Source organism: Alnus glutinosa, chromosome 5, assembly GCF_958979055.1.
Source record: "Alnus glutinosa chromosome 5, dhAlnGlut1.1, whole genome shotgun sequence".
Classification (NCBI taxonomy): Eukaryota; Viridiplantae; Streptophyta; class Magnoliopsida; order Fagales; family Betulaceae; genus Alnus; species Alnus glutinosa.
Genome location: NC_084890.1, coordinates 16,500,697 through 16,644,875, shown reverse-complemented (window position 1 = coordinate 16,644,875; position 144,179 = coordinate 16,500,697). Strand labels below are relative to the sequence as shown.

At 39.0% G+C, this 144,179-nt stretch overlaps 2 protein-coding genes, 1 non-coding gene and 1 pseudogene across 4 annotated transcripts; 2 read left to right on the top strand and 2 right to left on the bottom strand.

Moving 5' to 3' along the window:
• The first annotated feature begins 66,425 nt into the window (after positions 1-66,425).
• LOC133868098 (vesicle-associated membrane protein 722-like) lies at positions 66,426-86,850 on the top strand. Its single transcript, XM_062304920.1, has 6 exons — positions 66,426-66,893; positions 69,573-69,714; positions 69,801-69,921; positions 85,787-85,849; positions 86,438-86,634; positions 86,705-86,850. The coding sequence occupies exons 1-5, from the start codon at positions 66,704-66,706 to the stop codon at positions 86,585-86,587; spliced, it is 666 nt and encodes a 221-aa protein (XP_062160904.1). The 5' UTR covers positions 66,426-66,703; the 3' UTR covers positions 86,588-86,634; positions 86,705-86,850.
• A 342-nt stretch (positions 86,851-87,192) lies between these two features.
• LOC133868099 (ATP synthase subunit beta, chloroplastic-like) lies at positions 87,193-87,926 on the top strand (annotated as a pseudogene).
• Positions 87,927-89,917: 1,991 nt separating this feature from the next.
• Positions 89,918-105,930, bottom strand: LOC133868097 (peptidyl-prolyl cis-trans isomerase FKBP17-1, chloroplastic). 2 transcript variants are annotated; one of them, XM_062304918.1, is made up of 4 exons: positions 105,535-105,929; positions 102,248-102,370; positions 90,712-90,828; positions 89,918-90,164 (listed from the first exon to the last, which is right to left on the bottom strand). In XM_062304918.1, the coding sequence occupies exons 1-4, from the start codon at positions 105,853-105,855 to the stop codon at positions 90,042-90,044; spliced, it is 684 nt and encodes a 227-aa protein (XP_062160902.1). In that variant the 5' UTR covers positions 105,856-105,929; the 3' UTR covers positions 89,918-90,041. The 2 variants fall into 2 exon arrangements, with proteins under 2 accessions (XP_062160902.1, XP_062160903.1); XM_062304919.1 differs by lacking the exon at positions 102,248-102,370 and having other exon boundaries at positions 105,535-105,930.
• Positions 105,916-105,988, bottom strand: TRNAK-UUU (transfer RNA lysine (anticodon UUU)). The gene has a single exon. It is a non-coding gene; the product is annotated as a tRNA-Lys (tRNA).
• Between the last annotated feature and the right edge of the window lie 38,191 nt (positions 105,989-144,179).

The following is a 144,179-nucleotide window of genomic DNA, read 5'->3' as shown; positions in this document are numbered from 1 at the left end:
ATGCAATATGGAAATGACATCATATGCAAAGGTAAGATCACACATGTAATTGCTCAAAGATGCCAGTATAGAATAACAGTCGCTCGACCTGCTTTTTCTGTCTTCCCCAATCTATACCTGGAAAGTTCTCTCAAGAGAAACAAGGGGTACAACGAGCTAGTTCCTAGATTGCATGACAAGCACATAAATATAACATAAAAGGTGCAAGCAATCAAACCTGATGCCTTAGGATTAGGAACCAAATCCTAGGCATGAACACCCGATCCTGCTAGGTGCATCGGTTCCCCTTCCTGGGGTAACTGCCCTTCTCAGCCCAAGTCTGCCTACCAGTGGGTGGTTGCTGAGAAGACTGCATCATCAACTCCATCATGTTTTGCATCCAGACAGGAGGCTCACAGGAGTATTGCTCTTGGGGCCTTCTCAAATGCTTGGGTTTGCTCTTGTAAGTGCCTCTATAATTGGCTGGTACAAACCACTGCTGAGGCTGCTGATGCTGAGAAGCATGAGACCAAAGGGCTTGATACTGATGCCTTGATGCTTGTCTCCATGGTACTTGATAGGATGCCTGATGCCAAGGAGTCTGATGCTGAGCCATAGGTCTAGCGCCATAATGAGCTTGTCTTGGCATTTCTATCTTGGCATTGGCCTTTTGAGCTTTCAAGAGGGAGCACTGAGGCCAAACATGCCCACTGAGACAGCAGTGATGGCAAATAGGAGGTCTTCTGATGGAATGAGGCTGCTGAGTGCCTAGAACATCATCATTGACCTTTTCCTTCTGTTTATCTTCAACAGCAGGAGGAAGCTCTGGGACTGTAGGTTTCACAAATACAGTCTTGGAGGAAGAAGGAATATCAGAAGAGGAAGCTACATACCCGAGACCAGTCTTGTCATTTGGGCTCTTCTGGATGGACAGCATACGAGTCAACTTCTCATCAGTGACTCTCTCTAGCTGGAGCTGTGTCTCTAGTAGCTTTTCCTCGAGCTCTTGTACTTTGTGCAGCAGTGAACTCTTCTCGGTCTGCAGACTGTTCAGATCATTCAGGTGCTGCTTTCGGCCTTCCCTCAGCTTCTCAAACTCTTTGTAGAGTGTCTTGTAGGCCTCCTTGAGCTCTACCTCATTATCACTATGCTCCGAGTAATATGAGTCTTCTTCTTCAACATATGGGGCTACAAAGGCCAGGAATTTGTCAGACTCTGGAGCATCTTCTTCTGACTCATCACTGAGAGTCACATTATATGCCTTCCCCTTGCCCTTTTTGAGATCCACAATCCACCCGGATATGCCCAAAGCCTGAGCATTCAAAACATCGGGGTCCTCTGGGATCTCTTTTCTCCTCTTCCTCTGGTTCAGCTTCTCTGAGAGGTTTCTTCATTTTATCAGAAAACTTCTTCTTGAACCGATCATCTTTCATCAGTCTTCTGAAATTTTTGGCTAATATAGCCACAACTTTGTCTTCATCCTCAGAGTCATCTTCAGAGGAGGCTTCTACCTTCTTCTTGGAAGTCTTTAGGGCAATGGTCTTTAATTTCTTGAACAAGGGCAGAGACAGCTCATATGTTTGAAGAGATCCCACCAGCTCTTCAATCTTCATCTCTTCAAGATCCTTGCTTTCCTCAATAGTCGTTACCTTGATCCTGAAACGCTTGGGTAAAGATCTGAGAATTTTTTGGATGAGTTTTACATCCGAGATAGGTTTCCCAAGACTCACCATGGAGTTCCTTAGGTCACTTATTTTGGAGTAAAACTCTCCAAATGTCTTTTCCTCTAACATCTTAATTTCTTCAAATTTTGAAATCAACATTTGAAGTTTGGCAGATTTTACAAGTTTTGTGCCTTCATATGTTGTTTCCAAAATTTGCCATGCTGCTTTGGCTGATTCGCAATTTGAAATTTTGGCGAATTCAGATGGAGAAAGTGCTTGGCACAGAGCATGGAGGGCTTTATCATTCGAAAGACGAGCGTTCTTTTGAGGGACTAGTTCAGGTGTTGCATCCTCTAGTTTAGTCCAACCAGTTTCAACAATACCCCAATAGCCAATAGATTTCAAAAAGAAACGCATACGTGCCTTCCAATAGCCATAGTTTGTAGCATCAAAGGCAGGAATAGAATTAAGAGTTTAAGACATATCAAAATATAGAAGTCAAATAAAAAACACTCAAGAAATTAATCTTCTCAGAGTGTACCAAGCTCTGATACCAATTGAAAAATTGAATTGACTTCAAAAAACAAAGTGTGTGCATAAGTGTCAACAAAAATTAAAGCACAACGGAAAGTAAATGACACACAGATTTTTGTTAACGAAGTGGAAATTCAATTAAGAGAAAAACCACTCCGGGGCATCCAAACCCAGGAATTCCACTATTCAGAAGACATAGCTAGATACAAGACAGTAACACTCACATGTACCGATGCAGTGGTCGTACCTTGATCTCTGTGTATCCCAACACGAACGCTTCCCAACCAGGTTCACCTACCTGAAGGGGTCTTCAATGGAACTCCTTACCTTAGAGCTGACCTCTAAGATAGACTTCGGTTTAAAGCACAATACACTTGTAAAATGGCTTCATAGGGATTGATGACTTCTCTGAGCTCTAATGGAATTCACACCGAATTCTTGCAGTTCTCAGTGCCTAGGGGCCTCTATTTATAGGCTGAGGGCTCAAATGACCGTTCGGCAAAATATACCTAGGCACCGTCTAGAAGGTGGACATGGGCCGTCCAGACGGACAACTGTGCGAACAGATTTTCTGAAATTCCCGCGGAGAAATCTTTCTTGTTTAAGGACATCGTCCGGACGGGATGGCACATCGTCTGGACGGTCGCACGTCCGCTGCAAGTAATTTCCTTATAAGGCTCTCAAGCGTCCGGACCATGGGGGATGGGCGTCCGGACGGCTATTCTTCAACACGCAATTTCCATATCAGTAATGCGCGCGTCTGAACCACAGCTGTCAGACGTCCGGACGGTCATTTTTGAATTACGATTCTTGCCATACGGAGATGCGCATCCGGACAGGATACCACATCGTCCGGACGGTTGATTGATCTTCCCTTTCTTGGAACTTGGAAAGAAATCAGAAACTGATCGAGTACTGGGAGGCATCCGGACATGCTGCTGAAACGTCCGGACGGATGCAAGTTGGCACAGAAACTTGTCGATACAGTATGGGGTCCGGATGGAATGAACACTTTGTCCAGACGGATGATGTTGGTTTGTCTAGCGTCCGGACGGGATGACATGTCGTCCGGACGGATGGAGTAGTAGACAGATGGGCGTCCGGACGGGATGGCTCGATCGTCCGTACGGCTGACAGGGAACTTGAATTTCTTCTGACTTGCAGATTATTAATAGTGGAATCCCTGTTTACAACATCTTTACAATTAAGTGATTTTGTCCAAACACAGAATGAGGCCAAAATACTAACAAGGTCAAAAACGCGTTCTGTGGCACGCGTGTCCGGACGGGCCAAGTTTTTCTTGTCCGGAAAGTAATTCTAGAATTTTCTGCAGGGCCTTCCGGAAGCTTCTAGGGGCCCTCTGGACACTCAAATTACAGCATTTTTTCTAAGCTTTCCAACGAAGCCGATTTCGTCCCAATCCGATATTTGAGTAAAACATTATGACCATAATACCGGAAAGTGTCCGGACGGCTTGACCGAGCGTCAGGACGGTCAACTGCAACCGCCTTTCCAAAGTAGCACTGAAAGTTCTCATAACAAGGCCAGGTCCGGACTGTGTTGCCCTAGCGTCCGGACGGTTGCACTTCGGTTGCACAAAATTACCATATAAAGGCTTTGAGCATCCGGACCCTATAGGCTGACGTCCGAACGGTTGAACTTTGTATGCACGTCTTGCCTTATAGAGAACCTCTTCCGGACGGGAACACACATCGTCCGGACGGTAGCAGCCGTCTTCCCATAACTGTGTCTTGAGGCAGAAACCCTAATACTTGTCAAACATTGAATGGCGTCCGGACGGTATAGCCACATTGTCCGAACGGATGCACTGAAACAATGGGATCTTTTAGAACTCTAAAGAGCCCCCAGACGATTTGCCATTACGTCCGGACGGATGAAATCTTGAACTGTTCGAAGCTTCTAGATACTGATGGGCGTCCGGACGGAAAATTCTCGTCGTCCGGACGGATGTTGCTGACTGATGAGCGTCCGGATGGAATACCATGTCGTCCGAACGGCTGACAGGGAACCGAAATAAATCCTTGAAAACTTCATAGAATCTTCTCGAAGAACATAGCTGAAGAGTAGACTCTGGATAAAGCAGCATCCCTGTGAGAGCAGCAACATTACATAGAAGTAATTTTGTCCAACAGAATACAGCCAACACAAAAACTAACAAACTCCCCCTTTGGCCATTCTGGGACAAAAATCACTTGACCGGTTAAAAATAAAATCCCGGTCCAAATCAAAAATTACTCCCCCTTTTTGTCACAAAGGGTCAAAGGGTAAAATCGAGTAATGAGAAAAACCATACAACAATTACTCCCCCTCAATGTCTCAGAAGGACAAGGGTAAATGGAGTAATAATATCCACAGACAAAAACGTTCTAAAATCCAAAACAATAGGAAAGTAGAGAAACGTCTGCAAATGGCTCAAAAGAGAGGAACAGAAATCCTCCAAGTACCAAATCCTGTTGATCCACTGAAATCAAGTAACGGAGAGAAATTTGTAAAAGCTGGATTTGTACTACTTCGACTTCTAGCTCAGGAAGCCGGGAACCACGAATTGAAAATCCTTGAATCTCTTGGTTTTGCAAACCCTGAAACTGGTTATCTATAGATTGACATCCTATAAGCAATTGGTCTGCAAGATAACTGAGGAGAGTCACCACTGAACCTCAAACTGATGCAGATCTAAGGGAATGCTACAGAAGGCTCTGAATTAGCTAGGGGAAAGGCTCATCTTAATCCTGCGACATTTGGAATTTGAACATCCAACTTCAACAAAAGTCAGTTTTCCAAAGGATCCATCTGTCAAACATTGTGCTGGGAGCTGCTGGATGTCATATTCCTGAATCAAAACCAACCAGAAATACTTCCAAAAATACCATTAGATCCTATTAGTTCCAAAAATAATGTGGTATTTAAGATGGCTGTCAAATGGATGCCAAAGAGAAATATAAGCAATGCAGCTACTCATAAGGCATAAATATATCAAGATCAACCCAACACATAGACAGAGAAGGATTTTCATGCACACTATCTCAAGAAAATATCCCAACAAATATTCCAATATTCTAAAAGCACAAAGACTTAAAAGAATAACGGAAGACACAATGAAGATCATGGGATGAAAAGAGATGTGCAAAAAATGCCAAAATCTCAGGAGAAATCGACGAGAAAAACACACAAGATGCCATGATAAATCAATAAAAATGCAAAGATGTGTGTATGGCAGAGAAAGAGGTGCAAGTCTTAAACCTGTATTGATCCTATCCGGATGTGTCACTCAACCATCCGGATGGCAACTGCTAGGTCAGCATATGGTAAGATTGCGCTTGTCTGGATGAAGAATAGGTCCGTCCAAATGCTTCACACTTGAAAATCTGAAACTTGAGGAAAATATGCAGAAAAATATTTTTCCCAAAAGTTAGCTTCACAACACGCATGTATAATCAACTGATAAAGCAGTCAAATAGCATTGCAAAAATATGCAAAGATATAAATAAGAGTTAAGTATTCAATAAGCACAAATTTCCCTGCAGATAGAAATTTTAAATAGATTACTCAACTCATGCAATGCGTGTGTGTGTGAAGACTTTCTCAATAAGGTATGAAATTCACTGATATGACAAAAAAAAAACAACCAGATTTTCCAAACAAGAGAGAAAATCAATGAAAGATCAGCCAAAAGTCAAACCTTATCTTACTAGAGCCTAGCCACTCTCATCTGATACACTCCCCCTAAGATGCAGCACCTAATTGTTTTACTTGTACCATGAAGGACAAAGTAAAAAAATTTTACTTGCATGTAGAGGGCAAGGCATATAGCAAATTCAGCACATAAGCAGTGAATATACAATTTAAAAGCGCATAATGCATATGATAAACTGCTTGATTCTTATGGTGCTACAACATAGAGAGTGCCAGAATTTTTAGGCTCTAGGTTCAACTAGCATGTGGTCAATTTGACCATCTTAATCAAAGACCTCTTCTCTTATCTAGAATTTCTAGAAGCAAAAAGTTAGAGAAGGAAAAGATGTACCTTAGGGGTGTCTTAGATAGTGCACATTTTCATCGTATGAGGAAAGTAACTATCTATTATTAAGATGCAAAAGGAAAACTTAGCAAATATTATGCATAAACTCTCAATCATATATAAGCATATTTAATTAATGCACAATGAACTGAGATATCAGGCAAAAACACATGCAATATCTGAAAAGATATCAAAAGAAAGAAATAAAGTTCTGCATCTTCTCCCAATTTTATTTATTTATTTTTTTTGTTGAAAAATGAGACAGAAAAAAAAAAAAAAAAAAAAAAAAAAAAAAAAAAACAAAGACATGCTTATGGAAAAGGAAATGACATCTAATCCCAGGATGTAAGGTAAAACCAAACCTGTCCTCATGGAGAGAGGTTTAGAAATACCAAGACAGAAAAGCAGCCGCCCGACGTCCTTTAACTGTCATCCCCAAAAAAAATATCTGCAGATGTTTCTCAAGAAAACTAGAGAAAATATGGGGATAGAATAAAAAGGTTCCTCAAAATAGAATGCAAGGCATGAATAAGATATGACATGATAAACGATGCAATGCAAACATACCTGACATGCACTAGGATTTAGGAACCAAAATCCTAGGCATGGGAAGACTTCACCTTTACTAGGTGAGTCCACTCCCCCTCAAAGGGTGAATGGTCTCATCTTTCTTGACCCATACCTGCTTGACTCGTGGCTGTAGCTTGCAGGTCTTGCCCATGTTGTCCATTCTCCTTAGCATACCTTGCATCAGGCTCAGAAACCCTTCATAGTCATGGTAGCTAATGGGCTTCTGCGGCTTTCTCTTGTAGCGCCTTGATTTGTTCTTCTTTGATTTGCCACTATGATAGGCAGGAACAAATTGCTGCTGATGCCGTGGAGCCTGAAGCGCCGTAGAAGGTAGAGTGCCTGATGTAGCTCTAGTTGGCAACTTCTTCTGAACCTTCAACTTCTAGAGTTGTGGGCATTTGAATCGGATGTGACCGGTGATGCCGCAGTAATGACAGGTAGGCAAGCTTCTTTTGTTTGAATGCTTCTTTACAAATAACATTGCCTTTACCTTTTATATGTCTCCTATGCGGAGGGACATATTTTACTGAGGAGGAATCTTCAACTTCACTTTTCCTCAGATCATCCTGCTTAATCCAAGGCCTGTGGGATTTCAACAAATAACAATTTGGCCTAATATGACCAATCTTCCCACAATTATGACAAGTAGGGACAAACTTACCATGAGCTTGTGTACCTGTATCTTTGGATTTTGGCATCACATGATTAGTTATGCAAGAATTTTCTAAACAAGCTGTATCTACTATCACATGCTTAATATCAATAGAATCTATTTCAGAATCAGAAGCATGTGAAGTAGAAGTACTCATATCATCAACAATTGAAGCAGGCTTGTTAGAAATATCTGAATGAATACAAAGCATGCTATTCAAATTATCACTTGAGAATTTTTTGAAGAGAACCTCAGATTCTTTTAATTTATTCTCAAGTGTATCAATAATGTTAAATAACATAGTATTCTCAGATCTCAAAGAGTCAATCAAAGCATGTGATTCAGATAACTGAACAATCAAAGACTCTTTTTCTTGCTTCACCTTTTTGAGCTTTTTTGGAGAAACAATTTTATTTATTTTAGCAAAAACTTTAGAGAGCTCAACATCATGATTTTCTTCAAATAACTGAGAGAAATCCATGATAAAAGGTGTAATAAAAAAAATAGACGTCACAAGAGATGAGGATCACACTAAGGATATAAATCCTTTCAACGGAGTGTGCCTGCTCTGATACCAATTGAAAAATTAAATGGACTACTAATTTTAACAAGTGTGTGTGAACAGTGTGCAACAAAATATTAAATGTGGAATTAAAGGAGACAAATATTTTGTTGACGAAGTGGAAACTCAATTAAGAGAAAAACCACTCCGGGGCAGGCAAACCCAGGATATCCACTATTCAGAAGACAAGATTAGATACAAAGTAGTAACACTCACATACCCCTGATGCAGTGATCGTACCTTGCTCTCTAATGTGTAACCAAACACGAGCGCCTCCCAACTAGGTCTCCTACCTGAAGGGGTCTTCAATAGAATCCTTTACCTTAGGGGCAACCCCTAAGATAGACTTCACAGCTGATCAAATCACACACTGGCAAAGCTAGAGAGCTAGCAGATCTTCAATATCTCCCTAAACACCCTCTCTAAGCTGTGGAGAATTCACCACCTAATTCTATATTGAAAGCATGCCTCAAGCCTCTTATTTATAGGCTTTGGAAGCTCCAAATTAGGTCAAAAACGCATTCTGTGGCACGCGCATCAGGACGGGAGCCAGGGCCGTCCGGATGGGCCAAGTTTTTCTTGTCCGGAAAGTAATTCTTGAATTTTCTGCAAGGTCGGACGGGCGATACTTTCCGTCCGGACGGAGTCCGTTCAGACGCTTCTAGGGGCCCTCCAGACACGTAGATTATAGCATTTTTTCTAAGCTTTCCAACAACACTGATTTCGTCCCAATCCGATATTTGAGTAAAAAGTTATGACCATAATACCGGAAGGTGTCTGGACGGCTTGACCGAGCGTCCGAACGGTCAACTGCAACCGCCTTTCCAAAGTAGTACTAAAAGCTGCCATAACAAGGCCATGTCCGGACGGTGTTTCCCTAGCGTCCGGACGGTTGCACTTCGGCTGCACGAAATTACCATATAAAGGCTTTGAGCATCCGGACCCTAAAAGCTGACGTCCGGACGGTTGAACTGGTGCACGCAATTTCCATATATGAACTTGATCGTTCGGACCATGCAGTCTGACGTCCAGACGGTTGAACTTTGTATGCACGTCTTGCCTTATAGAGAACCTCGTCCGGACGGGATCACACATTGTCCAGACGGTAGCAGCGTCTTCCCATAACTGTGTCTTGAGGCAGAAACCCTAATACTTGTCAAACACTGAATGGCATCCGGACGGTATAGCCACATCGTCCAGACGGATGCACTGAAACACTGGGATCTTCTCGAACTCTGAAGAGCGTCCGGACGATTTTCCATTACGTCCGGATGGATGAAATCTTGAACTGGTCGAAGCTTCTAGGCACTGATGGGCGTCCGAAAGAAAATTATCGTCGTCCGGATAGATGTTGCTGACTGATGAGCGTCCGGACGGAATACCACGTTGTCCGGACGGTTGATAGGGAACCGAAATAAATCCTTGAAAACTTCACAGAATCTTCTCGAAGAACATAGCTGAAGAGTAGACTTTGGATAAAGTAGAATCCCTATGAAAGCAGCAACATTACATAGAAGTGATTTTGTCCAACAGAATGCAGCCAACACAAAAACTAACAACTGATATGACTTAAATCACCTAGATTTTTCAAAGAATAAAGAAAATCAATGTTAGATCAGTCAAAAGTCAAACCTTATTATGCTAGGGCCTAGTTACCTTCATCTGATACACTCCTACTAAGCTGAAGTACTTTTCTTTTATTATGTCCTTTAGTGACCGTCTATTTCCGCAATGATGTGGTCACTGACTGTTTCTTTAGGGACAAGATCAAGAACAGATTTATAGCATAAGCAGTGGATCTTTTTATTTATCCATTTTTATTTAGTTTTGAATGCCTTTTATCACTTGGTGCTGCAACCTAGAAGGAACGCCAGAATTTTTCGGTTCTAGGTTCAACTAGCGAGTTGGTCAATTTGACCATCTTAGAAAAAAAAAATCTCTCTCATTTAAAATTTCCAGAAGCTAAAAGTCAAAAGAGAGAAAAAAAAAATACCTTAGGGGAGTCTTTGGAAAGTGCACAATTTTTCATCACATGAGAAAAGCACCTATCTATTATGGATGCCACTGGGAAACTTTGCAGATATCAGGAGAAACTCTCAGTTATATAAAGGCAAAAGAACAAACGTATCAAAAAGTGAGACATCAGTTCAACATACATAAGATATCTGGAAGCTATATAATAATGGGACAATAAAACTTTGCATCCTTTAACCCCCTTTTTTTATTATATTTTTTAAAACAACAACCATGCTTCTCAATATAGAGGATAATATAGACCTAGCATGAAAGGTAAAAACAAACCTGTCCTCAGGGAGAGAGGTTGATAGTACCAAGATAGAAAAACAGCTGTTCGACGTGCTTTTTCCATCATCCCTATTTAATACATGCAGAATTTCCTCAATACAACCCAAAAGGGAATATAGGGATAGAAACAATGGTTCCAAAACAACATGCAAAGTTTTTATAAGATGATAAAATAAAATAAAATATGCAAGTGTACCTGTCATGCTCTAGGATTTAGGAACCAAAATCCTAGGTATGTGTGACCTTACCTACTAGGTAGGTCTGCTTCCCCAAGTCTTTTTTGCTTGAGTAGGCTTCTGCAGCTGTTGATGCTTTGGAACATGATTTATGGGCGGAGATCTATGTTGCCTGAGAGACTTAGGTGGAGGACAATTAGGTCTTATATGACTGCTAACTCCACATTGGTGACACATGGGAGTTTTAGGAGCTTGCCACTTTTTCTTCCTTTGAACTTGCCAATGTGGGCAGTTAGGTCTGATGTGCCCTGGCTTACCACAATGATGGCATGTGAAAGGCTTTCTTCTCATAGGAAGCTTGGCCGGAGGCTGAGGTATGATAGGAACTTCCCCTTCCATAACAGCTTTTCCCTTATCCACTCTTGGGGGTGGAGATTCGGGAATAACTGGCTTCACGAAAATGGTCTTAGAGGTAGAAGGAGTATCAGAAATGGAAGGAGGAACATACCCGAGTCCGGTCTTGTCAATTAGGCACTTCTGAATGGAGAGCATGTGAGTGAGCTTCTCGTCTAAAATTCTCTCTAGTTGCAACTGTGTCTCCAGTAGCCTCTCTTCTAAATCATTTATCTTTATGAGCATAGAGGTCTTCTCTGTCCTAAGGCTGTTAAGCTCTAGTACTGGTTGTTTGTATTTCTCCCTCAGCTTTAGGAATTCAACATATTGAAGTTGATAGGCTGACTGCATATCTTCTTCTTCACTATTCTTAGAATAGTAGGACCGAGAATCCTCTGTATCTTCATGTGGGGCTACGAAGGCCAGGAATTTTTCTTCCTCAGGAGTTTCTTCTTTCTTCTCAGACACATTGTTGAGAGTTGCATTAAAGGCCTCCCTCTTTGTTTCTTCAGATTTGCACATTCAGTCCTGATGTGCCCAAATCCTGAACATTCGAAGCACTGGGGACCCCTCGGATCTTTCATCTGTGCTTCTTCTGTATCAGTTGTGTGGGGAGCCTTTCTTAGTCTATCAGAGAACGTCTTCTTGAATTTATTACTTTTCATGAATTGCTCAAAGTTCTTGGCTAACATTGCCACTGCATCTTCATCAATATCAAAATCTTCATCAGATTAGACTCTTGATTTCTTTTGGGATGCCTTAGATGCCTTGAGGGCAATTGTCTTTGCCTTTCTGACTGGGGGCAAGGAGTATTCATATGTCTGAAGAGATCCTACCAGCTATTCAATCTTCATCTCCTCCATATCTTTGCTTTCTTCTATAGTTGTCACCTTAATCTTGAAACGCTCAGGCAAAGATCTTAGTATCTTTCGGATGAGTTTTACATCCGAGATTTGCTTTCCAAGACTCACCATCGAGTTTCTTAGGTCGCTAATCTTAGTGTAGAACTCTCTGAAGGTCTCTTCTTCTAGCATCTTAATTTCTTCAAATTTAGAAATCAACATTTGAAGCTTGACAGATTTCACCAGTTTTGTGCCTTCATATGTTGTTTCTAGAATTTGCCATGCATCGTTAGCAATTTCACAATTTGAAATTCATGTGAATTCAGATGGTGAAGGTGCTTGACATAGTGCATGGAGGGCTTTATCATTAGAAAGTCTTGCGCTTGTTTGAATAACAGTAATTTCATCTGTTTCTTCTAGTTTAATCCAACCAGTTTCAACAATTTTCCAGACGTCAATAAATTTTAAAAAGTAGCGCATTCGGGCTTTCCAATAGCCATAGTTCATCCCATCAAAGGGCGGAACATAATTAAGATTTTGAGACATAATAATCAGAAATAGAAATCAAAAGGATACACTAAAGAAATAAATCTAAAACAGAGTGTACCAAGCTCTGATACCAATTGTTAATAAAATATTGACTTCTAATTTAACTAAGTGTGTGTGTTTGTGTGCAACAAAATATCTTAAATGCGAAATTTAAATAAGACAAGATATTTGTTACGAAGTGGAAATTCTGTGAAGAGAAAAACCACTTTGAGACAGCCAAACCCAGGAAATCCACTATCCAAAAACAAAGCTTGTTACAAGACACTCGTACTCACATACCCTTATTGAGTAATCATACCTTTAACTCTGACACACAGCCCATCGTGAACGCTTCCCAACCACATCTTCTACCTGAAAGGGGTTTTTGATGGATTGCTTTACCTTAGGGCCGACCCTTAAGATAGACTTCACACGAACAACGAGCACACACAGCAATGGTTTGAAAGCTAGCGAATCTTCGATTCTCCCTAAACACCCTCTCAAAGAACTATGGAATTCACAGTCGAATTTTGTACAAAACACAAGCCTAGGGCCCTCTATTTATACGCTTACAAGAAACCTAAAACTGTTGAGATTCAAGTTCTGGCTGGTGAGTGTCCAGACGGAAGTTAGCCTCGTCGGGACGGTTTTCTGCGATATCACTTCAGAAACAGCGCAATTCTATCTTTCTCAGGTTCACGCCCAGACGGCTTGACCGAGCGTCCAGACGGTCTTCGCTAAAATCCTTTCCGCGTTCAAACGAAACTCTGGAATATTTTGAAATACAGGATATCATTCGGACGGCTTGCAGAAGTCCAACTCTTTGTTGAATACTAATTGACCTAGCATCCGGACGATGTTACTCTGACTTCTGGACGTTTTCATCGTTATCTGCTAGAAACTGAGGGGCGCCCGGACGCCTTCAAAGGCCCGTCCGAACGGTTGTACAAGAACCGGCTGTTTTGTCTTGGATTTTGCAAGGACTCTTCATGGACATCTTCTAGAAGCTTATGATCAGATACTTTCTTTGATTTGAACATTGTCTGAATACATGAAGATTCTTAATTGAAACCGACCATCCTGTTAAGTTGCAACCATTACATAAAGTGTTTTTGCTTATCCAGAATGTAGCCAATTAAAATACTAACAATGCTAATCCGCTTACTCTCTAGCCATTGCCAAGTGTCGGTGCTGTGTTCGTGTGAAGTCTATCGTAGGAACGAGCCCTAAGGTAAAGAACTCCATTGAAGACCCCTTCAAGTAGGTGACTTGATTGGGAGGCGTTCGGGTTGGGTTACACGTCAGAGTTCAAGGTACGACCACTACATAAGGGTATGTGTGTGCTACTGCTTTGTAACTAGCCCTGTCTTCTGAATAGTGGATATCCTGGGTTTGGCTGTCCCGAAGTGGTTTTTCTCTTAATTGAGTTTCCACTTCGTTAACAAAATATTTGTGTCATTTAAATTCCGCTTTTATAATACTTTGTTACACGATACACACATGCACATTAAATTAGAAGTCACTTTATTTTTCATAAATAGATGTCTCTAGGCATGTATTATTTACGGAATTCAGAATTGAATTCTTTTATACTTAAAGATGGTGTTTAGCTAGAAATTGTAAAGATCTACTAGCTCTCTAAGGGTCGTCAAGTGTGTGACTTGTTCGTATGAAGTCTATGTTAGGGAGGAGCCCTAAGGTAAAGGAATCTATTGAAGACCCTTTCAGGTAGGAGACTTGGTTGGGAGGCATTCTTGTATAGGTACATGTCATAGTTCAAGGTACAACCACTGCATCAGGGATATGTGAGTGCTATTACTTTATAACTAGCTTTGTCTTCTAAATAATGGAAATCCTAGGTTTGGCTGTCCCGGAGTAGTTTTTCTCTTAACCGAGTTTTCACTTCGTCAACAAAATATTTGTCTCCTTTAAATTCCTCATTTAATATTTTGTTGCACACTGTTCATACACATGATTAATTAGAAGTCATCCTGTTTTTGAAAATGAATTCAAGTTTTGATGAGAATCGAAAGTAATATGATCCATTATTCATTCATCGATAGATCGGGAACGTTTTGAATTCTAACAGATGCTGTCAATTCAATTTTTTAAATATGCTTTAAACAAGTCCTAAAATTATTTTGGGATTTTTTTCTGCATGAAAAAAATTTGATTGAGGCAATGGTTCAAACGGATTCAAGTTTCAATGAGAATCGAAAAAGATATGATCTGTTCTTCATTCGTCAATAAATCTGGAATTTTCTAAATTCCAGCAGCATCTATTTGATTTCAAATTTTTGAGCATGAATTTTGATTGTTTAAAAATTGAAGTGAAAATTGATTTCACATGTAAAAAGGTTGGTTAACATATTGGGAAAGTCGAAACGGTGTTTTGAATTTTTTTCTAAACACGTTTCATTATATTTTCTAATGTGTACTAAGTCTTGAATTTTGAATTCCTAGTACATGTGAAGAACTTGTACGTTTTCTTGTTGATGCATAATCAAGGAAAGAAATTTATTTGATTATGGAATTTGTTGTATACGGTATATAACATGTTATTGATCAAAATAAAATAAGGTTACAAGTTGCTTGGATGTGTTTTTTAAAAGTTCTTGGAATTAGATTTCAAGTTCTTAAGATAAAAACACATAGAATGAAATCAATCTTATCTAGAATTATGAGTGCATAGTATTCATGTTGTCAGTAATTTGAAAAGAGTTTCAAATTGTTGAAACATGATTTGCATTCATAATTATTTTTGGATGCATAGTGATTTGATCACTATTGTGAGTTTTAAGTACTCACAAGCGCACGAATCGTTTGCAATATAGTATGTGCAAGTGCGAGGTCAAATCCACAGGGAATTGTGGTACGAAAATTAATTTCTATTTAAACTAATTCTATTTTTACCTAGTTCCGAATTTTTGGAATTTTTTATGTAAAATAATAAACTAGATTAACTGATTAAGAAAAAATTAATAAAAAGCACTAAGGTTTCAGAATCCACCTTGCCAAATCAAACACCACATTCTTGTGTTTTATTCATACAACCGATAAACAAATAAGCCTTATTTATTTTTCAAAGTTCCTTAAATATGTATATTAAATCATTCAATGAATCCAACAATTAAATAAATCACAACAAGTACCCAATTGAAATTAAATCATCCAATGTATCTGTTTGATAAACGAATAACAATGGATATCTTCTTTCAATCAAATGATTCGATGTATCCATAGGTTGAAACACATTGAATATCCAAATTTTAATAAATAAGCATTCAATCGAAAGAAATAAATCAATTAATTGAATATTGGACTTGAATAATATTTTGACAAATATCAGGATTGTATAAAATAAAATAACTAGAACGTGAGTGTTATAAATGGCGAGGTTTCATCTTCAACCTTAGTAGAAGATTTAGCCTCTCGTGGCTAAAAACAACTAGCTAACTTGAATTAGAAATATAAAAGATAGCATTACTTATAAAAGAAAAACTTACAAAAAAAAAATTGCAAAAGGAAGAAGATGCACGACTGCTCTAGAAAAAATAATAATAATAATACTTGTGCCTCTGCCCCAATACATGTAGTGTTCTAGATTTTAAACCCTAAAATATAGTGTCTTAAATTAGAATTTAAGACTAAATAAAATGACTTTGATATTTATGAATATTATGAAAATAAATATTCACTAGTTTTATAAATTCTGGTTTTAAAATTTATTGTTTAAAGTTCCTTAAATATGCATATTAAATCATTCAATGAATCCGACCATTAAATAAATCACAGTGAGTACCCAATTAAAATTAAATTATCCAATGTAACCATTTTGATAAACGAATCACAATGGATATCCTCTTTCAATCAAATGATTCGATGTATCCATCGGTTGAAACACTTTGAATATCCAAATTTTAATAAATAATCATTCAATCAAAAGACATAAATTAATTAATTGAATATTGGACTTGAACAATATTTTGACAAATATCGGGATTGTATAAAATAAAATAACAAGAACGTGAGTGTTATAAATGGTGATGTTTCATCTTCAACATTAGTTGAAGATTTACCTTCTCATGAATAAAAACAGCAAGCTAACTTGAATTAGAAATATAAAGATAGCATTACTTATATAAAATAAAATAAAAATAACAAAAAAATAAAGTTCCAAGAGGAAGAAGACGCACGACTGCTCTAGAAAAAATAATAATAATACTTCTGACTCTGCCCCAGTACATGTAGCGTTCCAATTTTTAAACCCTATAATATAATGTCTTAAATTAGAATTTAAGAATAAATAAAATGACTCTGATATTTATAAATATCTATGAAAAATAAATATTCACTAGTTTTATAAACTCTGGTTTTAAGAAGGACTACTAATAGACTCTAATAATATCACTGAATAATTAAATAGACAAACTCGGTTATTCAGTGATTAAATCAATGTAATATTATTAATATAATAATATTATAAAATCTATTAGTTTATTGGCTTCATTCTATTGACAAAAACATTTTATGTAATGTTGCTGTCTGAAACAGAGTTACCGTATTATTTAGAATCTCTAGTTTATCAAAGTTTATTTCTCCAAAGATGGAAAGAGCCTTATTATGACAAGATCAGTGTCACAAGCATCAAGAAGGCAATTTCAAAAGTTCTAGGAAGATTCTGCGCAGTTGACAACTCAGCAAAAGTCGGATCCCTTTTTTCCGTCCAAGCGGCCCAGTCATGAGTTCGGACGCCCGAACGCTCTTCAAAATTTGAGAAAAATCCAGTTATCCTTTGCAGACACGAATCAGGAAAGATAGCTTGCAACTGTCCAGATGGTGTTTCCGTCCATACGCGGGCAACACCATCCGGACGCTACCTTAATATGGATATGTGTGAAGCATGTTATGGAAAGGCAGTTGCACAGTTCACCATCCGGACGCTCTATGACTCCGTCCAAACGCCACCTAAAGAAATCCGAATAAACAATGATTTAGGTTTTCTAAGCCTATAAATAGAGGCCTCTAGGCATGTATTTTCTACAGAATTCAGTATTGAATTCTTTATAGCTTAGAAAGAGTGTTTAGGAAGATATTGTGAAGATCTGCTAGCTCTTTAGCTGTTGCCAATGTGTGGCTACTTTGTTCATGTGAAGTCTAACTTAGGGAGGAGCCCTAAGCTAAAAGAATCCATTGAAGACCCTTCAACTATGAGATTTGGTTGGGAGGCATTCATGTTAGATTACATGTCAGAGTACAAGACACGATCACTGCATAAGGGTATGTGAGTGTTACTGTCTTATTACTAGCTTTGTCTTCTGAATAGTGAAATTCCTGGGTTTGGCTGTCCTGGAGTGGTTTTTCTCTTAATTGAGTTTCCACTTCATTAACAAAATATCTATCTCATTTAAATTCCTCATTTATGATATTTTGTTACTCATTGTTCACACATACACACCTTAAATTAGAAGTCTCTTTATTTTTCAATTGGTATCAAAGTGGATTCACTCATGTCTGGATTAAATTCCTCAGTGTGATCCATATTTTTATTGACTTGTTTTATCATGAATTCTTTTCAGCAATCTGAAGAGAATTCTGATAATGAGCTCCTTGAGGATTTTTTTTAAATTGAGTAAAATTTCTAAAAATTCCAATAAAGAGCTCAAAAAGGTTAAGCAGGAAAAAGCGTCTTTGATCATTAAACTGTTTGAATCACATGCTTTGATTGACTCTTTCAAATCTGAGAATACAATGTTGTTTAAAACTATTGATGCACTTGAGATTAAATAAAAAGAATCTGAAGATCTCTTAAAAAAAAAATTCTCTAATGATAACTTAAAAGGCATGCTTTGTATTCATACTGATATTTCTAACAAGTCTGACTTGATTATTGATGATTTGAATGCTTCTACTTCACATGCTTCTGATCCTGAATTAGATTCTATTATTATTAAGCTTGTGATAGTAGATACAGCTTGTTTATATAATTATGAAAATTCTTGCTTAATTGACAGTGAGAAGACTAAGTTCAAGGAATCAGGAACACAAGTTAAGTTTGTTCATACTTGTCATAATTGTGGGAAGATTGGTCATATTAGACCAAAGTGTTATTTATTGAAGTCACACAGGCCTTGGAATAAGCAGGTTGCTCCTAAAAAGGGAAATATTGCAAAACCTTCTTCTGATAAATATATCCCGCCCCATAGGAGACATTTATCTCAAGAAGGTAAAAACTTTGTTTTGTCTAAGAATGCTAACCTTAAAATTGCAAAGCCCAGTAAACAGAGACAACCTACCTGCCATCACTGTGGTGTCACAAGACACATCAGGCCACATTGTCATCAGATCCGGCATCAAAAGCGTCAGATCAAGAAGCAAGAACAAGACAGGTAAGTCTAGCTCTAAACCTTCCAAGAATCATCATGCTTCTCGGCAAAAGCAACAATACCCTCAAAGGGGTTCTCCCTCATGCTGTCACAGTGGCAAGAATGGCCACACCAAGGCTAAATACTTCGGAGAAAAGCCTCACAAGCCCAAGGAAGTTCAGATATATGAAGGGCTTGTCTACATGATGAAGAATGTCCTAGTCAGTTTGGACAAATTGGACATGGCTTACAACCCTACCTTTCAGGTAAATAAGGTATGGGTAAGGAAGGATGAGACCATTCACCCCTTGAGGGGCAATGGACTCACCTAGTAGAGGTAGAGTCTCACCATCCCTAGGATTTTGGTTCCTAAATCTTAGTGCATGTCAGGTACGTTTGCATTGCATTATTTATCATGTCATATCTTATTCATGCCTTCCATTCTGGTTGAAGACCCATTTATTCTATCCCCATATTTTCTCCTGTTGTCTTAAGAAACTTCTGCAAATAATTTTTTGGGGATGACAGATATAGCACTTTGAGCAGCTGCTTTTCTGTGTTGGTATTTCTAAACCTCTCTCCCTAAGGACAAGTTTGATTTTATCTCACATGCTAGAACTAGATATTGTTTCTTTTCCTTGTAGCATGTCTTTGTTGTTGTTTTTTTTTAACATCAAAAAAATTGGGGGAGAAGATGTAGAATTTTTATTTTCTATTTTAATAACTTTTCAGATATTGCATATATTTTTGCCTGATATCTCAGTTCATTGTGCATTGATTGAATATGCTTATATATGATTGAGAGTGTATGTCTGATATCTGTTAAGTTTCCCTGTTGCATCTTAATGCTAAATAGTTACTTTTCTCATGTGATAGAAAAATTGTGCATTATCAAAAGCTCCCATAAGGTACAGTTTTTTACTCTCTGATTTTTTAGCTTTTGAAAATTCTGATGAGAGAGATGTTTTTTGCAATGACGGTCATATTAACCAACTCGTTAGTTGAACCTAGAACCTAAAAATTCTGGCATTCTCTCTAGGTTATAGCACCAAGTGATAAAAATATTTAAATTTAATTAAATATGGATAAATAAAAAGAACCACTGCTTATTGTGCTATAAATATGTTCTTAAACTTGTCCTTATAGAAACAGTTAGTAACCAAATCATTGCGGAAATAGACGGTCACTAAAAGACTAAGTAAAAGAAAAGTGCTGCATCTTAGGGGGATTATATCAAATGAGCGTGGCTAGGCCCTAGTAAAATAAGGTTTGACTTTTGACTGATCTAACATTGATTTTCTCTCTTGTTTAGAAAATTCAGTTGCTTTAAATCATATCAACAAACATCATACTTTATTGAGAAATCTTTCTCACACACATACACATTGCATGAGTTGAGTAAGCAATATAAAATTTCTATCTGCAGGGAAATTTATGCTCATTGATTACTTAACTCTCAATTATATCTTTGCATATTTTTGAATTGCTATTTGACTGTCTTATCAGTTATTTATACATGCCTGTTCTGAAGCACACTTTAGGGAAAATTGTTTTTCTACAAATTTTTCCTCTATTTTTAGCTTCCAATATGAATCATCTAAACGAACCTGTTCTTGAGTCCGGACGCTTACAGCTCTATCTATCTATGATTTGGCAGTATGCCGTCCAGACAAGTGTGTACCACGTCCGGACGTGAGCCATTTGCTTTCTTTGCAATCCGCACAGCACTGCATTTTTTCTTATTTTTGTCATATTGTGTGTTTCTCTCGTAGATTTCTGCTGAGATTTTGGCATTCTCTGCACATCTCTTCTCATTCCATGATATTCTCTGTGTTTTTCTTTGTTCTTTTAAATTTTTGTGATTTTTAGAATATTGGAATATTTTCTTGAGATATTGTGCATGAAAATCCTATTATGTCTGTGTGTTGGATTGATATTAATATATCTAGGTCATTCAGATTGTTATATTTGCTTATGTATTTTTGGCATCCAATTGATAGCCGTCATAATACCACATTGTTTTTGGAACTAACAAGATCTAACATTTCTTGGCAGTGGTATTTTTGAAAATATTTATGTTTAAATCTTTTCAGGAATATGTCATCCAGCGGCTCCCAGCACAACATCCGACAGATGGATCCTTTGAGAAATAGACTGTAGTTGAAATCATATGTTCAAATTCCAAAGGTCTCAAGATTTAGATGAGCTTTTTCCCCTAGCTCATGCAGAGCCTTCCGTAGCTTCTTCTTCAGATCTGCATTAGTTAGAGGTTCAGTGATGAATCTTCTCATTCATCTTGCAGACCAGTTGACTAGAGGATTTCAATCTGCGGATGATCAATTTTAGGCTTTTCAAAATCAAGTGACTGAAGGTTTTCAGTCCATGGATGCCCGGCTTCAAGAGCTAGAAGCCTAAGTAGCATAAATCCAGCTTATTGTACGGATCTCTCTCCATCACTTGCTTTCAATGGATCAATAGGATTTGGTACTTGGAGGATTTTTGTTCCTCTCTCTATCAGTTTTTTTTACAAACTTCTGATTATTTGGGCTACTTCAAACATTTCTCTATTATCCCTATTATTTTTGGATTTTAGAACTTTATGTTTGTCGATTTTATATACTCTATTTACCCTTGTCCTTTTGAGACATCAAGGGAGAGTATTTTATAACTGTGGTTTTTGAATACTCTGTTTATCCTTTGTCCTTTTGAAATAAAAAGGGGAGTATTTTATTTTTGGACCGCGATTGTATTTTTAAACCGATCAAGTGTTTTTTGTCCTAGAATGGCCAGAGGGGGAGTTTGTTAGTTTATTAGTTTCATTATGTTGACAAAAACACTTTATGTAATGTTGCTGTCTAGAACAGGGTTACCGTATTATTCAGAATCTCCAGTTGATCAGAGTTTATTTGTCTAAAGATGGAAAGAGCCTTATTATGACAAGATCAGTGTCACAAGCATCAAGAAGGCAATTTTAGAAGTTATAGGAAGATTCTGCGCAGTTGACAACTCAGCAAAGTCAGATCCCTTGTTTCCATCTAGACGGCCAAGTCATGCGTCCAGACGCCCTCCGGTGTCTAGAAGATTCTTGCAAGCTCAACGTTGCATCCGTCTGTCCGAACGTCAAGGCAACACGTCCGGACGCTCTTCAAAGTTCTAGAAGAATCCAGTTTTCCTTTGCAGACACAAATCGGGAAAGACAGCTTCCAACCATCTGAACGCAGCCTTAATATGGATATACATGAAACACGTTATGGAAAGGCGGTTGCACAGTTCACCATCCGGACGCCTCCTAGAGAAATCCAAATCAGTGGCGATATAGGTTTTCTAATCCTATAAATAGAGGCCTTTAGGCATGTATTGAATTCTCTATAGCTTATAGAGGGTGTTTAGGGAGATATTGTGAAGATCTACTAGCTCTCTAGTTGTTGCCGGTGTGTGGTTACTTTGTTCTTATGAAGTCTAGCTTAGGGAGGAGCCTTAAGCTAAAGGAATCCACTGAAGACTCCTTTAAGTGGGAGACTTGGTTGTGAGGCATTCACATTGGGTTACGTGTCAAAGTACAAGATACAATCGCTGCATAAGGGTATGTGAGTGTTATTGTCTTGTTACTAGCTTTTTTTTTCTAAATAGTGAAATTCTTTGGTTTTGCTGCCGCAGAGTAGTTTTTCTCTTAATTGAGTTTCCACTTTGTTAACAAAATATCTATCGCATTTAAATTCCGTACTTATGATATTTTGTTACACATTGTTCACACAAGCACCGTAAATTAGAAATCTCTTTATTTTTCAAAATCAATTGGTATTTTAATATTTATTGATAATGTAATATTTATTGATGTACAAAATTTTATTTGGCATAATATTATTCAGTATAATAAAATTATCAATGTAACAATATTATCAAGAAAATAATATTAATAATGAAACGTACTAGACCTCAAATGGACTTAAGTTATAAATTTAGTGAATTAAAAATGAGAAAGACCTGATGTGAAAATAGCGATGAATAGATATTTTCTAAACTTAACTTAGATTAACTTAACTATGATTAAATTAACTCGTGAGTTTCTAAACATAATCTGCAAGACATTAAAAATATCATATGCTCTCCTCCTTCTATAAAACAGACTCTTCTTTTCTCTCATTTTCTATTCTCCTTCTTCCTTTGTTCTTCTTGTTTTCTCTCAACCAAACAGAGAGAGAGAGTGAGAATTGAGAGAGGCCCGTATCCTATCCTTCCTTCTCCTTTCTTTTCTCTTCTCTTCTTCTTTCTTTCTTCTTCTGTCCCGATCCTCTTCCTTTCCTTTCTCAAACACGCAGAGAGAAAGAGAATGGAGAGGGAGATAGAGAGAGTGCAAGAGAGAGATCGATTGGAAGACAGAGACGAAACAGGGAGGGAGAGCCGGAGAAGACCTAATGAACCCTGTGACCCGTAGACTCCAACAGAACCAAGACCTGATCTTCCAATGGATCAACGCTAGCGAAGCAGTGATGCGGTTCCCGACGGTCTAAAGACGTGATTTCGGTGGTCGAGGTGCAAACTCCGGTGAAACTAGAGTCCATTTCCAATAGTCTCTTATGAAATTATCATAGGTATTAATCTCTTCTAAAATAAATTGGATTAATGTTGATTTATCTTGGATTGATGATTCTTGGCTAACCGTGTAATTTTAGAGCCTGATTCCCTGTTCTAGCCATGTGGATTGAGTGGGTATTTTGGGTTTTCAATTGGTTATGTTATCCCCAGTTTTGAAGTAGGACGGTTGGATGATTGTGTGTCACGGCAGTGATTGGTTGGTTGGTGTTTTAGTTTGGTGGGTTACAGATTGAGTGTGTTGTGAAGTTTTTGGCTGAAAGTTTGGGGGAAACATGTTATTATTCTGTGTTATGGGTGAGTTGGGTTGAGATGTTTTGAGACCACACCCGTGTGATGACCCTTTTTTTTCTTTTTTCTTTTTTTTTGAAACATACAAACGGATCTTCACAGTGGCACAACTACTTGTTGCTCAGCCAACATATGGCACATGCCCCATAACATGTACCTGATATTCAGAGTTACATCTAACTACGGAATATAATAATCAATGTGCAACGGAACACATATCATAAGCGAAAATACATCTAATACATAACAGTACAACAAGAAGAGCCATTTACAAGGCTATTTGTTTAAGGCTTAACATAACAACACTTTAACTACAAACCAAAATACAAGCTCAACAACCACAAGTGCCACATAGGACACGAGCCATTAATACAATACCCAAAATATGGACTACCCTCGAGTTCGACATATGATTGTTGCGATGTGCTCCAATCATAGCATCCCATGCTAGGTAGACGAGTCACCTACATCTGCAAAACCTACAACTAAAGGAATAGCATCTATACGGTTGTGGTGGTAGCCACATCCATATAGGTGAAAGAATGAGTTCATCGTCTCAATACAAAATATACTGAGACCTCAGTAGTATACTCTTCACTGAGTTTTTGCAAAGAACCGACTTTTCCATTTTTAGTCTTACGTACAATATAACAGCTACCCATTTTTATAAACTTTTGTCTTTTGAGAACACTTGTAGCTGATACAGTAAACACCGACTATTAAGAAAACGTTAAAGCATACTACCAGCTAGGAACATATATAGAAGTTCCAGTCTTTTGGATGCCTCTACATACAGACCCACCAACAATAATACTTTTATATTTGGTAGCTCAATTGTACAAAGACCCAACGTTGCCAAATATAGACAACATCGTGCCTTAGGGCATTACGGCTTCATACCTGATAAGCGTTGAATGTTGCACATTCAAGCCCCATAACTTATATATGTTAATTCCTTAGCATTGTTATTTGTTTGATTTTGTGTTGTTTTAATGCTTTCAGGCTTTAAATAAAGATGCAATTAATTCCATTGATTTTGAGCTTAAAGAACACTTTGAGAAGACTTAGAAGATATATTTAAGCTTAACCAATCATAATATAAGACCTATATGATGTGGTTAAGTTTAATCAAATCAAGTGAAGGATTAAATCGAAATTTCTCCACTAAGAGTCAAAATCGAATTGGATTCAAATTTGGTTCTGCATATGTCACAGTGTTTTGAAAATAAATTTTGGCTCAAATATTTGATTGTAATAAAATTGATAGAATTAGAAAGATAATAAAAAATGAAACAAATATGTCAGAAATAGCTTTTTCCTAATTCGGACATTTACTATGCCAAAATTGCCCCACAATAAAAGACCCCAATTCTGGACGAATTTGGAATCCTTTTCCTACTTGGATTGAAGCTTCAATCTCCTACTTGGACAAAAAGACTCAAGAGACGATTTTTCTAGAATTCCAAGAGCTTCTAGGCCTCTCCTAATCTCTATGAATAGGCCTCTAAACACTGAAGAAATATACACTGCCACCTAGAGCAAATTTAGAGATAAACTTCTTGAAGACTTGAAAAGTTGAAGAGAAGTAATCATGGCAGGAGGCCATTGCAGCAGAATCATGAGCGGCTAAAAGCCTTTGTAGGGTATTGATGTAGCCCTATCCAAGCACAATGGTTTGATTGTATTTTAATTTAGAGTATTTTAGTTTATGCATGTTGGTTGTATAATTATGAGAATTGCTACAATTTGATATTGTTCTTCATATTTTAATGCAATTGTTCTTCAATTCATAATCAATATTGGTAGAATTCTTCTCGTCTTAGAAAGCTTTTTACCTTTATTGAACTCAAATCATTCTTATTTTCTTTGATTATGAGATTGATGATTATACAATGGGTTTAATTGACATATGATCAAGAGGATTAATAGGCCATGCCTAGGGAAGACAAATCGTACTACACCCTAGTTTAGTGTAATTTAGGTAGACAATTCGTACTAACCAAAGATGGGTTATACTTTTCCATTGATTGTATGTATCCTATTAAAGACGTAGCTAATTCATGCCTAGGGAAAACAGGTCGTACTGCATCTTAGTGGTTAGGTGGACGGTCCGTACCAACCGAAGATGGATTATACTAAGTTCTTTAATATGGTAACTTCTTGTTTATTTATAGCATGCATAGAATGAATTTCTCTAATTAAATGTGATTAACCATTGATGTGCGGATAGCGGTGAAGTCAATACTCTACTCTTTCTTTCTCTTATAATTCAATTTTCTTTTATGTTTATTTTATGCACTTTAGTTAATCACAAAATCAATAATCTTTTCTTTTTCTTTAGTTATTTTTAATTTTCATAAATTTGATAACAATACCCTTGCAGTCCTTGAGGTTCGACACCCTCTCTATAGCCTTATCCTACAAGGATTCGTCCTATTGCTTGTGGTTATTTATTATTGATATATTTTGGTAAACAAAAGACCACATCAATGTTTTGCACCGTTGCCGGGGACTGCTTATCGATTGCGTTATCAAGTTTCAAAGATTAAATCTAGCTTCATTATTTTCTGTTTCTTTTTATTTTTACTCTTGATTGTTGTTTCTAATTTTGCTTTTAGTGTTTTTTCCTTTTTTCTTTTTTCTTTTTTCCTCTCAGTTTTCCTCACTTAGCCCCATCAACATCTGCAGTAGCTAAATTCCAGCATTCCTACTGGCCGTTTGTGAGCCTTTTATTCTGTTTTTACCTTTATTTTCTTTTGTTTTATGTTGGGTTGTCGTTCTCTATCATTGCCTTTAATTTCTTGCAACCCCGACATTGAACGCACTCTTAGACAACTTATATCCAAAAGGAACTCTAATTTGCTAGGAGAGCGCCCCACTGAGACTATGGGTGACAATAACCCTATAGCTTTGAGAGGTCACTATCTCCCGACCACATACACGTCTCCCACATGTCTAAGGCTGCCGGATGTTACGGCAACCCACTATGAGATTAAGCCTAGCACTATACAGAGTTTACCATCTTTCTAGGACTCAGTACTGAAAATCCTTACGACTTTCTCGGTGAATTCCTAGCAATCTGTTCTACCATTAAATTGAGCAGGTTCACCGAGGACACTCTAAGGATGCGTCTCTTTCCCTTCTCCCTCAAGGAAAGAGCCAAACATTAGTTTCATTCCTTAGCACCAAACTCCATTACTTCTTGGACTCAATTGCAACAAGAATTTCTGAAGAAGTATTTTCCCAAAGGAAAGACCAATGATATTAGGAGAGCTATCACTAGTATCTCCCAGTATGAGGGAGAACAACTGTACGAGACCTAGGAAAGACTCAAGGACCTACTTAGATCATTCCCACACCACGCTGTCCCGAAGTGGCAGCTAGTGCAAAGCTTCTATGAAGGCTTGACTAAGCCTAATAAACAAATGGTAGATGCATCTTGTGGGGGAACATTTATGATGAAAAGTGAGGACGAAGTGAAAAATAGAAATTGACTTCTAAAATAAATAACAAGTGTGTGCGCACAATGTGTTAGCAAAATAATGCGGAAAATAAATAACACAAGATTTTTGCTAATGAAGTGGAAACTCAAGATGAGAAAAACCACTCCGAGGCAGCCAAACCCAGGATATCCACTATTCAGAAGACAAGACTAGATACAAGATAGTAACACTCACATACCCCTGATGCAGTGGTCGTACCTTGCTCTCTAACGTGTAACCCAACATGAACGCCTCCTAACCAGGCCTCCTACCTGAAGGGGTATGCAATGGAATCCTTTACCTTAGGGCCGACCCCTAAGATAGACTTCAGTTTAAGTGCAGCAACGGCTTCAGAGAGAACAAATCAGCTCAATAACCTCACAAAATAACTCTCTAAGCTCTAGTGGAATTCAATACCGAATTCTTCCAGTTCTCAAGCATAGGGGCCTCTATTTATAGGCTGAGGACTCAAATGAGCGTCTGGCTTGATAAAGCTGGGGGCCGTCCGGACGGACAACTGTGAGACCAAAATTTTGAGATTTTCACTAAAAATCTTTCCTGTTTGAGAGCCGCGTCTGGACGATGAGGCACTGTCGTCCGGACGGTCGCACATCCGCTGCAAGTAATTTCCTTATAAAGACTTCGCTCGTCCGGACTAGGAGGATGGCCTTCCGGACTGGTGATCTGCTACACGCAATTTCCATATCTGTCATACACGCGTCCTGACCATGGAAGACCGGCGTCCGGACGGTTCAGTTTGAATTGCGAACTTGCCTTCAGGAGTAGCGCGTCCGGACAGGAATACACGTCGTCTAGACGGTTGCAGCAATCTTCCCATATTTGCTTTTGGAAAGAAAAGCTTGATCAAAAATTGAGGGTCGTCCGGACGGGCTGCTGAGTCGTCCAGACGGATGCAAGCTGGAATAGAAGCTTCTCGACACGGAGGAGTGTCCGGACAAAAAACCACATCGTCCGGACGGATGATGCTTTAGTCTGAAGGATGTCCAGACGGTTTGTCACGTCGTCCGAACGGCTAAAGCATTGGATAGCTGGGCGTCCGGACGGGATGAAATGTCGTCCGGACGGCTGGTAGGGAACCGAAATCTCTGACTTGCAAACAGTGCAGAATCTTTTGATCACTTCTGAATAGTGGAATCCCTGTTAAAAAGCATCTTTACATATAATTGATTTTGTCCAATCAAAATGTAGCCAATCACAACCTAACAAACTCCCCGTGTGGCTATTCTGGAACAAAAATCACTTGACCGGTTTGAAAATACATTCCCTGTCCAAAAATAAAAATTACTCCCCCTTTTTGTCACAAAGGGACAAAGGGTAAAATAGAGTAATGAAAGCCAACCATAACAAAAATTACTCCCCCTAACGGTCTCAGAAGGACCAGGGTAAACAAAGTAAAATTAGTCCAAGAGTTTAAAAAAATATAAACCAAATGTCTCAAACACAAATAAGACAACTAAACAAAAAGAAACTCAAGCATCCTCGGCCATCGGCGCATCGTCCTCATCATCACTGCTGGACAGGTGGTGGAACTTGAGACACTCCTGGAGATCCAGCTGGTTTTGCTCTACACGCAAGTTGATGGAGTGAACCTCCTGTTGCATGGTGGAGATGAATTGCTACATGGATGACATGGAGAGCTGCATGGTACTCATTACTCCTTGAATGGCAGCTAGAGCCTCCATGATTTGAGAATAACTTACTTCTGGCTCAGAAGGCGAAACGGTCTGAGAGGAGGAAGCCATGTCAGGAAACCGACAGGCATGGCAGCAAGGACATCATCATCGGAATCATCTCTCCGCAACTGTGCTTTGGACTTCATCAAAGTCTGCTTGCTGAGAGGATTTTGGATCTTCATCTTGGCTCCGCAGCAACACTGATGCCGGACTGAAGAATAATCTGTGTAAGCAGACAGCCGAAGGGAAGATCGGTATTGCTCTTATCGTAGGCCTCCAAAATAACGCCCAAAATATGCTTGCATAGGCAGAAAGGCAAGCGAAGACGGATGGCATAGACAAACTGGTCCTTCTTCAAAATCAGGTCACTACGCCTGACAACTGGCCATAAGTTATGCTGAACAATCTTGGCCAACATGCGGTGTGAGGGGGATAAAGAATCGATCCTGATGGTGGTAGCGCGCTCCTCTCCCTGTGGAACTGCGTGGAAGAACTCTCGGAGATCTTCCATAGAAGGAGGAAGCACTACCTCATTGTAAGGGCTGCCGGGCATCTCAAGAACAGGTACTCCTATGACCTGGCTGATGATCTAGGGATCAACAGTGATAATATGCCCAAGCACTACCTCGTCGCCCAGATGAAAGATGCTTTGGACAGTTGGTTGTCCAGACGGTATATCACGTCGTCCGGATGGCTGCAAGGGATCCAAATTTTCTGACTTGTAGACTGTGTAGAATCTTCTAGAAGACCTCTGAATAGCGGAATCCTTGTTTAAAAGCATCATTACAAAGAAGTAATTTTGTCCAATAGAATGAAGCCAATCACAAACTAACAAACTCCCCCTTTGGCCATTCTAGGACAAAAATCACTTGACCGGTTAAAAATACAATCCCGGTCCAAATATAAAAATTACTCCCCCTTTTTTTATCACAAAAGGACAAATGGTAAAACATAGTTAGAAGAAAAACCATACAAAAATTACTCCCTCTAAGTGTCTCAGAAGGACAAAGGTAAACAGAGTAATAATATCCACAGACAAAAAGGTTCTAAAATCTAAAACAATAGAAAAATAGAGAAGAGTCTGCAAGTGGCCCAAAAGAGAGGAACAAAAATCCTCCAAGTACCAAATCCTGCTGATCCATTGAAATCAAGTAACAGAGAGAAATTCGTATAAAAAGCTGGATTTGTACTACTTCGGCTTCTAGCTCAAGAAGCCGGGAACCATGGACTGAAAACCTTCAATCTCTTGATTTTGCAAAGCCTGAAACTGGTTATTTGCAGATTGACATCCTCTAAGCAACTGGTCTGCAAGATAAATTAGGAGATTCACCACTGAACCTCTAACTGAAAAAGATCCGAGGGAATGCTACGGAAGGCTCTGCATGAGCTAGGGGAAAAAGCTAATCTTAATCCTGAGACCTTTGGGATTTGAACATCCAACTTCAACAACAGACAGTTTTCCAATGATCCATCTATCAGATATTGTGCTGGGAGCTGTGGACGACATATTCCTGAAAAGATTTAAACATAAATATTTCCAAAAATAACACCACAAAGAAATATTAGATCATGTTAGTCCCAAAAAGAAAGTGGTATTATGACAGCTGTCAATTGGATGTCCAAGTATTACAAAAGCAAAGATCGCAATCCAAATGACCCAGATATATCAATATCAACCCATCACACAGACAAAATAGGATTTTCATGCACTATATCTCAAAAATTCCAATCACCAAATATTGTAATATTCTAAAAAGCACAAAAACTTAAAAGAACAAAGGAAGATACGGCAAATACCATGGAATGAAAAGAAATGTGCAGAGAATGCCAAAATTTTGGGAGAAATCCACGAGAAAAACACACAACATGAGATGATAAATCAATAAAAATGCAAAGATGTGTGTATGGCAGAGAAAGAGATGCAAGTCTTAAACCTATAGAGATCCCGTCCAGACATGTCACTTAACCATTCAAAAGGCTACTGCTAGGACAGCGTATAGCAAGATTGCGATCGTCCGGACGTAAGAATAGGTCCGTCTGGACGCTTCACACTGAAAATCTCAAATTTGAGAAAAATTTGCAGAAAAATATTTTTCCCTAAAGTTAGCTTCAGAACATGCATGTATAATCAACTGATAAAACAGTCAAATAGCATTGCAAAAATATGCAAAGATATAAATGAGAGATAAGTATTCAATATGCATAAATTTTCCTGTAGATAGAAATTTTAAATAGATTACTCAACCCATGCAATGTCTGTGTGTGTATGTGAAGACTTTTCCCAAAAGGTATGAATTTAACTAATATGACAAAAAGCAACTAGATTTTCTAGATAATAGAGAAAATCAAGGAAAGATCAGTCAAAAGTCAAACCTTATTAATTACTAGAGCCTAACCACCCTCATCTAATACACTTCCCCTAAGATGCAACACCTAATTGTTTTACTTGTACCATGAATGACAAGGTAAAATTTTACTTGCACCATGAAGGACAAGGCTTATTTCAGCACAGAAGCCATGAATATAAGCATATAACACAGAAAACTGAAGAGTTATTGCTTGATTCTAGTTAGTGCTGCAACCTAGAGAGAATGCTAGAATTTTTAGGCTCTAGGTTCAACTAGCATGTTGGTCAATTTGACCATCTAATCAAAAACATCTCTCTCATTAGAATTTCCAGAATCAGGAAGTCAGAGAGGAAAATGATGTACCTTAGGGGAGCCTTGAATAGTGCACATTTTCATCGCATGAGGAAAGTAACTATTTATCATTAAGATGCAACAGGAAAACTTAGCAGATATCATGCATAAACTCTCAATTATATATAAGCATATTTAATCAATGCACAATGAACTGAAATATCAGGCAAAAACTCATGCAATATCTAAAATGCTATCAAAAGAAAAAATAAAATTTCGCATCTTCTCCCCCAATTATTATTTTTTTGGTTGAAAAATGAGACAGAAAAACAACAAAGACATGCTTATGGAAAAGGAAATGACATCTATTCCCAGCATGTAAGGTAAAGCCAAACCTGTCCTCATGGAGAGAGGTTTAGAAATACCAAGACAAAAAAGCAACCACCCAACATGCTTTTAACTGTCATCCACAGAAAAATATCTACAGATGTTTCTCAAGATAACAAGAGAAAATATGGGGGATAAAATAATCGATTCCTCAAACAGAATGCAAGGCATGAATAAGATATGGCATAATCAACTATGCAATGCAAACATACCTGACATGCACTAGGATTTAGGAACCAAAATCCTAGGCATGGGAGACTTCACCCTTACTAGGTGAGTCCACTCCCCCTCAAGGGGTGAATGGTCCCAACCTTCCTTACCCATACCTTCCCTACCTGTAAGGCAGGGGTGTGAGCCATGTCCCAATTGATCAGTCTGACTAGGACATTCTTTATCATGTTGACAAGCCCTTCATTGGCCTGATTCTTCTTGGGCTTGTAAGGCTTCACTTTGAAGCATTCAGCTTTGATGTGGCGATACTTACCATAGTGATGGCATGAGGGAGAATCCCTTTGAGGATAATGTCGTTGTTGCCGAAAAGCATTATGAGGCTTGGAAGGTTTAGAGCTAGACTTACCTGTCTTTTGCTCTATTTTCCTGATCCAAGGCTGCTGATGTCGGATCTGAGGACTGTGTAGCCTGATGTGTCCAAAGACACCACAATGATAACAGATAGGCTGACTTCGTTTGCTGAAATGCTTTTTGAAGGGTTCTGCAAATTTAAGATTAGCATTTTCACAAATAACAAAGCCCTTACCTCTTTCAGATATATGCTTCCTATGGGGCAGAACATATTTATTTGAAGAGGTTTTCTCAATAAAGCCCTTACTGGAATCCTCCTGCTTCTTCCAAGGCCTGTGGGATTTTAAGAGAGAATATGACCAACCTTCCCACAATGATGACAAATAGGAACAAATTTACCTTGTGTTCCCAAATCTTTGGAGTTAGGCTTCACACAGTTATTTAAGCAAGAATTTTCAGAACAAGCTGCCTCTACTATTACAGGCTTAATATCAACAGAATCTAATTCAGAATCAGAAGCATGTGAAATAGAAGTACTTAAATCAGCAGTCAAACCAAGCTTGCTCGAAATATCTAAATGAATACACAGCATGCTTTTAAAATTATCACTTGAGAATTTTTTCAAGAGATTTTCAGATTCCATTAATTTATTCTCAAGTGTATCAATAATGTCAAACAACATGATATTCTCATATTTCAAAGAGTCCATCAAAGCATGTGATTCAGATAACTGAACTGAAAATTGAAATTTGACTTCAAATATAAAGTGTGTGCATAAGTGTCAACAAAAATTAAGGCACAGTGGAAAGTAAATGACACACAGATTTTTGTTGACGAAGTGGAAACTCAATTAAGAGAAAAACCACTCCAGGGCAGCCAAACCCAGGAATTCCACTATTCAGAAGACAAAGCTAGATACAAGATAGTAACACTCACATGTACCGATGCAGTGGTCGTACCTTGATCTCTGACGTGTAACCCAACACGAACGCTTCCCAACCAGGTTCACCTACCTGAAGGGGTCTTCAATGGAACTCCTTACCTTAGAGCCAACCTCTAAGATAGATTTCGATTTATAGCGCAGCACACTTGAAAAACGGCTCTAGAGGAAATAATATGTCTCTAAGCTCTAATGGAATTCACACCAAATTCTTGTAGCTCTAAGTGCCCAAGGACCCCTATTTATAGTCTGGGGGTCAGAATGGGCGTCAGGCAAAATAAGCCTGGGAGCCGTCCGGACGGTGGACCATGACCGTCCGGACGGACAACTGTGCGACAGGATATTCTGAAATTTTCACGTAGAAATTTTTCCTGTATTAGAACATCGTCCGGACGGGATGGCTCGATCGTCCGAATGGACGCACGTCCGCTGCAAGTAATTTCCATAACAGGCTTCGCGTGTCCGGACCAAGGGGCAGGAGCGTCCGGACGGCTAAACTTCAGCACGCAATTTCCATATCTGATGCGTGTGCGTCCGGATCATAAGGGGGAGACGGCCGGACGGTTGAAGTCGAATCGTCAGTTACCATATAGGATGCACCAGCGTCCGGACCACAGCTGTCAGATGTCCGGACAGTCAAATTCAAACTGCGATTCTTGCCTTATGGACACACGCGTCCGGACGGGATACCACATCGTCCGGACGGTTGATTGATCTTCCCTTTCATGGAACTTGGAAAGAATCAGTGAACCGTTCGAGAACTGATAGGCGTCCGGACGTGCTGCTGAAACGTCCGGACGGAAGCAAGCTGGCACAGAAGCTTCTCGATACAGTGTAGGTGTCTGGATGGAAGAAGCACATCGTCCGGACAGATGATGCTGGACTGACTGTGTCCGGACGGGATGGCACATCGTCCGGACAGAAGAAGCAGGAACAGTAGGCGTCCGGACAGGATGGCACGATTGTTCGGATGGCTGACAGGGAACTTTGAAATTCTTCTGACTTCACTCTGAACAGTGGAATCCCTGTTTGCAGCATCCTTACATATAAGTGATTTTGTCCAAACACAGAATGAGGCCAAAATACTAACAAACTCCCCCTTTGGCCATTCTGGGACAAAAATCACTTGACCGGTTTGGAAATACATTCCCGGTCCAAAATAATTACTCCCCCTTTTTGTCACAAAGGGACAAAGGGTAAACAGAGTAATAAAAAAAACTAACTGTCATAAAAATTACTCCCCCTAAGGACCCGAGAAACAGAGTAATATTTATCCAAAGCGTTTTAACCAAAAACATAAATTGTCTCAAAAAAAAACTACAAAACATAAGTGGGAATCAGACATCCTCAGTCATGGGTAAAATCCCATCTGCACCATCCTCATCATCACTGCTGCTAGGGTGATGATGCTTCAGGCACTCCTGATGGTCCAGCTGGTTCTGCTCCACGCGCCTGTTGATGGAGTGCACAGCAAGCTGCATGGAACTCATAGACTGATGCGTGGAGGACATAGACACCTGCAAGCTGCTCATCCCTCCTTAAAGTGCAGCAAGAGCCTCCATAATCTGAGCATAATTGACCTCTGGCTCAGATGGTGGTATAGTATGTGAGGATGAAGCCATATCTGGAAAACTGACTGGCATAGCAGCAGGTGGAGGCACCTCATCATCAGAGTCATCTCTCCGCAGCTGCGCATTAGACTTTACCAAAGTCTGCTTGCTGATGGGCTGCTAGATTTTCATCTTCGGTTCGCCATTGACATTGATGCCCGACTGAAGAATAATCTGAGTAAGGAGGCAGCCAAAAGGGAGACCAGCAGTGCTCTCATCACGGGCTTCTAATATAACCCCCAAAATGTGCTTGCATAGGCAGAAAGGCAAGCGGAGGTGGATAGCATAGACAAACTGGGCCCGTTTCAGGATCAGATCACTGCGCCGGGCAACCGGCCAAATATTCTGCTGAACGATCTTGGCCAACATGCGGTGGGAGGATGACAGGGCACCAATCCTGATGGCAGTAGAGCGCTCCTCACCTTGGGGAATGGAACGGAAGAATTCCCTGAGATCATCCAAGGATGGAGGAATCACCACCTCATTCTAGGGGCTGGCTGAAATCTCGAGCACTGGGACTCGGATGATGTGACTGATGACCTGAGGATCAACAGTGATGAGATGGCCTGCAATGGGGGACTGAAGTACTACTCCATGATCATCATCCTGCACCACCTCCAGGTTGGCGTAGAACAGCTTGACCAATCTGGTGTACACCACACAAGCACAGCTGTGGAGATATCCCCAATTGTACGTCTGAATGATGTCAAGTATGTTGTCCAGTGGTGGCACCATGATATCAGCCCGAAGCACGTTCCGCTCAGCAATGACGGAGCAGTCCATAATTTTGGCCTGGATTGCAGCCCTATCTTCCACAAGCCTCTGACGGACCCTGCGGGGTGGACTGCCGACAAATATGATTCTGCAAAAAGATCCAACAAGAATTTCCAAAGAAAATAATTCCAAAAAATATTCTTGTTAGGATAACACAAATTTGGCAGAATAACAGTAGTAAAAGGACTTCAAAAATAATATCAACTAAGTCCAAGAAATTTCAGCATGGCAGATATATGCATCTCATATTCCAAAAATAAATAACATTCTAACAGCTTTAAAGAAAACTGAAGAGAAAAAGACTAGAAAAATACCTGAAATAAGAGAGATATATGCAAAATGCCAAACAACTTAAAGCCAACCTTACTCACAAACAGCCAAAAAATCTGATTTTATGGGGTATGAAGAGAAATCGGCGATCTGGGCATTTTATAGCCACTGTGGGGTCCCCGTCCGGACGGTGGATTGATGACGTCCGGACGCTCTCTGCCTCGGAAAGGAGCAGAAAGGTCGCGCTCGTCCGGACGATATAAAGATATCGTTCGGACGATGATGACAGGGCGCGTCTGGACTCTGTCAGGTCCTGTCCAGACATGTGGGATCCATCTCCGTCCGGACTCCAAGGGAGAACCGTCCGGACCACCAGTCCGTCCGGACATCAATGTAAACCGTCCGGACGCTCCACACTGAAACACCAGAAAAGCTGAGAAGAATTTACAGAGATTAAATTTTCTCAAGTCAGTGTCAGAATACGCATGTATAATCAACTGATAACACAATCAGAGAGCATCTCAGAAATACACAGAGATATAAAAGGAAGTTGAGATTTCAATTAGCACATATAATTTTTCTTGATCATATAAAAATCAAATAGGCAACTCAACTCAAGCAATGCGTGTGTGTGTGTGGAGACTCTTTTCCCACAAGGTAAGACTATCCAAGACATGACAAAATGCAACTAGATTTTCTAGACATGAGAGAAAATCCAAGACAGAATAGCCAAAAGTCAAACCTTATAGCTTGCTAGGGCCTAGACACCCTCATCTGATACACTCCCCCTAAGATACAGCACATATAATTTTTTACTTGCTCATAGAGGGCAAGGAAAGTTTAAGCACATAAGCAATGATTAAACAAATTTAAAGCACATAACTTTTTATGAATTACTGCTCGAATCTTATGGTACTACAAACTGTAGGGAGTGCCAGAGTTTATAGATGCTAGGTTCAACTAGCTTGTGGTCAATTTGGCCATCTTATCAAGGACTTCTTCTCTTATCCAAAATTTTCAAAAGCAAAGAGTCAGAGAAGGAAAGATGTACCTTTAGGGGAGCCCGGGATAGTGCACTTTTTCATCGCATGAGGAAAGAAGCTATCCTACTTTTTGCATAAACAGGAAAAACACTTGGCTAGCATAGTCAAAACTCTCAATTATATCTAAGCATATTTAATCAATGCATACCGAATTGAGATATTAGGCAAGAATGCATGCAATATCTAATAAGCCAAGAGAAATAATATCCTGCAAATTATCCCCAAATTTTTTTATTATTATTATTAAAATAAATAAACCAACATAACAAGCAATATGGAAAAAGGCATCATATGCTAAGGTACACTCAAACCTGTGTGTGCTCAAAGATGCCACTACAGAAAAACAGTCGCTCGACCTGCTTTTTCTGTCTTCCCCAAAAATACCTGCAAAGTTTTCTCAAGAAAAACACAAGGGGGCACAACCAACTGGTTCCTAGATAACTAGCACATAAATATGATAAGGAAAATATGCTAGCAATCAAACCTAATGCCTTAGGATTAGGAACCAAATCCTAGGCATGAACACCTGAATCCGCTAGGTGCGCCTATTCCCCATCCTGGGGTAACTGTCCTTCTCAGCCCAAGTCTGCCTTCTAGTGGGTGGTGGCTGACAAGACTGCATCATCCACTCCATCATGTTTTGCATCCAAACAGGAGGCTCACCGATGTATTGCACTTGAGGCCTTCTCAAATGCCTGGGTTTGCTCTTGTAAGTGCCACTCTGATTGGCTGGTACAAACCGCTGTTAAGGTCACTGATGCTGAGGAGCATGAGACGAAAAGGCTTGGAGCTGATGTCTTGGTGCTTGTCCCCATGGTGCCTGATGCCAAGGAGTCTGATGCTGAACTGCAGGTACAGTGTCATACTGAGCTTGTCTAGGCACTTCTTTCTTGGCTTTGGCCTTTTGTGCTTTCAAGAGGGAGCCATGAGGCCGTACATGCCCACTGAGACCGCAGTGATGGCAAATAGGAGGTCTTCTGATGGAATGAGGCTGCTGAGTGCCTGGAACATCATCATTGACCTTTTCCTTCTGTTTATCTTCAATAACTGGAGGAAGCTCTGAGACTGTAGGAGGCACAAACACAGTCTTCGAGGAAGAAGGAATATCAGATGAGGAAGCTACATACCCGAGACCAGTCTTGTCATGTGGGCTCTTCTGGATGGACAGCATACGAGTCAACTTCTCATCAGTGACTCTCTCTAGCTGTAGCTGTGTCTCAAGTAGCTTTTCCTCGAGCTCCTGTATCTTGAGCAGCAGTGAGCTCTTCTCAGTATGCAGACTGTTCAGATCATTAACTTGCTACTTTCGGCCTTCCCTCAGCTTCTCAAACTCTTTGTAGGGAGTTTTGTATGCTTCCTTGAGCTCTACCTCATTCTCACTATGCTCTGAATAATATAAGTCTTCTTCTTCAACATAAGGGGCCACAAAAGCCAAAAATTTGTCAGACTCTGGAGCATCTTCTTCGGACTCATCACTGAGAGTCACATTGTAAGCCTTCCCCTTGCCCTTCTTGAGATTCCCGCAATCGGCCCGGATATGCCCATAGCCTGAGCATTCAAAACATCGAGGTCCTCTGGGATCTTTCTCATCCTCTGGTTCAGCTTCTCTGAGAGGTTTCTTGGCTTTTTCTAGAAAACTTCTTCTTGAACCGATCATCTTTCATTAGTCTTCTGAAATTTTTGGCAAGCATTGCCACAGCCTTTTCTTCATCCTCAGATTCTTCTTCAGAGGAGGCTTCTACCCTCTTCTTGGAAGCTTTAAGAGCAATGATCTTTAATTTCTTGACCGAGGGCAGAGACAGCTCGTAAGTTTGAAGAGATCCAACCAGCTCTTCAATCTTCATTTCTTCAAGATCCTTGCTTTCCTCAATAGTTGTTACCTTAATCCTGAAACACTCGGGCAAAGATCTGAGAATTTTTCGGATGAGTTTAACATCCAAGATAGGTTTCCCAAGACTCACCATGGAGTTCCTTAGGTCACTTATTTTGGAGTAAAACTCTCCAAATGTCTCTTCCTCTAACATCTTAATTTCTTCAAATTTTGAAATCAACATCTGAAGTTTGGCAGATTTTACAAGTTTTGTGCCTTCATATTTTGTTTCCAAAATTTGCCATGCTGCTTTGGCTGATTCGCAATTTGAAATTTTGGCGAATTCAGATGGAGAAAGTGCTTGACATAGAGCATGGAGGGCTTTGTCATTTGAAAGACGAGCGTTCTTTTGAGTGACTAGTTCAGATGTTGTATCCTCTGGTTTAGTCCAACCAGTCTCAACAATACCCCAACAGTCAATAGATTTCAAAAAGAAACGCATACGTGCCTTCCAATAGCCATAGTTCGAGCCATCAAAGGCAGGAACAGAATTAAGAGTTTCAGACATAATAAGGATAGAAGTCAAATATAAAAACACTCAAGAAATTAATCTTCTCAGAGTGTACCAAGCTCTGATACCAATTGAAAATTGAAATTTGACTTGAAATATAAAGTGTGTGCATAAGTGTCAACAAAAATTAAGGCACAGCGGAAAGTAAATGACACACAGATTTTTGTTGACGAAGTGGAAACTCAGTTAAGAGAAAAACCACTCCGGGGCAGCCAAACCCAGGAATTCCACTATTCAGAAGACAAAGCTAGATACAAGGTAGTAACACTCACATGTACCGATGCAGTGGTCGTACCTTGATCTCTGACATGTAACCCAACACGAACGCTTCCCAACCAGGTTTACCTACCTGAAGGGGTCTTCAATGGAACTCCTTACCTTAGAGCCAACCTCTAAGCTAGACTTCGATTTATAGCGCAGTACACTTGAAAAACGGCTCTAGAGGAAATAATACGTCTCTAAGCTCTAATGGAATTCACACCGAATTCTTGCAACTCTAAGTGCCCAAGGACCCCTATTTATAGTCTGGGGGTCAGAATGGGCGTCAGGCAAAATAAGCCTGGGAGCCGTCCGGACGATGGACCATGACCGTCCAGACGGACAACTGTGCGACAGGATTTTCCAAAATTTTCGCGGAGAAATTTTTCCTGTATTAGAACATCGTCCAGACGGGATGGCTCAATCGTCCGGATGGACGCACGTCCGCTGCAAGTAATTTCCATAACAGGCTTCGCGCGTCAGGACCAAGGGGCAGGAACGTCCGGACGGCTAAACTTCAGCACGCAATTTCCATATCTGATGCATGTGCGTCCGGACCATAAGGGGGAGACCTCCGGACAGTTGAAGTTGAATCGTCAATTACCATATACGATGCACCAGCGTCCGGACCACAGCTGTTAGATGTCCGGACGGTCAAATTCAAACTGCGATTCTTGCCTTATGGACACACGCGTCCGGACGGGATACCAAATCGTCCGGACAGTTGATTGATCTTCCCTTTCTTGGAACTTGGAAAGAATCAGTGAACCGTTCGAGAACTGATAGGCATCCGGACGTGCTGCTGAAACGTCTGGACGGAAGCAAGCTGGCACAGAAGCTTCTCGATACAGTGTAGGTGTCCGGACGGAAGAAGCACATCGTGCGGACAGATGATACTGGACTGACTGTGTTCGGACGGGATGGCACGATCGTCCAGACGGCTGACAGGGAACTTTGAAATTCTTCTGACTTCACTCTGAACAGTGGAATCCCTGTTTGCAGCATCCTTACATATAAGTGATTTTGTCCAAACAAAGAATGAGGCCAAAATACTAACATGAACAATCAAAGATGCTTTTTCTTGCTTCACCTTTTTGAGCTCTTTTAGAGAAACAATTTTATCCGTTTTAGCAAAAACTGTAGAGAGCTCAATATCATAATTTTCTTCAGATAATTGAGAGAAATCCATGATAAAAGGTGTAATCAAAAAATAGAAGTCACAAAGAGATGAGGATCACACTCAGGAATTAAATCCTTTAAACGGAGTGAACCTGCTTTAATACCAATTGAAAAATAGACGACTTCCAATTTAACAAGTGTGTGTGAACAGTGTGCAACAAAATATTAAATGAGGAAATTAAAGGAGACAAATATTTTGTTGACGAAGTGGAAACTCGATTAAGAGAAAAACCACTCCGGGGCAGCCAAACCTAGGATATCCACTATTCAAAAGACAAAGCTAGTTACAAAGCAGTAGCACTCACATACCTCTGATGCAGTGGTCGTACTTTGAACTCTAACGTGTAACCCAATACGAATGCCTCCCAACTAGGTCTCCTACCTAAAGGGGTCTTCAATGGAATCCTTTACCTTAGGGCTAACCCCTAAGATAGACTTCACAGCTGATCAAATCACACACTGGCAAAAGCTAGAGAGCTAGCAGATCTTCAATATCTCCTTAAAACACCCTCTCTAAGCTATAAGGAATTCACTACCGAATTCTTGCAGTTCTCAAGCCTAAGGGCCTCTATGTATAGGCTAAGAGTTCAAATGAGCGTCTAGCTCGATAAAACCTAGGCATTGTCCTGACGGTAGTCATAGGACGTCCGAACGGACAACTGTGTGATTGGCTTTTCAAAAATTTCATTGAAATTCTTTCCTGATTTGAGCCGTCCAGACGGTTGCACTTCCGCTGCAAGTAATTTCCATACCAAGGCTTCACACGTCCGGACCAAGGGAATGGTTGTCCAGATGGTTGATCTGATGCACGCAATTTCCATATCTGATGCTCGCACGTCCGGACCAAGAGGACTAACGTCCGGTCGTCTGGATTTTGAATGCGATACTTGCCTTATGAATGAGGGCGTCCGGAAAGGAATCCACGTCATCCGAACGGTTGCGGCGATCTTCCCATATCTGTGTTTTGGAAGGAAATCCTATAGCTAGTCGAACACTAAGTGTCGTCCAGACGTGCTGCTGAAACATCCGGACGAATGCAAGCTGGAATAGTTCGAAACTTCTCGACACAAAGGAAGGTCCAGACAGAAAGTTCTCGTCGTCCGGACGAAAGATACTTTGGACAGTTGGGCATCCGGACGGTATATCATGTCGTCCGGACGGCTGCAAGGGATCCAAATTTTTTGAGTTGTAGACTATGCAGAATCTTCTAGAAGTCCTTTGAATAGCAGAATCCCTGTTTAAAAGCATCATTACAAAGAAGTGATTTTGTCCAACAGAATGAAGCCAATCACAAACTAACACAAACAAGTAAATAAAACAGTAATCACAATATTATAGGAAAAGTCAACCAACTTCGTCCTCAGTATGTATAGAGATACTTACTATTTCTGCTCCAAAGATTTTCCTCTACAACTGCATAATTACAATCATGTAATAATAGATTCACAAAAAGCACTATGAAAATATTTATTATTATTACTATACCTATTTTCCAGAAATTATTTTCCATTACAACGGCTACAGATTTAAATATAAGAAACATAACCTTATACTAATTTTATTTCGACTTAGTTTTATTTTACACCAAATATCCACATTAATATTATAATAGTGCTACTAGAATTATTCTCTCTTCCCAAAAATATATCTTCGTTTAAAAAATACTTGCTTAGACATATATATATATATAGCACATAGTGGACATTTAAGTTTAAAACAAGAATACAAGTGTCACTTAATTAAGCACACACATAATCTTGCACTTTTTTATCAAATACACAAGTCTACGCATACACCCATTTGACACACATATATACAAATATTTCACTCATCCTCACAACCCACATGCACTCACACCTTTATTTCTTCCTTTGGAAAATACCTCACTATCAATACACACATGTTGGAATTAAATCACAAGCACCCTTTATTCATTTATCTCTTCACCCACAACCCCTTATACTCCAAACTTACTCGCACACACTTTACTTTAACTCAACAACACACACACACACACACACACACACACACACATATATATATATATATATATATATATATATATATGTACTCTTTTACAACACACACACATTTAGCCTTCTAAGTTATCACACACTTACTGTCTTCTCCTTCACCTCACTTCTTTACTCACACTCAACTCACTCTCCTTATGTTGTAAACACACACACCCACATGTTTACTCATATTCACATATATAAATCATCAACAACTCACACACACCTTCCTTAGACTTTTTGATTTGTAGCTCAAAATTGGCCAAGAGCTCCTTGATGCTGCTCTTAAAGTAGCCCAGAAAGAGGTAGTGCTGCTGTCCAGAAAAGGAAGAGCACCAACAAAGAGAATGATGCTCTATTTTTGGGTGTAAAATAGAGACAGTTTCTACTCTAAATTCCCTACTGATTTTGTGATGGAATGAGGGTGATATGAGGTTTAAATATAGCTTACTAGGTGTTAGAAAGCAAGGTGAAACAAGGGGATTTTCGTGCTCCAAGTTGCTGCACTAAAAGAAAAGACAAACAACAGGTTTTTTCATAAGTTTCAAAACTCCTTCTCCGTCTCTCCTCTTTTTCTTTTTTCTTTTTATTTTTTCATGAGGTGTTAGTTTGTAGTTGGCCACATTCTGTTGGACAAAATCACTTCTTTGTAAAGATGCTTTTTAATAGGGATTTCACTATTCAGAGTGCTTCCAGAAGATTCTGCACAGTTTACAAGTCAGAAAATTTTGGTTCCCTGCCAGCAGTCTGGACGATGTTGAAAAATTAAATGGACTTCTAATTTTAACAAGTGTGTGAACAGTGTGCAACAAAATATTAAATGCAGAATTAAAGGAGAGAAATATTTTGTTGACGAAGTGGAAACTCAATTAAGAAAAAAACCACTCCGAGGCAGCCAAACCCAGGATATATCCACTATTCAGAAGACAAAGCTAGATACAAGACAGTAACACTCACATACACCCGATGCAGTGGTCGTACCTTGATCTCTAACGTGTAACCCAACACGAACGCTTCCCAACCAGGTTCTCCTACCTGAAGGGGTCTTCAATGGAATCCTTTACCTTAGGGCCAAACCCTAAGATAGACTTCACAGCTGATCAAATCACACACTTGGCAAAGCTAGAGAGCTAGCAGATCTTCAATATCTCCCTAAACACCTTCTCTAAGCTGTAGAGAATTCACCACCGAATTCTATATTGAAAGCATGCCTAGAGCCTCTTATTTATAGGCTTAGGAAACCCTATTTCGAGTAAAAAAAGGAGTCTGAGGCACGCGCGTCCGGACGGGAGCCAGGGCCGTCCGGACGGGCCAAGTTTTTCTTTCTCCGGAAAGTAATTCTGGAATTTTCTGCAGGGCAGTCCGGACGGGCAAATCTTTCCATCTGGAAGGAAGGAAGCCATCCGGATGCTTCTGGTAGCCATCCGGACTCTTAAATTACATCATTTTTTCTAAGCTTTCCAACGACGCCAATTTTGTCCCAATCTGATATTTGAGTAAAAAGTTATGACCAAAATACCGAAAGGTGTCCGAACGGCTTGACCGAGTGTCCGGACGGTCAACTGCAACCGCCTCTCCAAGATAGCGCTGAAAGCTTCCATAACAAGGCTGCGTCCGGACGGTGTTACCCTAGCATTCGGACAGTTACACTTCGGCTACATGAAATTACCATAATAAGGCTTGGAGCGTCCGAACCTTGAAGGCTAACGTCCGGACGGTTGAACTGGTGCACGCAATTTCCATATATGAAGCTTGATCGTCCGGACCATGAAGGCTGACATCCGGACGATTGAACTTGGTATGCACGTTCTTGCCTTATAGAGGACATCAGTCGGATGGGATCACACATCGTCCGGACGGTAGCAGCCATCTTCCCATAACTGTGTCTTAAGTTAGAAACCCTAATGCTTGTCAAACACTGAATGGCGTCCGGACGGATGCACTGGAACACTAGGATCTTCTCGAACTCTGAAGAGCATCCGGACAATTTTCCATTACGTCCGGAAGGATGCAACCTTGAACTGTTCGAAGCTTCTAGACATTGATGGGAGTCTGGACGGAAAGATCTCGTCGTCCGGATGGAATACCACGTCATCCGAACGGCTGACAGGGAACCGAAATAAACTTCCTTTAAAACTTCACAGATCTTCTTGAAGAACATAGCCGAAGAGTAGACTCTGGATAAAGCAGCATCCCTGTGAAAGCAGCAACATTACATAGAAGTGATTTTGTCCAACAGAATGCAGCCAACACAAAAACTAACAGATGTGATATATCGTCCGGACGCCCAACTGTCCAAAGCATCATCCGTCTGGACGACATGAACTTTTCGTCCGGACAACGTGATCTTTTCATCCGGACCTTCCTCTGTGTGGAGAAGCTTCGAACTGTTCCAGCTTGCATCTGTCCGGACATTTCAGCAGCACGTCCAGACAACACTCGGTGCTCGACCAGCTATAGGATTTCCTTCCAAAACACAGTTATAGGAAGATTGCTGCAACTGTCTGGACGATTTTGAATCCCGTCCGGACGCGCGCATTCATAAGGCAAGTATCACATTCAAATCCAGACGTCCAGATGTCAGTCCTCTTGGTCCGGACGCGCGAGCATGATCAAATCACTGCACCGAGCAACAGGCCAGATGTTCTGCTGAATGATCTTGGCCAGCATGCTGTGGGAGGAAGACAAGGCACCAATCCTGACGGCAGTGGAGTGCTCCTCGCCTTGGGGAATGGCATGGAAGAATTCCCTGAGATCATCCAGGGATGGAGGAAGCACCACCTCATTGTATGGGCTGCCCAAAATCTCGAGCACTGGGACTCGGATGATGTGGCTGATGACCTGAGGATCAACAGTGATGAGATGGCCTGCAACGGAGGACTGAAGCACCACTCCATGATCATCGTTCTGCACCACTTCCAGGTTGGCGTAGAAGAGTTTGACCAGTCTAGTGTACACTACACAAGCACAGCTATGGAGATATCCCCAATTGTACGTCTGGATGATGCCAAGAATGTTGTCCAGTGGTGGCACCATGATATCAGCCCGAATGACGTTCCGCTCTGCAATGATAGTGCGGTCCATAATCTTGGCCTGAATTGCAGCCCTATCTTCCACAAGCCTCTGATGGACCCTGCGGGGTGGACTGCCGGCAGACATGATTCTGCAAAAGATCCAACAAGAATTTTGCCAAAACAAATATTCCAAAAATATTCTTGTTAGGAAAATAAAAATTTGGCAGAATAACAGCAGTAAAAGGACTTGTGTAAAAAATAAATACAAAATAAAATCACAACTAAGTCCAAGGAATTTCAATATGGCAGATATATGCATCTCATATTCCAAAAGAAATAACATTCTAACAGTTTAAAACAAACTGAAGAGAAAAAGATGAGAAAAATACCTGGAAAATGAGAGGAATATGCAAAAATGCCAAAAACTCACAAGAAGGAAAACTCACAAACAGCCAAAAGTGAGATTGTGTGGGGTATATAGAGAGAATGCGGCGAGCAGGGGAATTTATAGCCACTGTGGGGTCCCCATCCGGACGAAGCATTAACGTCGTCCGGACGCGCGCTGCATTGGGAACATGTGGACAGGTCGTGCGCGTCCGAACAGTTTTACTCCCCGTCCGCCCAGTGGTTGCCGCATGCGTCCGGACCCAATTAGGTCCTGTCCGGACGATTGGGCTCCATACCCGTCCAGACTCCAAGAGAGTGCTGTCCGAACCACTAATCCGTCCGGACGTCAATGGAGACCGTTCTGACGCTCCACACTGAAACACCAGAAAAACAAAGAAAAATTTACAGAGATCAAATTTCCTCAAGTCAGTGTCAGAACACGCATGTATAATCAATTGATAACACAATCAGAGAGCATCTCAAAAACTAAACAGAGATATAAATGAGAGTTGAGATTTCAATTAGCACAAATAATTTTCCTGATCATAGAAAATTCAAATAGGCAACTCAACTCATGCAATGCGTGTGTGTGTGCGTGAAGACTGAACCCACAAGGTTTGAAAAATCATGACAAGAGCAACCGGATTTCCTAAAGAAGAGAGAGAATCCGTGACAGATTAGCCAAAAGTCAAACCTTACTCTTACTAGGGCCTAGCCATCCTCATTTGATACACCCCCTGAGATACAGCACCGAATTGTTTTACTTGTACCATGAAGGACAAGATAAATTTTTACTTGCTCATAGAGGGCAAGGCGTATGCAGTACACAAGCAGTGAATAAAACAATTTTAAAGTACACAAGTCATACGAATAACTGCTCAATTCTTATGATGCTGCAAGCTAGAGGAAATGCCAGAGTTTTTAGATCCTAGGTTCAACTAGCCTGTGGTCAATTTGACCATCTTATCACAAACCTCATCTCTTATTCAGAAATTCTAGAAGCAAATAGTCAGAGAAGGAAAAATGTACCTTTAGGGAGTCTCAGATAGTGCACTTTTTCATCGCATGAGGAAAGAACCTATCCTACTCTTGCATAAACAGGAAAATCACTTGGCCAAAATAGTCATAAAACTCTCAAATACATCTAAGCAAAGTATTGATGCTCACAGAATTGAGATATCAGGTGAAGATACATACAATATCTAATAAGCCAAGAGAAAGATTAATCCTTCAAATTCTCCCAAATTTTTGTTTTTTTTTTTTTATATATTTAAAACAAACAAAACATGCAATATGGAAATGACATCATATGCAAAGGCAAGATCAAACCTGTGAACGCTCGATGATGCCAACACAGAAAAACAGTCGCTCGACCTGCTTTTTCTGTCTTCCCCAATAAATACCTGCATAATTCTCTCAAGAGACATAGGGGGCAAACATACCTGGTTCCTAGATTGCATATAAAGATATATCAAGTAAAATAAGCAATCTAACCTGATGCCATAGGATTAGGAACCAAATCCTAGGCATAAACACCTGAACCTGCTAGGTGCGTCGGTTCCCCCTCATGGGTTAACTGTCCTTCTCAATCCAAGTCTGCCTTCCAGTTGGTGGTTGCTGGCAAGACTGCATCATCCACTCCATCATATTCTGCATCCAGATAGGAGGCTCACTGGAGTATTGTTCTTCTTGCATCTTCTGAGGCCTTCTCACTTGCTTGGGTTTGCTCTTGTAGACGCCACTGTGATTGGCTAGTACAAACCGCTGCTGAGGTCACTGATGCTGAGGAGCATGAGACCAAGGGGCTTGATACTGATGCCTTGATGCTTGTCCCCATGGTACTTGATAGGATGCCTGATGTCAAGGAGTCTGATGCTAAGCCGCAGGTCTAGCGCCATAATGAGCTTGTCTGGGTGCTTCTTTCTTGGCTTTGACCTTTTGCGCTTTGAAGAGGGAGCACCGAGGCCGAACATGCCCACTGAGACCGCAGTGATGGCAAATAGGAGGTCTCCTGATGGAATGAGGCTGTTGAGTGCCTAGAACATCATCATTGACCTTTTTCCTTCTGTTTATCTTCAACAGCGGGGGGAAGCTCTGGGACTGTAGGTTTCACAAACACAGTCTTTGACGAAAAAGGAACATCAGAAGAGGAAGCTACATACTCGAGACCAGTCTTGTCATTTGGGCTCTCCTAGATAGACAGCATGCGAGTCAACTTCTCATCAGTGACTCTCTCTAGCTGGAGCTGTGTCTCAAGTAGCTTTTCCTCGAGCTCCTGTATCTTGAGAAGCAATGAACTCTTCTCAGTATGCAAGCTGTTTAGATCATTAAGGTACTGCTTTTGGCCTTCCCTCAGCTTCTCAAACTCTTTGTAGAGTGTCTTGTAGGCCTCCTTGAGCTCTACCTCATTATCACTATGCTCCGAGTAATATGAGTCTTCTTCTTCAATATATGGGGCTACAAAGGCCAGAAATTTGTCAGACTCTGGAGCATCTTCTTCTGACTCATCACTGAGAGTCACATTGTAAGCCTTCCCCTTGCCCTTCTTAAGATTCCCGCAATCGGCCCAGATATGCCCATAGCCTGAGCATTCAAAACATCGGGGTCCTCTGGGATCTTTCTTCTCTTCTTCCTCTGGTTCAACTTCTCTTAGAGGTTTCTTTGATTTTTCAGAAAACTTCTTCTTGAACCAATCATCTTTCATCAGTCTTCTGAAATTTTTGGCTAACATAGCCACAACCTTTTCTTCATCCTCAGAGTCTTCTTCAGAGGAGGCTTCTACCTTCTTCTTGGAAGCCTTTAGAGAAATGGTCTTTAATTTCTTGACCGGGGGCAGAGACAGCTCATATGTTTGAAGAGATCCCACCAGCTCTTCAATCTTCATCTCTTCAAGATCCTTGCTTTCCTCAATAGTCGTTACCTTGATCCTGAAACGCTCGGGCAAAGATCTGAGAATTTTTCGGATGAGTTTTACATCCGAGATAGGTTTCCCAAGACTCACCATGGAGTTCCTCAGGTCACTTATTTTGGAGTAAAACTTTCCAAATGTCTTTCCTCTAACATCTTAATTTCTTCAAATTTTGAAATCAACATTTGAAGTTTGGCAGATTTTACAAGTTTTGTGCCTTCATATGTTGTTTCCAAAATTTGCCATGCTGCTTTGGCTGATTCGCAATTTGAAATTTTGGCGAATTTAGATGGAGAAAGTGCTTGGCATAGAGCATGGAGGGCTTTATCATTGGAAAGTCGGGCATTTTTCAGAGGGACTGTTTCGGGAGTTGCATCATCTGGTTTAGTCCAACCAGAGTCAACAATACTCCAACAATCAATAGATTTTAAAAAGAATCGCATCCGAGCTTTCCAATAGCCATAGTTCGTACCATCGAAGGTAAGAACAGAATTAAGAGTTTGAGACATATAGAAGTCAAATATAATAACACTCAAGAAATTAATCTTCTCAGAGTGTACCAATTGAAAAACGAAATTGACTTCTAAAAATAAAGTGTGTGATAAGTGTCAACAAAAATTAAAGCACAACGGAAAATAAATGACACAGATTTTTGTTGACGAAGTGGAAACTCAATCAAGAGAAAAACCACTCCGTGGCAGCCAAACCCAGGAATTCCACTATTCAGAAGACAAAGCTAGATACAAGATAGTAACACTCACATGTACCGATGCAATGGTCATACCTTGATCTCTGACGTGTAACCCAACACGAACGCTTCCCAACCTGGTTCATCTACCTGAAGGGGTCTTCAATGGAATCCTTTATCTTAGTGCCGACCTCTAAGATAGACTTCGGTTTATAGCACAGCACACTTGTAAAACGGCTTCAGAGGGATTGATGACTTCTCTGAGCTCTAATGGAATTCACACCGAATTCTTGCAGTTCTCAATACCCAAGGCCTCTATTTATAGGCTGGGGGCTCAAATGAACGTCAGGCAAAATATACCTGGGCACCGTCCGGACGTGGACATGAGCCGTCCAGACGGACAACTGTGAGACAAGATTTTCTGAAAATTTCGCGAGGAAATCTTTCCTGTTTAAGAGCCTCGTCCGGACGGGATGGCACATCGTCCGAACGGTCGCACATCCGCTGCAAGTAATTTCCTTATAAGGCTTCGCGCGTCCGGACCATAGGGGATAAGCGTCCAGATGGCTATTCTTCAACACGCAATTTTCATATCTGCAATGCGCGCATCCGGACCATGATAGGCAGTCGTCCGGACGGTTGAAGTCGAATCGGCAATTTCCTTCTTTGATGAATTCACGTCCGGACCACAGCTGTCAGACGTCCGAACGGTGATATTTGAATTGCGATTCTTGCCTTAAGGAGATGCGCGTCTGGACGGGATACCACATCATCCGGACGGTTGATCGATCTTCCCTTTATTGGAACTTGGAAAGAAATCTGAGACTGTTTGAGTACTGAGAGGCGTTCGGACGTGCTACTGAAACGTCAGGACGGATGCAAGCTGGATAGAACCTTCTCGACACAGTAGAGGGTCCGGACGGATGATGCTTGGTCTGTCTGGAGTCCCGACGGTATGGCACGTCGTCCGGACGGATGGAATAGTGACAGATGGTCGTCCAGACGGGATGGCTCGATCGTTCGGACGGATGACAGGGAACTAAAAATCTTCTAACTCTGAAGCATTTCTGAATAGTAGAATCCCTGTGGACAACATCTTTACACTTAAGTGATTTTGTCCAAACACAGAATGAGGCCAAAATACTAACACAATTGAAGAGAGCAAAGATCTGGAAGAAATGAAGATTGAAGAGTTTGTGGGATCGATTCAAACTTATGAGTTGTCCCTGCCCCCAGTCAAAAACCTGAAGACCATTGCCCTGAAAGCTTCCAAGAAAAAGGTAGAAGCCTCATCTAAAGATGACTCTGAGGAGGAAGAAAAAGCAGTGGCTATGTTGGCCAAAAATTTCAGAAGACTAATGGGAGATGACCGATTCAAGAAGAAGTTTTCTGAAAAGATGAAGAAAGCTCCAGAGAAGCTGAATCTGAGGAAGCAGAGAAGAAAGATCCCAGAGGTCCAAAATGTTTTGAGTGCTCAGGATTTGGGCATATACGAGCTGATTGCGGGAACCTCAAAAAGGGCAAAGGGAAGGCATACAACGTGACTCTAAGTGATGAGTCCGAGGAAGAATAAGCTCCTGAGCAAGAGAAATTTCTAGCCTTCGTGGCACCACATGTCGAAGAGGAAGATTCTTACTTGGAGCATAATGATGATGGGGAAGAACTCAAGGAGGCATACAAAACTCTCTATGTAGAGTATGAAAAGCTGAGGGAAGGTCGCAAGCAGCACATTCATGATCTGAATAGTTTGCAAACTGAGAAGAGTTCATTGCTACACAAAATACAAGAGCTAGAGGAGAAGCTACTAGAGACACAGCTCCAATTAGAAAGAATCACTGATGAAAAGCTTACTCGAATGCTATCTATCCAGAAGAGCCCAACCAACAAGACTAGTCTCGGGTATGTAGCTCCTCCCTCTGATACTCCCTCTACTTCTAGGACTGTCTTTGTTAAGCCTGCAGTCCCAGAGCCTCCCTCCACCGTTGAAGATAAAGGGAAGGACAAAATTGATAGAGATGTTCCGGGCACTCAAAAGCCTCCTTCCATCAGAAAATCTCCTATATGCCACCACTGCAGTTTAAGTGGGCATGTTCGGCCCTAGTGCTCCCTTCTTAAAGTGCAAAAGGCAAAGGTCAATAAAGAAGTGCCCAAATAAGCAAATTATGGCACAAGACCTCTAGCCCAACAGCAGACTCCATGGTATCATGCTCCATGGAATCAAGCACCAAGGCATCAGGCTCCTCAATATCAAGCTCCTTGGTCTCATGCCCCACGACACCATGAATCACAGCATTAGCGACCTCAGTAGCAATTTGTACCTGCCAATCATAGTGGCAAATCCAAGACCAAATCCAAGCACTTTAAACGGCCGTAGAAGGTGGAAGATGATCAATACTGCATGGAGCCACCTATTTGGATGCAAAGCATGATGGAGTGGATGGGTCAACAGATGAAGTCCTGCCAGCAACCACCCACAGGAACGCAGGCTTGGGTCAGAAAGAAGGGAGATGGTCACCCCATGAGGGGGAATGTACGCACCTAGTAGGAAAAGGTGTTCATGCCTAGGATTTGGTTCCTAATCCTAAGGCATCAGGTTTGATTGCTTGACTTTTACTTGCTATATTTTGTGCTTACTATGCAATCTAGGAACCAGTTTTATTTTGCCCCCTATTTCTCTTGAGAAAATATTGCAGGTACTATTTGGGGAAGACAGAAAAAGCAAGTCGAGCGACTGTTTTTCTGTATTGGCAACATCGAGCTTACACAGGTTTAATCATGCCCTGTATGTTATATGATGTCATTTCGATATAGCATTTTGTTTAATAAAAAAAAATGAAAAATAAAGAGACTTCTAATTTATACAAGTGTGTGTGAACAGTGTGCAACAAAATATTAAATGTGGAAATTAAAGGAGAAAAATATTTTGTTGACGAAATGAAAACTCAATTAAGAGAAAAACCACTCCGAGGCAGCCAAACCCAGGATTTCCACTATTCAGAAGACAAAGCTAGTTACAAAGTAGTAGTACTCACATACTCCTGATGCACTGGTCTTACCTTGAACTCTAATGTATAACCCAACACGAATGCCTCCCAACCAAGTCTCCTTCCTGAAGGTGTCTTTAATGGAATCCTTTACCTTAGGGCCAACCCCTAAGATAGACTTCACAGCAGATCAAATCAAACACTGGCAAAAGTTAGAGAGCTAGCAGATCTTCAATATCTCCCTAAACACCCTCTCTAAGCTATAAGGAATTCACCACCGAATTCTGTGTCGAATGCATGCCTTGAGCCTCTTATTTATAGGCTTAAGAAGACCTAAAACAGGTCAAAATCAGAGTCTCTGGCACGCGCGTCTGGACAGAAGCCTTGGCTGTCCAGACGGGCTACTGTTTTTGTGTCCGAAAAGCAATTCTGGAAAATTCTATAGGGCCGACCGGACGCTTGATGTTTCCGTCCGGATGGGAGATGTACGGATTATTCTAATGGTCGTACGGACCATCAATGTACAGCATTTTTCATTAGCTTCCAATGACGCCAATTTCGTCCCAATCCGATATTTGAGTAAACAGTTATGACCAAAATACCGAAGGGTGTCCGAACGGCTTGACCGAACATCTAGACGGTCAACTGCAACTGCCTTTCCAAAGTAGCACTGAAAGGTTCCATAACAAGGCCGCATCCAAACGGTGTTTCCCTAGCATCCGGACGGTTGCACTTCGGCTGCACGTAATTACCATAATAAGGCTTTGAGCGTCCGGACCTTGAAGGCTGATGTCCGGACGGTTGAACTGTTGCACACAATTTCCATATATGATGCTTGATCGTCCGGACCATGAAGACTGACTTCCGGGCGATTGAACTCTGTATGCATGACTTGCCTTATGGAGGACATCATCCGGACAGGATCACACATCGTCCGGGCAGTTGCAGCCGTCTTCCCATAACTGTGTCTTGAGGTAGAAACCCTAATGCTTGTCAAACACTGTATAGCGTCCGGACAGATGCAACCTTGAACTGTTCGAAGCTTCTAGACACTGATGGGCATCCGGATGGAAAGTTATCGTCGTTCAGATGGATGACGCTTTGACAGATGAGTGTCCGGACGGAATACCACGTCGTCCGGACGGATGTTGCTGACTGATGAGCGTCCGGACGGAATACCACGTCGTTCGGAAGGATGCAAGGGAACTAAACTGACTAATTTGAATTCTGTACAGAGTCTTCTTGAAGCTCATAACTGAAGTGTAGACTCTGAATAAAACAGCATCCCTGTGAAAGCAGCAACATTACATAGAAGTGATTTTGTCCAACAGAATGCAGCCAATACAAAAACTAACAAAAAAAATGGAGAGAAATTGCTGGAAATTTTTTTCTTTTCTTGGCATATCAGATATTGCATGTGTTTTCACCTGATATCTCAATTCTTTATGTATTAATCTACTTTGCTTAGATCTGATTAAGAGTTTATGACTATATCTGCCAAGTGTTTTCCTATATATGCAAAAGTTGGATAGCTTCTTTCCTCATACAATGAAAATGTAGACTATCCAAGACTCCCCTAAAGGTACATCTTTCATTCTCTGGCTTTTTGCGTCTAGAAATTCTGGATAAGAGAAGAGGTTTTTGATAAGATGGCCAAATTGACCAAATGCTAGTTGAACCTAGAACCTAAAAATTCTGGCATTTTCTCTAGGTTGCAGCATCAAAAGAATCAAGTAGTTACTGTTATGAATTATGCGCTATATATGTATATTTTCTGCTTATGTTCTAAATTTGCAATATGCCTTGTCCTTCATGGTACAAGTAAAACAAATTGGGTGCTACATTTTAGGGGGAGTGTATCAGATGAGGGTGGCTAGGCCCTAGTACTGAATAAGGTTTAACTTTTGACTAATCTTTCACTGATTTTCTCTATTGTCTAGAAAATCTGGTTGCTTTTTGTCATATCAATGAAAGTCATACCTTGTGGGAAAAGTCTTCACACACACACATTGCATGAGTTGAGTTGTCTATTTAAATTTTCTGTCTACAAGAAAATCTTTGTGCTGATTGAACTCTGAACTCTGAACTCTCTCTTATATCTCTGCTTAGTTTTGAGATGCTATTTGAATGTTTTTTCAGTTGATTATACATGCATGTTCTGAAGCTGACCTTAGGAAAATAATTTCTGCAAATTTTTCCTCAAGTTTTGTCTTTTCAGTGTGAAGCGGCCGGACGGTTATGTTACACGTCCGGACGCGTGCGGCTCCGACGGAAAGACGGTAAGGTTACACGTCCGAATGTGCGCGGTCTGTCCGCATGTTTACGAGGCAATGCCCGTCCGAATGGGTTAATGAGCCATCCGGACGGGAACCCCACAAGTTTTATAAACCCTGGCCGCCGCATTTCTGAAGCTACCCCACATTTTCTCTTCCTCTTTTGGCTTCTAGTGAGTGACTTCTCGAGAGTTTTTGCATTTTCTCGCCCTCTTTTGTCCTTTTATGCATTACTCTCCACATTCCAGGTACTTTTTCTAGTTCACTTTATTCTTTTCAGTTTTTTTGTAACTGTTAGAATATTGATTATTTTGGGAATGTTATTGAGATGCATATTTATGATATCTGCAGTGTTGGGACTATCTGTTTTGGTGGACTATATTGTGATATTTCATGTTTGTAATTTTTTGAAATGTCCATTTAACTGTTGTTATAATGCCAGATTTTTTTGTGAACTAACAAGAATATTTCTTTTGGATTATTATTGGCAAATCTAGTTGGGTTCTTTTGCAGAACCATGTCTGCAGGCAATCCACAGTGCAGGGTCCGACAGAGGACAGAGGGAGATAAGGCAGCCCTTAGAGCTAAGATTATGGACCGACTAGTCATTGTTGAGAGGAATGTTGTTCGGTCAGACATCATGGTGGCTCCTCTAGACAGTATCCACGACACTATCCAGACCTATCATTGGGGGTATCTACACACATGTGCCTGTGTTGTGTACACCAGGCTGGTCAGGCTATTCTATGCCAACCTCGAGGTGGTTCAGGATGATGACCCCGGGTTGGTGCTTCAGTCCACTGTAGGCGGGCATACTATCACTGTTGATCCCCAGATCATCAATCAGTTCATAGGAGTACCTATTCTCCAGATTCCTGGCAGCCCTTATAATGAGGTGGTAATCCCTCCTTCTCTGGATGATCTCAGAGAATTCTTTCATGTTGTTCCCCAAGGAGAGGAGCGCCCCATCACCATCAGGATCAGTGCCTTATCTGCCCCACACCGCATGCTAGTCAAGATTGTCCAGCACAACCTTTGGCCCGTCGTTAGGCGCAGTGACCTGATTTTGAAGAGGGCCCAGTTCGTGTATGCTATCAATCTTCGCTTGCCTTTCTGCTTGTGCAAGCATATTTTAGGCGTTATTCTAGAGGCCCGTGATGAGGGCAATACCGATCTCCCATTTGGCAGCCTGCTCACACAGATTATTCTACAGTCAGGCATTAGTATTGTTGGCGAGCCGAAGATAAAGATCCAAGATCCTATCAGCAAGCAGACTCTAATGAAGTCCAATGCACAACTACGGCGAGATGATCAAGATGATGATGTGCCCCCTCCTCCTCCTATTCCTGTAGGCATTCCAGATGTGGCGTCCTCTTCTCAGACTGTTCTGCCACCTCAGCAGGATGCCAGCTATTCGCAGATTATGGAGGCATTATCAGCTATTCAGGGGGGCATGAGTTCCATGCAGCTCTCCATGTCATCCATGCAGCAGTCCATCTTGGCCATGTAGCAGGAGGTTCACTCAATTAACCTCCGTGTGGAGCAAAATCAGATTGATCTCCGGGAGTGTCTCAAGTTCCATCACCCATCCAGCAGTGATGACGAGGACGATGCACCGATGGCAGATGCATCCTAATTTTCTTTTCCCGTTGTAGTTTTTGATATATTTTGAGACATTTGTGTTATCTTTTTGATAATTTGCTACATTTGTTTAAACTCCTAGATATTTTATTACTCTGTTTACCGTGGTCCTTCTGAGAGCTTTAGGGGGAATAATTTTTGTGTGGTTTTTATCATTACTCTGTTTTACCCTTTATCCATTTGTGACAAAAAGGGGGGAGTAATTTTTTATTTGGACTGGGATTGTATTTTTAACCGGTCAAGTGATTTTTTGTCCCAGAATGACCAAAGGGGGAGTTTGTTAGTTTGTAGTTGGCCACATTCTGTTGGACAAAATCACTTCTTTGTAAAGATGCTTTTTAACAGGGATTTTGCTATTCAGAGTGCTTCCAGAAGATTCTGCACAGTTTACAAGTCAAAAAATTTTGGTTCCCTGCTAGCCGTCCAGACGATGTGATATACCGTCCGGACACCCAACTGTCCAAAGCATCATCCGTCTGGACGACGAGAACTTTTCATCCGGACCTTCCTCTGTGTCGAGAAGCTCCAAACTGTTCCAGCTTGCATCCATCAGGACGTTTCAGCAGCACGTCCGAACGACACTTGGTGTTCGACCAGCTATGGGATTTCCTTCCAAAACACAGTTATGGGAAGATCGCAGCAACCGTCCGGAGGACATGGATTCCCGTCCGGACGAGCTCATTCATAAGGCAAGTATCACATTCAAATCCAGATGTCCGGATGTCAGTCTTCTTGGTTCGGACGAGCGAGCATCAGATATGGAAATTGCGTGCATCAGATCAACCGTCCGGATGACCATTCCCCTGGTCCGGACCAGCGAAGCCTTGATATGGAAATTACTTGTAGCGGAAGTGCGGCCGTCCAAACGACAGGGCACCACTGTCCAAACGCGGCTCAAATCAGGAAAGAATTTCGATGAAATTTTCAGAAAGCCGATTGCATAGTTGTCTGTCCGGATGCCCTATGACTATTGTCCAGACGACGCCTAGGTTTTATCAAGCCAGACGTTCATTTGAACTCTCAGCCTATAAATAGAGGTCCCTAGGCTTGAGAACAGCAAGAATTCGATATTGAATTCTATTAGTGCTTAGAGAGTTATATTGTGAGATTATTGAGCTGAGTTAGTCTCTCTGAAGCCGTTGTTGTGTGTGCTATTGCTGCGCTGATCTAAAGTCTATCTTAGGGGTTGGCCCTAAGGTAAAGGACTCCATTGAAGACCCCTTCAGGTAGGAGACCTGGTTGGAAGGTGTTTGTGTTAGGTTACACGTTAAAGTGCAAGGTACGACCATTGCATCAGGGGTGAGTACTACTACTTTGTATCTAGCATTGTCTTCTGAATAGTGGATATCTTGGGTTTGGCTGCCCCGTAGTGGTTTTTCTCATATTGAGTTTTCCACTTTGTTAACAAAACTTCTTGTGTCTTTTAAATTCCGCATTGATATTTTGTTAACACTTTGTGCACACACACACTTACTTTGTGTTAGAAGTCATTTCAATTTTTCATGAGGCCTTGATCATCAACTCTAAATATATAGAGGACTTGTATGGCTGAGATTGAAGCAGGCTAGACCCCTTTCAATGGCTGGATTGAAGCCAAATCTGCTCCCAAAATCGTAGCCCATATCCCCCTAGGACACTATTCTCAAATCTTTAGACAATGATTACTTGATATCTATAAAAATCTAGTTGGTATTGAAACCAAATTGGGCTAACTAGACTAACTAGATGGGGATATGATCATCTGGAACCAAAATCATGGTGTGGGTTGAAGATTTAAGGGAAATAAAATCGGCATTAGTAGCTTTTACGTAAACTGCATCACACTGGATAATTAAGTCGCTTGATCGACTATTCAGTCACTCGATCGACTTCGACCCAAAATCGCTCGATCGACTGTAAAGTCACTCGATCGACCCCATTTACCCGCAAACATTAAGTCGCTCGATCGATTTAATATTCAATCGATCGACTTCGCTTCCAAAGTCGCTCGATCGACTATAAAGTCGCTCGATCAACTTTGGTAATAATATCTTTACTTATCCGATTTCTATACATGTACATATACACAATTCTATTTAATCTATAGCTAACATTAATTAGATCTTATACCTACGTACACGCATGTAAATTTTATTATCCTAAGCATTATTAACCTAAGTATGATATTTTCCGGGTATTACAAGATCTTTGCAAGCTCCAAACAATACCAAGCCTAAAGTATAATCAAGATAAAACTCATATTTTACAAGATTTAACCTAAAATCTCAAAAATACAAGTTTAACGATTTATCTCAAAACGATCGGTAGAAACATAGATCGGGCTTCATAGATCACATTTCCGCAATCGGATTTGAGTTTGGACGGTTGGATCTTCATAGATCACAGTTTTGCCATGAAAAATCAAAGAGAAATCGAGAGAATGGGAGAGAGATCCGATTCTGCCTAGAAGAAAATTGGCAATCTGCCTCTTTAAAACAAGTGTCGTCCGAACGGGATAAGTGAACATCCGGACGCACATACATTTGATGTCACGTGATTCATGAGGCAGCCGTCCGAACAGGCTAAGCAAGCGTCCGGACACTAGGCCAGAAACACCGCTTCTAGGATTTTCTATGTGTTTTCTCTGCGTCCCCTTGCATTTTCTAGACATTTAATTAATCATAGTCGTTTATCCTCTAGATTTTACTCTTAAAATGCTATTTAAAATTCGGAACATTACAACCCGTGTGTTTTTGGAGGATCCTTTATTCAGTGGTTAATAGACTACTTTAGCCAGTAGTGTGTGCGTGTGGATTTGGGTCCTTGTTTAGCTAGTTATGGATCCTCTGTCCAGTTGTGTGTGTTTCAGTCGTATGGGTATATTGATAATTTTATGGTGTTCTTCCTTATTTTGGTTGATTGGTTATTTTCTGTGTTTAGGATAGGAATCGGTTTGAGAGAGGAAAAGTTGGGTTTTTAAATATAATCAAGTATTAATTTTGATGGGTTTAACCGATTGTGTAGTATTTTGAGTTGATGGATTTTTGGGATAGATCATGTGTGTTTTGAAGCTTGAAGTGTTTCCTGTTTTGGTCTTTTGGGTTCGGCCAATGTATGTGATGTGTTGGCTTCTTGGTGAATTACATGTGGGTGTTACAATTAAATTATGTTTCAAATTTATTGGTAAGTTTGCTAATTTCAGGATTTTTTAATATTAATTTATGTTATTAATAAAAGATTGGAGATTTGGTGTTAGGATTGATGTTCCTTAAAAATGATTAGGTTTTGCTAGAAGTATTAGTATTTTTACAGAAAAAGAATATAGGTGTTATTGTTGAAAAATAATATTAAGACTAAACCATATTTTGTTAAGTGTTTATAAATATAAATGAGTTTTTCCAAATATAAACGATAAGTATATTTAGGTATATACTATTAGGATTTATGAGTGAAGATATTAATATTAAATATATATATATATATATATATATATATATATATATATATATATATATATATATATATATATTGCAGATTTATGAACTGAGAACTGCACCAAAGTACTATGAGTATTTCTTACTCATTGAAAGTGATACTAGTTGGTTATCCATAATATCATGGTTATGGATTTATTTATTTGTTTGCGCATATAAATTTGCACATTTTATTTTAGTTTTAATTAATGAAGTTATGCAACAAAGCTGGCAGAGCCACCAGTGGGTTTAGTCCCATGAAAGATTAATACTAAAAAATCGGAGGTGTCCGGGATGAACAAATAAGCTAGTAGTGTGAGGAGTTGTGGCTCGAGAAAGACGTTAATTGCATGCGTTAATTGAGTGGAGTGAAAGAAAGATGATCTTTTAAGACTTGCGCAACCGAGACTACAACGAGTGGAGTGAAAGAAAGATGATCTTTTAAGACTTGCATTAAAACTATCAATATCATTGCTTTATATATATATATTCAACTCATGACCGGAACATGAATTGCGTACACATATAGACATATAGCTATTGCATTATGATGTTCCTTTCTAAATAAATTTATAAGCATCATATTATTGGTAATGGTTAACTCACACAAATAAAGTATGAGATTGTGGAAGTATCCGCAATCACATACTCATTGGTGCAGATTCTAACGATGAAGAATTGGACTATGTTAGCATTAAAGATTTAGAGATAATATAGCTATTATTACTTCCTTGTAAATATTAATGTTTTGTATTCTTTTGAATGTAACATGTTTGTATTTAATAGATTTTTCATGTATGTTTATGTGTCTCTGACGACACATGTTTTGATGTAATTAGTATAAAGAAAAGGTAAATGACTAATAATCAATGTTTAGAGGTATTTCAATTAGCTCAATGTATTATGGTATAAATTCCTAAGTCTTGAGGTTGAAAAATACATTCCGCTGCTAAATCTTATCTTTGGTAATGTCGTAATGTCACGTGTAAAATCAAAATTTTCACTTACGCTGTTTTGTAAAAGGCGGGCCGTTACAATATGATATCAGACCAGTTTACTTTGAGGATCCTAAGACTTGACCCTATAAAGTTAGAAAGTAAAAAATAACACAAGAGCTATAAGAAATATAAACCACTTTTCTAATGCTTTGTGTGGATTTTAATAGATGGTATAGTATTGTTTGATGAATAATTATGTATGCTTCGATGAGTGAAATCCCTTAATGGTATATGAATGTTTGCATTTTGATGTGTTCTTATATGCGCTAGGAAGCATATTGATCTGACTAGCATACTAAATGAAGTTTATACTACAAAATAAGGGATATGAAACTATTCTTGGGATGTGAAACTATTTTGATTAAAGAATGATTTTGAAACAAGAAAAATGTCTCAAGTATGAACTTTCACATTATTTCAATGTTTACAAATAATGTTTAGATACAATGAAATTATTTTCAAAGAAAAGTTTTTTAAAAAAATGATATATATATATATATATATATATTGTCTAATAGCAACTGAGATACTCCTATTGAATAGAGGAGTAAAACTTTTGTTCCAGAATGAGAATACTCATTTGTGTAAAACAATCCATTGAACATGAGTGAGTTAAACTCGTGTTCCGGGATGAGAATTAATACTCATTCATGTATTATTATATGATTTCAAAAGATTTCAAAACAATAAAATTTCTTTATGAAAACAATATTTGATACAATGATTTTTGAAAATATGTGTCAATGCACATGGTACCACTTTCAATTATGTTCAAAAATAAATGTCTTTGGTTTTTCATATATGACTCTAAAGCTTAAATAGCTTTGTAAGTGCTGAATCTTTACTCACCCTATCTTGATGTTAGTAGTTAAATAATTGGATTATCACTTGATAAAGAGTTAGTATAGAATAAATATTCTTCTATTTGAGATTAACAAGTTTAGATGTTTTAAGCACAGCAAAGCTCTGCTATGATAATGATCTCCACATGGAATGGATGAGAACCCCAGTTATATAAGGCAACGTTATGTCTATGATTTTGAGGTACGAGAATAAAGTAAATTTCATGGTTAGAATAATTTCTTATCAAGTGTCATTTTTGAGTTATAGTTTTAATTATGACATTCTTGGAGATAGGATACTTAGTGATAATTACTATTGCAATACAAGCATACAGGCACATCTAAGCATAAAAATATGTGACCTAATGGCTTGGTTATGCAAGATACAAATATTTCACTACTTCGGAGAATACAAGTATACAAGCACATCCAAACATAAAAATCACTAACATCATAACTTGGTTATACAAGCATTCAAATATTCTACTACTTTAGAGAATACAATTACATAGACAAATCCAAATATGACATCGCTAAATTATCATATGCAATCTAGTCGAATAGAAATATACATATGTTCTTTCCCATTGAGACTCATAGACATATTATTACGTGTAGCATGAAATACCTCATAAAACATTATCAAAACTTTTCATAAACTCATGGCATGCATGTCATCATAACAGGAGGCAACTTCGGCTCCATTTACATTATATTATGGATTCAACTTTGGCTCCTTAATCTCTTTATACATAATCATGCTCATGCTTTCAACAACTTATCACTTTCATAAATCAATAAACATTTCATGAAATCCTTTAAGTCATTCTCAATTTCATAAATCATACTTTAAATCTCTTAAACCATCATTAATACTTATCTCAACATAATTCAAAGTATCGAAAGCATCAAAAAAGCATATATTATCACAAAATATCATCGGCTCGGGTTTAAGCAAATATAACATTTTATAATATTCTAAAATCACACAAAACATATTATCTTTTATCAGTGACTAGAATACTCACTTTGGCTGCTTGACAATTCGGCTATGAAGGAATCTTCCTCGAAAGCCACACAAAGTATTACTGTACAATACATTGTGATGACACATTAATTCTAACACATACCATTTCTAACTCTAAATCCCCATTTAGCTCTTGAATTCCTCAAGAACTAAAACCCATAGAAAACCCATAAACTTCTAGGGTTCCATTTGATAACCCATTAACTAATTACAACAACCCATAAGATTATCTTAAGGTTTGACACAAAATCTACCAATTTACAATACTTATTAAAAAAAATTAGGTTTTTCGGTCTTACCTTGATTTTCTCACCAAAATGCAACCCAACACTTGGAAGTTGTCTAGAATACTCCAAAATACACAAAACCTAGAGAAATTTGAGAGATTAAACTTAAACTCTCAAAAATCTACACAAAATCTAGAAGAACTAGGATTTTCGGATTTACCTCAAACCAATCGGTGAAAACATAGATCTTGTAGCAAGGATCACGTTTCCGGTGTCAGATTTGAGTTTGGAGGCTTCAATCTACCAATATCTAGGGTTTTGATATAAAAACCTAAGTGAGAGAAAGAGAACTTGGGTGAGAGAGGGAGAGAAAACGAGAAATGAGTTGGAGAAACTCGCTCTAGCAATTTCAATTGAAGCCTGTCCGAATAGGCAAGTGGGCTGTCTGGACACGCATGTGCGTGGTGCCACTTTCGGGTGAAGCTATCCGGATGCATAAATCTTTCATCCTGACACGCGCATGAATTGGAACTCACTAAGAGTTCTGTCCGCTAACCGTCCGAACACAACAACAGAAAGGGACCTTCTGCTAAGTCCGCCCGGACATATATTTTGGTCCATCCGGGAAAACTACTCAGAAACTCTGAACGTTTTCAAAGTGTTCATCCCATATTTTCCCATATTTTCCTACTTTCTCACTTAATTAGTCTAATTCAAGTTTCTAACACCTAATTAATTTTTTGGACATTACAACTCTATACAATAAATGTCACGTGGCAATTTATTTTCATACAAGTATGCTTAGAAAAATAAGTTGGTCATATTACTCTCATGTGATCCATTTAACTATGTTAAACAAATCTAAGGTTGGGATATTACACACACACTGCACTGCTGACGAAGCCAACTACAAGCTAATTCTCCTGCGTTACACCTGCACTTCAACACAATCGTTTATCACATGCAGTCTAAGTCGTCCATTTAGACAATAACCCTAAAGCCTAATCATTCTTCAAGTCTTCAAAACCTTTCCCACTTCCTGCGTTGTTACATCCTTTACCAAACAACCCTAGATTGAGCTTCACCATTGTAGACTCAACGTCATTGCAACCTCCAACACATCAGCTGCCTTTCTACTAAGAGATGTGCTATGCATCCTTCTCTTGTCCTTCGCCTATGCTTCTCTTCTGACGTGGCATTGTCAATCTACCTTTAGATTGTTCTTATATATATATATCAATGGGGAACTGATAATGCCACATCAACAGAGAATGGTGAAAAAATGACAAGAGAATACAAAGTATCATTTCTCTTTTACTAAACCCCAATACATCATATCTCCTAAATTTATGGCATAAATCCTAGGAGTCATGGCGTACTCTCTCTCTCTCTCTCTCTCTCACACACACACACACACATGCAGACGAGGACTCGAAACAATCAACAAGGATGTTGATGCATTAGTCCCAATCACTAGAGTGTTGTGTTGGTCGATTGGTAAACTAACTTTCTAAAGATATGAAGGAGGTTGATTCAATTAAGTAGTTGACCCCTTTTACGGTCATCATAGAGGCAAGGCATCACAAAAAAAAAGAGAGAGGGAGAGAGAGAGAGAGAGAGAAGAGGACGAGTGCATCCTTATAATGATAGTATCTTGTTTAAACCCATATTAGATTGGATTTAGCCCTAAAAATAAATAAATAAATAAGAATGAGTGCACCTTTATAATGATAGTGTTGGTTCAGTTTGATAACACTTTTTTTGTCTCTCTTTTATTTTCTCTTTTTAAAATAAAATCATTAATAAACCAAAAATACAAAACACTCAAAATTACTTTCATTTTTATGTCACATCATAATACTTTTTCAAAAAAAAAACAAAAGACCATCTAAAGAGCATTAATAAATGGAGCTAGTCTACAGTATCGGGTAAACGCATAATTAGTTGAGGTCAATATTCAACTCTAATTTAAAAATAAATAAATAAAAGTGAATGCACTGAAAACCACACCCTATCTCACCCTATCTCATTGAGTTGATTTGACAGTGTCTACCAATCTTTGAATCAATCCTTGTTAAAATATATATATTCAAAAGTTCATGGGCACTACTACATTAGGCTGCTGATGGGATGGGTGAATGTTTTGCATTTCTCTATTGTTTTAGAGTAATATTAATATTTAGTATATTGATATACAACTGTTATACAATTAGATGACGTGACATTAAAAATCAACCATTGGATCCGCACTTGTAAAAAAAGAAAAAAGAAAAATTAAGAGCTAATTTTCATTGCCACATCATTCTAGTTGTATAATAGTTTACTAATATCATTACTTATCGTTTTAAATTTTTTTATTAAAAAATAAAAATAAAAATAAAACATGAGTGCATCCTCCCAATTAGGAGTGTACAAGCAAGGCGGTTATTAACTGCCAACAACCGCAAGTGGAAAACCAAAAAGACGAAAATAACCGCAACCGGATAACTGGGTACTCGAGTTGCACAGTTATAAGGTTTTAGAAAACCAGTTAATAATAGGTAATTGGGGTTTTATATATATATATATATATATATATATATATATATATATATATATATATATATATATATATATATATTAAAAATAAAAAAAATAAAAAAAAATAAAAATTTTAAACTTAATTCTAACCTAATTCTTTTCTCACGCTGTCCCTGGACTCCCCGATTTCTCTTCTTTTCTCCTTCTCTTCTTATTTTCTGGACTCCCTGGTTCCTCTTCTTCTTTTCTTTTTCTTCTTCTTCTCTTCTTTTCTAATTTTTTATTTATTTATTTTTTATGTTTTGGATTTGTAATGTTTTTAAAATCTTAATAGAGGAAACTGGTTTTAGATTGATTTTGAATTTGTAATGTTGTTTGTTTGTTTGATTTTCTTTGTAATCATTTTATTTAATTTATAGACTTGATTGTGATCTCATTGAGATGAATGAATTGTGAATGGTGAATAAAATTATGCACGCTCAATAGTATTTACTATTTAGCATTGATTTTTTTTTTCCTTAATTATTTAGCATTAAATATTGGATTAAAAAAAATCAACAATATATGAAAACTAGTTACCGGATTAATAACTTGTATTTACTAACTGGATAATTAGCTGTTAGTAAGAATTACAACCATAACTGGTTGCGGTTATTTAAATGGAAATAACCTGATATGTTGATTGCGATTACTATTATAATTATGAGAAAATAATTACAGTAGCAACTTATTATAGACTCCTAATGAGTCACAATAATAACATTTTATTTAAACCCATAATTAGACTCCACTTTTCTTCTTCTCTCCCCCTCTCCACTCCCCCGACCTTTGCTTTCTCTTTTTCTCTCCAACTTTAAACCTCATTAAACCCTTGGCTTTCCTTTTTCCTACACACTCTCTCTTCAGAAAAGCAACGATGAGTCGTATCGAGTGCAAATATATCATATCCCAAGCCAAAGCATGAAAAAATAAAAGGAATCCCCAAATCCGTCTTTGAACCCTAATCAGCCCGTATCGATTTCCAGGAATTAAGAAAAGAAAGGACAGAGAGAGAAAATGAGCCAGAAGTCGCTGATCTACACGTTCGTTTCTCGCGGAACGGTGATTCTAGCGGAGTACACTGAATTCAGTGGGAATTTCAATTCTATTGCGTTCCAGTGCCTCCAGAAGCTCCCGGCCACCAACAACAAGTTCACCTACAACTGCGATGGCCACACCTTCAATTACCTAGTCGACAACGGCTACAGTAAGTCTTTCTCCGCCTTCATTTTCTGTTCTTTTCTTTTTCCCGCGAGATTTCGGCAAAAGAAGGAAAAGGGTGAATGAAATGAAACGAATTTCCTAGTCTGTATTTGGAGAGGTAATGAATCTCACAAATGTTTGGGATTTCAAAATATGTCATATTGACATATAAATTCGTCTGCTTAGATGTGATTGTTGTGTTAGCGTGGATTTCTTTGGTTGCTGTTGGTACGATCTGTTTTTTGACATTGATATTTCAATTTGTCTTTCTAGTTTTCTGTTTGGATGCCGAGAAAACGGAGGGAAACGGAACAAAAGGAAACTTGACTGACTTTATTTACTAAAATGAAGAAAAAAAGAAAGACACTTCAAAATCATATCAACTAAGAATTATTGTTTCAACTTCTTCAAACTGTTTTTGTTTCTTTTCAACTGATTTGTCGGCTGCCAATTTTGACAGTGGTTAATTCTGGCTCTCCGTTTGTTTGCTAGAAAATAATGAAAGTGTGCGCATCAATTGCGTATGCACTTATGTATAGGTACTCAGAGATAGGTAGAATAGATAGAAAGGTATTTCTTATTTTGGTTCTTATGCTGTTCCTTTATATATTTGTATAAATAAATGAAGTAAGCAGTAGCGTTGTGCCTATTTGCCCCGACACATGAAGTATACATAGGAACAACCGAACTAACCCACAAAGAAAAACCCAACAAACCCGCAAGAACCTAAAACCCTCAAACCCGAACCCCACATGAAGCACTTGACTTTACATCAAATGAGCCTTGCATTTCCATCGCCAAGAGGACGCGCTAGTATCGCCGTAGTTGATGGAGCTTTTTAGATTCAACAGCTCCCTCCTCCCTTTAGACTTTGGACGCGCAACCTTTGCTTCCTGATGAAAATCCTCTTTCATGGCATCCAGAATAGCCAAGGATTGAGTTTCATATTCTTATCCAATTCGGACATTACTGTTCTTAGGACACCTAGGGTTGTTACTACATGGACATCTCTGTTACATTTTAGGCATGCTTTAGTCATCTTCATTTAGTTGTCAAAATTTAGAATAGGTTTCATTTGTAACAAGATATCTTCAAACAAAAGGGTACCCTACCTGTTGATTTAGCTTTTACTTTTAAGTTGAAAGATAAACTGTTTTTGTTTTGTTTAAAAGGAAGAAACTTGATAAATATATATATATATATATTGATAAGTAAAGTATATTCAAAAGGCGCATAGGGGTAAAAATATATATTTATATATATTGAGGGACTTGGACTCAACTTCCATCCTATGCTATTCTTTCTTGGTTGGACAACTTTACCAATCTTGTTTGCCTTGTACTTTTTCTTTTCAAAATCTTATGAGATAGAGTGAAAAAAGAAAAATAGAAAAAAAAAAAAGATGAGATGGACAATTTTAGTGATGAACAATCTTATGGTTTGTATTTGGCAAACAAAGGCTCCACCTACAATGGCTTTGTGTAAATTTTTAATCGTGAAAAATCTTTGGAAATGGAATAAGATTATTGTTGAGTGTTTTTGCATGTGCACAAATAGTGGAGACATAGTGAATCACCTTCTTCATTTTGCAGTGGAGAAACCAATGGTTGTTTGTGTTGACTCTTTTGGTTTGGGTGGGTTATGCTTAATGCTGTGGATGATTTGTTGTTGTAGGAGATTTTGTTGGCATAAAGTTAGCATGGTTTGGCAGTCGATACCTTTGTATCTCATTTACTGTTTATTCCGTTAAAGGAATGATTGTGCTTTTGAGAGTAGGAAAATATCAGTGTTTGAACTTTGGTTTAAAGCCATTATTCTTAAGATTGCCTTTTCAACTGGGTGGCCCCAACCGTTGTGTTTTTGAGGTGGGAAAATGTTGGTGTTTAGTTTAAAGTTCTTATCCTTAAAATTGCTTTTTTCCAACTGTGGCTGCAACTGATTTTTTATTTTTTTAGAATTATTACCTTCCAAAAGAGATCCTTTCTTTGTTGGACTTCGGCTTATGTCCATCATTTGTATATTTCTTTTTCTGACTTCCTCACTCGCTTTCCTACTTCTAGATAGGTGTTTTCCCTGTATACTACCAGTGTACTAAGGGGCGCCTTACGCTTTTTATATAAAATTGATTTCTTACCTAGCAAAAAAAAAATTTATTACCTTCCAACCCCAACCCCCCCTCCCCCCCCCCCCCCCCCCCCCCCCCCCCCCCCCCCCAAAACTCAAAAAAATAAATAAATAAATAAATAAAAGAGATGGTTTAGTCTCTTTCTTTTTTGCAGTTCAGATAGATGGTGTAAATCAACATATAAATTTTGATATAGGACAGAAAAGAAAACTTGACGAGAGTGTCCAGGTTTTTGCTATTATTATTTGATATGTATCTAAGTATTTATCATAAGGATCTACTTAAAATTTATTTTTGAAAGTAACTTTTCTGGAAGTTTTCTTCGTTTTCTTTGTGTTCCTAATTGAGTATACTAATTCTTGTTCCTTTTTTTTTTCTCCGCCCTAGTTGTTTATCTTGTATACTCTCTGTGTACTTGTCTGTACTTTGCCTTTTTTAATGATATTTCTCTTACTTATCAAAAAAAAAAGGTATACTAATTCTTCTTTGAGGTAATTGATACATTATTATCATCTTCTTATTCTGTTGGGTAGATTGACTTATTCTTCGTTGTTGCAGCATATTGTGTAGTTGCAGATGAATCGGTTGGGCGACAAGTACCCATGGCTTTTCTGGAGCGCATCAAGGATGACTTTTTGTCAAGATATGGTGGTGGAAAGGCTGCTACGACTCCTGCCAACAGCCTTAACAAGGAATTTGGGTAGTCTATTCTGATTAAAATCATGAGAGTGCATGTTGGAAGATTGTCTTGTTGTAGTAGCTAATATACTATACTATTCACTGCAGGCCTAAATTGAAGGACCACATGCAGTACTGTGTTGATCATCCTGAAGAGATAAGCAAGCTTGCAAAGGTGAAGGCCCAGGTTTCAGAAGTTAAAGGTGTTATGATGGAGAATATTGAGAAGGTAGAGATGCATTATTAGCTACATCAATTTACTTGACCAATATTTTCCAATGAGCTTTAAATGGCACCTCCGTCACTTGTAAAGAACAAGGTGGAGGGTGAGTTAGTGAGTCCAGTACTCCTTCATAGCTAAGCCTATTCTTTTAAGGGATATTTAACTATTTAAGAGATTTCACATCAATATATTTGAAGTGAATTGCATATTACTATGTTCTTAAATTGCACGTCTATTGATCATGGAATGTCACATGTCAACATTTATAAATTATAATAAAAACAAAATACAATACGAAAATCAGTTCTAATAAGCCTACACTAAGGACATTAAAGAGGTTTCGATGCACCAAAATTAAAAATAGAGTATAATAGATGCATTACCATGGCATTTTAGCATACGTTTTTTTTTTTTTTTTTTTTTTTTTTTTTTTTTTTTTTAACAGTATTAGAAGTGTGCCTATCTGATGTAATTTGTATCTTCATTTCTCTCTAAAAAATTAAAACACTATTTTCTTTTCCTTTTTTGTCCTTTTCAAATTAGAACCATGAATTTGCCCAACATGACCACTTAAACACCGTCTCCTTTCTTTCTTCCACAAATCCTAACTCACAACTTACCCAAGCCCTGAACACACTCCCCCCCTCCCCCCCTCCCCCTCTCATTCTTCTTTCTATTTTATGAATATTAAAGCATTTAATTCATCTATTTCATGTGCTTATTTGTGATTAGTAGATCCACTTAGTATTTGAGTGATGGCGACGAGAGACATGCATACGTTTGAGGTCATGTGCATAAAGTGGTGTGGATGAGTGAGTGAATGTTTGACACATGGTTTTGAGCATAGAAAGGGTATTTATTGTGGAAGAGAGGTTTTTTTATAGTTGATGAGCTATAGCTAGGTGCAAAGAGACTAGAATCCAGCAGTTTGGGATGCGTGTGTTGGTTGTTTTTGTGTATGTTGAAGTGAGGTGAGAAGCTTGATCGAATGATATTGGCAGTGAATCTGGTGAGTTATGGAGCACGCGAGAGACGGAGTAATAGAATCAAGAGAGTATAGGTATGTGTGTGTCATGGTGTGTGTGCATGGGGGTGTATGGGTGTGTTTGTATGTGTATATGAGAGAGAGAGAGAGAGAGAGAGAGAGAGAGAGATATGAAGGAAAAACGGGTGGGTTCTCGTGGTAATCGCCAAAAAAAAGCTCTCTTTTTTTTTTTTTCTTTAAGGTAGAGGAAGAGGAAAAGTAACTTTGGTTAAATATTTGGTGTTTGATAACATTTTAAGGAGTCATTTTTTTTTGCGTTTTGGTTGAAAAAATGTTTTGATGAGACATCAAGGTTTTATTTTTATTTTTTTATTTTTTATTTTTATAATTAATCAAAATATCATTAAAAGTGTAAAGTGCCCCGAAATACACAAGTATACAGAAAAAGCCACCTAACTAGTAGGAGCAAAAAGAAGGCTAGTAACCATACCCGATTTGAGGTTGGAGATGACTCCATGGTTGGATTCTGACATGATCTGTGGTATGGGGATATGACCCCCCTTGAAGGAAGTCTTTCCAATTTTATTTGGTATTACTTGCACTAAGAATGCTTCTGTTGTGGCTCACATAGACTTTTCTGGAGGTGCTATTTAGTGGAACGAGAGCTTTTCTAGAGTGGCTCATGATTGGGAGATGGATGCCTTTACCTCGTTATTCAACTGTTGTATTTAGTGAGAATGAGAAGAGAAGTTGTAGCGGACTCCTTCCAAAAGAGGGATGTTTGGTGTTAAATCCTTCTATTGTGTCATGGGGTGTAATAATGGTTTTCGTTTCCCTTGGAAAAGTTTTTAGTGGAATAAGGCCCCGTTGAGGGTAGCCTTTTTTTTTTTTTGCTTGATCAGTGGCCTAGGCAAAATCCTTACCATGGACAATCTCTGAAAGCAGCGTCTCATTGTGGTTGACAGGTGTTGTATAATAAGAGTGTCGATGAGCGCCAACGAGAGAGAGAGAAGGAAAACTCACTTTTGTCGTAATTTACAACTCTTCAATGTGACATAAAGGTGAAAGTAGATTTCATGTAAACCAGCTCACATAACGCATGTTCCACTAGCTCCAACTTTAGAGGAATGACCCAGAGGAAACAAACGAAAGAAATGTGTTGACATGCGCCAGGTCCGGATGGTTTTTCAAACCTTGCTGAGTATGGAGTTAAGCAAAGTGCCGGGTTCAGATGGTTTCACCATTGCTATTTTTTTATTTTTTATTTTCGTTCATGTTGTTCTATTGTGAAGGCTGATCTCATGAATTTCTTTCATAATTTCCATGAGCATGAGAGGTTTGTGAAGAGCCTTAACGCCACTTTCATTACCCTTATTCTAAAGAAGCTTGGTCAATTGGAGACAAGGGACTTCAGACCTATCAGTCTGATAGGGAGCGTTTATAAGATCCTGGCAAAAGTTCTAGCGAGCAAATTGCAGCCTATAGTGGGAACCCTTATTTCCAACAACTAGAATACTTTCATTGGGGGGCGTCAGATTCTAGACTCGGTTCTTATAGCCAATGAATGTCTGGATAGTAGATTGAGATTAGGAATTCATGGGGTTTTATGCGAATATGACAAGGCCTTTGATCTTGTTAATTGGGACTTCCTTTTCTATATTTTGAGGCGTACAGGATTTGGCCCTAAATGGAGGAAGTGGATTTGGGCATGTATTTCCACGGCTCGCTTCTCAATCCTAATCAACGATAGCCCGCATGCCTTCTTCGGTAGCTCTTGGGGTCTTCGCCAAGGGGACCCTCTATCTCCTCTTCTCTTTGTTGTAGTCATGGATGCCTTCAACAGGATGCTTTCTAGAGCAATGGAGAGGGGCTTTCTTTTTGGCCTCCGCGTTGACAATCTCAACAACTCCCCCTTGGAGATTTCACATTTGTTGTTCGCAGATGATACTCTTATTATGAGTGATGCTGACGTGGATCAAATTCATAATTTGGACCACATTCTCCTATACTTTGAGGCCATCTCGGGTTTAAAGGTTAACCTTCAAAAATCTGAGTTAGTTGCAGTGGGGGAGGTCCCATACATTGAGTAGTTGGCAAATATTCTCGGTTGTAATATCCCTTCTCTTCCGCTGCGTTACTTGAGTCTTCCTCTTGGTGCTCCCTTTAAATTTGAAGCCATTTGGGATTGCGGTGGTTGAGAAAATTGAAAAAAGGCTAGCGAGTTAGAAGAAGATTTACTTGTTTAAGGGAGGACGCATTACTCTCATCAAGAGTACGCTTTCAAGTATTCCCGCTTATTTTCTATCTCTCTTCCCCCTACCAATTGGCATAGCTAAAAGGCTTGGGTGTTTTCAGAGAGATTTTTTTGTGGGACAGTCTAGGCGGGGAACACAAATTACATTTGGTAAACTAGAAGACTGTTTGCTCCCCAATTGCCAGAGGAGGATTAGGTTTCAAAAACCTTACTCTGTTTAACAAAGCCCTGCTTGGGAAATGGCTTTGGAGGTTTGGGAATGAACAAGATTATTTATGGAGGCAGGTGATTGCTTCGAAGTACGGGATCCAGAGATGGGGGTGGTGCTCTGCGGAAGTGCGAGGTTCTTATGGGGTTAGTCTCTGGAGGTATATTAGGAATAATTGGGGAGCTTTTTCCATTATATTTCTATTACGGTCCTCTGTAACGGGGGATGGATGATGGTAATTTGGATGAGGGTGCGTGTGATAGTAGGGTATTCGAGGTACTCTGGGTCTCCTAATGTAAAGATTATTCTAGAAACCCTAAAAAACTCCCAAAGCAACTACTAGAGTTGAATATAATTTTTCTTCTTCATTTCTTTATTGATCACTCTATTAGGTTTATATAGAGAGATGATTACATAAGGGAAATATAATACGTAAATATTACTTCTAACTCTAATGGGAAACAAGTCTCTTATTTCTCTCCCTAAATTCCTGCTTACTCTAATGGGCAACAAGTCCCTTATTTCTCTCCTTAAAATCCTGCTTACTCTAATGGGAAATTGATGTGAACCCGTGGGATTGAACTCCCTTGAACCCACAATCAAATTGAAACCTATCTAAGAAAGCCAAGAATCAAGTCAAGAAGGTCTAGACCCGTTAAAATCTTGTTTCAAAAACTTAGATTCGGTGAGCCACAAAGGGGTTTGCCTTTGATAAGTTCTTAGTCCAATCAAGAACAAGTGGTTTTAGTTTTCTATGAAGAACAAAAAACTTCATTCACATTCAACTTGTCTAGCAAATGCGGCTACAAGTCTTTTAAAAACCTTTTCATGAAACCCTAAACCTACTAAGGCTTCTATCAATTAAAAGACATGGACTAAACGTCTTTAAGCCCAAAACTTCCTAAATTACATTTCTATAGCTAATAAAAGAAGTCCACTTAATGAAATAAATAGGCCCAAAAGCCTACAACTATAGCAACATAAAAATAGGCCCACACGCCTATATTTAATGAAATAAAGAGTCTGCATTAAACTACTAGGCTATGCCGCCCCCATCTGTCACTTGTATCACATGGATTAAAGCTGATTCTTCTTCTTTCAAGCCTATATTGAATGTTGGTGTCTTACTCGATAAATTTGCAAACTCGGCCCAAGTAGATTGCACCAATCCTTGCATTGCTTCCTTGATCTTCTTCGCTCTTGACCTTGTGATTGGCCCATCTGGAACTTGCAAGGGATCTTTAAGATTCGGTCTACCATGTGGCCCATCATTCCCCCTCCCCTCAAAAGGATTCGACCTCGAATCGTCACCTGCATCATAGAGAGAAAGATCAAAAACATTGAAAGTAGCATAGACATTATACTCACCGGGAAGATCCACTTTATAAGCATTATCATTAATTTTCTCAAGGATTTGGAAAGGTCCATCGCCTCGAGGATGCAATTTAGTCCTTCTATGGGCTATGAATCTTTCTTTGTGCATGTGAACCCAAACCCAATCTCCTGGTTCAAAGATGATACGCCTTCGCCCTTTATTGGCTTGGGAAGCAAACTTTTCATTTTTCTGCTCAATTTGAAGCTGTATCCTCTCATGAATTGACTTTACCAATTCGGCCTTCCTGTGTCCATCCAAACTACTCCTTTCATCAATAGGTAAAGGCATCAAATTTAAAGGAGTAAGTGGATTAAAACCATAAACAATTTCAAAGGGAGAATTAGTAGTATGCTTAGTCCTATTACATGCAAACTCTATAAATGGTAAACAGTCCTCCCAAGTTTTCAAATTCTTTTGAATGATAGTGCATAAGAGTTGAGTTAGAGTCCTATTGACTACTTCAGTCTGTTCGTCAGTCTGTGGATGACAAGTAGTGGAAAATAAAAGTTTGGTACCTAATTTTCCCCACAAAACCTTCCAAAAGTAGCTAAGGAATTTAACATCTCTATCAGAAACAATACTCCTAGGTACACCATGGAGTCGCACTATTTCCTTGAAAAACAAATCAGCTATGTTGGTAGCATCATCTGTTTTATGGCATGAAATGAAATGTGCCATTTTACTAAATCTGTCCACTATCACAAAAATAGAATCACTACCTTTTTTTGTCTTAGGCAGTCCCAAAACAAAGTCCATAGATATGTCTACCCATGGCTCACTAGGAATGGGTAAGGATGTACGCAACCCAGGTGGTAAAACCTTGGATTTGGCTTTGCGACATGTAATGTACCTACCACATATTCGGGTAACGTCTCTTCTCATCCTTGGCCAAAAGAAATGTTCATGTAAAATTTCTAAGGTTTTCCTCACAGAAAATGTCCCATTAATCCCCCACCATGTGCCTCACGCACCAATAATTCACGCATTGAACAATTTGGCACACACAATTTGCTTTCTTTAAACAAATAACCATCATGCTTGTAAAACTTACCAAATGCCGCTTTATCACACGCTATATACACATCAGAAAAGTTAGCGTCATTGGCATACACGTCTTTCACATATTCAAGCCCAAGCATTTTAGCACTCAGAGAAGTAAGAAGTACATACCTCCGTGATAAAGTATCAGCAACAATGTTCTCCTTACCTTGCTTGTAATGGATGACATAGGAAAAGGTCTCGATGTATTCAATCCATCTAGCATGTCGTTTATTTAATTTACCTTGACTCTTGAGATGCTTTAATGATTCATGATCGGTGTGGATCACAAATTCCTTAGGCCAAAGGTAGTGCTGCCACGTCTCTAGAGCGCGAACAAAAGCATAAAATTCTTTGTCATAAGTGGGGTAATTCAAGGCCGCCCTACTTAGCTTCTCATTGAAGAAGGCTATGGGCTGCCTATCTTGCATTAAAATGGTTCCAATTCCTATTCCTGAGGCATCGCATTCAATCTCAAAAGTTTTGTTAAAGTCAGGTAATGCTAACACAGGTGTAGAACATAACCTTTCTTTAAGAGTAGCAAATGCATTTGCTTGATCACTTCCCCAATGAAATCCAACATTCTTTTTAATTATTTCAGTGAGTGGTGCAGCAATGGCGCTAAAATCCTTAACAAAACGCCTATAAAATCTAGCTAGACCATGAAAGCTTCTTACCTCAGTGATGCTTTTAGGCGTTGGCCATTCCTTGATAGTCTTGACTTTCTCTTCATCCTCCTCAATACCTTTTGTACCAACAACATAACCAAGAAAAACAACTTTTTCCATGCAAAAGGTACATTTCTTAAAATTAGCATACAACTTTTCACATCTCAACACATCTAACACACATCTCAAATGCTCAATATGTTCATCTAAGTTCGTGTTGTACACTAGGATATCATCAAAGTACACGACTACAAATTTGCCTATGAACGCACGTAATATATGGTTCATTAATCTCATGAAAGTACTAGGCACATTTGTAAGTCCAAATGGCATAACCAACCATTCATAAAGTCCATATTTAGTCTTAAAAGCAGTTTTTCATTCATCTCCCTCTTTCATTTTAATTTGATGGTATCCACTTTTAAGATCTATTTTTACTGAAAATACATGAGCCATGCAATTCATCAAGCATATCATCTAATCTAGGAATGGGATGACGGTACTTTACTGTAATATTGTTGACCGCTCTGCCATCAATGCACATCCTCCAAGTCCCATCATTCTTTGGCACTAGTAGCACTGGTACTGCACATGGGCTCATTCTCTCTCTCACGTACCCCTTGCTCAACAAATCTTCAACTTGCCTTTAAAGCTCCTTGGTCTCCTCTAGATTACTCCTATAGGCTGGTCAGTTTGGAATAACGGCTTCGGGTATGAAATCAATTTGGTGTTCAATGCCTCTAATGGGTGGCAACCCACTCGGCATCTCCTCCGGAAATACATCATCGAACTTCTGCAACAAAGAAACAGCCAAACTAAGAAGAGATTGGTTAGTTTCAACAAGATTAAGATAAGGTTCTTTGTAAACAAGAAAAATCATAGACTAGTCTGCTAAGAAGGCCCTCTTAACCTCACTCTCCTTTGCATAAAAACTCATCTTTGCCTTTCCTTTTCTCTCTGCAGTTCTTTTTCTTTTTTCTCTCATGGCTCCACTCTCTTTTCTTTATTCTCAGGCACTTCTCTATTTTCTTTTTCACTCTTTCTTTTTTGGCTCAATCTCACTTTTCAGCTTCAGTTGGTCCTCATAGACCTGTTTTGGGGTTAAAGGAGCAAGCTTGATTGTTTTTCCATCCTTTACAAAGTTGTACATGTTCCTAAACCTGTCATGAATCACCTTCTTATCATACTGCCATGGCCACCCCAACAAAATATGGCCAGCATGCATAGGAACTACATCACAAAGCACCTCATCATTATACCTCCCAATTGTAAAAGCCAACAAAACTTGCTTATTGACCTTGACCTCCCCACATTCATTCAGCCATTGCAACTTATAAGGTCTAGGATGCTTCATTAAAGGTAAGCTCAACTTTTCAGCTAGGGTGGTACTAGCTACATTGGTGCAACTTCCCCCGTCTATAATCATACTACACACCTTGTTGTTTACACAACATTTAGTATGAAATATGTTCTCTCTCTGTTGCTCCATATCGTCTATCTTAATTTGCGTATTGAGAGCATATTTGGCAACAAGAGACTCACCTTCTACGGGGTATTTCACTCCATCATCGTCACTAGCATCGGCCAATTCGGGCATCTCATCACTATCATCTTTACTATCAGTCATCACCTCTCCATTGTCTCGCATAACCATCACCCGCTTATTTGGAGATTGAGATGGGATGTGTCCTGAACCCAAACATTTAAAACATTTAATATCTTTATTCCTTGAAGGTTGGAAATCTACCTTGGGTTTGTTCTTGCTAGTTCCCTCATCTTTTCCTTTAGGTGGTTCGACCTTCCCCTTTACTACAGCTTGATCATTTCTATCCCACTTTGGTTTCCAAAGAGTGTTAGAAACTGAAGTATACTTTACTGCCCCCTTTCTCTTTAACTGCCTCTCCACCTTCGTAGCCATGTGCACCATGTCTTCTACCTCCACATAACGTTGCAACAACTCAACTACATTGGCTATGTCCCTATTCAAACCACTTAAAAATCTGGCCATTATCGCCTCCCTATCCTCCTCTACATTAGCCCGAATCATAGCCACCTCTATCGCCTTATGGTAATCCTCTACACTCCTAGACCCTTGTGTAAGGTTTTGTAATTTTTGGTAGAGGTCTCTATAGTAGTGGCTAGGCACAAATCTCCGCCTCATGAGAGCTTTCAACTCACCCCATGTTTCTATAGGTCTCTCATGATTCCTCCTCCTATTGGTCACTAATTGATCCCACCAAATAATTGCATAATCTGTGAACTCAATTACTGCCAACTTCACCCTCTTCTCTGAATAATTGTGACAATAAAAAATCAACTCTATTTTCTTCTCCCACTCTAAATAGGCTTCAGAGTCAGTCCTACCTTGGAAAGATGGTATTTTTATTTTGATGCTCCCAAGGTTCCTATCTACCCCATCTTGACCCCTTGGATTTCTCCCATGTTCTCTTCCACGCCTACCTCCTCTAGGTCTGTCAACTCCATCCATTCTAACTTCAGATGCTATGTCTTTCCTCATCATCATCATCTCCTTCATTCTCAAACTCATTTTCAACGCTAGGCGCACGTCTCCTCCTATCTCGCCCACCTTACAGATTTCTAATCACTACCTCTTGTTGATCCATCCTATCAGGCTTCACCTCCTCCAACACCAAGTTCAATCGTTCAAACTGTTGTTGCATGGCCTGCAATACAAAGAATGAATTATTCGCCTCCTCCTTAGGTGTTGAGTCACTCTTATGAGACATTTTCAATGCGCTACAAAACAAAAAATGTTAGTGGTAAAACCTCACACACTCCCTTACGTGTTTACACTCAAATATTGTCACTTCACTCGTGTTTTCACTCATTTGGTCTTTCACCTCACCTATTTTCCCTTTTAAGTTCTTTAAGAACTAGTTGAACTAAATCAAGACACCACCTTGTATTATTTCAACCAGTAATAGATTCCAAAAACAAGAAAGGAATAAAATGACACAGATCTAAAAGAATTTGTACGAGGAAAGAGCAATTAGGAAACAAGATACTAAAGATGATACATTCGATCCCTTTGAAGATAAAGATCAATCAACACCAAATCAATTCAATTTTCAGATTGCAAAGTATATCAAACAGCTATTTTTGAAATTTCTTTATTTATTTATTTATTTTAATAACTATTCAGCAACCTTTGAATATGCTAATTATACAACAAGAAACGGAAGTAGACAGGACAAACGCTAATGAAAAGGGAATTCAAATTTGGAAAATTACAGATATGAAAATTAAAGCAATGATTCAAATATGGAAAATCGAAGCAAAGATTCAAATCTGGAAAATTAAAGCAAAAGATTCAAATCTGAAAAATTTTAGCAAAGATTTGTATAATCAATTAAAGAATTCGCAGATTTGAATTCTTGAATCAAGTACACTAATTATCAATTGTGAAAATCACAGATCTGAATTCAAACACACGAAATTAACAAGAATGAAGAAGGAATCGCAGATGAGACTAGAGAACCTTAGAACACGCCTAAGACAAGAAAAAGAGAAAGAATTAAAAAGGATAAATCATACCTGATTTGGAACTGAGCTCTGATACCAAATGATGTGAATCCGTGGGATCGAACTCCCTTGAACCTACAATCAAATTGAAACCTATCCAAGAAAGCCAAGAATCAAGTCAAGAAGGTCTAGACCCGTTGAAATCTTATTTCAAGAACTTAGATTCGGTGAGAACACCACAAAGGGGTTTGCCTTTGATAAGTTCTTAGTTCAATCAATAACAAATAGAGAAAACTTTTCAGTTTTCTATGAAGAACAAAAAACTTCATTCACATTCAACTTGTCTAGCAAATGTGGCTACAAGTCTTTTTAAAACCTCTCCATGAAACCCTAAACCTACTAAGGCTTACATCAATTAAAAGACATGGGTTGAGCATCCTAAACTACATTTCTGCAGCTAATAAAAGAAGTCCACTTAATGAAATAAAGAGTCTGCACTAAACTATTAGGCTATGCCGCCCCCATCTGTCGCTTGTATCACATGGATTAAAGCTAGTTCTTCTTTTAAGCTCATATTGAATGTTGGAGTTTTGCTCGATAAATTTGCAAACTCGGCCCAAGTAGATTGCACCAATCCTTGCATTGTTTCCTTGATCTTCTTCGCTTTTGACCTTGTGATTGACCCATCTGGAACTTGCAAAGGATCTTTAAGATTCGGTCTACCATGTGGCCCATCAGAAATAAGTCCCTTATTTCTCTTCTTAAAATCCTACATTTATTCTCCTAGTAGGATTCTTGCTTTATGAGCATGTATCCTACGTTTACAATGGGTCCTCTTGCCTTAATCAACCACTTTCTTCTCCACGTATTATTCTTTCCATCTTAGCCATGTTTTGCAGCTCAAGACTTTCCTTGGGAGAGGCATGGTATTTGGTAGCTCACTTCTTTCCTTCTTAGTCATGGTGTAGACCCGTAACAATTTCCTGTAAGGTTGGGATGTCCTTTGCTTCCATTTTCTGGCATGATATTTGGTGCGGTGATAATGCTCTAAAGTGTTCTTTTCTTGGAATGTTCTTTTCTTAATTTCATTCGAAATGTTCATGATTGGGAAATTGAATCTCTAGATTTTTTTCTCACTCTTTTAGACTATAAACCCACTTCTGTGAGCTATGGATAGCATGCTGTGGGCTTCTTCGAGCGCGCATAGTTTTGCAATAAAAAGCTACTACACTATATTAACTTCTCCTAGTAGTGAAGAGTCGAGTTCCTTCCGCTAGAAAAGCATTTGGAAGATGAAGCCCTCTGCACATTGCTTTCTTTTTGTGGGCCATAACTTTGGGTAGAATCCTCACGGTGGACAATCTTAGAAGGCAGGGTTTCAGCTGATTAATCGTTGCTACCTTTGTAAGAAGGATGAGGGAATTGAAGGGGCTTGAACAGGAAGATTGTTCTTCTCCCTACTCTCTCTTCACTTAGCAATGTCTATCAAAGAGAGGATCTACAAATTTTAGAGTTTTTCCTAGGAAGTTTGTGTCTCTTAGGTTTTTCAGCCATGTGAGGCGGGCCGACGAGGCTATTGTGAACCCCGTTGGGGGTTGTCGAGTGAGGTAGGGTATGGAGAATCGGTTTTTTGTAGACGCTAAGTCCATCTTCTCGGTAGTGGAAGGAACTTTTGTGTTGGGGGTGGCGGAGAAGAGGAAAGACTTCTCAGGGCGGGTTCGACTGAGTTTGGGTTTCGTTGCTTGGTTATTGTTGATGATGGAAGAGGTGTTGCAAAATCCGAACTCCGAGGACTTTGTTAAATATTTCAGGGAGAGTTCGAAGGTGACCATCGTTCGGAGAGTTGGAAATAGTTCCAGCCGGTTCTTGGTGGTGACGGTGTTCGATGTGGGTGGCCAGAAAGGAATGATTATGTTTCCTGAAGGCCATGACGAGCAGGGTTGGGGGCGTATTTCTGGGGAGCTAAGCAAAGTGCTAGATTTCTTTGGATCCTCGGCGGTGTATCCTTCTACTGGCGCCCCACCGGGGAAGAGGTTGGGCAAGGACGCGGGTTTATTGTTGTACGCAGAGGCAGTGCGCTCGTCGGTTGGTGGTGGGACTCGTATTCAGACGGCGACGGTGGTTTGGTGCAAGATGGAGAAGATTTTTTCGCTGGACCAGGAGCAAGAACCCTTCCCCAGGGCAGTGGATTGTTTTGCTTTGGAGAGGTCTTTCTCCGGTCCTCCGGGTAAAGACCTTGCGGACGATTGCTACGCTATGAAGAATTCTTCTTCCGGTCCATTGGGTAAGGACCTTCTAGCGTGTTCCAAGACTCGGGTTGTAGTCGACAATGTTGGCTCCATGGATCGATGTGGCAGAGGGTGCAGGAAGGTGTGCTCTGAGGGTGATCACGAGTGGGATTGTGACGTTTCGGGGAAGGAAGTTGGGTTTTTCAGGAAGATTCTCAACTCTGTTGGTGATTGGCTGGATCGAGTGTGCAGGCGGCCAACGCATTTGGGTAGGATTTCTTTTGGGCTGAAACCGAAACTGGGCTTTTTGGGTTTGGGTTGGTTATTTATTTTTTGGGTTTGGGTTGGTTATTTAGACGTTTGGGGAAGTTTAAACGTTTTGGGGTTTGGTCCTCCTATGCTCGCATGCGGACTGGTTCCAAGGGGTTGAGATGTTTGCCTTTCACTAAGAAGACTAAGCAGTGCAGGTTAGCAAAGAGCAAAGCGCATCTCCCTCCGAATTTCACCCAAAAATTGCTCACGGAGAAGACTCTTGCTCCGTCCAGTTTAGCAATTTCAACAGCGTCGTCCACGGTCGCTACTTCTATCAAAGACTATGCTAGTCCAATGTTAGTGATTGGCTCTTTATCGGCAAAGACTGGGCTGACTTCAGTGGGGAATTTTCATCCGGTTTCTTCTGAGGCAGATGCGTTGGGTGCGGGTTATGAGGTGGGCTCGCCGATAGGGAGGGTTCTTCCTTTCTCTCCCTTGAAAGAGCTCACGTCGAAGCCATTGATTCAATACAAGCGCAAAGGGAGGAAGCCGAACTTGGAGGTGGGTCAAGGGGAACTCGAAGATGTGGGCTTTCTCAAGTGGAGGTTTCTTAATTCAAGCTCGTCCTCTTCCTCCGGCAGATCGTGGTTTTTCTAGAGGGGGTTGTTCTAGTAGAGCTAGTCCTCTCAACTCTACGGGTGGTTTCCAGGCTATTTCTCCTATGGAGTGGTCCTTGTTTTGGTCTTCGATAGGGTCCGGGGACAAGGAGAAGAGGATAAAGCTATGGCTTTCCTATTTGCTCTTGATGAGGAACATAGGAGGTGGGATAAGATTGAAGGGTGCGAACTTTAGGAGCTTAGGGTTGAGTTGTTTAGTGGGCTGTTTTTGTGGGGTCAGTGGTGAAGTTGTTGTTTCTTGTATACTCCGTGTGTACTAGGAGCGCCTTACACTTTTTTTAATAAATTTGCACTTATCAAAAAACAAAGGATGAGGAAATTATTAATCATTTTTTCCACCATTGTGAGTTTTCTGTGGATATCTGGCACTTAGTGCTTAACAATGTTGAGTCTCTTGGGTTACACTTGGTAACGTGCCTTAACTTCTCCACTGTTGGAAATTCCTTGTGCATGGACATCTTAGAGAAGCTATCTGGAAAGTTATTTTCGCCCTCTTAATGTAGAGCATTTGGAGAGAAATGAACTGTCAGCTCTTTGAGGATAGTAAGTCCAATGTGCTACTTCTTAAATCCTCATTCATGAGATCTCTTCTGGATTATGCCCTTGCTCATGTTCCTAACTTTTCTTCAGGGAGTTTGGTAGATTTGATTTGTTTTCTAGATTGTAACAACAGCTAATTCTTGGTGCTCTTGTTTATCTTGTATAGAAGCTAGTTCTTTGGTGTTCTTGTTTTCTTATATACTCTTTGTGTACGAGAAATTTCCTTTTTCTTCAATAAAAATTACTATTATTCATTAAAAAAAGGTGTTGACACGAGCCGGCGAGAGGGAGAAGAGAAGGAAAACTCACGAAAGCAGTAATTTTGCAGTTCTTCGATGTGACATAAATGTGAAAGTAGTTTTGAGTTTTTTGCAAGTGTTTTGTGTGAAGAAAGTTGTTTGGTAATGTTTTGGCTTTTTTGGGTAGAAAGAAAAAAGAAAAAGAGAAGGTGGTTAGCAAACAACCCCATACTCTTTTCTAGAGTTAGTAATAAAGTTGACTTTTATATGTACAACAAAGTGTGCTTTTATACTTTTGTAGTTTTGTACTATAAGTTTTATACTATACAAGATTACTACACGTAAGTACAAATTATAGTATAAAAATACAAAAGTCTACTCTATGGTATCAACATGTAAGTAGATTTTTTTTTTTTCCTTTTAGGGAGGGAGGGTGGGGGGTGGGTTAATTTAAGTAAAGGTCATTAAAATTGTAGCTAAGAGGGCCTGTTTGGAACACTATATATATATATATATCAAAAGAGCAATGCCTTTGTCTTTTTAGCTTTTGATTAAAAGGTATATTGGTTTTTCATTTTAGGGTCATGTCTAGAAACACTAGAGAAATGCTATTTGTAAGTAACTTTTGCCTCTCCTCTACATGTCAGTAAAAACGTGCTATTTCTTTTTAACTGAGTTGTGCTTCCAAAAGAATACTTCAATTCTCTCTGTATCTCTCTCTTTGTTCGTTGTCTCTCAGTACCACACCAAGACCCACACAGCCACACCTACACCTCCCTGCCTCCCTGCTACAATGCCCCTTCCTCTCTCTCCTTTCTCTATCACCTGTCCTGCTGGATTCCAGCCTTGGTTTTATATTTTATGCTTTATCGATTTTTTGTTGATCTGATTTCTTTGTAAAGAACTCTTGAAAAGTGAGATACATAATACATAGTGGCTCCAATAATTGATTGGTGTTGCCATTATTTCCCCCATAATGATCTAGTTATGGCAAATGGGAAAGGTGGTTTTAGGTCTCTTGGCCGCCAACATAATTTATCATATATTTATGCATACATTCATTGAAATCGCATTGAATACTTTCCTCATTCTCATTATTATCTTTTCAATTCTAAAGCAGTTATATGTAATGTTTGGTATTTAGACACGATGGGACTTCTTGTTAGACTGCTTGTTGTATATGTGTAGTTAGTTCATGTAAACCAAATAACCCAACTTGTTTTATATGCCTAGTACTTGTGCAATATCAAGCTCAATGAAATAATATAAACTGAAAAATGGGTTCAGTTTTTAGCTTTTGCATTTAATAACCGGATGGTCTGACTTGAAAACCAGGTCCTAAAACAGGCCAGTCTATTGCCCAAAACCGTTATAGTAAAAACCTTGTGCAAGGCAGTTGACATGCCGGTGCAAGCGGCAAACCCACTGTAGTGGTCTATGAACTTGAGTTTTAAATAGGAAGGCTATTAGAATGGAGAGAGAAAGGGTGACACTGAGAGGAGAGAGAGAGAGAGAGAGAGGGAGGGAGAGAGAGAGAATGTTTGGCAGAACCATTTTTTTTTTCTTTTCTTTTTTTGGGGGAGGTGGGGCATAACACTTGCCAATGTAAGGCAATTTTTTTGTTGTATTGATGTGAAATATAGTTCATATTTTTTTTTTTGAATAGATGATAGTGCGTTTACTTTGATAATGATGATGATATTTTAATGCTAAGCTACCTGCTTAATTTTTTATGCCACATAGGGAAATTGACTGATCCATTCTTCATGGGAAGTGTAAAGATCACGCTACTATATAGCATCTATTATGTTTCGCATTCAATTAAGTTGCTGAACTTGCGTTTTTCAAGATGCCCTCTGATTTAATGTTCCAGGACATTCGGTGGGTTAATCCCTGAAGCCTTCCATCTTGGTTTTTCATGTAGGTTTTAGATAGAGGTGAAAAGATAGAGCTTCTGGTGGATAAGACTGAGAACCTTCATCAACAGGTCAGTGGTGCTCTCTCTTGTACTATGCATTTGTCTCTGAGATTTAAACTTAGAGAACCTTGAATGAGAAACTTTATGCTCTACTTTCTGCATGTGTAAAGTGGAGTTGAAGTTAATAATAAATCTTTGACGTGTTTGATTAAGATTTTGCTCCGAATACTTTTACTGCTATAACATTCATGTATTAGTTTCTATCCAGAGTTATTGCAGCTCAATTCAAAGATTTGGTTCATGGAGGCTGATTGATCTGCAAAATCTGGAATATCATATAGATATCGAAAATTTAGGTTGTATATGGTGCCAGACCTTGGGGAGATATAATCCAGAAAGCTTGCACTAAGTTGCCATGTTATAATTTCAAACAGGATGATTAGTTGCGTAAAGTAAATTGTGCAGTTGTTTCAGAAGAGGTGTGCCTGGAATATGTGCCTCAATCATCTCATATTGTAAATCTCATAATTTTGGCATTTTAATAACGTATGAAGCATATGATCTTCTCACTTAACAATGGTGATGAAATCTGTTTCGAGATTTTGTTTCCTTTGAAACAAATGGAGTAAACTTTGGGGAAAATTGATTTGCTTACAGGCACAGGACTTCCGGAGCGCAGGGACTAAAATCCGGAGGAAAATGTGGCTGCAAAACATGAAGGTGAAGCTGATTGTTTTGGGAATTCTGATAGCGTTGATCCTCATCATAATCCTCTCTGTTTGCCATGGGTTCAACTGCGGGAAATGAGCAGCTGCTTCTGTATCAAAACTTGCAATTAATATATATATATATATATATATATATATATATATATATATATATATATATATATATATATATATATATATATATATATATATATATCTCGTGACTTTGTATGTAGTCCAAAATTAGCAACTTCCAGATACTTGGCACGAAGTAAGCTTACTTTTGCGTGTGAATGAACCCCATAAGATATTATTATTATGTCACCAGGATGCTTTTCCTTTTAAAACATAGTTGCTTGATTTCGTTGTTGCTTACGTATTATTATGACTGTGATGCTCACGCGGGATTGGCTTTTCTTACATGCTTAGTGAGCAAAATCATACAGCAGCCAATTTTCATTTTATTTGCGTTTCTGGCATTATTTTACTTGGCTAAAATGTCTTGGAATAACATAACAAATAAACAAGTTTGCGAACAATATTATGCTGATTTGCTCACAGGCTTCAGTGGTCAACTCGTGGTTTTTAACATTTGTATGAGAGTTAGTTTAACTGCCCTTACTATGGCAGAATATTTCCAAGATCTTAATGAACAAGACGGACTTCTATTTATTTTTCTGTTTTGTCCAAGCAGGATCCGAAGCATCTACCTTATTGGGTAGAATGCCTTCCTGCCGTGGGTTATCAATCCACTCCTAGTACCAAAATGGGTTCTTTACAAATAATAGTTACTTCTACCAAATCAGGATCAATAACCTTGATTCAAGCAGTTTATGTACTTGCAGAAGATTTGGCTGGCTGATTTTGTTTCTGCCACGAAATTTGCACATTTAGATTCTACTACCGTATTATCAAGAGGATTAGCTGCCAAAGGTATCTATCTAGCAGTAGATCCTTTAGATTCAACGTCAACTATGCTCCAACCTCGTATTGTTGGTGAAGAACATTATGAAACTGTGCAAAGAGTTAAAACAAACTTTACAGCGGTATAAAGAACTTCAAGACATTATAGCTATCCTTGGATTGGACGAGTTATCCGAAGAGAATCGCTTAACCATAGCAAGAGCACGAAAAATTGAGCATTTCTTATCACAACATTTTTTCGTAGTAGAAGTATTTACGGGTTCCCCAGGAAAATATGTCAATCTAGCAAAAACCATTAGAGGGTTTAAATTGATCCTTTTCGGAGAATTAGATGGTCTTCCTAAATAGGCTTTTTATTTGGTAGATAACATCGATGAAGCTACTGCGAAGGCTACAAACTTAACTTAGAAATGGATAGCAAATTGAAGAAATGACCTTAAGTCTTTGTGTATTGAGCCCACATCGAATTGTTTGGGATTCCGAAGTTAAATAAATCATTTTATCTACTAATAGTGGACAAAATTGACATATTACCCGATCACGCGCCTATTGCCACAGCTGTAGATAGAGGTATTTTGAGAATGTCTTAATAGCCAATGGATAACAATGGCTCTGTTGGACGGTTTGCTAGAATAGGCAATAATTAGATCACTATTTTAGTACATAATGCGGAAAAGGGTAGTGACATTGATCCACAAGAAGCTCAGCAAACTATTGAAAAAGCATAAGAGAACTTGAGTAAAGTTGAAGGCAGAAGACAAACAATTGAGGCAAATCTAGCTCTCAGACGAGCTAGGACACAAGTCGAGGGTATTAATATAATATGATTTCGTAACTAGTTTGTTTTGTTGATTCTGCCAATGAATAGAATCAAATGCAATCAAGTGCAATCGAATTCTAATGCAACGAAAAAAAAAATAGAGAAGTGAAATAAAAAATAAAGTATAAAATATGATGGAAATGATACATAATCAATAAAAGAAAAAGAGTTGAGTAGAAAAACTTATTAGGTACCAGAGTCAATGGTATCTAAAAAATTCTACCTACTATTGAATTTGAACCAATAATTCCTGCCGTATGAAAGCAATATTCTAACCACTGAGTTAAGTAGGTCATTTAGAATCACAAAGCGAAACAAATGGGACCTATCACATTGATAGATTATAAATCTAATATTACTTGTTAAGGAATACCAATAAAAGAGATCAAAAAAATATGCTGTCAAATCATGTAATATGTATCTTGACAATAAATTATATACATGTTAAAATATGTCTAACAAGCACAAGGGCAATAGCTCGGTTGGTAGAGCACCTCGTTTACACACGCCCCAATATTTTTCAGAGGAGTCCATCATGTAATCAAAAAGAATTGATTTATTAAAAAATCGATGTCTTACTCTATGAATTTTCGAGAACAAAACAAGAGAACAATAGCCTAACAAAAGGTTCGGCACAGTCCGGGTGCCCATTTTAGGTTAGATGCCAGATAAATCGAACCCAATTGATTTGAGATATTGATAAGGTGAATACCCCGTCTAATTGAATTGTAGAGGAATATCATAATCTCCCTCATGAATTATTCGAAAGCAACCTGTCGGATTGACATTTTATCTGATTTTTAGTTTCTACTCTGAAACCAATAATGGGGAGAATCTTTATACTACTACATACAAGAATGTTATGTTAGAAATTTTCTATTGAATGGTATATTACATCAACAAGCAATAATAAAATAAAAAAAAAGAAATTATCTAGCACTCCATTTTTCAATACTGATTGTGAAATTGCATTGCTGTGTGAAGAAGGCTAGCTATACTGATTCTGTAAACTCTAAAGACACCCTCGGTACACTATTGGCGATCTCATAAGGATGCAATTTCAGTGAATTCCCATTTATTGATCTCATCTTTTATGAAATCGGTCTCCTTTTCTTTTGACTTACAATAATATGTGGAGCTAAACATGTGTGGAAGCACAGGAGAACGTTATTTTGCTGATATTATTACTAGTATTTGATACTAGGTCATTCATAGCATTACTATACCTTCCCTTTTCATTGTGGGTTGGTTATTCGTCGGCACAAGTTTAGCTTACTACGTATTTGGAAGCCCTAGTCCAAATGAGTATTTTACAGAGAATTGACAAGGAATTCCATCAATAACTGGCCGTTTTAATCCTTTGGAACAACTCGATGAATTTAGTGGATCTTTTTAGGAGGCTTCAATGACCATAGATAGAACTTATCCAATTTTTACAAAGCGATGGTTAGCTGTTCACAAACTAGTTGTACCTACCGTTTCTTTTTGGGGGTCAATATTAGTAATGCAGTCATACAACTATAAACCTAATTTGAATTATAGATATATGACACAATCAAACCTGAACGAGCAAAATGTTGAATTGAATCGTGCCACTCTCTACTGGGGTTTATTACTTATTTTTGTACTTGCTTTTCCAATTATATCTTTAATTAAGAGAAGAAAAGAGAATAGTAAACAATAGAATACTAGGAATGCACGAGCGGTTTTCAGAATCATAAACATGGTTTCCGATCATGAACAAAAAAAACATTGGATTGAGCTGTGTAAAATGCACGAGCGGTTTTCAGAATCATAAAAGTATTCTACTTCATTGATGCCTCGCACTGACAAACTCGATATCAAATATGAGAGTCCCTAATGTTGAGCCTTCTCCATTGGCAAGACGAGTTGGATTGAAAATGGTAGTAAATAGCCTCTGCCTGTCAAAAAACTGGAAGGAAAAAAAGAATAGACTGAGCACATTTCAATATAAAGGCCATACCCGTCGTGTGGCATACTGTTGTGCATATAATAAAGTTATATATATTTATAAATGTTAAAAAGTTACCTAACCACAGTAACCCGGTAATATTTTCCAAGTATAATTAGTGGTATAATAAACAGAACAATCCTCGTCCTCTTTCCCTCTCACTCGTGCAGGTTTGTTTCTACAGTCCAGTAACAGGACATCATATATCAATTGGTGCCAGACAGACATCCTTTCACCAGTTGGTTCTAATGATCAATCACGGAGCATATTTTTACTATTTTCTATTTTGATACATTTTATGCACTAAATCCAGCTTTTGAAAATAAATTCCATAACATTATTCACTTTTTTTGTATAGAGAAAAAGATGCTTAATAGTTTGGTGGCAAAAATTTAGATAAGGATGAATATTATAAAATGGAAATCAGCAACAAGTAAAGCGTCCATTCAAAGCATAGATTAGCATAAATCAAACCAACAACGGAGAGAGTGAAGAAAAGAGTAAATACATTAGGTGGTATGGGTTCTTGGGATGTGCTCTGATATCCTTGGGATTGTGGGATGATGACTCTTCGTATACCACCTACTTTCATTGATCTCACAGCTGCTTCTATCCCTGAAATCACCTGCATATAGATTTGATATATCGATGAGCTTCTCAACTTGCTCAGTAATTCAAATAAAATAGTCTTAAAAAGCATAAGAGAAGGAAGTTACTAAAAGTTTGAAAATTATGAACCCATCTCACTTTAGAATGGCTGAAAAACAGAAATCACACACACAAACAGTGCTGGAATCCAGCCTAGGAAAACAAGAAATAGAATTTATGAAAGCATGGCATGGTCTTCCAGTAGTTTTCCCTAATGCCACAAAATGATACCAGTCCCTAATGCATTTAAACTCTATAAATAGTGTCATATGAACTAAGACAAAATGGTCGAATTTCTTTCAAATTAAGGCAAAGTGACCTGGCTCTTTTTTATTCACAAATATTGGCCAGGCTGAAAAGCACGAAACATGCTGCTGGATTATTTCAAGGGTATTAGTTCTGCATATATGCTCCTAAATATCAGCTAGTTTATAGAGAAGATCAATGCTATATTAACTGGCAGCAAAATCATTTAAGCATTCATAGAGCACAATACAAGTATGATTACAATCCAGAGCACAATACAAGTATGATTACAATCCAGCAGACGACATTTTTTGAGAAGTTTTGAAAATTATGTAGACCTGCAAAAACTAATAAACAAATTGGAATTCGTCCAAAAGTACCTACTTCCCAGCTTATAATGGTTGTCAGGCCACAAAAATGACTGCATTAATAATTAATAGTTAATCCTAAAAGATTTAATTCCAACGAATAAATAACTTTCAGAACTGAAAACAATCATAAATACATAAAACTCTATAAATAAAATGTAAAATTCTCTAGGATATTAGAGATTATGAAAAAAAAAAAAAAAAAAAATCTGAAAACCCAACTCTTAACCATTAGATTCAAATTACCCTACCCATTTCTGAATGAGGCATGCTGACAAACAATGGGTAGTGATAGGAACCATGTCTGTAGGAAGAGGAAGCCTAACCCACGTTACTTGGATTAAGCTTCCACGTGGACAAGAATAAAACTGAGAAGCTGATCCTTGTCACTTCTCAGTTGGGTAGCTAGTTGGTTATGTTTATCATTCCGTTCAATTAGTGTTGGCTATGTTTATCATTATGTTTCATTGTTGTTGGGTATGTTTAGCATTCTGTTAAGAGTAGTGTTTCACAGCAGATGGGTTTGTTCTTGCCCAGTAGGAGTAGTCATCTATTTAATGTAGGGAATAGTCAAGGGAAGAGTATATCAAAGATACAAACAAACAATTGGTGTGTACGGTGTTGTCCTACCTCAAGTGGAAAACTTATCAATCGCTTTTGTCATTTCATTTCTACTTTCATTCACAACCCATCTATCTATCTGATTGTATCTTATCAAGTGGTATCAAAGCTATGTCGACCCAAAAGGACCATATTGAGAAGCTGGAGTCTGAAGTACACGAGATCCACGAGTCCATGTAGAACTTTGAACGATCATTGAAGGAGAGAGCATTGCCCAGACGGTGAAGGAGGCCTTCGATACCTTTGCAAAGAATCAAGGGGAGTCATCACGTCATCTAGAGAAAGAAACAAAGGATGCTAGCTCTTTTTCACAGTATGGTCACAATCGTGACCACTGGGAAGATGTGCATTTTTTTCGACCTATGAAGATGGAGTTTCCACGATTCTGTGGAGAGGATCCTATTATATGGCTTGATCAGGTTACTCAATTTTTTGAGTACCAAGCAACGGTGGAGGAGCAGAAAGTAACCCTTGCTGCATTTTATTTGGAAGGTGAGGCAAACTAGTGGTGGCAATGGGTAAAGAAAATTTATCATGCCAAAGACAAGTCTATTACTTGGCCCAGTTTGGGCCAACAGAGTATGAAGACTATGATGAAGCGCTATCGCGTGTCAAACAGAAAGGCACCCTGAGAGAGTACCAGAAAGAGTTCAAAAAACTGGCCAACTGTGTGGTTGGATGGCCACAAAAAGCATTGATCGGAACGTTCTTAGGAGGATTGAAGGCTGACATCTCAACTGATGTACGAAAATTCAAACCTCGCACACTTTGTGAGACCATTGAATTCGCATGAATGCGGGAAGATAAGTTGACCCACACGAAGAGGAGTCCATATACAGACATGCCAAAATATACCCCAAAGACGTCATGAGGAAGCAGTACCAATATGGCAGTAAGTCCTAAAACTCCAAGATCTCAAGCCTCGGTCAAAAAAATTTCGTGGGACAAAATACAAAAAAGAAGGGAAAAAGTATTATGTTTCACCTGTAATGAGAGATACACATTGGGGCTTCGTTGTGCAGTCCCAAATGTCTTCATTATTGAAGCTGGGCGAGTCGGAGCTTGAACACGTTGCAAAGGAAGACGAAGATGATAAAGTCCCCCAAATTTCATTGCATGCACTCACGGGATACATTGGGCCAAAGACGATGATGGTCTCTGCTCGGATAGGAATCCGAAAAATCCTAGTGCTTATAGACAGTGGGTCTACCCACAATTTTGTTGACCACAAGATTGCCAAAACATTTGGGTTACCATTGACCCCAATCACTGAATTCTGGGTTACCGTAGCTAATGGGGAGCGTTTATCATGTTAGGAGAAATATGAAGGAGTGAAATTAATTGTATAAGGATTGACAATCACGGTCACCTTATTCTCTCTTCCATTGACTGGGCTGGATGTCGTTTTGGGAGTACAACGGCTGGACAAATTGGGTCTAGTGGTATGTTATTGGGGACGACTTTCCATGACAATCACGAAGGGCAATTAACGGTATGAAATACTGGCTTCAGCCGAGAAGCAGGGGCATGCCATCAGCAACTCTTTGCTGACCCGAGAAGTGACCAATGGAGGTGAAGTATTTGCAATTGCAGTTCAGTCAATCCAATAAGAAGAGGAGCCCACACTAGCAATGGCAATATAGCGTATCCTTGCTGATTTCCGGCAAGTTATGGAGGAACCTGCATCTTTACCACCAGCCAGAGAATTTGATCATCGGATTGCACTCAAGGAACTGGCCCTGTCAATGTTAGACCTTGATAGGTATGCTCATTTCCAGAAAAACGAAATTGAAAGGCAAGTCTCTGAAATGCTTTTTATCTAGGTTGATAAGACTAAGTAATAGTCATTTTTCTTCACCGATTTTACTAGTCAAAAAGAAAGATGGCACGTGGAGGTTTTGTACCGACTACAGGGCTTTAAATGCAGTCACAATCAAGGACCTTTTTCCCATTCCAACCGTAGATGACATGATAGATGAGCTGCACGGATCTGAATATTTTACCAAGCTAGACATATGAGCCGAGTACCACCAGATTCGCATCCAGGTTGATGACATTCACAAGACTGCTTTTCGTACTCACAGTGGCCACTACGAGTATTTGGTGATACCTTTTGGCTTATGCAATGCTCCCTTTACTTTTCAAGCGGCAATGAATGCGATCTTTCGACCTTATTTACGCAAATTTATTCTTGTTTTCTTTGATGACATTCTGATCAACAGTTCAGATTGGGACACCCATTTGATTCATATCAAGAGGAACTTCGAAATCTTGGCAAGTCAACACTTTGTGGTGAAACCCAGTAAATGTGTTTTTGGCCAAACAGAGGTGGATTATTTGGGTATTCTTATTACTGTAGCTGGCATGAAGGTGGATCCCCATAAAATTGCTACCATGCAGTCATGGCCTCAGCCCAAAACAATTACAGAGCTATGGGGGTTCCTTGGGCTTACCGGCTACTACCGGAAATTTGTTAAACTTTATGGTATCATTGCTCGTCAATCAACCCAATTGTTGAAAAAAGGTAAATTCGAATGGGGTCCAAAGGCCGAAACATCATTTATAGCTCTTAAACACGCCATGACTACAACACCCGTTTTGGGGTACCTAGCTTTTCTGAAGTTTTTGTTTTAGAGACATAAGCATCAGACAAGGGCAATGGAGCGGTCTTAGCCCAAAATGGCAAACCTTTGGCATATATGAGCAAAGCAATTGGGCCCAAGAAAAAGAGGTGGTCCGTATATTCAAAGGAAATGCTTGCTATCATGGAAGCTATCCGGATGTGGCGTCCATATCTCTTGGGCCGCCGTTTTTAGATTTGGACAGATCAAACAAGTTTGAAGTTTTTTTTGGAGCAACGAGTTGTAACTCCAGAACAGCAAAAATGGGTTTCCAAGCTTTTGGGTTACAACTATGAGATTATTTATCGGCCGGATAAGACAAATTTAGCTGCTGACGCCTTGTCTCGTCGACCCTCTCAGCCAGCCGACATGCTCATCGATCCTACCGATGTGGAACCAAGGGTTGATTATTCCAAGACCCAACTACATGCCATTAGCAGTCCACACTTCCACCTTTGGGAAGAATTGCGACATGTCAATCAAACGGATCCATATATGGTAGCCTTACATGAGAAGTATTCCAGCCAACTTGAGAAACACCCTTATCTGCTAGATCATGAAGGGCTTTTACTTTATAGAGGAAGAATCGTGATTCCACCCTCTTCCTCTCTTTGCAAAAAACTGCTTGAAGAATTCCACAATTCCAAGATGGGTGGTCACTTAGGAGTCTGACATACCTACAACCGGATTGCCCAATCATTCTATTGGGAAGCCATGAAAACAGATATTTGCAGATACGTCGTGGCCTGTGACACATGCCAGAGGAACAAGAGTGAAGCTCGTTCTCCAGCCAGCCTTCTACAGCCCATGCTGGTGCCATCTCAGGTATGGGAGGAGATATCTCTCGATTTTGTGGATAGATTGCCTCCATCAGCTGGAAAAACAACAGTCATGGTCGTAGTCGACTGTCTCACCAAATATGCCCATTTTATGTCGTTAACCTATCCTTATACAGCAAAGAAAATTGTGGAAGTCTTCATCACCAACATTGTCCCTCCATGGAATTGCTACAGCTACGGTGAGTAATCGTGACCTGATTTTTTTTTGAGTAATTTTTTGAGGAATTTTTTACACTGCAAGGTACTCAATTGAAGATGAGTTCCGCCTACCATCCACAATCCGACGACCAAACGGAGGTTGTGAACCGTTGCCTCGAACAATACCTTCAATGCCTTTGTAGTCAACATCCCAAGACATGGGAACAACATTTGCCGTAGGCTGAGTATTGGTATAATACGACCTTTCACCAATCTCTAGGCACCACTCCTTTCCAGGCTCTTTATGGTCGTCCACCCCCTACTATGATCAATTACTTAGTTGGAGCTTCGGTGGTGGATGAAGTGGACAAAGAGTTGGGCGACAAGGATGAGTTGCTTCAACAATTGAAGGCCAATTTATAGAAAGCATGCAACCGTATGAAGGAACAAGCGGATAAGAAGCGTCAGGACTATGTCTTAGAGGAAGGCGATTGGGTTTATCTACGGCTTCACCCTTATCGTCAGCACAATATTTTTCGTCGAGCCCATAAAAAATTGGCGAGTCATTTCTTTGGACCCTACCAAATTTTGTCACGCATTGGAGCAGTTGCCTACAAATTGGCATTGCCCGATACATCTCGGATCCATCCAATGTTCCATGTGTCCCTTTTGAAGAAGAAGCTTGGCGATATGTTTCAGGTTACAAGTCATCTTCCGCCCTTTTCAACCGACAACACACCCATGTTGAAACCTTTGCTTATTCGTGATTACCACTGGTTTAAAAATGGCGATAAATATGTCACTAAGGCTTTGGTCCAATGGAGCAGTCTTCCTCCTGAAGATGCCACGTGGGAAGAAGTAGATTGTCTCCGCCAACAATTTCAAAACCTCGACCTTGAGGACAAGGTTCGTGTTCAAGGAGGGGCAATTGATAGAAACCATGTCCATAGGAAGAGGAAGCCCAACCCACGTTACTTGGATTAAGCTTCCACGTGGACAGGAATAAAACTGAGAAGCTAATCCTTATCACTTCTCAGTTGGGTAGATAGTTGGTTATGTATATATAGAAACACAGATTATTTGGCTTTCAAAGCTTACTCAACTTGTGAGTGTCTATTCCATTATATAGAGTTTGTACAGAATACAAGATAACTTCTAACTTCTAGCTTCCTGACCTAATACTATCTCTTAGAGATAAATCTTATCTAATACAAAACTGTAATCAATAATCTAAACTAACTTAAATACAAGTGAAACTCTTTCACTCAATCAATACAAGTAGGACTCTTATCTTTAGGAACCGGTTGTCACTAGGAGTTGTGAAATACCGGAAGTTTTATCAATACACTCACTAGAACTCTTATGTGTTAGAGAAGAGTTAGGAGTGTGTTGTGCGTTAATATCCTCTCTCAAGTTCAACTGGAGTGAATGGAAGTTGAGCTTGTATGATAGATGATGAAACCTCCTGGAAACAAGTGGCTTAGTGAGAACATCTGCAATCTGATCGGCACTTGGAACAAATAGAATCTCTAGGTCTTTGGAAGTAACCAACTCTCAAACAAAATGGAAGTCAATAGCTACATGTTTGGTGCGAGCATGAAAAATCGGATTGATTGATAAGTAAGTTGCACCAATGTTGTCACACCATATCTTCGGTTGAACAGAAAGTATAAGACCAAGTTCTTTGAGAAGAGAACGGATCCAGATCACTTCAGCAACCGTGTTAGCAACAGATTTGCATTCAGATTTTGTAGAAGACCTTGAAACAGTAGGCTGCTTACGAGAACTCCAAGAAATCAAGTTGGAACCAAGGAAAACACAATAAGCATCGGTTGAACGTCGATCATCCGAGCATCCTGCCCAGTCAGCATCCGAGTATGCTTGAAGAGAATTGGATGAGGTCTTTTGTAACAGCAAACCATGAGTGATAGTGTGTTTTAGGCATCTAAGGATCTGCTTGACAGCTCACCAATGGAGTTTGGTTGGACGATGCATAAATTGACACACACGATTGACCGCAAACGCCAAATCCGGGCGTGTAAGAGACAAGTACTGAAGTGAACTCACCGTGCTTCTATATAAAGAGGGCTCCTCCATAGGATCACCTGCAAATGTGGATAAGGCTAGAGAAGAAGACATGGGAGATGAGACTGGTTTTACTTCTGTCATATTCATTTTGGAGAGTAAATCCTGAACATAGCACTGTTGGGAAAGTAAAAGACCATCCTTCACGGGTATAACTTCAATTCCAAGAAAGTAGTGCAACTTGCCAAGGTCTTTAACAACAAAATCAGTGCTTAATAGCTGTAAGAGTTCATCAATGGTAGTGGGAACAGATGAAACAATAATAATATCATCAACGTAAATAAGTAAATACATAGTGACTGCTGTGGTATAGTAGATAAACAGAGATGAATCTGTTTTTGAACCAATAAAACCAAGATCAACCAGTCTCCCACTAAGGCGAGCAAACCATGCTCGTGGTGCCTGCTTCAAGCCATAAAGAGCTTTTTTCAACTGGCATATGTGATAAGGATACGAAGGATGAATAAATCCCGGAGGTTGCTCCATATAGACATCCTCGGACAAGAGACCATGCAGAAATGCATTTTGTATGTCTCTTTGTTTCATAGACCACCCGACAGAATAGGCATGTGATAACACAGTACGTATGGTAGTCAGTTTGAAAACAGGGCTGAATGTCTCACCATAGTCAATGCCCGCATGTTAGTGAAAGCCCTTTGCAACCAGTCATGCCTTATGACGTTCGATAGACCCATTTACCTTTCTTTTAAGTTTAAAGATCCATTTGCAGCCAACCACATTTTTCGCAACCGATGATGGAACAAGTGTCCACATGCTGTTTTTGAGCAAAGCATTAAATTCAGTTTACATGGCAGTGCGCCATTCACTAACCTTGACAGCATTGGTGAAACATGTAGGTTTTGTAAGAGCAGCTTTAGAAATCAAGGCCCGAGGTAGAGGGTATCGTACTATCCCGTCAGTGAGCTTTCGGATGGTCCTGGCATTATTTTGAGTTCGGATCCGCATAGGATGTAACCAGATAGGTTGCTGCATAGGTGACACATCTGGTTCTGCAATAGATGAAACAGAAGGAATAGAAGGGCTAGAGATACTAGCACGAGTAGGGGAAGAAGATACAGTGGGAATAGGGTCGGTGGGTGGAGTTGATAGTGCTAGTTTGTGGAATAGATGGGGTTAATGAAACAAAAACAGGATTGGAAGAAGGAGGAATTGGAGCTGGAGAGGAAGTAGTGTTTGAGAAGGGAACGACATCTTCATGGAAGATGACATCCCTAGAGATAAAGATGCGGCCAGTTTCAGGGTGGTTGCATTTATAGCCCTTATGACGGGTGCTGTATCCTAAGAAGACACATGGTTTGGATCTAAGTGAGAATTTGTGAGAATTATATGCACGAAGATTAGGAAAACAAGTGCGGCCAAAAACCTTGAGAAACTTATAATCTGGAACTTGAGAGAAAAGTTTCTCAAAAGGATAAAGATTTTTGAGTAAGGGGAGTCGGCAGTCGGTTTATTAAATAGCAGGAAGTTAAACAAGCATCATCCCAAAATTTCTTTGGAAGTGAGCTTGCTGCTAGGAGAGCCAAGGTTGTATCAATGAGGTGTCAATGTTTCCTTTCCACACCCTTGTTGTTGATGAGTGTGAGGGCAGGAAACACGATGGAGAATGCCAATGGATTGGAATTATTTGTGAAGGTTGCGATATTCACCACCCCAATCAGTTTGAACAGATTTTATTTTGGCATTAAGAAGACGTTCGACCATTGATTGAAAATTGATAAACACTTGCATGACATCAGATTTGGCCTGAATAGGGTAGACCTAAGTAAACCAACTGAAAGCATCCACAAAAGAGACATAAAATCGATTGCCATTGATTGAAATAGATGGGGAAGGACCCCAGACATCTGAATAAATTAAAATCGCTTTGTGTCTGACTCCACTCACTACCTTTTAACGTGAACGGATAAAGAAAGGCCATCAAAGAGCCCCAACTAGACGACTTTAACCAACGTTTTCTGAAAAGCGTGTTTGTCAACTGTAAGTTAAAGGATTACAAATAGAAGTTTTAGAAACTAAAAAGGGCAATTGGTGACCCTTTGCCTATGGACAGATAGTGCACGGTACCATTGCCTTATTGGATAAAATAGGAAGCTGAAATTTGGATAGAACAAAGTTGACCATTTGAAGGGCTGGATGTCCCAAATGGTGGTGCCAACTATGTGGAGAAGTCCTCTCACCAACGAGTGCTTGTGATTGAGATGAATGCACTTGCGGAGGAAGGAGGTGATAAAGGCCATCCTTAAGTTGGCCGTGATGAACTGGGAGCCTGGTCTTGCGATCCTTAATAGTAAAAAAAGAAGAATGAAACTCAAAGAAAACATCATTATCAAGGGAAAATTGACGAACAGAGGGGAGATTCTTGCATATATTTGGAACGTGAAGTAATTGTTTGAGTAGAAGTTTTCGACGAGAGAAAGAAAGAGATGCAGAACCGGAGTGAGAGATAGACAGACCTGTACCATTACCTATGTGGATCTGATCTTGCCCAGAGTATTCTTTAGAGGATATGTTCAGATTCTGCAAGTTGTTGGTAAGATGGTGTGTTGCACCAGTATCCAGGTACCAGTTCTCTTCCGGAGGAAGGGTAGGTGAAGAGTAATATGCTTGACCAGGCTGGTACTGGGCAGAAGGTGATCCGGCAAGTGCAAGGTCGGGACGCTAATAGCATCTGGGGGCAGTGTGCCCGATTTTGCCACAGAGCTGGCAGATGGGCCTTAAAGATTGTCCTGAGTCAGGCTGAAAGGAGGTTCCTCTGCCGTGGCCAGGAGAGAAAAATCCTCGACCACGGTAGTTGTTGGTGCGACCACGACCGCGATAGCCTCGACTGCATGATGGTGAACCTCGGGATGAAAAATTTGCAGTGGGCACGACAATATCAGAGGGAGCGAGATGATGTTCTATTCGCATCTCATGCGCCAAAAGGTGGCCATAGATTTCATCGAGAGATAGAGGATCCAGCCAAGTACTGATGGAGGTAACAAACAGATCATAATCAGATCCGAGACTTGCTAGGAAATAGGAAACCATATGCGTCTTGGGCTTTAACAAAGGCCATGATCTGAGTTCTCCAGCTTGGAAAATTGGCATCGGAGAGTTTGATTTGCAGGGTATGATTCGTGTTTGGGATAGAGAACACAATATTGGACGAAGGTGGAGTAAGGGTGGGATTCTTCTCGGAATGAGAAGGGGATGAAGCTGCTGAAGAGGCCGTGGATTTTGACATGAAGGTAGGGAAAAAAGAAGAAGAAGAAGAAGATAGAGACGTTAGCCTAGGGTTGGCTCTGAAACCATATAGAAACACAAATTATTTGGCTTTCAAAGCTTACTCAACTTGTGAGTGTCTATTCCATTATATAGAGTTTGTACAAAATACAAGATAACTTCTAACTTCTAGCTTCCTGATCTGATACTATCTCTTAGAGATAAGTCTTATCTAATACAAAACTGTAATCAATAATCTATACTAACTTAAATACAAGTAAAACTCTTTCACTCAATACAAGTAGGACTCTTATCTTTAGGAACCGGTTGTCACTAGGAGTTGTGAACTACCGGAAGTCTTATCAATACACTCACTAGAACTCTTATGTGTTAGAGAAGAGTTAGGAGTGTGTAGTGCGTTAATAGTTTATCATTCCGTTCAATTACTGTTGGCTATGCTTACCATTTTGTTTCATTGTTGTTGGGTATGTTTAGCATTCTGTTAAGAGTAGTGTTTCACAGCAGATGGGTTGTTCATGCCCAGTAGGAGTAGTCATCTATTTAAGGTAGGGAAAAAGCCAAGGGAAGAGTATCAAAGATATAAACAAACAATTGGTGTGTATGGTGCTTTCCTACCTCAAGTGGAAAACTTATCAATCGCATTCGTCATTTCATTTCTACTTTCATTCACAACCAATCTATCTATTTGATCGTATCTTATCAGTTAGGGTCAGTGGTGGTGAAGCTTTAGGCAGAATGAGCTGAATTTACAAAAATATGTATATTTTAAGGGGGTGGAGTGGAGATGGACAGAACATAAAACAACAATCAAAGGAGTGATAACTTTTCCATTTCTTTTTTTGGCTTCAATTTAATACTTTCAAGTTAATGCTTGGTTCAACCAATTAGTAATAGAAAAAGAAAGGAATCCTTATAATTTGGAGTCAAATCACATTTTTGCCTTCCTGGCAATCAAAATATATATAGACAATTGGTATGTAAAAAAAAACACCAATTTTAGTGCAGCAGCAACACACAACCACTTTGTCAAGGTTGCTACACAGAAAGAGATTTCATAATGCATACCACCACTGCTTTTGAGTCGCTGGCCAACTTATCCAAAAAAAAAAAGACTCGCTAGGCATGTTACAGGTTAAAAACATACACCATAAGCATTACAAGGCTCGTATCTTGCAATTATGACATTAAAGTCTCTATATATGACAACCAGTTTGAATACTGATATCAGGACTTACTTTCCCAGAGCCTAGTACAAACACAAAAGGAATTGGTTCACCATTTTCATCTTTGTGATCATATGTTGAATCAAAGCGCCATCCTTGCTTTGCTGCCAACCTTCCATAGTAATGAATTGCAACCTTCACATTTGAACTCAAAAATTGATGATAAATCAATGCTGATAATCGCCAGAGATGATCAGATCTCTATCTGTTAAATTCTCCTACATATTCTAATTCTAGATTCCAAAGAAGATATATTTAAAGGCATAAAATATAAACACTACCATTTTCAACAGTTTCATGTAATGCTAGCTCAAAAATGCTGCAAAATGCAGGATTTTCATTGTTCTAGGTAGAAAAAAAAATTATCTGGCAGTCAGCATCCAATCTGTTCAAGCCATAAGCAGCAATTTTCATGAGTCAGAGAACACATTCCATTATGGGATGTAACCAACTACTTGAAGAACATATTTATCACTTGCTAACATAGTGCACCAGACTAAACCGAAGGTTGTATAGAGCCACAGGCCCACAAACATATAAAAAGGCCAAGTTTCATACAATGTGGTCCATTTAACGACCACTCTGATGGGCATACAACAAATCAAGACTTTGTAACTAAATATAATGTAAAGTAAATAGTTGCAGAGTGAAGGCAGCTATTTGGTTTATTTTGTGCTACTCTCTTCTGGTCCATGTTTATCTTTATGGGCTCCAGACAGGAAACATCAATGATAAGACCACATGACCCACCATCAATCTTCCATCATTTGCAAGATATAAGACTAATAAGGCCGATCAACTTTGAAACAATAATATACATCTCAGATCCAAAAACAAAACTTGCTTTTGCTAGATCCCAGTCCTCAGAGAAAATGGTTAACTAATTCTGTTATGACACTCTTTTTCTATTATGTTCATTCCCAAAATGTGTACAAAATTAGCTACAACCTTCAATCAGACACCTATGCTATAAAATAGGAGCAAAATAAGGTCTTATCTCCCATAAAAAGTAATAATATTGGTGAAAGATACCAAATTTGGGAATGTGAACTGTTTGGTGTTTCACAACCTCCAGTCTGAATTGGGGCCAAATCCGTGTGGTCATGGAAGTTGAAATCTGCTAAGGAGTGTATAACAACTCACCTACCGAGTCGACTAGCCTTGAAAATGGATGGCACAGAAGTGCGCATCCTATACCTAGTCAATGGGATGGTTCTGCACCCCTACACTGATCTTCTTGTCATCTTCGAAGCCAACCCCACCACCCACCCATGCGGTGGTGGATCTCCACCCTCACAGAGGGTCAGAGGTGGAACTACAGGGGGAAGAGTTGGAGAACCACCCCCACAGAGGGGTGGGGGTTTGACAATTAAAGTTCTGAGTTTTGACCAGATGACAAATAGGTTCCATTATATTTTCTATCCAATTTTTAATAGCAAAAGTGCGAGCAGGCATTTTTCCACGTAAGCACAATAATAATTTGCCATGACAACAGTCGGACTTTTGAGGTAGTTTCCCTAATTCTTTTAATGATATGGGAATCTATTAAAATAGATAACAAATGTTGTCTGTAAACCATATGGTTTTTAAATTTTCAGTGGTAAGAATGAAACAATTGCACTTCACCCCTTACGGGGGGAAAGGAGATGCCATTTGGTCCAAAGACCATTGGCACATTCCTTTTGGTTTCATACTGTTTGCCCACTCATCCATTGCCAACTAAGAAGCCTCTCTATCACGTTATCAAGTATTCTTCTGCAAAATGGATTTGTTTTCTGCAACTCTAATTTGCAAGCCTCTAGGGAAATTAGAAATGAAAAACTATCAGCATTAAAACTACAGAGAATGAATCATAAGCAATGTAGAAACCATACGATGCTATTCCTTCTTCAGAGCATAGCAACTGCTAAGAGCCTTTCTACAATAGAAAAGGATTAAAGTGAACAGACAGTCTTGAGCAATTTACCAGCAAACTCAAAGTCCAACCAAAAATGAAAGAACCAAAAACCTTTACCTCCTGCAAATAGTTATTTCAATTCTTAATCAAGCAAAACAGAGTGATAAGAACCAAAATACTTTCTCCTCCCTGCCGCAGCTCTTCCCACTTTGTTAAGTTTAATTATCTAACTGACATCAGCTATAGTCAGCAGCAGAGAGTTTTATACTACCCTCACAGAAAACTTTCATAACTTTCCTCTTGATTCTTCTGCAATGCCATCACAAGCTCCAGCTACTATAGTTCTTATTCCCTCTTTGACACCAACATGAACCAAATTCTTAACATGACTCTATCAGTTTTACTCCCATAATTTTTGCCACGCCAATTATGACTTATAATTCAAGTTTAGCCATCAGCACAATGCTTTGCGACAATCAGTAGTCACCAACTTCTTTCATCCAATCGTTTATATCAAACTCGCAGCATAAGAACTCAAATGGCTAATGCAGCCAATAAGGCCACTCAATTCAAGATTTAGTTGTTATAATGGGACGTCTACTTTGTGGACCACCTTCTTCTTCATTGTGATGTGGCGTCTACTTTGTGGAATCATGTCTTTTCTCGGTTTGGTATGTCTTGGGTTATGCCTAGGAGAGTTGTTGATTTATTTTCTTGTTGGTGGAAGGCGGGTAGGTCAAGGAGTGTTGCAGTTTGGAAGATGGTGCTTATATGCATTCTTTGGTGTGTTTGGAAGGAGAGAAATCTTAGGTGTTTTGAAGACTTGGAGAATTCCATGGAGAATATTGTTGCATCGTTTTTACATTTGTTGTATCTTTGGACGGAGGCTTTTTTGTCAACCGTGTCTATTAGCTTTTCTGATTTTCTTGTTCGTTTTTCTTTGCCTTCTTATGCGTTTCCTTGTGTATACTTCCAGTGTACTTAAAGGGCCTTACGCTTTTTTTTTTATATATATATATAAAATTTCATTTACTTACAAATAAAAAAAATGGTCAGAAACATGTATAATTCACAAATTTCTCATCACTCCGGCAGTGGATTTTCAAAGAGATTATCTATTCTCTATCACTTCACTTGGAATCTTAAAATCAGAAAGAATTGAATCCTTGATATCAAGACTAATAAGAGATTTCTAAACAATATGAAAAGCTACAATCAATATATATACATTATGAAATCGCCAAAAAAAAAAAAAAGAGAATAATTTAAAAATGAAAATAAAATAATAATTGGCATTTATTGCGTACATGATGAGAGAGAAAGAGAACCCTTAAAAAAAAAAAAAAAAAAAAAAAAAAAAAAAAAAAAAAAAAAATTGATGAGAGAAAGAGAGAGTACTCACCTGGTCGCCATCCAGGGGAAGCTCTCCGGAACCAAAGCGAACGTCCAATACCTTCACGCCACCAGAATTTGGGAGCTCGCGGAACTCGGATATGGCGGACTTGGAAGATGAAGAAGAAGCAGGGGGCGAGAAGATCAGTGCTGAGAAAGTAGCGGAGAAAAGAGAGAGAGATAGAGCTGCTCTTCTACTTGTTACTGAAGAAGATGAAGCGGGAGAAGAAGTTGCAGAGACGTTGTTCGATGGTGATATTGGAGGCACGAACCGGAGGATTGAATGGTGGGAAGCACGAGGACATTGTACAGCAGCGGCACACTGAATCATCTTCTCCCCTGTTAAGGGTTATCTATTAAGCGCAAAACAGATAAAACGACGAATAATTTCCGCCGTCTGTGGGAATCGAACCCACGACCACGTGGTTAAAAGCCACGCGCTCTACCAGCTGAGCTAAGACGGCATCTTTGTGAGAAGTAAAGTTGTTAATTATTTCAATAACTTTATTTATGAAAATTATCCTATTTTTATTAAAGTAATGTTTCTCTTCACACTCATTTATCACTTCTATTCTACTTCAAGCATTATGCAAATAATTCATAATTATTATAAAACATAAGTAAATAATCATTAAATTATAACTCTTCCAAATGATTTATTCGTACCCTTGACCTTATCACAGTAAGATTTGCATGTCCCATAAAACCTCTGGTACAACCTCATGGCAAACGTGTGAAGAATGTAGCGCGATATCGACTAGTTGATCCACCGGGTCAAACCCATAACTAGTGACCTCACTCAATAAGTGGTTTCGCTGATTACAAATAGCACTTGAATCCTGTGTAAAAATTATCATCTCCTCAATTGAGCCATAGGGTCAAATCAAGTCTATATATACTAGTATGCACATCCTACCAAAAACAAAATCAATATTCTTCATTCAAAAGGTCACTAGTAGCCATGTCATACAAAGTATATCTCTTTAATTCATTTTTATCCATGTAAATCATGCTATTGAATATTATAAAAGTTAACACATTTCATTTCAAACTTTATGGCTCACAACATATACATCACAAAACAATTCATGCTTGTAAGAATATGCAACATTTATCATTTATCAAAAATAGTCATTCTTGCAAAAATATCACTATAAATTTGCCATCAAAATCCCCTTTGTTACCTTAGCTCCTTTGTGTGATAATGGTTTCCCTATCACTAGTTAGGTCCCCAAATTATAAATCCAACCCTAACACTTAAAGCCCTAATTTACGCATTTTGACCAAAATCGTTAGAATGGGGTTTGAACGCGCTATTAGAATGCTTGTTCCCCCCACATTCGAACGACAAAAGCACATATTTGTTTTCTCTAAATTTTTCCTTTGACCAAACTCCCATTTTTCACCTCACAAACACTTTAGAACATTAAAGGCGTCCCATTTTTTTTACCTTCTAACACCTCACCAACACCTATATTTATGATTTTTTTTACGTTTTAAACTTAAAGATTATGCCTTTCTTTTTTGCTTTTTCATTTTTTTTTTATCCAAAACCCATGTTTCATACAGCTTACTCATCACATTTTTTTTTACTTCCTACAAACCCACTACACACTCACACAACACAAAGACTCAAGATTTTCCTAAAAAAGCTTTAGTCTTTCCTATGGAACTTGTAACATCCAAGATATTAAATTAGAGTTTAAAACACAAATTAGGTTAATTGAGTGAGTAATTAGGTAAAATGAAGAAAATAACATTTAGAAATTTTGTAGAGTCTAGTTCTAGGTTGGGTGTCCGGACACATCATTCTTTGTGTCCAGACATGGCATTTTCTGTGTCTGGACGGGTCAAGTGGTAGGGTCTTGTTCTCTGCCGTGACCAGACAGTTTGCGGATAGTGTTGGCCAAGAGTCCTTGGTGTAGGGGTGTCTGGATGAGACATTTTGGTGTCCAGATGGTGCGACCTAGGAGTCAGGATGCACGTTTCACTTCGGCATGTCTAGACGGCTTACTAACCTGTCCGGACAGGTCTGGATAGAAATTGGTTGAACGCATTTTCAGTTCATATCTCTCATTCCTCTCCTCTCTCATGAAATTTCTCTCTTCTCTCTCTCCTATGGTTTGCACCCAAACCCTAGATTCTAGCATTTTGAAGCTTCCAAACTCGAATCTGACACCGAAAACGTAATCCTTGGTGTAAAACCATTGTTTTCACCGATTGGTTTGAGGTAAATTCGAAAACCCTAGCTTTTCTTCTATAGTTGGTTAATCTTTGGAAGTTTGAGCTTAATTTCTCAATTTTCTCTAGGTGTTCATGTGTAGAAGTGTTCTAAACCATCTCCAAGCGCTAGGGTTCATTTTGGTGAAAAATCAAGGAAAGGCCCAAAACCCTAGATTTTCTCAAGGGTTGTAAATTGGGATTTTGGTGTTTAACCCTAATATTTTCTTATTGATTACCGTTTTTTAGTTGTTAAGTTGTCAAATGGAACCTTTGAAATTTTATGGGTTTTCATGGGTCATGGCTCTTGAGGCAAATCAATAACCTTAGAAATGTTGTGGGACTAGTTTTAATGTATCATTGAAATGTATTTTATAATGGTACATTGCGAGGCTTACGTGGAGAACACCTTTATAAGCCGTTAATCAAGCAGCCAATGTGAATATTTAACTGACTGGGAAAAAGATACTAATTTTAAATGGTTTTCATGATATTATAAAATGTCATATTTGTGTTAATTCGAACCGATAATATTTTGTGATAGTATTTTTTCGAGAATGTTTTCAATATCTTTAACTATGTTGAATTACTATTTGATGATGGTTTATGAGGTTAAAAGTATGTTTTATGAAATAGAGAATGGAAATATGCTTTGTGGATTTCATGTTATGTTCAACGAATTATGCAAATCATATGATGTTATATGATGCATAATTGTATGATAGCATGAGCATGATGAATATGTGAAATGATGAGCATGAGCATCAATGAAATCATGAATGCTGAACGTAAGACCATGGGTTCAAGTCCCACAAGCACTATGAAACGATAAAACAAAAGAAAGGCAAGCATGACATGATGATGATTTGTGACATATTTTAGGATGATTTTCATGACTAGATGTACTCATATCTTTATGTATTTGAATGGAACAGAGCATATATATATATAGTTATAGCTTAGATGCATAGAATGGTTTATGTGGAATTTCATACAGACGTACCTATATGCCTACAAGTTTGAATGGAACAGAACATATGTATACCTACTGCTAGATTGCATATGATGATCGTTATGCTTAGATGTATATGTATATTTGTATTTCCCAAAGGTTTGGAAAGCTTGTATATGAGTATAGCTGAGTCACATGATATATATATATATATATATATATGTGTGTGTGTGTGTGTGTGTGTGTGATTTTATTCACTAATAAGATGTCAGTGGTTACCTCATCAGCTATGAAACGTTTTAAGAAAAGAAGTGGTTTATGATGAGTGCCAAATATTGTATATTTGGACCCCTTAATTTGTATTTGTTAAACCTTTAGCTTTGTTATTTTCTAATTTCTTGGTTAGTTTTGGTGTTTCAGTGTTTTACAGGACTTTGAGATAAAATGCAGTATTTTCTGTGGAACTTGCAAAGAAACAAGAGAAGAAGTTTGAAAATAATTATCGACTTCTCATTTAGTGTGTGTTTGTGTGCAAACAAATATCTTAAATGCAGAATTTAAATAAGACAAGATATTTGTTACGAAGTGGAAACTCTGTGAAGAGAAAAACCACTCCGGGGTAGCCAAACCCAGGAAATTCACTATCCAAAAACAAAGCTAGTTACAAGACACTCGTACTCACATAACCCTATGCAGTAGTCATACCCTTAATTCTAGCACGAAGCCCATCGTGAACGCTTCCCAACCAGATTTTTCCACCTGAAGGGGTTTTTGATGGATTCTTTTACCTTAGGGCCGACCACTAAGATAGACTTCACATGAACAGTTGAACACACACCGGCAACGGTTTGAGAGCTAGCAGATATTCGATTCTCCCTAAACACCATCTCAAAGCACTATGGATATTACTGTCGAATTCTGTACAAAACACAAGCCCAGGGCCTTCTATTTATAGGCTTACAAGAAACCTAAAACTGCTGAGATTCGGGCTCTAGCTGGCGAGTGTCCAGACGGAAGTTAGCCTCGTCCAGACGGTCTTCGCTAAAATCCTTTCCACATTCGAACCGAACTCTGGAATATTCTGAAATACTGGACATCGTCCGAACGTGTTGCCACGTCGTCCGGACGGCTTTCAGAGACTTCCCAAACAATGTCGACTTCTGAAATCCAACTCCTTGTTGAATACTGATTGACCTAGCGTTCGGACGGTGTTGCTCTGACGTCCGAACGTCTTCATCGTTATCTGCTGGACACTAAGGGGCATCCAGACGCCTTCAAAGGCCCGTCCGGACGGTTGCACAGGAATCGGGCGTTTTTGTCTTGGATTTTGTAAGGACTCTTCATGGACATCTTTAAGAAGCTTGTAATCAATTATTGTCCTTGATTTGATCATTGTCTGAATACATGAAGATTCTTAATTGAAAATCGATTATCCTGTTAAAACGCAACCATTACATAAAGTATTTTTGTTTTATCCAGAATGTAGCCAATTAAAAAACTAACAAACTCCCTCTTTGACCATTTTGGGACAAAAACACTTGACCGGTTTGGAAATACATTTCCGATCAAAAAACCAAAAAAATACTCCCCTTTTTTGTCACATAATGACAAAAGGTAAACAGAGTATTAATTAAAACCATAACCAAAAACAAAAATAGGAGAAAAGAATAAGGTTAGGTCGTCAACGAGAAATCAGCACACACATGGATCTAAACCTGTGAAAACAGTCAGAGAGCTGGTCAAAACTATGCAAGCATATAGAAAAGAGTTACATAGTCTATGAGCAAAAAATTTCTGCAGACAGAACTTTTTCAACAATAAACTTAACTCATGCAATGCTTGTGTGTGTGAAAGCTTTCTCAATAAGGTATAAAGTTCATTGATATGACGTAAAACACCCGGATTTTCTAAACAAGAGAGAAAATCAATGTTAGATCAGTCAAAAGTCAAACCTTATTATGCTAGGGCCTAGTTACCTTCATCTAATACACTTCCCCTAAGCCGCAATACTTTTCTTTTACTGTGTCCTTTAGTGACCGTCTATTTTCCCAATGATGTGATCGCTGACTGTTTCTTTAGGGACAAGATCAAGAACAGATTTATAACAAAAGCAGTGGATCTTTTTATTTATCCATTTTTATTCAGTTTTGAATGCCTTTTATCACTTGGTGCTGCAACCTAGAAAGAATGCCAGAATTTATGGGTTCTAGGTTCAACTAGAGAGTTGGTCAATTTGACCATCTTAGCAAAAAAAAACTATCTCGTTAAAAAATCCAAAAGCTAAAAGTCAGAGGAGAGAAAAAAAAAATCTTAGGGGAGCCTTGGATAGTGCACAGGTTTTATCGCATGAGAAAAGCAACTATCTAGGAAAGATGCAGCAGTAAAATTCAGCACATATCAGATTTATAAACTTAACCATATGAATGTATATTTTATCAATGCACAGTGAACTATCAACACAGATAAATATACATGAGATAGCTGAAAGATGTTGTAGCAGAACCCTTGCACCAAATTCCCCCCAATATTTTTATTTTTTTTTATTTTTTATTTAATAAAACAAATCATGTAACCCACGGAAGAGACTAAGAGGAAAATAAGAGTCTTACCCGAGCATGAATCAAAGACATGTCTAGGACATATCACAAATACCAATGGCTTTTCTAAGAGATTCAAACCTGCTTCCATCAAGAGGTTTGGTGAGGGTAACAGCCAATTGATTTTCTGTGGGAATAAACATAAGAGCTACTTCCCTGGATTCGACAAGGTCACGGATGAAATGATGCCGGATGTCGATGTGCTTGGTCCGAGAATGCTGAACTGGATTCTTTGAAATATTGATGGCACTGGTATTGTCACAGTGAATGATCATAGTGTCTTGAGTGAAGCCATAATCACAGAGTAATTTCTTCATCCACAATAACTGGGTACAACAACTTCCAACAGCAATATACTCAGCTTCTGTAGTGGAAAGAGAAATTGAGGCTTGTTTCCGACTCATCCAATCTACCAGATTTGTACCAACATAAAAACAACCACCAGAGGTGCTTTTCCTATCATCAGCATTTCTAGCCCAATCTGCATCAGAGTATCCTGCAAGCACAAGATTTGTTTCTTTAGAAAAATAGATACCATAATTTACAGTGGCATTTACGTACCTGATGATGCACTTGACAACAGTAAGATGAGATTCCTTAGGATTAGCTTCAAATCGAGCACAAACTACGACACTGAAAGCAATATCTGGTCAGCTTGCAGTAAGATAGAGAAGACTGCCAATCATACTTCTGTAAAGAGTAGGATCTACTTGTTTGCTTGTTAGATTAGCACTAATCTGGGCATTTGTGCTCATGGGAGTACGAGCATGGCTTTTCCCATTCAGACAAAACCGTTTCACCAGATCTTTTGCATATTTAGCTTGAGAAATAAATATCCTTTTAGAAGTTTGTTTGACTTGCATCCCTAGAAAATAGGTCAACTCACCTATCATACTCATCTCAAATTCTTGTTTCATTTCTTCAGCAAACTCATGAGCTTGAGAATCTAAGGTTGTTCCGAAGATGATATCATCTACATAGATTTGTGTGCGAACAAATATCTTAAATGCGGAATTTAAATAAGACAAGATATTTGTTAGGAAGTAAAAACTTTGTGAAGAGAAAAACCACTCCGAGGCAGCCAAACCCAAGAAATCCACTATCCAAAAACAAAGCTAGTTACAAGACACTCATACTCACATAACCCTATGCAGTAGTCATACCTTTAACTCTGACACGAAACCCATCATGAACGCTTCCCAACCAGATCTTCCACCTGAAGGGTTTTTGATGGATTCCTTTACCTTAGGGCAGATGATAAGCGTCGAATGTTGCACATTCAAGCCCCTTAACTTATATATGTTAATTTCTTAGCATTGTTGTTTGTTTGATTTTGTGTTGTTTTAATTTTTTCAGGTTTTAAATAAAGATGCAATTAATTCCATTGATTTTGGGCTTAAAGCAAACTTTGAGAAGACCTAAAAGATATTGGTAAGCTTAACCAATCATAATAGAAGACCTATATGATGTGGTTAAGTTTAATCAAATCAAGTGAAGGATTAAATCGGAATTTCTCCATTAAGAGTCAAAATCGGATTGGATTCAAATTTGGATTCTGCACATGTCTCAGTATTTTAATCATAACTTTTGGCGCAGATATCAGATTGCAATAAAATAAGTGGCTTTGGAAAGCTAATAAAACATGAAACAAATATGTCAGAAATAGATTTTCCATAATTCAAACGTTTACTATGTCAAAATCACTTCGTAATAAAATACCGCAATTCTGGACGAATTTGGAATCCTTTTCCTACTTGGATTGAAGTTTCAATCTCCTACTTGGACAAGAAGACTAAGAGACGATTTTTCTGGAATTCCAAGGGCTTCTAGGACTTGTGTGCTCCCTATAAATAGACCCCTAAGCTCCAAGAGAAGTTTTACTTGTGCTTGTACTTAGATTTAGACAGAAAATTCTTCTTGGAGGCCTGACAAGTTGAAGAGGAGAAGAACATGGCAGAAGGCCATCCTAGCACTACGATGAGCGGCTAAATTCGTAATAGGATGTTGATGTAGCCCTTTATAAGTAACAATGGTTTAATTGTATTTTAGTATGGGATTTTCTCTATGCATGATGGTTGTATAATTGTGAGAATTGATTTTAATGTTTATATTCAATCATTATGAATTTCTTATCTTGTCTTAGAAAGTCTTTTATATTGATTGAACTCAATTCTTCATATTTTCTATGATTACGTGAATGATTGTTATACAACGGTTTTAATTGATATATGATCAAGAGGATTAGATAGACCATGCCTAGGGAAGACGGATTGTACTACACCCTAGTTTAGTGTAATTTAGGTAGACAGTCCGTGCCAACCGAAGATAGGTTATACTATTCCATTGATTATGTGTATATCCTATTAAAGACGTAGCTAGTCCATGCCTAGGGAAGATGGGTCGTACCGCATCTTAGTAGTTAGGTGGACGGTCCGTGCCAACCGAAGATGGATTATACTTATTCTTTAGAGGTAATTTCTTGACTACTCGAGTGAGATGAGCCCTATATCATGCATAGTATGAATTTCCCTTGTTAATTTATGATTGACTATTGTTATGCGATAAGTGGTGAAATCAATCCCCTATTCTTTATCTCATCCATACTCTCTTTATATTTATGTCTTTTACTTTTATGTTTTTATTTTAAGTAAACAAAAATTAGACATATTTTAAATCAAGTTGTATTTAATCTTGAAAAGCTTGATAATAATACCTACGCAATCCTTGAGCTTCGACACCCTCAACATAGCCCTATCCTACAAGGATTCGTACTATTGCGTGTGGTAATTTTATTATTGATTTATTTTGGTAAACAAAAGACCACATCAGCAGACCTCTGAGATAGACTTCACACGAACAGTTGAGCACACACCGGCAACAGCTTGAGAGCTAGCGGATATTTGATTCTCCCTAAACACCCTCTCAAAGCACTACGGAATTCACTGTCAAATTCTGTACAAAACACAAGCCTGGGGCCCTCTATTTATAGGCTTACAGGAAACCTAAAACTGCTGAGATTCGGGGTCTAGCTAGCGAGCGTCCGGACGGAAGTTAGCCTCGTCCGAAAGGTTTTCTATGATATCCTTTCAGAAACAGTGCAATTCTATCTTTATCAAGTTCACGTCCGGATGGCTTGACCGAGCGTCCGGATGGTCTTCGCTAAAATCCTTTCTGCGTTCAAACGGAACTCTGAAATATTCTAAAATACTAGATATCATCCGGACGTGTTGCCATGTCGTTCGAACCTTGCAGAGACTTCCCAAACAGTGTCGACTTTTGAAATCCAACTCCTTGTTGAATACTGATTGACCTAGCGTCCAGACGGTGTTACTCTGACGTCTGGACGTCTTCATCGTTATCTGCTAGACACTGAAGGGCATCCAGACGCCTTTAAAGGCCCGTCCGGACGGTTGCACAGGAACTGGCTGTTTTTGTCTTGGATTTTGCAAGGACACTTCATGGACATCTTTAAGAAGCTTGTGATCAGTTATTGTCTTTGATTTGATCATTATCTGAATACATGAAGATTCTTAATTGAAAACCGACCATCCTGTTAAAACGCAACCATTATATAAAGTTTTTTGTTTTATCAGAATGTAGCCAATTAAAAAACTAACAAAGTCGTTAGAGCCATTGAAAGCACGGGTGTTAGGCCTGATGTGGCAGCATCTTTGGAGAATCAAGCACCTGAAAGGCGCACAAGGGCTTGAGCATCGATGTCGATCGATCAATCAAGATATTTGATTGAGCACATTGTCGATCGATTGACCAAAATAGTCGATTGAGCGACAATCAGGGTTGACGTGGCATGCATGAATTCCAATGCTCTGACGACTGCTGACAATCCTATTAGGATTTTGTAAGGGTGGAGGCGCCATTTTTGAAAATATGGCCTAAACCCTAGCGTTCTTTTCTCCTATTAGGGTTTAGAGGGGTAGAGGTGCCATTTTGTAAAAGTTGGGTTTAACCTAATCTTTTGCTATAAATATACCCCATGCTAGGCACCACTTAGAGCACCAATTTCCTTTAGAGCACTTGTCTTAGCTCTTGTCTTTTCTTTTATAAGTTGTTACTTCGTTCAAATTTCTTTAAATTTAAAGTTATTTTCTTTTCCATTCTTCTTTCTTTTCTTCGCTATTTTAATTCATTGCTTTAGTTTTCTTTAAAGTTATTTAATTTTTCGTTCTTCTTCTTTCTTTTCGTCAATTTAATTTATTGTTGTCTTTTTATTTAACGTTATTTAATTTTCCGTTCTTCTTATTTTCTCATTATTTTAATTTCTCGCTTTCTTTTTATTTAGAGTTACTAAATTTCTGTTCTTCATTCTCTTCCTCATTTCTATCATTTCATGTTTTCATATCAAGAGTTTTTGGTGTTTTTAGTTATGAGAGGCTAAAATCCTCAACTAAGGTTGAGTATGAAACCTCATCAATGATAACACCTATACTCTTGTCATGATATTCATAGATTCAATGTTCTTATGCATATTCAAGTTCCATGTCAATTTATTGAATTATATTCTTTAGATTGATAGTTTTATTGGATGTGTGTTGTAATTCAAACGATGGATACATTGATTGATTTTTTTGAGATTTGGGTATCTATTGTGATTTCTGGATACAATAGGTGATTTCGACTCTAAAGGGATAATCGTTGTGATTTGTTTGAGTTGAATTATTCAAATGTTTTCACGCTTTGTTACTTAAAAATTTGAATATCTAGCTTTCTTGAATTGAATTTATGAATAAAATGCAAGAGTAAGGAGTTTGATTTGATTTGGTGAATTCTGATACCTTAGTATTTTTCTTCTTTGCGTATTTACTCATTTTTATTTTATTTTATTTCTTAGTCTTTAAAAGAAATCAAAAATCTTGGCTCTAGGTTAAAACAAAAGCAATTTAAATAGAAATTGATTTGTTTTTCTTCACACACACTTCCCTGTGGATACAATCTGGCACTTGCATGTACTATACTACATACGGCTCATGCGCTTACGAGTATCAAAATTTGTAAATCAAGTTTTTGGCGCCATTTTCGGAGAGGTGCTGATTTGTAAAAAAATAAAAAAAAATCAAGTTTTGTTTATTTTAATTTTGTTTTTCTACTAGATTTTTTTTTAAAATTTTTTTCTCAATTTTCTTTTTTATTTAATTTACAAAAAAAGAAAAGAAAAAGAAAAGAGCAAGGATTTCTGTTTTGTCGTTGTTTCAGGTTTCACAGAATTTTGCGAAGTCAATTGAGCGACCATCAAAGTCGATCGAGCACTTTATTGATCAAGCGACCTTCGAAGTCAATCGATTGAACCAACACAGGAGGCATTACCAGGAGAAGTTTAGTAGCGAAATTTTTTTGCCAAAAATTATTTTTGGTCCAATCTTGAAAGTTTTAATTTTACCTTTTTGATATCTTTATTTCGTTGTATGCTTTCGTGATTAGACTTGATTTTTCTCTTATTTATTTTGTTTGTGCTATTTTTCTTTTAATCGTCAAAAAAAAAAAAAAAAAAAAAAAAAAAAAAAGAGAAAAGAGAAGACTTTGCTAGTGTGGGTCTACGGAGCTATCTAAGGGGCAAAATCAAGGCAAATTCTGGCAAGGAAGGTCTTGGGATTTAAGTGTGTCCGTGTAACCCTCCTCACCTTCCTAGGAACTAACCTAGATTGCACCTTGGAGAATTTTGTTTACCCTACTTGCAATTTCTTTTCTCTATCTTGTTTGTTTTTATTTTTTATATATTCTTTTTTTTCTATCTTATTTGTTTTGTGGTTAATTTTTTTTTTTTTTGGAATTTTGTGTATGCTTTGTCGAAGATCCTTGAATTTAGAATTGTTACCCTTAGATCCCGATCTAGATAAGGTGTTTAGGAAAAAGCATAGAACACCTGTTGAGCGGAGAACAATTTCTAAGATTAGAGACAACATGGCAGGAAGTCCCAACGTGAATGTGGAGCAGCCTGAGCAGCCAAGAGCAGAAAACGTGGACCATACTCGATCACTCAGGGATTTATTTGCACCCATTGCGACAAACTCTGCTTCATGTATAGTATTGCCACCCACCAATGCCACCCACTTTGATCTAAAACCGCATGTCATCCAACTCTTGCCCTCATTCCATGGTTTGGACCTAAAAAATCCTTATAGCCTTGTGAAAAAGTTCAAAGATATCTGTGCTACTATTAAATTTCAAAACTTCTCTGAGGAGTCTGTGCGCCTTAGACTTTTTCCCTTCTCGATTCACGATAGAGCCAAAGCATGGCTGGATTCAAACATGCCTGGGTCTGTCACATCTTGAGATAACTTGCTAACCAAGTTTTACAACAAATTTTTCCCAATACCCAAGGTGAATGAATGTAGAAAGGAAATAAGCTCTTTTACTCAGGAGGAGGATGAAAAATTTTCAGAGAGTTGGGAAAGATTTAAAGACATGTTGATCAAGTGCCCTCCACATGGATACGAGAAATGGAGACTCATGCAATTATTTTACCAAGGATTGACTCAAACCAGCCACAACATGATCGAGTCAATGAATGGAGGCGGATTTCTGAGTTTGACGGGAGAAGAAGCATATCGAACCTTAGATCAGTTGTCCGACAACTCCCAGCAGTGGGATTTTTCAAGCTGTCGGGATAGATCGGTTCGCATCCAAAAGAAGGGAGGCATCTACGAGGAGAAGGAAGATATGGAGCTAAAGATGAAGTTAGACGCCCTGACTAAAAAGGTCGATGCTCTCATCATAGGAAAATCCATCAATGCTGCGAACCCATTCCACGTGGATTGCTATTCCATCTATGCTAGTCCTATTCACTCAGTACAGGCTTGTCCTTCTTTGCCATCTTTTGTTGAATCATCAATGGAACAAGTCAATGCTTTCAATGACTTTAGGAAGCAATTCAATGGACCCTTCTTTGAGACTTACAATCTTGGGTGGCGAAACCATCCTAATTTTTTGTGGAAGCAGAACCAACCAATGAATCAAGGGGGGGCCTCTCATCAAGCCCATAATCAATACCCCCCCGGATTTCATCAACCTGTTCATTAGGGTCGTTAAGCGCCACCAACACTAGCATACCAAGCCCTGACTCAGGCCCTAGCCTTTTCTTCACAATCCACATTAGAGGACTCTCTCAAGGCCTTCATGCAGTTTACAAACCAGGCTATTAGTGAAGTGAAGAATGCCATAGTGGTGAACACCCAAGCAATTGCCAAGATGGAAGTTCAGATTGGTCAAATCTTAAATCAAATGGGTGAGAGAGAGAAGGAAAAACTTCCTAGCCAGCCCGTGCCAAACCCAAGGTTGCAGTTCCATGGGGGAAGTTCATCAAATGTTGTGCAAGGGCAAGAGCATGTTCAAGCCATTGTCTCACTTAGGTGAAGGAGACAAGTGGACAACCAAGTAGTTCTTCCTGAAGAGAACCCTGTTGCACAAGAAGAACAAGGATGTGACAGCACAAAGGAGAGAGATGCGGAGCCATCTACAGCCACTGTTGAGAACCCTCCTAGGTCGTTTATACCTAAGGCGCTTTACCCTGACAGATTACTTGCGCTCAAGAAAGGAAGTTCGAGGACATTCTGGAGGTATTCAAACAAGTACAAATCAATATCCCGTTTTTGGATGCCATCCAGGAGGTGCCGTCTTATGCCAAGTTCTTGAAGGACTTGATTACTGTCAAGAGGAAAACAAATGTCCCGACGAAGGTATGCTTGACTGAGCCATCAGTTCGATCCTTCAATGCAAGCTGCCCATCAAGCACAAGGACCCTGGATGTCCGACCATCTCTTGCATGATAGGAGTTAGCCACATAGAGAAAGCTCTGCTAAATCTTGGAGCAAGTGTCAACCTTTTACCTTATTCAGTTTACATACAATTGGGGTTGGGAGAATTGAAGCCTACCTCTATGACGCTTCAATTGGCTGATAGTTCAGTGAAGGTACCACAGGGAATCATTGAGGATGTTTTTATTAAGGTAGATAAGTTCTATTTTCCTGTGGATTTTATAGTGCTAGACACAGAGCCGGTCTAGAATGTAGGGATTCAAATACCAGTGATTCTAGGGTGGCCCTTCTTAGCTACAGCTAACGCCCTCATCAATTGTAGAACAGGGGCCATGAAGATCTCTTTTGGCAACAAGACAATGGAGCTGAACATCTTCGACATCAGCAAACAGCCATTAGAGACGACTAAGATTGGAAGTGCATGCTTGATGGAGGGCATCATTGAAGATACTATTGATGAAGCAAGCATTGAGGACCCCTGGAGGCATGCTTTGCTCAATTGGGAGAAGTTTGGATTTGGACAAACTACTTGAGCAAGCAGATGCTATGTTAGAACCTGCTTCTCTAGAGAACAACAAGGAAAAGGAGGAAGAAGTTTTTGAGCCTCCCAAGAAGGAACTTAAGCCATTGCCTAACAATTTTAAGTATAAGTTCCTAGGTCCAGCCAAATCTTTGCCAGTGGTTATAGCCTCAGACTTAGTTGATACTCAAGAGGAGAAATTATTGGATGTTTTAAGAGAGCACAATGAAGCTATTGGCTGGACCATTGAAGATATCCAAGGAATCAGCCCTTCGGTGGTTATGCACAAGATACACTTGGAGGAGGATGCCAAACCATCTAGGGAGCCATAAAGAAGGCTAAACCCAGCTATGTAAGAAGTTGTAAGGGCTGAAGTGATCAAGTTATTGGATGCAGGCATCATATATCCAATTTCTGATAGCAAGCGGGTGAGCCCAATTCATGTTGTGCCAAAGCGGGCTGGATTGACGATAGTGGAGAACAAGGATGGCGAGTTGGTTCCAACTTGTATTCAATCAAGATGGAGAGTGTGTATCGACTACCGCAAGTTAAATGCCGCTACCAGGAAGGATCATTTTCCCCTTCCTTTTATTGATCAAATGGTGGAACGCTTGGTGGGGCATGCTTATTACTGTTTCTTGGACAAATATTATGGATACAACAAGGTTCCTGTGGACCCTGAAGATTAGGAGAATATGACTTTCACCTACCTTTTTGGCACGTTCGCCTATCGTCGCATGCCCTTTGGATTATGCAATGCACCCGCTACTTTTCAGCGGTGCATGGTCAGCATTTTTTTTTGATATGGTAGAGCATTTTCTAGAGATCTACATGGATGACTTCTCTGTCTACGGTTCATCTTTTGAGGAATTTCTGTACCGCCTCATGTTGGTCTTAGTACGGTGCAAAGAGAAGAACCTGGTGCTAAATTGGGAGAAATGCCATTTTATGGTAAAGCAAGGAATTGTGCTTGGCCATGTCATTTCTCATCATGGGATTGAGGTGGACAAAACAAAGATAGATTTGATCTCCAACCTTCCACCTCCACGTATGGTCAAAGAGGTTCGTTCTTTCCTGGGCCATGCAGGATTCTATAGGCGATTCATCAAGGATTTCAGCAAAATCGCCAAGCCCTTATGCAAATTGTTGGTAAAGGAGACCTTATTTATATTTGATGAGGACTACAATAAGGCATTTGGGGCTCTAAAGAAGATTCTAACATCCACACCCATCATCAAGCCACCCAGCTGGGGTGCACCATTCGAGATCATGTGCAATGCTTCAGACTGTGCTGTTGGAGCTGTTTTGGGGCAGCGTACAGACAAACTCCCCCATGTCATCTATTATGCGAGTCAGACTCTTAACGACACTCAACTCAACTATTCTACTATTGAGAAGGAGTTGTTTGCAGTCGTGTTTGGTTTGGATCAGTTTCGATCCTACCTGTTGGGTTCTATAGTCATTGTTTACTCGGATCATGCAGCCTTGAGGTATCTTTTCTCCAAAAAAGATGCCAAATCTCATCTCATCCGGTGGATACTACTACTGCAAGAGTTCAACATTGAAATTCGGGATAAGAAGGGTTTTGAAAATGTCGTAGTCGATCATTTGCCTAGATTGACTGTGGATTTTACTAAGGAGGCCACCCCCATCTTTGAAACATTCCCTGATGAGCAATTGATGCACATTGCTCATACTACTTCACCATGGTTTGCTGATATAGTAAACTATCTTGTCACAAGCCACATGCCTTCACATTGGGGACGACAAGATAAGTCCAAGTTTATGGCCATGGTAAAATATTTTTTCTGGGACGATCCTTACCTTTTTAAGTATTGTCCTGATCAGATCATTAGGAGATGTATCCCTGAGCATGACCAAGCTAACGTCATCTCCTTTTGCCACGATCATGCTTGTGGAGGCCACTTTAGTGCAAAGAAGACCGTTGCAAAAATTTTGCAGTGTGGATTTTATTGGCCTACCTTGTTCCGTGACTCTCATACCTACTGTGCCTCTTGTGAGCGTTGCCAAAAGCTATGGAGTATTTCTAGAAGGAATATGATGCCTTTCAACCCCGTTCTGATTGTTGAGATTTTTTATGTGTGGGGCATCGATTTTATGGGACTGTTCCCAAACTCCTTTGGCTATCTTTATATCCTTGTTGCTGTGGACTATGTGCCCAAATGGGTGGAAGCTGTTGCTTGCAAGACCAATGACCATAGAGTAGTGGTTCAGTTTTTGAAGGATACTATCTTTGCTCGTTTTGGTACTCCCAGAGCAATCATAAGTGATGGAGGTAAGCACTTCTGCAACAGGATCTTTGAGCAGTTGATGAAGAAATATTTCATCACCCACAAGGTTGCAACCTCATATCACCCTCAGACCAGTGGACAAATGGAGGTATCTAATAGGGAGATCAAAAGAATTTTGGAGAAGACGATAAATCCTTCATGGAAAGATTGGTCTCTGCGCTTGAATGATGCACTATGGGCATACCGCACAGCCTTCAAGACCCCGATTGGCATGTCCCCATATCGGCTTATCTATGGCAAGGCTTGTCATCTTCTGGTGGAGTTGGAGCATCGGGCTTATTGGTCCATCAAGCAGTTGAACTTTGATCTCACGAAGGCTGGCTCACAGAGGAAGCTCCAACTCAATGAATTGGAGGAACTGATGAATGATGCTTATGACTGTGCGAGGTCTTACAAGGAATGAATGAAGAGGGCCCATGACCAAAATATTCTGAGACGATCATTTGAGCCTGGTCAGAAAGTCCTTCTCTACAATTCATGGTTTCATCTCTTCCTAGGTAAACTCCGATCTTGATGGACGGGCCCATTTATTGTTCGCTCTGTTTTTTCTTATGGGGCCATTGAGATCGAGGATCCTACGAATGCTATGACTTTCAAGGTCAATGGACAAAGGCTGAAACCATTAATGGAGTTGAAGAGTTAGGAGATTGAGACGACTCCTTTGAGGGACTCGAGCTATTTCGAGTAACTGTTGTCTCTAGAGGAAAGTTTCGCTGAAGACTTAAAACTTAGCACTTGTGGGAGGCAACCCTCATTATTTTCCCTGTCACTTGATTGTTTGTTTTGTTTTTCAGGATAAGTGTTCGCCATTCAAGTTTGGGGGAGCATTTGTACACTCGACTTGCTTCACCCAATTGGTATTGTATTTTTGGTCACATTGGGGACAATGTGTCATCTTAGTTTGAGAGTGGGGTAGACATGTCTGTTTCTGTCTATTATTTTGTTGTTGCTTCAGTAATAATAATAATAAAAAAACATATGTTGTTGATTAAGCGTGATTACATCTTACTATGGTTTGCATATCATTGGTTTGCTTAGCATTCTAAACATTGCATGTTATTAGAAATTTGAATCTGTTGACTCATCTGCTGGATTAGAGAGACCTCACTTGTTTTAATTGAAATTCACAGGCACTTTTCCATTGGTTCTGTGGGATGTGAAATTTGAATTGAGGAATGTGTATCATGAGTTTCAGAGGATAATTTGTTGATGAAACCTTTGCTTTTCAATAATAATAATAATAATTATAATAATAATAATAATCAGTTTGATTTCTCATTGAGTAACCGGGCCTCTTGCCTCACTAAGTATTGAGTTTTAAATTTGATTGATTGTATGGCTAGTTTGGCTTCGTAGCCTTTTTGACTTCAGTAATTAAGCCCTTAGAGATGTTTCTACATCTAGTGCCTTAAAACCATCTCGTTTGGGAGTCATTGGCCCAACACTCGCTACATAGGTCAATTAGAAAGCCTAAGGGAGTTAAGAATTGCACAGCCTACACAAAAAAAAAAATTAAAATTAAATTTCACATTTTAATTTAAGCCTTGGTTGTTTTCATTTGATAAATTTCCAATAAATTTTGGGGTACACAAACTTTGAGAAAAATTGAAACCTTAGGAATTTATGTTAAATCTAACTTTGCACTTATTGGAGCATGTGTTGTCTCAATTTCCCAACTATGAGTTAAATGATTTGTGATGTCTGATGTGATTGTGATGCTTACCTTGTTAAGCCTACTCATGATACAAGAACCATGTGTTTGTATGGAAGTTTTTGTATTGACAACAACATAATGCTTTAAAAATGTTTGTGGGTATCATTTCTGGCAAACCCTCACGAGACTTCACTCGTCCTCTAGAGAGTCCTAGGGATTTAAAAGGCTTGTTGCATACACTAAATGCAATCGTTCCTCCAACGAAAGTAGATTTATGTTTCTTGCTTTGATTTTGTTTTTCATTTTATTTTGCTAAGGGACTAGCAAAATGTAAGTTTGTGGGTATTTGATCAGTGCCAAATATTGTATATTTGAACCCCTTAATTTGCATTTGTTAAACATTTAGCTTTGTTATTTTCTGATTTCTTGGTTAGTTTTGGTGTTTCAGTGTTTTGCAGGACTTTGAGATAAAATGCAGTATTTTCTGTGGAGCTTGCAAAGTAATAGGAGAAAAAGTCTAAAAATAATTATTGACTTCTAATTTAAACCAAGTGTGTGTGTTTGTGTCCAAATATGGGATATTACGACTAAGGCTTATCGCATCGGTCGCCATTTTTGAAAATATGGCCTAAACCCTAGCATTCTTTTCTCCTATTAGGGTTTAGAGGGGTAGAGGTATCATTTTGTAAAAGTTGGGTTTAACCTTAGAGCACCAATTTCCTTAGAGCACTTGCCTTAGCTCTTGTCTTTTCTTTTGTAAGTTGTTACTTTGTTCAAATTTCTTTTAATTTAAAGTTATTTTCTTTTCCATTCTTCTTTCTTTTCTTCGCTATTTTAATTCATCGCTTTAATTTTCTTTAAAGTTATTTAATTTTCCATTCTTATTTTCTCATTATTTTAATTTCTTGCTTTCTTTTTATTTAGAGTTACTAAATTTCTGTTCTTCTTTCTCTTCTTCATTTCTATCATTTCATGTTTCCATATCAAGAGTTCCTAGTGTTTTTAGTCATGAGAGGCTAAAATCCTCAACTAAGGTTGAGAATGAAACCCCATCAATGATAACACCAATACTCTTGTCATGATATTCATAGATTCAATGTTCTTATGCATATTCAAGTTCCATGTCAATTTATTGAATTATATTCTTTAGATTGATAGTTTTATTGGATGTTTGTTGTAATTCAATCGATGGATACATTGATTGATTTCTTTGAGATTGGGGTATCTATTGTGATTTCTGGATACAATAGATGATTTTGACTCTAAAGGGATAATCGTTATGATTTATTTGAGTTGAATTCTTCAAATGTTTTCACTCTTTGTTACTTAAGAATTTGAATATCGAGCTTCTTGAATTGAATTTATGAATAAAATGCAAGAGTAGGGTGTTTGATTTGATTTGGTGAATTCCGATACCTTAGTGTTTTTCTTCTTTGCGTATTTACTCTTTTTTTTTTTTTTTTTTTTTTTAATTTTATTTCTTAGTCCTTAAAAGAAATCAAAAATCTTGGCTCTAGGTTAAAACAAAAGCAATTTAAATAGAAATTGATTTTCTTTTCTTTACACACACTTCCTTTTGGATATGATCTCACACTTGCATGTACTATGCTACATATGAGTCGTGCGCTTACGAGTATCAAAATTTGCATATCAGTTTACTACGAATAGCTGTTATTGTAAACGTATGGTAGTAGAACGAAATGTCGACTCATTGTAAAACTTAGTGAGTTTTATACTACTAAGACCGTGGACTCATTATTCCACTTATGTGAACGTGGCGACCACCACGATCATATAAATGATGATGTTATGGCTGTAGGCACAACATAAGTCGATGATGACCCCGTGGCTTTATATTTGGGATATTACGACTTAGGCTTATCGCATCGATCGCTTGTGTCGGACTTGTGGATAGCCCCTTTTGAGATCATTTTATATATGATGTGTGGATTTGAGTGTATGTATGTTGGGGTTTATGCTCTAAATCCCAATGTACTCTTGACATATAAGTTTATTATGAATAAAGTTGTTATTCACTAATCTATTTTGAGCATAAGGCATATGATATTTTACATGCTTAATATTGTTTATGTATATTTTGCATGCGAATGGCCCTTGGATTACATTGAATATGGTCTATGGTGTGAGTAACGGGTTATCGCCCAAAGTCTTAGTCTATAATCCTTGTAGTCTTCAACATTGTGTAGTTCGCAGTCGGTAATGGAATTTGGCATTCCATTTGCAAAGATTGTTACACATCGAATCTTTGAGATTTATCTTGATCATGTGAAGTTGGAGGCTTCAAGTTTATGTGTAGGTGTTATGCACTGAACAGACCATGAGAGTTATTTTCAACTCAAGTATTTTTGATGGGAAAAACTCATACTCCTAAGATTACTTATGATATTGATTCTAAATCCTGAGGATTGTGTACTCAGATGTGAAGTGTACACACACGTTAAATTAGGAGTCTTTATATTTTTCAATTGGTATCAGAGCATGTTCACTTGTGTTTGGATTAATTTCCTGCGTGTGATCCATATTTTTGTTGACTCCTTTTATTATGAATTCTTCTCAGCTATTTGAAGAAAATTTTGATAATGAGCTTTTTAAGGATTTTCTTAAATTGAATAAAAATTCTAAAAATTCCAATAAAGAGCTCAAAAAGGTTAAACAAGAAAAGAGTCTTTAATAATTCAATTGTTTAAATCACATGTTTTGATTGACTCTTTGAAATCTGAGAATACCATGTTGTTTAACACTATTGATACACTTGAGAATAAATTAAAAGAATATGAAGATCTCTTGGAAAAACTCTCTAGTGATAATTTAAAAGGCATGCTTTGTATTCATACAAATAATTCTAACAAGCCTGGCATAATTGTTGATGATTTAGGTGCTTCTACTTCACATGCTTATGATTTTGAAATAAATTCTCTTGTTATTAAGCCTGTGATAGTAGATACAGTTTGTTTAGATAATTCTGAAAATTCTTGCTTAAATAATTGTGTGAATCCTAAGTCCAAGGATTCGGGAACACAAACTCATGGTAAGTTCGTTCCTACTTGCCATAATTGTTGGAAGGTTGGTCACATTATACCAAATTGTTTTATGTTAAAAACCCACAAATCTTGGATTAAGCAGGATGCTCCAAGAAAGGTAAAGTTGAAAAATCTTCCTCATCTAAATATTTCCCTCCGCATAGGAGACATATAAAAGGTAAGGACAGTGTTATTTGTAAGAATGCTAACCTTAATTCTGCAGAGACTATCAAAAAGCATTCAAACAAAAGAAGCCTACCCACCTATCATCACTGTGGCATCACCGGTCACATCCGACCCAAATGTCCACAGCTCCAGGTTCAGAGGAAACTGCCAACAAAAGCAACATCAGGTACTTTAGCTCCGACGACACATCAGGCTCCAAGGCATCAGCGATGACAGCAGAAGTTTGTTCCTACCAATCCGAATGGCAAACCAAAGAAGAGAAAATCAAGGCGTTTTAAGAGAAAGTCGCAGAAGCTCAATAGTAACCATTAGGCTTGGCAATTCGGGTTCACGGGTCGGGTTTGTGTCAACCCGACGACCCGATTGTCTAAACGGGTCTGACACGAACCCGACCCGATTATTAATTGGGTCAAAACTCGTGACCTGAACACGACCCGATTAATAATCGGGTGACCCGAACACAACCCGTTAAACACGATTAGTAATCGGGTAACTCGTTAACCCGACACGCCCCGACACGACCCGACTTTTTTGAAATGATTTTTTGAATGCTGTTCGACAGTTTGAGGTGAAACCCATAAATGAAATGAACAAAACGGGTGAAACCAAGAGGAGAAAACCAAAGAAATCCAACAAAATAAGCAAATCCCACCATTTCAAATCAAACCAATCAACAAATATACATTGTTCCATCAAATCCCAACTCAGTAAACACAATGTCAGACCCAAATCTGGAAAGAAATACATCCCAGAACAGAAGCAAAATAATATATAAAACTTACAAGAGTCTTAGAGGGAATTCGGGTTCACGGGTCGGCGACCACCGGCCGGAGGAGAGAGAGAGAGAGACTGCGTGAAGATGAAGTGTGAAAGAGACACTGAGTCATTGAGGTAGATTGGACTGGAAGGGCGTTAGGGGACCGTCGGACCGAAGGGTGAAACACTGAAAGTTTGGAAGAGAAGACGAGAACTCGAGAAGTGCGGCGTACGGACTGCGGAGTGCGGGCGGTGGGCCGGTGTGACCGTGCGGCTAGAGGGCTAGGGTTCGTTTCTTTGATTCTTTTGAGTGAATACACTGAATTGGCAATTGGGGTTTCTCAATTCTCACTTTCTCCGTGTCTAGTTTCTTCGTTGAGTTCGTTCTAGTTCTACCATTTTTTTTTTAATATAATCGGGTCTAATCGTGTCTGGCGGGTCAACCCGCGGGTTGACCCGCCAGACACGATTTTAATTGGGTCATAATCAGGTCGACCCGATTATGATAAACCCAAACCCTATTTTCCCGTATTGTGTTCGTGTCGGGTTCGCGGGTCGTGTCAAAAATTGCCAACCCTAGCAACCATGGTTATGAGGGGTTCAAAAAATAAATATTTGACTTCTAAATACCAAATGTGTGTTCGTGTGCAACAAAATATCTTAAATGCGAAAAATAAAAGAGACAAGATATTTGTTGACGAAGTGGAAACTCTATGAAGAGAAAAACCACTCTGGGGCAGCCAAACCCAGGAATTCCACTATACAAAGACAAAGCAAGTTACAAAGCACTCATACTCACAAAACCTATTGCAGTAGTCATACCTTTAACTACAATACGAAGCCCATCGTGAACGCTTCCCAACCAAGTCTCCTACTTGTAGGGGTCTTTGATGGAGTCATTTACCTTAAGGCCGACCCCTAAGATAGATTTCACACGAACAAAGAGCACACACCGGCAACGGCTAGAGAGCTAGCGGATCTTCAATTCTTCCTAACCACCCTCTCTAAACACTATGGAATTCTATACTGAATTCTTACAAATAACAAGCCTAGAGCCATATATTTATAGGCTTACAGTAAACCTAATTCTGCTCAAATTCAGACTTTGGTGAGTTGGTGTTCTGATGGAAGTTAGCCTTGTCCGGACGGTCTTCTGCAATTACCTTTCTATAATAGCGTGATTCTTCCCATAATAGGACCACGTCTAGACGGCTTGGCCGAGCCTTCGGACGGTCTTCACTGTCACTCCTTTCTGCGTCCGTAAAGGACACCTAGAATATTTTGGAACGCTGGGTAGTGTCTGGACGTCTTGCAGAAACTTCACAAATAGTGTCGATTGAAATCCAACTCCGTGTAGAAATTGGAGAAGCTTGACCTAGCATCTGGACGGTGTTGTTCTGACGTTCGGACGTCTTCAATGCTGAATCTTCTAGACATTGTGGGCTATCCGGACGCCTTCAACGGCCCGTCCGGACGGTTGCATAGGAACCGGTTGATTTGACTTAGAAATTGCATGGAATCTTCATGGACATCTTCTAGAAACTTGTGACTAATCACATGGCTTGAGATAAACACTGTCCATATAACTTAAAGGCTCTGAATAAAACCAATAAACCTTTTTAAAAAGCAACTGTTACATAAAATGTTTTTGTTAACCAGAATGTTGCCAACATAAAATGAAAATAATTATTGACTTCTAATTTAAACCAAGTGTGTGTGTTTATGTGCAAACAATTATCTTAAATGCAGAATTTAAATAAGACAAGGTATTTGTTACGAAATGGAAACTCTGTGAAGAAAAAAACCACTCCGGGACAGCCAAACCTAGGAAATCCACTATCCAAAAACAAAGCTAGTTACAAGACACTCGTACTCACATAACCCTATGCAGTAGTCATACCTTTAACTTTGACACGAAGCCCATCGTGAACACTTCCCAACCAGATCTTCCACATGAAGGGGTTTTTGATGGATTCCTTTACCTTAGAGCCGACCCCTAAGATTGACTTCACACGAACTGTTGAGCACACACCGGCAACGGCTTGAGAGCTAGCGGATCTTCGATTCTCACTACATACCCTCTCTAAGCACTATGGAATTCACTGTCGAATTCTGTACAAAACACAAGCCTAGGGCCCTCTATTTATCGGCTTATAGGAAACCTAAAACTGCTGAGATTTGGGCTCTGGCTGGCGAGCGTCCGGATGGAAGTTAGCCTCGTCCGAATGGTTTTCTGAGATATCCTTTCAGAAATAGTGCAATTCTATCTTTATCAGGTTTACGTCCGAACGGCTTGACCGAGCGTCCAGGCGGTCTTCGCTAAAATCCTTTCGGCGTTCAAACGGAACTCTGGAATACTCCAGAATATTCTGAAATACTGGACATCGTCCGGACGTGTTGCCATGTCACCTGGACGGCTTGCAGAGACTCCCCAAACAGTATCGACTTCTAAAATCCAACTCCTTGTTGATACTTCAGGCACTCCCGGATGTCGATCTGACTCTGCTCGACACGCTCTCCTATAAGATTGACTTCTTGTGACATCCCACATCGCCTGGGAATGGGGATGTGCTTATATATATAAACACACCCTTTTTGACACAACGCGTTTTAAAGCTGTGATGGCCATGAACCTATCAAAACTCCATAGTTAAGTGTGCTTCTGTGAAAGTAGTATCAAGATGGGTGACCTTCTGGAAAGTTTGGTTCGGGGGAGCCAAAATCGGACAATATTATGTCATTGGGGGTGGGTCGTTACACTTCTCGTTGGAGAGCTCCCATGAAAGACATAAACTGAGGAAAAGCAGCTTCAATATTGAAGGTAGGAGGCACTGATTGAGATAATGATGCAGTAGCTGAGGTGTCAACCCGAACTGGTGGAGGTTGAGGAACTTCGCCTTGACCCTCATTCCGTAACTGAGCAATGGACTTCTTGAGAGTCTGTTTTCCAAGACGATCTAGAATCCTCGATCTAGGCTCAGAATCTAAATGTCTGTCACAAACTGAAGACAAATTTGAGTGGTCAAATACCCAAAGGACAAACTGGTGTTCGTCTCATCACGAACCTCGAGCGTAGTGTACAAAACGTGTTTGCACAACAGAACGGTGTCCTCATCACAATGGCATAGAGAAGGGTGGCCTTCTTGAGAGTAAGCTCACTCCGACGAGCTTGAGGCCAGAAGTTGGTCACAACTATCTTTGCCAAAAACCGATGCATAGGGGCAAAGGCACCAATTTTGATCTGAGAGTGGGACTTCTCCTCCCCCTGTGGTCGAGCACCAAAGAAATTCAAGAGATAGTCAATGCTAGGTGCCTCAACTCCTGTAGGGAAAGAAACCCTTGGAATTGGTAGAACTGGGACCCCGAGCATAGCACTGATAAGCTGTGGATCAATCTGAATGGTGTGCCCTCTAACCATTGTCTGCATGATTAGGCCTCTGTCATCATCTTGAATGATAGTCCGATAGGACTTGCCACTTTTCCATACGAAGACGCCTATTGACAATAGATTCTTCAACTCTTTGCTTGACTCTGGGTGGAGAGTTGTCTGAAGACATTTTTCCTGAACTAAAACATAGAAAATATTCAAAAAAAATCATGAAATCATTAAATCCTCTTAGTTAAAAAAAAAATTTGGGCATTATGACGGCTGTAAAACGGACTATCCCAAAAATTATAGACACATAAATAACCACAATAAGACATCACAACTTAGATAAAAGCAATATCTCAACCCAACAACAGAGAATATGAGCAATAAGAGCAGTTGAATTCACATAAACCCAAATATAATAATCCCTGAAACATCCACTATTTTAAGCATAAAACCTTAAAAGAAATCAGTAAAAGGGTAGAGAAACATACCTGGGGTGGAGAGAAATCACAAAAATACAAGTGCACGTGAGAAAAGCAGGTGAAAAGTCCAAAGAAAAAAACGTACAAAAGACAAAAAAATCAAATACAGAAAGTGAAATGTCGTGCGGCACAAGGGGAATGCGATTTAACCCTCAAGGGTTCCCCGTTCGGACGTATCATTAAAGCCGTCTGGAAGTAGTGCCACGTAAGATATCGCACTAAAGCGCACGTCTAGACTTGAAGTAGGAACGTCCGGAAGAATTGTCGCACAGTCCAAATGTATCAAAAACACTGTCCAGACGCGTCACACAAAAAGTTGAAAAGCAAAGGAAAAAAGAGCAGAAAAATATTTCCCAAAAATAATTTTCAAAACAAGCATGTATAAAAAGCTGATAACAGTTCAATAGCATTTTAACATTGATGCTAAAATATAATAGAGTTAAGTAATTAGTTAGCAAAAATTTCCCTGCAGAAGAATTTTTGGAACGGTCTACTTAACTCATGCAATGCGTGTGTGTGTGAAGACTCTCTCAATAAGGTATGATCTTCGCTGATATGATCTAAAGCAACTAAATTTTCTAAAGAGAGAATTTTCACAGTTAGATCAGTCAAAAGTCAAACCTTTTCATACTAGGGCCTAGTCACCCTCATCTAATACTCTCCCCCTAAGAAGCAGCACTATTTTGATTTTTACTTGCACCATGAAGGACAAGATATATGGTTGTATCAGCACAGAAGCAGTGAAATTTATTCATGTAACAATAAGCTCAGAAGTATAATTGCTTGTTTCTTTTTGGTGCTGCAACTTAGAGAGGAAGCCAGAATTTTTAGGGCTAGGTTCAACTAGCGAATTGGTCAATTTGACAATCCTAGCACATAAATAATCTCTCAAAAGAATTTTCAGAAGCAGAAAATCATAGATAAAAAACGTACCCTAGGGGAGCCTTGGATAGTGTACATTTTCATCACATGAGAAAAGCAACTATCTATCAAAAACAAACGCAGCAGGGAAACTTTGCAAATATCAAGCATGAACTCTCAGAAATATAAAAGCCAATATAATTAATGCACCAAGAATTGAGACATCAAGTAAAAATACATAGGATATCTGAAAAGCTAAATAAGGGAATAAAATTCTGCATCTCTCTCCCTTTTTTTTTGTTGAAAATAAAAGCAGAAAAACAACAAAAACATGTTACACAGGAAAAGAAAAATCTAGTCCAAGCATGCAAGGTAAGGGCAAACCTGACCTCAAGGAGAGAGGATTGACGATACCACGATAGAAAAGCAGCTGCTCGACGTGCTTTTTCTATCACCCTATTTAATACTTGCTGAAATATCTCAAGACAAACACGAGAGAATATAGGGATAGAAAAGATGGTTTCACAACAACATGCAAAGCATTCATAAGATAAGATGATATAAAGATGCAATGCAAGTGTACCTGTCATGCTCTAGAATTTAGGAACCAAAATCCTAGGCATGTGTGACCTCACCTACTAGGTAGGTCTGCTCCCCTCGGGGAGTGGGTGTCCTCTTCCTTGTCCTGTCCACCTTTCTTTAGCTGCAGCTCCAGATATCTGACTAGATCTCTCATGAAGGAACTGACAAACGGTGTTCCTTCACAGGAGATTTCCCTTTCTCAAGTCTTCTGTTTCTCTACATAAGGCTTCTTGGGAGGAGGCCTATGATGCCTGGGCGGCTTCTTTTGAGGTGGAGGACCCCTGGGCCGGACATCACTTCTAACTCCACATTGGTGACACATGGGAGTTTTAAGAGCCTGTCGATATGTCTTCCTCTGAGCTTGCCGATGTGGGCACTTAGGTCTGATGTCTCCTCCAGATCTTTGCTTTCTTCTATGGTGGTCACCTTAATCCTGAAACGCTCAGGCAAAGATCTTAGTATCTTTCGCATGAGTTTTACATCCATGATTGACTTCCCAAGACTCACCATCGAGTTTCTTAGGTCGTTAATCTTGGTGTAAAACTCTACGAATGTCTCTTCTTCGAGCATCTTAATTTCTTCAAATTTAGAAATCAACATTTGAAGCTTGGCAATTTTAACTAGTTTCGTGCCTTCATATGTTGTTTCTAGAATTTGCCATGCATCTTTAGCAATTTCACAATTTGAGATTCTTGCAAATTCATATGGTGAAAGTGCTTGACATAGAGCATGGAGGGCTTTATCATTGGAAAGCCGTGCACTTGTTTGAGTGATAGTAATTTCCTCTGCTTCCTTTGGTTTAATCCAACCAGTTTCAACAATTTTCTAGATGTCAATTGATTTTAAAAAGAGCGCATGCGGGCTTTCCAATAGCCATAGTTTGTCCCATCAAAGGGCGGAACTGAATTAAGATTTTGAGACATGATAAAAATGAAAGAAGAGAAGTTGAAGTCAAGAGATCACACTCAAGAAATAAATTTTAACCAGAGTGTACCAAGCTCTGATACCAATTGAAAAATAAATATTTGATTTCTAAATACCAAGTGTGTGTTCGTGTGCAACAAAATATCTTTGAAAATAAATAATGACTTCTAAATTACAAAGTGTGTGTTCGTGTGCAACAAAATATCTTCAATGCGGAAAATAAAAAAGACAAGATATTTGTTGCCGAAGTGGAAACTCTGTGAAGAGAAAAACCACTCCGGGGCAACCAAATCCAGGAAATCCACTATCCAAAGACAAAGCAAGTTACAAAGCGCTCGTACTCACAAAACCTATGGCAACTATCATACCTTTAACTATAACACGGAGCCCATCGTGAACGCTTCCCAACCAAGTCTCCTACTTAAAGGGGTCTTTGATGGAATCCTTTACCTTAGGGCTGACCCGTAAGATAGACTTCACACAAACTATTGAGCACACACCGGTAACGGCTAGAGAGCTAGCGAATCTTCAATTCTCCCTAAACACCCTCTCTAAGCACTATGGATTTCTATATTGAATTCTTATAAATAACAAGCCTAAAGCCATCTAGTTATAGGCTTTAGAAAACCTAATTCTAGACAAATTTGGACTTTGGCTGTGAAGTGTCCAGACGGTAACTTACCCTTGTCCGGACGGTCTTCTACGACCTCATTTCCAGAATAGCTCGATTCTTCCCATAATAGGACTACGTCCGAACGGCTTGGCCAAGCGTCTGGACGGTCTTCACTGTCACTCATTTCCACGTTCGTAAAGGAAATCTAGAATATTCTGGAAAGCTAGGTAGCGTCTAGATGTGTTGGCACATCGTCCGGACGTCTAGCAGAAACTTCCCAAATAATGTCGACTGAAATCCAACTCCATGTAGAAATTGGAGAAGCTTGGCCTAGCGTCCGAACGATGTTGCTCTGACGTCTGAACGTCTTCAACGCTAAAGCTTCTAGACACTGAAGGGCGTCCAGACGCCTTAAAGGCCCATCTAGATGGTTGCATAGGAATGTTGTGCAAATATCTACCTAAATAAATAGGCAAATGCTTGTACGTTTTACTCACAAGTACACAAGATCAAAACGATAGTATAATAGGCAAATACGAGATCATTCCCATGAGGATTGGTAAATTATGATTAAAAAGATATTCCTAAAAGAGATATGTTGAATAAGACGGGATAAAATATTGAATTAAAAATAATAAGAAAAAAAAGGTAGGGCTTCGATATCTACCGCTAATCATACTCAAATAAGATTTGCAATATGTACAATACTACAATCATAACATGCTGCTTAATGCTTACCAGCCACAAGGGAATGGTATCTTCTCCTAAAGCTATTGATTTCCCTAAGCAACGAGTTAGGCATGGTATCTACTCTAACTCTTTTCTTCCTTGAAGGATTTAGCATGGTATCTACTAAATTGTTCTTCAAGAAAGCATAAATCTATGGAAATCGGTAAACACACTCAGATTGGAATATCGTATCTATTCCAGTTGTCTTTATGTTGATTAATCTAAGAACCTGACAGGGTTCTTTCGTTACTCTATTATGCCCAGGACTTGGTCATCCAAATTGACATAAATAAAAAATCCCTAACACATGTATATGATGGTCGAACATAAACGTGCGAGGAATTCATGAAACTAGAATTAATCAAGTTAAGCATCAATATATAAATTGTAGCAAAGCAAATTGAAAAACTTAAAGAGACATAATTAGGGCTTCAATCGAGACCTAACTAAAGTATTAGTTACAACTAATATTGACTAAAATTATATACATACAGAAAATAAATAAAGGAAGAAAGAAAAACCAAAATCCTTCTTGAAGTAGCCTCTAATTATTCCTCAAAGCTTGTGTGTTTCTTCTTCAGAGGTTAGAGGACTATTTATAGGGATTAGAGAAGCCCTAGAAATCCTAGAACAATTGTAGATAGGTCTCCTAGTCTAAATAGAATGAGTACAAGTCTTTTCATTTTCTGAAATTTCTAAGTAGGAAAAGGATTCCAAATTCGTACAGATTTGTGGTTTTTTATTGCAGGGCGAATTGGCATAGTAAACATCCGAAATAGGAAAAACCTATTTTTGATATATTTGTTTCATTTTTAATGAGCTTTCTAACGCCACTACTTGTGTTGCAATACAATACTTGAGTGTAAAGTTATGATTAAATTACTGAGACATGCTCATTCTGGATTCTTTTCGAAAATAACGAATTTTTGCTGACTTATCTTTTCTTAAATTCAAAATTGATTTGGAGTTAAATCTTTCCAAAAGTGAGTTTGCCGAATTTGTTATAATCTTGGAATTTGATGGATTCTCTTCCAAAACCTGTAAAATAGAAGAAAAGACAAAAACAACACAAAACATCAAACTATAACAAAACTAAGAGCTTAACATATGTAAATTAAGGGGCTTGAATGTATAACATTCAGCACTGTGCAATGCTTAGTTCTCTTAAGCTTTCTAATTGACCCATGTAATGAGTGTTAAGCTAATGCTCCCAAACCAGATGACTCTAGGGCACTGGGTGTGGAAATACCCCTAAGAGCTTACTAACTCGAGTAAAAAAGGCTACAGAACTAAACCAGTCATGACTTTAACCAATCCAAATTTCTCACTTTTTGACGTGAACATTCAATACTTAATGAGGCAAGAAGTCCAGTTACTCAGTGAAATCTTCAAAAATGGTTTATTATTATTATTATATATTCAAAGGTATCCATCCAACAAGTCACCCAGCTTCACCCAAGACATTGAAAAATACACAATCAAATTCATATATCATACCTCACAAATTATATGCTAATGTGCTTGTGATAATTTAGATTGAAACAAATGAATCCTTAGATGCCAAAAGTAAGTAGTAGGACTAGGGGTGTGCAAAACCCACCCGCACCCGCGAACCCGCCCCGCCCCGCACCAACCCGCCCCATCAATAACGGATATAAGACATTTCTAAAAAAGTGCGGGCCCTAAATATGCCAACCCGTGATTTATGGGGCGGGTTGCGGTATTAAATTTTTTCTCACCCGCACACCCGCCCCGCCCCGCAATCCCTTTATACTCATACCATCAAATTTTTCCCAAAAAAATTATAAGAATCATGACTAGGGGTGTGCCTTTGATTTCATCAAATTTTCTCCAAAAAAATTATAAGAGTTACGAATTGCCCAAATTGTGTACCTTTGATTTCATTCAATTCTGCACTATCCATTTCATCTCTATTCTTATTACATTCTTATATACACTTTTATATCTACATTCTCACATACACATACCCATTCAATCTACAATCACATAAAAGAATAAAAAAGTTATTTACAGTTAGGTTTGTTGGTAATTCTGGTTCTTTCTTCTTGTTATTGTTTTCTAGTGAGCTTGATTCAATTGGGATTTTCAAATTTTAAATTGGGACATTGGGTTAACAAGATTGTGAATTATTTTTCTAGTTTTGGGCCCAGAAAAAATAATAAAAAAATACCCGAACCCTCATGAACCCGTCCCGATCCGCACTACCCAAGGCCCAGCGGGTTGACCATTCACTATGCGGGTTGCGGATCTTGAGTTTCAAACCCGTTCACTGCGGGGCGGGTTGTGGAAAACATGCAAATCCGGCCCAATCCGACCAGCGCCCACCCCTAAGTAGGACTTTAGAATCAATTTCAAATGATCATGTGTTCAACATTCTAAGGTCACCAATGAAATTCAAATCACAATTTTTAGATCAACCAAAGTCTTAAAAATAACATGAATATGAAATTTGAATTATTATTTTTTTTAAACAAAAAGTGTGTGTGTCCCATACCCCCAAACTTAAATTACACATTGTCCTCAATGTGTAGAAAGAATGGAAAGATCATACCCAGGAGATGAGAAAATTGGTTGGACTAGGTATGACTCGTAGCATACCCCCAAACTTGAATGCAAAAACACTTGTCCCTGAAAAACAAACTAGAAAAATAGAACCAAGGAAAGGAAAAATAAAAAATTAAAAGAATATAAACTAAAATTAACCACAATAAAACTAAAATTAACCAAATTAAAATGAACAGTAATTAAAAACAAAACCAGAATTCTTTAAAGGATATAGATTTTTAGTGCATGCAGTGGCCTCAGAACCACTAATCTTGACAGATGCACTTGAGCTGCTAGACTACTTGAAAGCTTTTGGTTGCTTTTGAGTTTAAATTTGAAACACCAATTTTTTATTCTCTTGGACCATAGAGAATGAATTTTACCTACAGAAAGGTAGTTCCTAATTTTCATAGATCGGGGTAAATCACTCTGAGAATTCTCAAACAGCTTCTCATCCAAAAGGGAATCATGAACTGGAATACTATGAAGAGAATACTTAGAGATTTTTTATACTTTGATGACCTCAATTTGCTCGTCTAATAGCCCTAACAGACTACTCTCATGGTCTCTTGGTAATTCGGGAATCGGAGTTGATGTTGAAGGAGCCTCAGTGCTCACTTTCTTGCCTTTTTCCCGATGTAGATCATGTGTGACCTCAATTTGCTCCTCCTTCCCCTATTTCTCCTGATTTTCAACCATTTTTTCACTCCTTAATGTGGTGATAGCTTGCTCATGATAGGAAGAACTCTGATCCTCCACGTAATATCCATTAGGATTAGCCACCAACTGACTTTGAAGCTCATCTTCACTTTCTCTTTTGTGGTGGTTGATGATTTGTTCACAGACAGCTTCCTTTGGGAATTCACCCATTTTTCTCTCACTTAACTCTTTGGCCAACTACCCCACTTGTGTTTCCAATCTTTGGATAGCTTGACTGATCTGAGCATTGGTCTGTTGTTGCTTAGTCAAAAATTTGAGTAAAGCATCTTCGAGGTCATTCTTCTTTGGCTCTAGATTTGGTTGGACCACTTATGGTGGAGCTTGATAGTTATTTCCTCGCTGGAAATTTCTTTGCTTCCCTTTGGGATTTTGCACATTTTGAGTGTTACTCCATGAAAAATTTGGGTGGGTTCGCCACCCTGCATTGTAAGTGTTGGAGTATGGATTGTTCTTTGGAGGATAGTTATTTGGACCCACATAGTTTGCTTGCTCCTGATCTATAAATGAAGACATGGGACAAGTCTCAGTGGTGTGGTAAGAATGAGAACATATGGCACATACCTCCACTTGAGCAATTTATTGAATGGGAGAGATGTTATGAGTAGTCATGACTTTCAGTAGCATATCCAGTTTCCTCTCCATGGTAGCCATCTATGTTCGTGTGCAACAAAATATTTTAAATACGGAAAATAAAAACGACAAGATATTTATTGATGAAGTGGAAACTCTATGAAGAAAAAAACCACTCTGGGGCAGCCAAACTCATGAATTCCACTATTCAAAGACAGAGCAAGTTAAAAAGCACTCGTACTCACAAAACCTATTGCAGTAATCATACCTTTAACTATAACACGAAGCCCATCGTGAATGCTTCCCAACCAAGTCTCCTACTTGAATGAGTCTTTGATGGAATCATTTACCTTAGGGCCGACCCCTAAGACAGGCTTCACACGAACAAAGAGCGTACACCGACAACGGCTAGAGAGCTAGCAGATCTTCAATTCTCCCTAACACCCTTTCTAAGCACTATGGAATTCTATACTGAATTCTTACAAATAACAAGCCTAGAGCCATCTATTTATAGGCTTACAGAAAACCTAATTCTGCTCAAATTCGGACTTTAGTGAGTTGGCGTCCGGATAGTCTTCTATGACCGGTTTTTTAGAGTAGCGCAATTCTTCCCATAATAGGACCATGTCTGGACGGCTTGGCTGAGCATCCGAACGATCTTCACTGTCAATCCTTTCCACGTCGGTAAAGGAAACCCGGAATATTCTAGAATGCTGGGTAGTGTCCGGACGTGTTGCAAAAACTTCCTAAATAGTGTTGACTAAAATTCAACTCCATGTATGAAAATTATTGGACTTCTAATTAACTGTGTGTGTGAACAGTGTGCAACAAAATATTAAATGCGGAATTTAAAGGAGACAAATATTTTGTTGACGAAGTGGAAACTCAATTAAGAGAAAAACCACTCCGGGGCAGCCAAACCTAAGATATCCACTATTCAGAAGACAAAGATAGTTACAAAGCAGTAGCACTCACATACCCCTGATGCAGTGGTCGTATCTTGAACTCTAACGTGTAACCCAACATGAACGCTTCCCAACAAGGTCTCCTACCTGAAGGGGTCTTCAATGGAATCCTTTACCTTAGGGCCAACCCTTAAGATAGACTTCATAGCTGATCAAATCACATACTGGCAAAAGCTAGAGAGCTAGTAGATCTTCAATATCTCCCTAAACACCATCTCTAGGCTATAAGGAATTCACTACCGAATTATGTACAAAATGCATGCCTAGAGCCTCTTATTTATAGGCTTTAGAAGCCCTAAGCCTAGTTAGAATCAGAGTCTTTGGCACGTGCATCCGAACAGCAGCCTTGGGCGTCCAGACGGGCAACTGTTTCCATGTCTGAAAAGCAATTCTGAAACTTCTCGAATTTTGGTGGGCCGTCCGGACGCTACTATCTTTCTGTCTAGACGGTGGGCCTTCCTTACGTTTCTATTGGCCATTTGAGCCATTAGTTTCTAGAATTTTTTGTTAGCTTTCCAATGACACCAATTTTGTCCCAATCCGATATTTGAGTAGAAAGTTATGATCAAAATACCGGAGGGTGTCCGGACGGTGTTGCCCTAGCATCCGGACGGTTGCACTTCCGCTGCACGCAATTTTCATAATAAGGTCTGAGCGTCTGGACCATGGACTCTGATGTCTGGACGGTTGAACTTTTTCTGCACGACTTGCCTTATCAAGGATAGCATCCGGATGGGAACACACATTGTCCGGACGATTGCAGCTGTCTTCCCATATCTGTGTTTGAGACAGAAACCCTATTACTTGTCGAACACTGAATGGCGTCCGAACAATATTGCCACGTCGTCCAGACGGATGCACTTGAATGCTGGATTCTTCTCAAACTCTGAATAGCGGCCAGACGATTTGCTATTATGTCCGGACAGATGCAATCTTGAATAATTCGAAGTTTCTAGACACTGATGGGCGTCCAGACGGAAAGTTCTCGTCGTTCGGACGGATGTTGCTGACTGATGAGTGTTCGGACGTTATACTGAGTCATCCGAACGGAAGCTTGGGATTCGACTTCTCTGAGATGGAATCTGCACAGAATCTTCCTTGAACATTGAAATAGCATTCTTGAAGCTTGTGACACTTGCAACTTGTCATAATGAGGCTCTTTCCATATTAGAGAAATACACTCTGAATATTTGAAGATTCTGAAATAAACAGCATCCCTGTGAAATCAACAACAGTACATGATAGTGATTTTGTCCAACAGAATGCAGCCAACACAAAAACTAACAAACTCCCCATTTGGTCATTCTGGGACAAAAATCACTTGACCGGTTAAAAATACAATCCCGGTCCAAATCAAACATATACTCCCCCTTTTTGTTTCAAAGGGACAAAGGGTAAACAGAGTATAGAAAGACCACAGTAACAAAATACTCCCCCTTGATGCCTTAACAGGACAAGGGTAAACAGAGTATACAAAATCCAGAGAAAAAAAAGTTCTAAAATCCAAAACAGTAGGAAAATAGAGAAGAGTCTGCAAGTGGCCCAAAAGAGAGGAACAAAAATCCTCCAAGTACCAAATCCTGCTTGAAAATAATTTATTGACTTCTTAAACAAACCAAGTGTGTGTTTGTGTGCAAACAAATATCTTAGATGCGGAATTGAAATGAGACAAGATATTTGTTATGAAGTGGAAACTCTATGAAGAGAAAAAAACCACTCCAGAGCAGCCAAACCCAGGAAATTCACTATCCAAAAACAAAGCTAGTTACAAGACACTCGTACTCACATAACCCTATGCAGTAGTCATACCTTTAACTCTGACGTGTAGCCCAACACGAAGGCTTCTCAACTAGATTTTCCACCTGAAGGGGTTTTTGATGGATTCCTTTACTAGGGCCGATCCCTAAGATAGACTTCACACAAACAACGAGCATACACCAGCAACGGCTTGAGAGCTAGTGGATCTTTGATTCTCCCTAAACACCCTCTCAAAGCACTATGGAATTCACCACCGAATTCTCTACAAAACACAGACTTAGAGCCCCCTATTTATAGGCTTCAAGAGACCTTGAAAACTGCTGAGAATCGGACTCTGTCTGTCGACCGTCCGGACGGAAGTTTGCCCCGTCCGGACGGGTTTCTGCGATATCCTTCAGAAACAGCGCATATCTTATCCTTATCAGGTGTGCGTCTGGACGGCTTGACCGAGCGTCCGGACAGTCTTCACTGAAATCCTTTCCATGTTCGAACGAAATTCTAGAGCTATCTGAATTACTGTATATCGTCCGGACATGTTCCCAGTCGTCCGGACGGCTTGCAGATAATGAACATCATCCGGACGTGATGCCGAGTCGTCCTGAGGGAATACTGAAACTTCCCAATCAGTGTCAATTTCTGAGAACAGACTTCTTGTAGAATACTGATTGACCGAGCGTCCGGACGGTGTGGCTCTAACGTCTGACGTCGTCGATGTTTATTTGTAGGACACTGCGGGGCGTCCGGATGCCTTCAAAGGTCCGTCTGGACGGTTGCACAGGAATCGGTTCAATTGACTTGATTTTTGCACAGGACTCTTCATGGATAACTTCTAGAAGCTTGTGAACAGTAGATGTATGAATATATGAAGATTCCAATTTGAAAATCGACTATCCTGTTAAAATGCAACCATTACAAAAAGTGTTTTTGTTTTAGCTAGAATGTAGCCAATAAAAATACTAACACTGCTGATCCACTGAAATCAAGTAACGGAGAGAAATCTGTAACAAAAGTTGGATTTGTACTACTTTAGCTTCTAGCTCAGGAAGCCGGGAACCATGGACTGAAAAACCTTCAATATCTTGATTTTGCAAAGCTTGAAACTGGCTATCTGCAGATTGACATCCTCTAAGCAATTGGTCTACAGGATAAATGAAGAGATTCACCACTGAACCTCTAACTGATACAAATCTGAGGGAATGCTACGGAAGGCTCTGGAAGAGCTAGGGGAAAAGCTCATCTTAATCCTGAGACCTTTGGAATTTTGAACATCCGACTTCAACAACAGTCAGTTTTCCAAAGGATCCATCTGTCAAACATTGTTCTGGGAGCCGCTGGATGTCATATTCCTTAATCAAAACCAACCAGAAATATCTCCAAAAATACCATTAGATCCTGTTAGTTCCAAAAATAATGTGGTATTGAAGACGGCTGTCAAATGGATGCCAAAGAAAAATATAAGCAATGCAGCTATTCATAAGGCATAAATATATCAAGATCAGCCCATCACACAGACAAAAGGATTTTCATGCACAATATCTCAAAAAAAATTCCAATCGCCAAATATTCCAGTATTCTTAAAGCACAAAAATTTAAAAGAACAAAGGAAGATATAGCAAATGCCATGGAATGAGGAGAAACGTGCAGAGAATGTCAAAATCTCGGAAGAAATCCGCGAAAAAAAAAAAAAAAAAAAAACACAACATGACATAATAAATCAATAAAAATGCAAAGATGTGTGTATGGCAGAAAAAGAGACACAAGTCTTAAACCTGTAGAGATCCCGACCAGACATGTCACTTAACTGTTCAGAAGCCTACTGCTAGGTCAGCGTATGGCAAGAGTGCGCTCGTCCGAACGTAAGAATAGGTTCGTCCAGACGCTTCACACTGAAAATATGAAACTTGAGGAAAATTTGCAGAAAAATATTTTTTCCTAAAGTTAGCTTCTGAACACGCATATATAATCAACTGATAAAGCAGTCAAATAGCATTGCAAAAATATGCAAAGATATAAATGAGAGTTAAGTATACAATAAACACAAATTTCCCTGCAGATATAAGTTTTAAATAGATTACTCAACTCACGCAAATGCGTGTGTGTGTGAAAGCTTTCTCAATAAGGTATGAAGATCATTGATATGACTTAATGCAACCGGATTTTCCAAACGAGAGAGAAAATCAATGAAAGATCAGTCAAAAGTCAAACCTTATTATTTACTAGGGCCTAGCCACCCTCATCTGATAAACTCCCCCTAAGATGCAGCACCTAATTGGTTTACTTGTACCATGAAGGACAAGATAAAATTTTACTTGCACCATGAAGGACAAGATATAACACTGTTTCAGCACAGAAGCAGTGAATTTAAGCACATAATTCACAAGAATAACTGCTTATTTCATTTGGTGCTGCAACCTAGAGACAATGCTAGAATTTTTAGGCTCTAGGTTCAACTAGCATGTTGGTCAATTTGACCATCTTATCAAAAACATCTCTCTTATTAGAATAT

Bases quoted from the DNA above. Each gene is read 5' to 3' on its own strand.
- LOC133868097 (XM_062304918.1), bottom strand. From the start codon at position 105,855: ATGATTCAGTGTGCCGCTGCTGTACAATGTCCTCGTGCTTCCCACCAT. The intron at 102,371-105,534 runs GTGAGTACTCTC...TCAAATGTGAAG, and splicing joins TTCCCCTGGATGGCGACCAG to GTTGCAATTCATTACTATGG. The intron at 90,165-90,711 runs GTATTTACTCTT...TTTTCCTTCCAG, and splicing joins AAGAACCCATACCACCTAAT to TTTTTTGACAGGCAGAGGCT.
- LOC133868098 (XM_062304920.1), top strand. From the start codon at position 66,704: ATGAGCCAGAAGTCGCTGATCTACACGTTCGTTTCTCGCGGAACGGTG. The intron at 69,715-69,800 runs GTAGTCTATTCT...TATTCACTGCAG, and splicing joins AGCCTTAACAAGGAATTTGG to GCCTAAATTGAAGGACCACA. The intron at 85,850-86,437 runs GTCAGTGGTGCT...ATTTGCTTACAG, and splicing joins CTGAGAACCTTCATCAACAG to GCACAGGACTTCCGGAGCGC.